The sequence below is a fragment of the Protopterus annectens genome, chromosome 5.part0 (assembly GCF_019279795.1).
Source record: "Protopterus annectens isolate FY-2018-M chromosome 5.part0, PAN1.0, whole genome shotgun sequence".
Taxonomy (NCBI): Eukaryota; Metazoa; Chordata; order Ceratodontiformes; family Protopteridae; genus Protopterus; species Protopterus annectens.
The window spans coordinates 1,375,387,395-1,375,531,573 of record NC_056735.1 but is presented as its reverse complement, the minus strand read 5'-3'; the positions used below and the strand labels follow the sequence as shown (position 1 = coordinate 1,375,531,573).

Here is a 144,179-nt window from a genome sequence, read left to right as displayed (position 1 = left end):
GATAGTCCAAATTCACAAAATAATTTTCCAAAGAGACAAAGTTCCCTTCCGTAAGCAATCATCCAACAAAATCCTTGTTGGATAGTCAGCAAAACTTTCAAATATACTTTGTAGTAACCGCGTCTCGATGTTGTACCACAAATGGCCTGTTCATATTAGAACCGTGTGCTCTGAATCACCCCCAAAAAAGTGAAAATGTTTATAATGTTCACATTAAGTTCAGAAACACAGCGTTGATCTTCCCTTCCCAGTTCCATGCATAAAATAATATAAAGAAGGCAAAATCACCGACAGATAAGACCAGCAATCAAGCAATGAAAAAATAACATGGCTTGCTCATAACTGATAGCATAATACTGATGGCGCTCACACTATGTTTAGGCAACTTGGCTAATTATCCTTCATGGAAAATACAAAACAGAAAAATCAAAAAGCCCATACCAAACAACCTGAAAAAGTCAAGGCCTGTTGTGACTGATATATACCTTAACAGGCAAGGCAGAAACCCTTCATATATCGCCTAAAAAGGTATATGATTCATTGTGTCGTACTGTCTTATACCTTGATGAAAAAAACTGGTTGCCATAAAAAAATATAATATAGGAAGTACTTATACCAATAATCTCTGAGAGAATAGTTCCATCCAAACAGCATGAATCTTTGTTGAAAATAATGGATGTAATATAGTCCTATCTCGCCTACATTCATTACTGATGGGCTCGGAGCCGAGAATCGGCTCCGACTCGGCCGCTATAACTAGCACGAAGTCTCTAATTGGCTGGTCTAAGCCTATGTCCCAGGATGCACCACTCCCAAACCCCCAGATCTCGTTTGCTGCTCACTGAGTGAAGACGTGGTCTCAAGCTTGGCTTTGACTAAGTACCTCATTTAACTATTTACTTAGTTTTCGGAAAAGTCTTTCCAACCAAAAGCTATTTTAATAGCTACGTTTTCTATAGTTGGTGTTCTTTGTTTTGTGATCTCCTCGTTGTTTAAGTTATAGTTGGTGTACTTGTGTTGGCGGGCTAGGCCCGTTTAAGTTAGAGGGCCTTAGCCCTGTTAGATGTATTTTCTTGTTGTTCGGGGGCGTTTAAGTTAGAGTCCCTTTTCTTCCTTGTCATGTCTCTTTCCTGTGGTGTCCTTTTGTGTAAAGCTTTAAAATGTCAGACAAAGATCAGAAGGAGCATAGGCCTTCCGGGTTTAAAAAGTGCGCCAAATGTTCCTATAAGATGTCTTTGACTGATGGCCACGCCATCTGTGTGTACTGTTTGGGCACTATACACTTGCAAGAGTCCTGCAGTGTGTGTCATTCATTTAGTTCCAGAGTCTTGCAAGAGAAAAAAAATAAGTTGATTCTTAAGGGCCTGGTAAAACCTGCCTTTGAAGAAGCTTTAGCCTCTTCTCCCCTAGCGGGAAATCTAAAACTAAAAAGAGATCTCCGGCTCCGTCCAATTCGTCGGAGCCATCGGAGAAAAGATCAAAGACTGTTTCGCTCCATTGGTCTCGGAGCCGCAGGAGATGTTGTCGGTACCGGAGATGGCTTCTTCAGTTCCACTGCCTTTGGAGCCGAAGGAGGTTTCTGTTGTGTTGGAGCCGACTTTGGCTCCAATTGTCTTAGAACCGATTCGGAGCCATTCTCCTAGCTTTGCATTGGATCCACTAGAGAAGACTTCTCGACCCCCGTCTGTGTCCTCCAAGTCCTCCAGGTTGTCGGATTCGGATTTGGATAGGGTGGTGCAGAGGCTCCTACAGTCACCAGTGTTAACAAAATTATTCTCAGCTCCAGCCCAGTCGGCTCCGGAGCCTGTCCTTGTGTCGGTTCCGATTATTCCTCCTCCTACCACCTCTGTGTCATCAGAGCTGGAGTGTTCTGAGTCGAGTGAGGTCCTTGGGTCAGCTCGAAACCCCCTTTGAGCTTTCCGGCTCCGACCTCACCTCCAACCCTTTCGGTTCCATCTGATGGTTTTGGCACTCGGGTTTCATCGGTCGGACCCGAGGGGGATACATCGGGGCTCCAGACTTCGGCTCCGAGTCTCCCTTTCGGTGCTTCAGCCGGGGGAACCCCTGTTCCGATTGTGGTCTCGGAGAGGGGTCGCTCCTCGGATTCAGGTGGACCCGCCTTCGAGGCCATGAGGAGCGCACTGGCCAGGTCTTTGGTGACATCACTCGAGTCAACCACTCCTTTCCCGGACACTGCGACTAGAGCCTCTGAGGCCCCCCTATCAGCAGGCAGCAGGGCTCGAAGGCCTGAGGATACCCCCATGCATGGTCCCCTGCTTTCTGAGGGCCCTTCAGAGTCCTTGCCTGAAGACCCTCCCAGAAAGAAGCTGTGTAAGAGGAAGCACATAGACTCCCCAGATGAGTCTTTCACCTCAGACACCGACCTCAGTGATGCAGAGGGGCCCCAAAGTCAACCTCCAATGATGTCTCATTCTCCGACATCCTGGAGATTTTGAGACAGAGAGGTGACTGGCCCTCCAAAACCCCCTCTGAGGAGGAGTCGGTCTTCCTCAAGGCCTTCGGAGCCCGACCTTCCGCCTCCTGGGTGTCTCCCCCCTTCGATGAATTGTTGGACCTTATTTGTCGAAGGGTGTGGGTACACCCTGACTCTGTGGAACCAGTTCCCAGCCGCCCCAACAAGTTTTTGTCTGCACCTCCTGGGAAAGAATTCTTGATGAAAGGAGTTCCTGTAGATGCCATGGTGGTGGTGTCTGCCACTCAGCAAGAAGTTGCAGAGGCTTCTGCTTCCGTTCATCCTCCTAACAAGGAGTCTAGGAGTATGGATTTGTATGGAAAGCATACCCTGTCCTCAGCGACCTTTACTTTGTGGTCACTGAATTATTTGTGTCATTTTACGAGGCTCCAAAGAGAGCTCCTCAAGGAGTTGGGAGATACTCTGTCGGGTAACTTGCCTGAGGTGGTGAACCAAACTGTCAACGCCCAGCTGTCTACCCTGTCTTCTGTTATTAACTCATCCATGAGGCTCATATCCTATGCAGCTGAGGGGGCGGGTAGGGCAGTTAGCTCAGGAGTAGCCCTTAGGAGGCAAGCCTGGATGCGTCTGTGTCACTTCGTGGAGGCCTTCAAGTCTTCCTTCAAGGACGGTCCCTTTGACGGGTCCTCCCTTTTTGGACCCAAAGTGAAAGACACTCTCAACAGATGTGAGCAGGAGGGTAAGACTTTGTCTGCTGTTGGGGCCCATTTTTCGCTTCCCTCTAGACCTTATCCCAAGGCACAGAGGGGAGGAAAGATATGGTTCAGGAAGTCTCAGAAGTCTTATCCTGACCATCATGGTGACCTCCCCTCCAGAGACAGAGGAGGGGGAAATTACTCTGGAAGACATCGCCCTAGGGGCGGGGAAGGCCCCCACAACTCAGGAGACTGTGAGTCCTTTCGTGGTTCCTCCTACCAACGTCCCTGAGGGACTGCCAGACTGTGCCTCTCCGGAGCCAGTCAGGGGTCGTTTCTCGAAGCATCTTCAAGCCTGGGAAAACATCACCCAGGATTGTTGGGTGCTTCAAATTATTGCCGGAGGTTACACTATTCCCTTTATCTCACCCCCTCCGCCACCTAAGAGAGTTCTAGATGTTCCACCCAGTCAAAGGGACCAAGCAGTGTTAGAAGTCTCAAATCTGCTGGAAAAAGAAGTAATCCAACCAGTCCCCTCAGACCAGATCGGATCAGGAACTTACTCAAGGTTATTTTTGGTGCCCAAAAGAATAGGGGACTTGAGACCCATCCTGGGTTTCAGCCGTTTAAACCACTTCGTCAGGAAGTCCAAGTTCTGAATGGTCACTCTTCAAACCATTTTCCCATTGTTGGGAAAAGGAGCATGGATGTGCTCCATCGATCTCAAGGACGCCTATTATCACATCAAGATAAACAAGGCCTCCAGGAATCACTTACGCTTCTGGCTGGGAGCCAGTCATTTCCAATTCCGAGCCCTGCCCTTTGGTCTCACCACAGCCCCCAGGGTGTTTACCAAATGTCTGGCAGTGGTGACTGCTCACCTGAGACATCTAGGATTCCAGGTGTTTCCTTACCTAGACTGGCTTCTCACCACCCCCACCAGGCATCTACTTATTTGAGCCACAGAGGCCACCATCAACTTGGGTCAACTCCTAGGGATTACTTTCAACTGGCAAAAATCTGTCTTGCTGCCATCACAACGTGTTGCATTTATTAGTGCAGAGCTAGATTCCATAGAAATGAGGGCTTTCCTTCCTACAGAAAGAATGAAAGTGCTACAGGCTCAAGTTTTGGCCTTTTTACCTCTGAAAAAGGTGCAAGCCAGACTTGTTCTTCAGTTACTAGGTTCCATGGCGGCCACCATCCTACTAGTACCCCTGGCCAGGCTACATATGCAGACACTCCAGTGGCTTCTTTCAGTCCAGTGGTCCTTTCAAGAGCTCCCTCTGTCTCACCCGATTCTTATAACGGAGCGATGCCGAAGGGACCTGCATTGGTGGCTTCATTCACCCAATCTGAACAAAGGGAGATCCCTGAACCCCCCCCACCCCCTACTGCCACAGTGACCACGGACGCCTCCCAGACAGGGTGGGGGGGCATTATCTGGGCAGAACGGTCCAAGGCACTTGGCAGGAACATGAAGTACACTTGCATATAAATGTTCTGGAGATGAGAGCGGTGCTACTAGCATTGCAGGCACTTCACAGCTTTCTTCCCAAGGGGACTATCTCAATTCTTTCTGACAACATGTCAGTCGTGTGGTACCTGAACAAACAGGGGGGAACCAAGTCCTACCCCCTTTGCAGAGAGGCCATGAGAGTGTGGAATTGGGAGGTGTCTTCCCAACTTTTTCTAGTGGCAATGCACATTCCGGGGAAGTCCAATGTGATAGCAGACAGGCTAAGCAGAGCTATTCTGATGCCTCACGAGTGGTCCCTGAATGATCAAGTTGCTGCTCAGATCTTCTCCAGGTGGGGTCTACCTTGCTGCGATCTATTTGCCAGTCCCCTAAATGCCAAGTCCAGCAATTACTTCACTCTGATCCCCCCTCAGGGGGAGTCAACCAGGGACACTGTAGTCCACGATTGGCCCCACGGTCTGCTCTATGCCTTCCCTCCATTTCCTCTGCTGCCAAGAGTGATTCAAAAGGCAACTTCCTTGGGAAGCAAAATGATCTTGATCGCACCACACTGGCCCCATCAAGTTTGGTTCCCCTTTCTCCGGAGATATACTATGAACGGTCCTTGGATTCTGGACTCAGTTCCAGACCTATTGACTCATCTGTCAGGGCAGTTCCACCCATCCCTGAAAACCCTCAAACGCGCTGCCTGGCTTCTCCACTTCCGTCCTTAGTCAGACAGCTTTCCTTGACACCAGAAGTGGTACATATACTATCTTCTTCCCACAAGCCATCCACTAAGAAGATATATTCCAGTAAATGGAAAAGATTTGCTATCTGGGCCCAATTGCATAACCTAGATCCCTTCACAGCCCCTGTGATGGCAGTTTTGGATTTTTTAGCTACTCTTTTCAGACAAGGTTCTGCTGCCTCCACTATTAAGGTTCAGCTGGCGGCTATTTCTAATTTTCACGTTTCATGTGAGCCTTCCCTCATGGCGCATAAACTGTGTAAAGCCTTCCTAAGGTTAGTTCGTCCCCCAGTTTCACAGCCAGTTTTGCCATGGGATTTAAACTTGGTGCTTAGAGCCATAACTTCTTCTCCCTTTGAGCCTGCAGCCACTTGTGAATTAAAATATTTGTCTTGGAAGACAGCCTTTCTGGTGGCCATTACTTCAGCCAAAAGAGTATCAGAGCTTCAAGCCCTTTCTGTCAAACCTCCTTATTTGATTTTTCATAAGGATAGAGTATCCTTGAGACTCAATCCTTCCTTTCTTCCTAAGGTTTCTTCTACCTTCTGTCTTCACCAATCCATTGAGTTACCGGTGTTTTTCCCAAGCTTTTCAAACAGGGCAGAATTAAAATTTCACCAATTGGATGTACATAGACAACTGAGGTTTTACTTGCACAGGACAAAACAAGAGAGGAAATCAGATCAGTTGTTTGTGTCCTTTTCAGACAATAAGAATGGTAGCCCCGTGACCAAAGGCACTATTGCAAGGTGGATTAAGGACTGTATCTCATTTATTTACACATCGGCAGGTAAAGATCTACCTTTCCCAGTTAAGGTGCATTCTACCAGGGCTATGGCTACCTCAGTGGCTTTTCATGCTAGGCTCACTTTGGATGAAATCTGTGCGGCAGCCACCTGGACTTCTCCACATACCTTTATTTCTCATTATAAGTTGGACGTGGCTTCTAGAGGCTGGGCTTCCTTTGGTTCTATGGTGCTCAGGAGTGTTTCCTCATGAGCCTCCCAGGATTTAGGTGCTAGGGACACTGTCCTGTCAGTAATGAATGTAGGCAAGATAGGACCACATTACATCATTTAGTTATGTACTCACCATAACGATAGATATATGTGGTCCATCTCACCTACATTCTTATGTACCCACCCACCTTCCCCCTTCCTGGTGGACTTGGAGGAAATTATATTCTTAGACCCTTCTGAGGATATTATTTTTTCTCTCTTCTTGCCGTGTTGTTTGGTGGAGTTATGCATGTGTAATGATGTTTTTTGTGGCAAACAAGATTTGGGGGTTTGGGAGTGGTGCATCCTGGGACATAGGCTTAGCCCAGCCAATTAGAGACTTTGTGCTAGTTATAGTGGCCGAGTCGGAGCCAATTCTCGGCTCTGAGCCCGTCAGTAATGAATGTAGGCGAGATGGACCACATACATCTATCATTATGGTGAGTACATAACTAAATGTTTTCCCATCAAACAAATGGTGACAGCTTTAAACACTAGCCCCTTTTACAAACTGAGGTTATCTGTTCAAAATACTGGATGAATGTAAATCTCAACGTTGCTTTACTTCAAAGATGAAAAAATTATTATTTTTAATTATAAAAAATAATTATTATTAACATTCTGCCCCCAGAGTGTCTGTTTTCCTATAGGAGAGGTCGTACACTGGGCTGCTATTTGAATTTGCATAAGAGAGGTAGACACAAAAATGTTGGAGGGTTACAGCACACATTGTCAGGAGTTGAACTAAGGGGTTGTTTCCCTTGTGGTCACTGTTCCTTTTGTGTTCATGTTAAGAAGTCTAAGGAATTCTCCAGTAAAAATGTCAGTAAAATTTTTGACATTAGATGTTTTGGTACTTGCGGAACTAGTTGGGTTATTTATTTGGTGACCTGTTCATGTTTTGCCTTTTATATAGGTCAAACATCTAGACCGTTTAGAATTAGGATGTCTGAACACTTGAGTGATGTCAGAAACAAACATTGTTCTAGTGCTTTATATAAGCATGTTTTGACTCATACAAATGTGAAATTTCACTTTCAGATTATTGATGTTATCAGGGGGGATTACAACGACAAATCTGGTTGGCACGATTTGCTAAACCATAAAGAAAAAGCATGGATCATTAGACTTGGTGGGTTGTTTCATCCAGGTCTAAATGAACATTTATAAGTTTTTGTATGAATGTTACAACAGAAATTTGTGGTTTAATATACTGGATGTCTGTTTATTAATACATACTTATATATATAACTTTGGATGTTAAGTTGTCATTCTCACCTTTATTCTTGCTGGATGGGTTCGGAGCCGATCCTCGGCTCCGACTCAGCCTATACTATAGCTCGAGAGCTATTTTTACTGGCTCGAGGCAGCCCTATATCCCACAATACCATGCGCTAACTCCCCAGATCTCATTTGCCGCTTCGCTGCGAGGTTGTGTTTTTACCGGCTCAGGTTAGTTAAGAACTTTTTGTGTAGTTTTTTTTAGGTAAAAGGTTAGATTCCCTGTCTAATTTTATTCCCCATTGTATTACCTAATCCCAAAATCTTATTAGCTAAAAATTTGTTAAGCCTCTCCCCCCCTTTTTAGTCAAACTTATAGACGGGCCTTTGGGCCTTAGCTTTTCTATAGTTTTTCCTATAGTTCCGTTTTTTTTAGTGTGTGTGTGACTCAGTCCTTTAACTTCTCCCCTTGTGTTAGAGTTTGAGTGTGAGTTGTGAGTGCTGACTGTGTTGACTCTTAGTGTCCACCATAATGTCTAAAGTCACTAAGATTTCAGGATTCAAGAAGTGTGACTCATGCTGTCAGAAGATGTCTCTGACAGATGGTCACATTTCTTGTGTTTATTGATGTTATGTGATCCTATCTCGCCTACATTCTGTACTGATGGGTTCGGAGCCGATCCCTCGGCTCCGACTCGGCACGCTTATGCTATAGAGCGAGGCCTCTTATTGGCTGAGCTATCTTTATCCCAGGATGCACCACCACTAATCCCCCAGATCTCGTTTGCCGCTAACAAGCTTAGACGTGGTCTCAACATTGGCTGGGCTAAGTACTATTTATTAGGCTTTTTCCTGTCACAAATTTCCTTATTTTGAACCCAAAAGCTGTTTTAACAGCTATTGTTGTTATATTGGTGTGATTGGTGAATTTTTGTTGGTAAATTCGTGATTTTTTTAGTCAGGGAAGGTTTCCCGTTTTAGTTAGAGGGGCCTTCCCCTGTTACTTTGCTGTTTGTGTATCTTCTTGGGTCAAGTACCTGTTTAAGTTAGAGGGTCTTGACTCTCTTTGTCTCGTTTTTTGTCTACTAACTGTTTAGTCTTAAAAAAAATATATATATAGATATATATCGTGAATATATTTGTTAAACTTTATAGTTGTTAAAACTTGTGTTTAACTAAGTCTAGTGTTTTTTCAATTAGACAGTTATGTCTAAAGAACACAAACCCTCCGGGTTTAAGAAATGCACGAGGTGTGGGTTTAAAATGTCCATAACGGACGACCACTCCTCGTGCGTCTATTGCTTAGGTGCTAAACACCTACAAGAGTCGTGTAGTGTGTGCCACGCATTCTCTTCTAGAGTCCTCCAGGAGAGGAAAAACAAATTAATCCTCAAGGGATTAATCAAGCCTTCCTTCGAGGAGGCTTTATCTTCCTCTCCGTCTCCTTCAAAAAAGAAGAAAGCGTCGGCTCTGACCAGTCAGTCGGAACCGACAGCTAAAAAAGCTAAGCAGACTTCTCCATCGGCTCCACAGACTTCGGAGCCGAGGTCGGAACGGTCTGCCTCGATGCCTCCAGCCTCGACCCCTCTGGTTTCGGAGCCGAGGTCTGGGGCATCGAGAGGCGGGTCACCCTCATCGGCTCCACTGATATTGGAGCCGATAAGGGTTACCGGCTCAGACTCTTCCCCCTCGGAGCCGAAGTCCCTATCGGCACCGAGGGAAATTTCCTTGAAACCTTCTTCGGAGACGATAGTTGTTGAGTCCTTTCGGAGCCGGTCCCCGAGCCCTTCGGAGCCGATGGAGAAATCGGTTTGGGCCCGATCGGTATCCTCTAGATCATCCAAGATGTCTGATTCGGACATCGACAGGGTGCTCCTTCAACTCTTCCAGTCTCCGGTGTTCCAAAAGATGGTTTCGGCTCCAGCCCATTTGGCTTCGGAGCCGATGGTCCACTCCCCTACTGTGGTTCCTCCTCCAACAGCTTCGGCACCGTTGGAGCCGGTGCTGGTGGAACCTGTGGAGGTGTTAGGGTCGGGCCCGACCCTTGCTCCAACTCCGGCTCTTGGGTCGGAGTTCAGTACACGGACTTCTTCCTTCGGCCCTGGGGAGGAGGCTTCGGGATTGGTGCTTTCGGTCCCGAGTCTCCCTCTTGGTGCATCGGCGGTGGGAGTGCCGTCCACTGTTGTGGCCACGGAGGTGGGACCCTCCCAGGATTCTGGTGGTCCCGCCTTCAGGGCTATGAGGAGTGCTTTAGCCAAATCTTCCTTGGCTACCTCCACGGTTTCCCCAGCTCCTTCCCTACATTTGGAGACTGGGTCGTTGGCAGTCCCCCTGTCCTTAGACAGCGGAGCCCCTGGGCCTCAGGTTACCCCCGCTGGGGTTCCCCCCCCCTCCTGGAGGTCCTTCTGAAGCCTCTTCGGAAGAACCTCCCAGGAAGAGATCATGCAAGAGGAAGCACGTTGACTCCCCTGATGAGTCTCTGACATCTGACACCGATCTCGATGATGCAGAAGGGTCCCCCAAGTCGTCCTCGGATGATGTCTCCTTTGCAGACATCCTGGAAGCCCTAAAACAACGAGGCGGCTGGCAGTCCAAACCTCCCTCTGCTGATGAGTCGGTGTTCCTGAAGGCCTTCGGGGCTCAGCCCTCCGCCTCCTGGGTGTCTTCACCCTTCGACGAGCTCTTGGATTTGATCTGTCGAAGGGTGTGGGAACACCCAGACTCTGTGCAACCGGTGCCCGCTCGTCCGAACAAATTTCTCTTGGCGCCCCCTGATAGAGAGTTCCTTACTAAAGGTGGGGCTGTAGATGCTTTGGTGGTGGCATCTGCTACCCAGCAAGATGTAGCAGAGGCTTCTACGTCCGTCCATCCTCCTAATAAGGAGTCTAGGAGCATGGATCGGTACGGAAAGCGCACCCTCAGTTCAGCAGCCTTTACACTGAGGTCCTTGAACTACCTTACGCACTTCACCAGGTTTCAGAGGGATCTGATTAAGGAGCTATCCGATACCCTCTTGGGTAACCTGCCTGAGGAGCTGGCCCAGACGGTTGGCTCTCAGCTGGCTACAATGTCGTCCATTTCGAACTCGTCCATGAGGCTCATTTCTTATGCGGCCGAAGGGGTGAGCAGAGTGGCGGGTACAGGCATTGCTCTACGGAGACAAGCCTGGCTCTGTCTGTGTCACTTCGCGGAGGCCTTTAAGTCTTCATTTGCCGACGCCCCCTTTGATGGGTCCTCCCTGCTTGGACCCAAGGTAAAGGACACACTAACCCACTGTGAACAGGAGGGGAAGACTCTGACTGCTGTAGGGGCACGATTTTCCACTCCCTTTTGGCCTTATCCCAAGGCTAAAAGAGGAGGGAAAATGTGGTTCCGTAGATCTCAGAAGCCTTACCCCTCTCAGCAGGAGGATTCCCCTTCCAGAGGCAGAAGAGGGGGAAATTCTTCCGGAAGATGCCGTCCCAGAGGCGGCAGAGGCCCTCACAACACTGGAGACCACGAGTCCTTTCATGGCTCTTCAGCCTTTCATAGTCCCTGAGGGATTGCCCGGCTGTGCTGCTCTGGAGCCAGTCGGGGGTCATTTCTCAAAGCACCTAAAGGCCTGGGAAGGTATCACTCAGGACCGATGGGTGCTTCGGATTATCGCCGGAAGTTACTCCATCCCATTCTCTCACCCCCCCCCCTCAGTCCAAAAAAATCCCGGACCCACCACCCAGTCAACGGGATACCGCAGCCTCAGAAGTTTCAAAGCTGCTGCAAAAAGGAGTCATCCAACCGGTCCCTGCAGACCAGATCGGATTAGGGACTTACTCAAGATTCTTTTTGGTGCCAAAAAAGACCGGGGACTTGAGGCCCATTTTGGACCTCAGCATCCTAAACCGTTCAGTCAGAAAGTCCAAGTTCCGAATGGTCACCCTACAAACCATTCTCCCATTGCTGGAGAAAGGTGTTTGGATGTGCTCCATAGATCTCAAGGAGGCTTATTATCATATCATGGTACATCGAGCGTCCAGGAGACATCTGCGCTTCAGCCTAGGAGGCAGTCATTTTCAGTTCCGTGCGCTGCCCTTTGGTCTCACCACAGCCCCCAGGGTGTTCGCCAAGTGTTTGGCAGTCGTGACTGCTCACCTGAGAAGTCTAGGATTCCAGGTGTTTCCGTATCTAGACGACTGGCTCCTAACTGCCACCTCCAAGCATCTACTTCTGCGGAGCCTACAAGCCACTATATCACTGGGCAATTCCCTTGGAATCACCTTCAATTGGCCAAAGTCTGTGTTGCTGCCATCTCAACGAATAAGATTCATTGGGGTAGAGATAGACTCAAACCAAATGCGGGTCTACCTACCTACAGACAGAATACAAACCATACAAGCTCAAGTTCGAGCCTTACTTCCAAGATCAAAAGCCCCAGCCAGAATGGTCCTGCAGCTATTGGGATCCATGTCCGCCACAGTTCTTCTATTCCCCTTGGCAAGGTTGCACATGAGGATTCTCCAGTGGCTCCTCTCAGCTCAGTGGTCCTTTCAGGAACTCCCCCTCAACCACCTTGTATGGATCACAGAATCTTGCAGATGGGACCTTCGCTGGTGGCTAGTGCCCTCCAACTTGAATCAGGGACGACCCTTTGTTCTACCTCCTCCGGCGGCCACTTTGACTACGGACGCCTCCCAGACGGGGTGGGGGGGGCATTCCTTGGGCAGGTCAGTCCAAGGCAAATGGCATCCGGAAGAGATTTTGCTTCATATCAACATCTTGGAAATGAGGGCAGTACTTCTATCCCTTCAAGCCCTTCACGATTATCTCCCTCAAGGCGTGATTTCCGTTCACTCAGACAACATGTCAGTTGTTTGGTACCTGAACAAACAGGGAGGGACCAGATCCTATCCTCTTTGCAGAGAAGCCATGAGGGTTTGGGAATGGGCAGTCTCCACCAAATGCTTCCTAGTGGCTACTCACATACCGGGAAAGTCCAATGTGATAGCCGACAGATTGAGCAGGACCATCCTCTCTCCTCACGAATGGTCTCTGAATATGACAGTTGCAAGTCAGATTTTCAGCGAATGGGGAGTTCCGTGTTGCGACCTCTTCGCGACTCCTCTGAATGTGAAGTGCAAAGAATTCTTCTCCCTAACCCCGGTTCCGGGGAAGAGCCCCATGGGCGCATTAGTCCATCCTTGGCCCACCGGCTTGCTTTATGCCTTCCCTCCAGTTCCTCTCCTCCCCAGAGTGATTCAAAAGGCATCTCTCTTGGGGAGCAAAATGATCTTAATTGCTCCTTACTGGCCTCATCAAGTGTGGTTTCCCTATCTTCGGAAACATGCCCTGCAAGGTCCATGGTTTCTGGATCAGATACCAGACCTACTGGTTCATCAGTCGGGACTATTCCACCAGTGAAGTAATGCACAAAAAACCAAAGACAAGCAAAGAATAATCCACGACCTTGAAGAAAGGAACTGGAACTCTGCTAAAGTCCACAAGGCTGTATTTTTATTTCTGAAGTATTCCAAAAGTCACAGATAAAATCACACTGAAGTATTCCAAAAGTCACAGATAAAATCACACAAGCGCTTTCGCTCAGGCAGTCCTGAGCTTTATCAAGTGAAAACAAATTGCAGTGTGCAGTAACCTCCATTAAATAGCCTGGCAATTATACAATTAATTAATTAGTAAATCTAGTACTAAGGTGTGGTGCTTTAGAGTTGGGTGTTAAAAAAGTTAGTCATTGTATCAACTCAAAAAATGAAATGTTTGCAATAACATCTGCACTTAAATAAAAATGACTAACCATAAAAAACATTTTAAAATGCCAGTTTCCTAGGTTTCAGAACATAAAAGTCTGAAGTCTGATTGGGGTTGTAGATTGTTAAAGAATATGCTTGAAGATGTGTTTGGATTGTCAGTGAATTGTTAAAAATTTTTTTTCATTATTACTTTACACTGATAAAAACATGCAATAAAATATGCGTGAGGTATTTTTAATGCCCATCCATATAACATTTCATATAGAATTTGATTTATTAGTCGGAATCCTATAACCGTTAATCCTATAACTATTCCACCAGTCCCTACACACCTTAAAATTGACGGCTTGGCTCCTCCTCTTCCGACGATAGTCAGGAGTCATACATTGGATCCAGACGTTGTACACATATTATCTTCGGCCCATAAGTCTGCTACTAAGAAACTGTATTCTAGCAAATGGAAAAGATTTGCTATTTGGGCTCAACTCCGGGGCCTGGACCCCATTTCTATTCCCGTGGCAGAAGTACTAAAATTTCTGACTTCTCTTTTTAATCAAGGCTCTTCAGTTTCTACCATCAAGGTACAATTGGCAGCAATTTCTAATTTTCACGAATCCATAGACCCACCTTTAATGAGCAACAGATTGTGCAAGACCTTCTTAAAAGGTGCTGCTCTATTGAGACCCCCGATTTCTCATCCTGCACCTCCATGGGATCTTGATATAGTGCTACGCGCCTTGACTTCTTTTCCCTTTGAACCGGCAGTCACATGTGATTTAAAGTTTCTATCATGGAAGACAGCTTTTCTGGTGGCGATTACATCTGCCAGAAGAGTTTCAGAGCTTCAAGCTTTGTCAGTAAAACCCCCGTACTTGGTTTTTCACAAGGACAGAGTATCCCTCAGACCAAATCCTTCCTTTGTCCCTAAGGTTTGTTCTACTTTTTGCTTACAACAATCGTTAGAGCTTCCAGTTTTTTTCCCAAAATACTCTAACAAGGCGGAGTTCATATTCCACACACTAGATGTACACAGACAGTTACGTTTTTATCTAGACAGGACCAAACAAACAAGGAAAACAGATCAGTTGTTTGTATCCTTTGCAGATAACAAATTGGGCAAAGCTGTCACAAAGGTCACTATTGCCAAATGGATCAGGGACTGTATTTCTCAAGCTTATTTTTATTCTAACAAAGAGCTTTCCACCCCTGTCAAGGCTCATTCTACAAGGGCTATGGCTACTTCGATAGCATTTCATTCTAAGCTTGCTATTAGTGACATTTGTGCTGTGGCTACATGGTCTTCCCGCACACCTTCATTTCCCACTACAAATTAGATGTGGCATCTAGAGGACGAGCTTCATTTGGTTCCACAGTGCTCAGGAGTGTTTTCCAATGAGCCACCCGGGATTTAGGTGCTAGGGACGCTGTCCCATCAGTACAGAATGTAGGCGAGATAGGATCACATAACATCTTTTAGTTATGTACTCACCATAACTTCAGATGTTTGGGATCCATCTCACTACATTCCTAATAACCCACCCTCCTTCCCCCTTCCTTGGAGATCAGAGGATATCAGAAGGTCTGAATCCTGTTGTTTCATCTTGAAACATCTAACAATGTTATATAATCAAGTTGTGCATGTGTGCATGTATGCGGACAAACAAGATCTGGGGGATTAGTGGTGGTGCATCCTGGGATAAAGATAGCTCAGCCAATAAGAGGCCTCGCTCTATAGCATAAGCGTGCCAAGTCGGAGCCGAGGGATCGGCTCTGAACCCATCAGTACAGAATGTAGGCGAGATGGATCCCAAACATCTGAAGTTATGGTGAGTACATAACTAAAAGTTTAGGACCCTTGCACCTGCAGGACTCTTGTTCCATGTGTCACGGATTTAGTTCAAGAGCCCTGCAGGAGCGCCATAATAAGTTGATTTTGAGTGGCTTATTGAAGCCCGATGACTCCCCGTCTAAGTCTGGCTCGGGGAAGTCGCCCAAGCCCGCCAAACCCTCGTCTCCAGCTTCTGAGTCGACGGCTAGTGGAACCGAAAGTGCTCCGACATCGGCTCCGGCCAGATCCGATGCGAGCAAGACTTTTCCCACTCCAAAACCCTTTTTGGAACCTACAACAGCGCGCAAGCACTCTAGATTGCCCTCAGTAGAGTCCGTTCGATCGGCTCCAACATCGCCCTTACTGTCGGAGCGGAGTCATAGGACTCATTCTTCCAGGTCGTCCAGGCTGTCCGACCATGACATTGAGAGGGTGGTCAGTAGACTACTCAAGTCCCAGGCATTGGCCCAAATAATTCAAAGCCCATCGCATCAGACTGTGGCTCCCTCTGTACCACTTTCGATTCCTCCTCCGACTCTTCAGTTGAGTTCGGAGCCGGAGTTTGTCAGAACCGGGACCTTGCCCACGTCGGAGCCGATACTACCACCTTCGGCTCTGACATCGTTGGCTCCGACCTCTTCATTGGTGCTGTCCATGGAGAGGTCCAGGCGCCGAGACTCCTTCGTCGGCTCCGAGGGGGCGAGTGACATTGGTCCCTTGTCCGACCCCATTCTCCCTCTCGGAGCATCGGCTCTGGTTAGTTCAGCCCCAACATCATTCTCGGAGCCTTCTCTGTTGGCGCCAGGGGTGGTCCTGGTATCCTCGGAGCCAGGGCTGTCTTCAGTGCCTGATAGGGGAGCCTTTGAGTTGATGAGGAGCATGCTGGATCCGGTGTCTGCTCCAAGGTTGGTTCCTTCAGCTCCTCCCTCTACAGTGCCTGTTACGGTCTCTGGTCATCCTCTTGAAACTGATAGCAGAGATCCAAAGTGCAGGGTACCCACTTTGGGTGTCTCTTCCTCGTCCAAGGCCTCCCCTAAAGTTTCAGGGGAACCCCATAGGAAAAGAAAGTGCAAGAGGAAGCACGTGGACTCCCCCAAGTCTCTCACTTCGGACACCGACTTGGATGAGTCAGAGGGTTCCCCGAGATCCCCCTCTGAGGATGTCTCCTTTTCAGACATCCTAGAGATCCTAAAACAGAGGGGAAATTGGTCCACCCTCAAACCCTCCGAGGACGAGTCAGTTTACCTTGACGCTTTTGGGTCTCGCCCTTCCACCTCCTGGGCGTCCCCTCCTTTCAACCCACTGATGGAAGTAGTGGCCAGAAAGGCGTGGGCAGCTCCTGACTCGATGGAACCTACCCCTAGGAGGCCTTCTAAATTTATTTCTGCTCCGGTAGACAAACCATTTCTGACCAAGGGTGTCTCGGTAGATGCTATGGTGGTAGCAGCCGCCACCAAGAAGGAATTAGCTGATCCTTCTGTACCTGTTCATCCTCCTAACAAAGACTCTAGGACTATGGACAGGTATGGAAACTGGACATTTGCTGCAGCGACCTTTGCCATGCGGTCGCTGAACTATTTATGTAATTTCACCCGCCTTTAGAGAGATTTGCTCAAAGAACTGGGTGAAACCATACAAGATCCTTCTGCTGCAGGGTAGCAGGACAAGATTAACTCCCAGCTGGCTACCCTGAATTCCATTACCAACTCCTCCATGCAGCTTATATCTTATGCAGCCAATGGAGCAAGTAGGGCCGCAGGCACAGGTGTTTCATTGAGACGTCACGCCTGGATGCGACTCTGTAATTTTGCTGATCCCTTCAAGGCATCCTTCATCAACACCCCCTTTGATGGTTCAGAGTTGTTTGGACCTCAGGTGAAGACTACCCTCACCAGGTGCGAGCAAGATGGTAAGACTCTCTCTGCCGTGGGAGTCCACTTTTCCACACCATCTAGACCATACCCTAAAGGTCAGAAGGGTGGAAAGATGTGGTTCCGCAAACCACAGGGAGTCGCGCCTGCCGCACATGGTGAACTTCACCCCAGAGGCAGAGGGGGAACAATAATAGACGCTGCCCCAGGGGCAGAGAGGGTCCACAGAACCAGGGTTCCAGGGAATCCTTCCCTGACCAACCCTTTCAGCATCCCTGAGAAGCTGCCCGACTGTCCACCTTCGGAGACAGTCGGGGGAAGATTATCTCTGTACCCGGAAGCCTGGCAATCCCTCTCTCAAGACAAATGGGTACAGTTGATCATATCCAAGGGTTACAAAATCCCCTTCATTTCCCCTCCAATCCAATCGTTGAGACCCCTCCCAGACGTACCACCTGCACAAAGAGGTCAGGCACAGCTAGAGATAAAAAAGCTGTTAGAAAAAAGAGTCATCCAGGCAGTCCCAGCAGACCAGCTAGGATCCGGAATTTACTCCAGGTTCTTTTTGGTACCAAAAAAGACAGGAGACTGTAGACCCATGTTGGACCTCAGCATACTGAACAAGTCTGTGCAGAAGACAAAATTTCGGATGGTAATACTGCAGTCCATTCTGCCCTTCTTGGGCAGAGACAACTGGATGGGCTCGTTAGACCTTCAAGACGCGTACTATCATGTAAAGATACACAGGCACTCCAGGAGGTTTCTCCGCTTCTGGATGGGAGCCAGTCATTACCAATTCAGAGCCCTGCCCTTTGGTCTCACCACAGCCCCCCGGGTGTTCACCAAATGTTTGGCAGTGGTCACGGCTCATCTGAGACAAAAAGGATTCCAGGTGTTTCCATATTTATGTAACCACTAACACTCTCAGTTCCTAAAACACAATGTGCCCAGCACAAAAGTCATGTCATGTGATGTATGAAGCATATAAAAGTGTCTGGAGTGCAATTAGCAGTGTTCTGATGAAGTCACGGAGTGATGAAAACGCTTAACGTTTTTGTGCAATAAATTTTGAATTATCTACCTGACGCTGAGTGTTAACTGGTGCCTTTTGTGCTGGGCACATTGTGCTTTAGGAACTGAGAGTGTTATTGGTTACATTTTGTGGACTGTTCCTAGTTTTTGGAATTATATGTTTCCATATTTAGACGACTGGCTCATTACAGGTACCACCAAGCAGCATCTTATAATAGCCAGGGATTACACCATTCGCAATTGCAACAAACTAGGTATTTCCATAAATTTCGCAAAATCCTCCTTGTCACCTTGTCAATGTATAAACTTCATAGGCGCCGTGTTAAACACCACAGAAATGTCTGCAACATTACCACCTCAGAGAGTGACAGACATACGGCGGAATGTTCAGTTTCTGTTTCAGTCCAACAGAATTCAAGTCAAGTTAGTACTGAAAACATTAGGCCTCATGGCAGCGGTGATTCTCCTTCTCCCCTTAGCCTGCTTCCACATGAGAATTCTCCAGTGGATGCTTTTTTCTCAGTGGTCCTTTCAGCGGCTCCCAATGACTCACTACATTTTGATAACCCCAACTTGCAAAAAGCACCTCTCCTGGTGGATGGTCTCCCCTCAACTTCTTCAGGGAAGACCCTTTGTTCTTCCCCCTCCAGTTGCCACGGTGACAACGGATGCCTCCCTGATTGGGTGGGGGGGCACTATCAGGGCAGGACTGTCCAGGGCACATGGCAACAATTAGAATGCCACCTGCACATAAATGTATTGGAGATGAGAGCAGTGCTTTTATCGTTGCAAGCCCATCAGGACTCTCTTCCCACGGGGACTATAGCAGTTCAAACAGACAATATGTCTGTAGTGTGGTACATAAACAAGCAGGGCGGAACAAAGTCCTACCCCCTATGTCGAGATGCACTCAGACTTTGGCAGTGGGTGATCTCCCCTCAGTGGTTTCTGATAGCAACGCACATCCCCGGGATGTCCAACGTCATAGCGGACAGACTGAGCAGAACAATTCTCATGCCTCACGAGTGGTCTCTAAATCAAGCGGTAGCAGAGAAAATTTTCCAGAAGTGGGGCCAGCCTTGCTGTGACCTTTTCACAACACCTCAAAACAGCAAGTGACTCGACTTCTTCACACTCTTCCCTCTACCAGGCCATCCCCCCAGAGATGCTCTTGTCCACGATTGGCCTCGGGGTCTTCTATATGCCTTTCCACCCTTCCCGTTGATTCCGCAATTAATTCAGAAAGCAATCGCATTGAGATACAAAATGATCCTCATTGCCCCGTACTGGCCTCGACAAGTATGGTTTCCGTTCCTGCACCGTCATCTACTGGAACAGCCCTGGCATCTGGAACCATTTCCAGACCTTTTGACCCATCTGACGGGCAAGCTGCACCAGTCTCTTCACTCCCTCAACCTCACAGCTTGGTTGCTCCACTTCCAACCTTAGCCAGGCTTCCCTTTATTTCTCTTCCTGTCTGTGATATCATTCTTGCTTCCCATAAGTCCAATACTAGGAAGACTTATGCGAGTAAATGGAAGCGTTTTTCATTCTGGGCAGAAGCTAGGTCCTTAGATCCTTTTAATGCACCAATTCATAAAGTTCTAGATTTTCTAGCGGAGCTTTTTCATTCAGGGTCGTCGTCGGCCACTGTCAGAGTACAACTAGCGGCCATTGCCAATTTTCATGTAGGGCTCTCGGAAACCAATATTATGTCACATAAGCTCTGTAAAGCTTTCCTCAAGGACATCTTCTTGCTCAGACCTCCCATTAAGGATCCTCCTCCACAATGGTATCTAAATTTAGTGTTAACTTCATTAATTCTCCCTCCCTTTGAGCCTGCAGCTTCTTGTTCTCTCAAGCTTCTCTCTTGGAAAACTCTGTTTTTGGTGGCTATAACATCTGCCAAAAGGGTGTTGGAACTTCAGACCTTGTCTGTCCATCCCCCTTATTTGGTTTTTCATAAAGATAGGGTAGCTCTCAGAATGAATCCTTCCTTCCTACCAAAAGTCTCGTCTGAATCAAATCTGAACCACACTATTGACTTGCCTGTTTTCTTCCCAAATTATTCAGACAGGGCTGAACAGAAACTACATTCCTTGGATGTTCATCGTCAACTGTGGTATTATCTAGACAGGACAAAACAATTCAGAAAGTCAGAACAGCTCTTCCTCTCTTATGCTGAAGGAAAGAAAGGACTTCCGGTATCAAAGGTAACTCTTTCCAGATGGTTAGCATCCATCATTACCTTTGTCTACGAGTTGAGACACAAACAACTCCCTTCAAGACCTAAGGCTCATTCAGTCAGGGCACTATCAACCTCAACAGCCTTTCAAGCAAGGTTACCATTAGATGCCATTTGTGCAGCAGCTACATGGGCTTCTCAACATACTTTTATTACCCATTACAAACTTGATATAGCCTCCAGAAATAGAGCTGACTTTGGTTCCACCGTACTCAGGAGTCTGTTCCGTTGAGCCACCCAGGACCAAGGTGCTAGTGACGCTGTCCCATCCAGCAAGAATGAAGGCGAGAATGACAACTTAACATTAAGAAGTTATGTACCTAACATAACGTTCCATGTTAGTTGTCTTCTTCTCGCCTTCTATCTTGTGTCCCTCCCTCCTGCCCCCTAGCCTGGACAGACTTGAAGGTCTCTGAGTCCTTCTCTTTCATGATACATAGTTATACAGGGTTATCTGTATCATGAGTATTACCAGCAAGAAGACCATATTTTTGTATAAAGGCTTATTTTTTGGTAACAATAAAACTATAGTATGTGTTAGCTGCCAACGAGATCTGGGGAGTTAGCGCATGGTATTGTGGGATATAGGGCTGCCTCGAGCCGGTAAAAATAGCTCTCGAGCTATAGTATAGGCTGAGTCAGAGCCGAGGATCAGCTCTGAACCCAACCAGCAAGAAAGAAGGCGAGAAGAAGACAACTAACATGGAACGTTATGGTAGGTACATAACTTCTTAGTATATATTACCCAAATTTGAAATTACAGACTGTATCTTTAAGTTGATCTTCACCAATTTGTATAATTAATTAGCTTAAGGCTATATATACTCAGTGGCTATAATGTTTTATTATCACTGAAGAAGGCTATATGCCGAAACCTGTATGATTTTGGATTCACACTTTTCACTATTAAAGAATAAAATTGTGTTCCATGGTGCTGGCTGCTGTTTTTGGACATTATTGATGTGTTTTTGGCCGTTGCACCAGCCCTACGTGCGAGGTTTGTTGCAGTGTTTCCTGCTCTTCATTCTCACTGGGGCCTCCTGAATGAACACATGGATTTATGTTTGGGTAGACGGTGTGAATCATTTTGAAGTTTGGGGAGGTTTCTCTCGTCATTATCTCCATTTTTTCGTCTTTGAAGTAAAGCGACATTGAGATTTACAGTCAGCCAGTATTTTGAACAGATAACCTCAGTTTGTGAAAGGGGCTAGTGTTTAAAGCTGTCGCCATTTGTTTGATGGGAAAACCATTATTTTCAACAAAGATTCATGCTGTTTGGATGGAACTATTCTCTCAGAGATTATTGGTATAAGTACTTCCTGTATTATATTTCTTTATGGCAACCATTTTTTTTCATCAAGGTATAAGACAGTACGACACAATGAATCATATACCTTTTTAGGCGATATATGAAGGGTTTCTGCCTTGCCTGTTAAGGTATATATCAGTCACAACAGGCCTTGACTTTTTCAGGTTGTTTGGTATGGGCTTTTTGATTTTTCTGTTTCGTATTTTCCATGAAGGATAATTAGCCAAGTTGCCTAAACATAGTGTGAGCGCCATCAGTATTATGCTATCAGTTATGAGCAGGCCATGTTATTTTTTCATTGCTTAATTGCTGGTCTTATCTGTCGGTGATTTTGCCTTCTTTATATTATTTTATGCATGGAACTGGGAAGTGAAGATCAACGCTGTGTTTCTGAACTTAATGTGAACATTATAAACATTTTCACTTTTTTGGGGGTGATTCGGAGCACACGGTTCTAATATGAACAGGCCGTTTGTGGTACAACATCGAGACGCGGCTACTACAGAGTATATTTGAAAGTTTTGCTGACTATCCAACAAGTATTTTGTTAGATGATTGCTTATGGAAGGGAACTTTGTCTCTTTGGAAAGTTATTTTGTGAATTTGGACTATCACGGACATTTATGAATAGTTCTGATTCTCATATTACGATACAAAATTTATCTTGTATTATGTTTTTTTTATTTTTCAACAATTGAAATTTGTTTTTGAATGTTTTGATATTTTCAAAATACTTGATAAATGTATGGACATATGTTTTAATGAGGAGGTTTACTAAATGTCACAGTTATAGCTGCCATTTATAACTCTTATTTAGAGTTATTGGATTTATACTTTTGATGCCATTCATGGTTAGAGGGGTCATGCACTGTGGGTGATTTGAGGCCCAAAGTGAATCAGCAGCTAAGTTTTCTTCAGGATATCTGATGATGCTTGGACGTTTATTGTCAGTTATCTGAATTACTATAGATGGTTTCATTAAGAAATAACATCTTTTTATATGTATACTGTGGATTGTATGGGTATACATTGTTGATTTCATCTTAGCGACGCTTGTCGTTTATTGCGTATGTTGAATAACATTAGGCTGCTTATGGATGGGGCCGATTTTACATGGCTTGTCAATACAAGGAGGTCAGTACTAGTGCTTCTCAACTATTGGATGGTTAATTTATACATTGGTGGCTGTTTATTTATATCCACCCTATTTTCTAAATTGATTTAGACACTATTTGGATAGATTTGGTTATTCACTTATTGACAGCTATTGTAGTGATGTTGGTGGACTTTCTTATAATTTAGGATTTATTGCAATATTTGGTATAAATGGATTTGATAACTATTTTGAAGGGTTTGTCTTCGGACAAAGATGATGTCCAAATTTTTGGTATTCATGAGGAGGGTATTTTTCCCGATGGTGAAAGGGTTAAGGACCCGGGGGATTCTTGTAAAGAGTTGTTCTTTAAATTAACTAAAAGTATGTCACAACTCAGAAGTAATGTTTGGCATCTAAGGCTATTTAAGGCCTATAGGGCTAGAAATATCACTCCTAGGGGACTCAGAATTAAGCTTCAACTGTCTGTGAATGGTTCGGATGAGCAGTTAAATGATGAATGGGTTAAGGCTCAACATACAGCAATAATGCTGTATGTAGATATTCTTATCTCTTTTTATGAGAGAAGTATTGAGGCTAATACTGCAGAGGTTAATACATTATGTGACAACATTAAGCCCTTTGAGGGATAGATGATATATAAATCCTGTTTATCTAAACTTTCTAAGGATTTATTGGTATTGGAACAAGGTCTAAAGGACAAAAAGATACATAAATTTCAAAGGGATGTTACGGATTATGCCGAAGGGAAACCATTTGGCACTAAAAAATATGTCAGATTTAGAGAAGGTGAGTCCTTACCCACAAAATTCAGGAAAAAGAGACCTAGATCTATATTAAAAAGATCTAAGACTGATTTCAGTATTACCTCAGGGGAGGAATCTTCGACTACCGAACATGAATATGTTTCCACTCAGGAGTCTCCAGCACATAAGAGAACAAAAAACACGGCTTGCCCTTTAGGATTAAAAGACACAGGGGGGGGGGTAAGAAACACAAACATAGATACAGTAAAGAATTTGGAAATGTTGTTAGATGTTCTAATTCAGAAATATATGTATATCCAAATGTACATAATATCTCCTCTGTGTCATTGGATGATACACAATTAAAAATACTCAATAAAGGGCTATCTTTTGTTCCTGTTTTTTTTTTTTGTTAATGAGTATAGTTTTGTACAGGATGTTTTGAGATTTTGTCGATTACTTAATTTTAAATTATTCTTTGGGGACATAGATAATTCACAAGATCTACTGGGTTTCAATTTTATAAATCTACTTTCCGGCCACCGATGGATAAATATGTGGCCATTTTTCAAGAAAAGGTGATTAAAGATTTACACTTTAAACAGGAAGAAACATTTATATTGGGTAATAATTTATCTGATTTAGAATTTCAGGCTATTGAGAATTTGAGGAACAACCCAAACATTGTCATTACCTCAGCTGATAAAGGTGGCGCTGTGGTAGTATTGGATTTGAAACAGTTTATTGCAGAGGCACATATTCAAATTAATAATAAAAAACACTATATGTTGATGCCCTTAGATCCCAACAATATGTTTAAGCAACATATTGATGAATTTTTGGGTTTAGCAGTTGAGGAAGGGATTATTGATAAAAATACAAAGACACAATTAACAGTGACAGATCCATTTAAACAAATTTTTTATTTGTTGCCAAAAATTCATAAGAACTTATTAAAGCCTCAAGGTAGACCTATAGTTTCAGGCCGAGGGTCATTAACAGAACCACTTTCAGAATTTTTGACTTTACATCTCAAACCTTTATTGACTTTAGTCAGATCTAGGTTAAAAGATACTACTGAATTCTTACAAATTATCACAGATTCCCAATTGGAGCCTGGTTGGTTGATGTGTACACTTGACGTTAAGTCGTTATATACTAATATTCCACACTGGGCCAGGCTGCAGGCGGTTGATTATTGGTTGAAAAGAAGTAATCTTTATCCACCGGGTTTTAACATCTTACTTGTTTGTATGGTGGAGCATGTACTCACTAAAAATGTGTTCTATTTCCATCAAGAATGTTATTTGCAGGTTCAAGGTACAGCCATGGGTGCTTCCTTCACCCCTATATATGCCGACCTCTTTATGGGTTATCTAGAAGAATATCTTATTTATGATAAATCCCACAATATGTACATAGAGGAATTGGATATATGGCGAAGGTACCTAGATGACTATTGGTTCATTTGGAGATGTGATCACGAATACTTGCTAGAATTTGTTCAATATCTTAATGACAATGTTTGGTGGATTGAGTTCACCCTCAATGTGCAATACAATCAAATTCAATATCTGGATGTTTGTGTGATCAGAAACAGTGACCATACACTTGACTCAAAAATCTTTAGAAAATATCCACAATATAATACATTATTGGATGCTAGTAGTTTACGCCCTAAACACGTTATTAAAAACATCCCCAAGTCCCAATTTTTATGAATTAAAAGAATATGTTCCAATAAGGACAGTTACGAATTTTTTCAGCAGGATCTTAGAAATACATTTTTTTCCTAGGGGATATAAATATGGGGATGTTATTTTAGCCTCTAAGTGGGTGGAACAGTTTAATCAAGAGGATTTAATTGAGTACAAGGAGAAGAATACCTCAACTGTGACACAGATTAGATTTGTCACAACATTTGGTAGAAACATCAATGTTATTAAAAGAGTGATCAAGAATAATTAGAATATTTTAATGACCAATCCAAGGCTTATTAACATTCTGCCCCCAGAGTGTCTGTTTTCCTATAGGAGAGGTCATACACTGGGCTCCTATTTGAATTTGCATAAGAGAGGTAGACACAAAAATGTTGGAGGGATACAGCGCACATTGTCAGGAGTTGAACTAAGGGGTTGTTTCCCTTGTGGTCACTGTTCCTTTTGTGTTCATGTTAAGAAGTCTATGGAATTCTCCAGTAAAGATGTCAGTAAAATTTTTGACATTAGATGTTTTGGTACTAGCGGAACTAATTGGGTTATTTATTTGGTGACCTGTTCGTGTTTTGCCTTTTATATAGGTCAAACATGTAGACTGTTTAGAATTAGGATGTCTAAACACTTGAGTGATGTCAGAAACAAACATTGTTCTAGTGCTTTATACAAATGCGAAATTTCACTTTCAGATTATTGATGTTATCAGGGGGGATTACAATGACAAATCTGGTTGGCACGATTTGCTAAACCATAAAGAAAAAGCATGGATCATTAGACTTGGTGGGTTATTTCATCCAGGTCTAAATGAACATTTATAAGTTTTTGTATGAATGTTACAACAGAAATTTGTGGTTTAATATACTGGATGTCTGTTTATTAATACATACTTATATATATAACTTTGGGTATATATTACCCAAATTTGAAATTACAGACTGTATCTTTAAGTTGATCCTTACCAATTTGTATAATTAATTAGCTTAAGGCTATATATAGTCAGTGGATATAATGTTTTATTATCACTGAAGAAGGTTATATGCCGAAACCGGTATGATTTTGGATTCACACTTTTCACTATTAAAGAATAAAATTGTGTTCCATGGTGCTAACCTCTATATTGCCCATAAGTCCAGTATGGGTGTATATCACTTAATCAAACTTATTATTTGTTGAATCCCTATTCATCAGATCAATTCATCAAAGACTACAATTATTGAATGGTCGCTTCATTGAATTTTGTCCTAGGGCTAAACAACGGTAGGCTAAATTAGCGACCATAAAATCAAAACAAAGTTTAAAACCTAACCGGGTGGGGGGCTATGCCATCACACCCCGAATGTAGGGGCCTCTGCCCCCCACCCCCTAACTAAATATACCAACTCTGAGATTGCACTACAGTGGGTAAAAGGACAAATTTCAGATGGTGGCCAGACGTTGCTTTACCCTATGAAGAAATCTGATGAAAAGTGAGTTCACTGATTTGTGCCTTTGACAAATAGGGATTCGACAATTAGTGATTTCGACAAAGTGAAGTAGACCTATCCAGTATAACTCAGTTATAAGTTTGCTGTACCCTGACTAGTTCTTGTACATTTCACAAGAAATTATTTTTTTAAGAATGGACGCATAGATTCCATGAGCTTCAGCTGTGTAAAATAGCGTAGCAAAGGGGAATGAAATATATCCCACCCTTGAATAATTTTTCTGGTTTATTTTAATATAATCTCAATATGGTACAAAACAATGTGTTTCCAGATAGTTAACACTTCTTCCTTGGCTCTGTTACATAGAAGGATAGGCCTTGGACTATGCTCTAGAGGGCCAAAGAACAGATAATCATTTTGTTGTTGGAGGAGCTTGGGAAGGTGGGTGGGATATAGGGGCATTTTTCTGGCTTACCCTGTATGGGAGTGAAGGAGCGGGATTGCTTTTTGCAATTTGCGCTCTCCTGGTGATGAGGGCATGCCAAAATCACAAGAAGGATTAACATTACAATTTGGCATTACAGTGTAGGACTGGAACCGACTGACATCATGTGTTGTGATATGCTTGATGTCAACAGCTATGCTCAGTCAGAGCATCCAAACAAATTCCCATGTACAAGCCATAGTATATTATGTTATTACAAACTCTGCTCCTTGTTTTTCCATCCTCTCTAAACCGACTTATGGGTGAGGCAGTTCCAGCCTTTGATGTTAGTACCAGGGACACTAAACTTAGGAGTATTAGCATTAAGGGACGAATGTTAGCTGAAAGGTACACAATGGAAAGCAAACAATTTTATAAAAAAAAATTAGACACAACAGATTCCTCCAACTTTTTTCACCTGTTTATTTCAGACAGAATCAACATAAATAATGATTCATTGAGAGTAAAAGTGTATAAAATACATGGCACATCTCAAAACACAAGTGCATGACTAACTGACATCTGCTTTACATACAAAGTAAGCATTTGCATTTGTTTCAGAATTTAGTTTTATGTTCCCAGGTAGCATGTCACAATTTATGTATCAAAATAATATTACCATTGCAATGGAAAATGTTTCTAATGTTGATTTCATATGAGATGTAATCAATGTTAGTGGTTCAATTTTCATTGGAAGCAACTGCCTTTTATTATAACAAGTGCAACAGGAAGCATCTGATCACTTGCCACATGAAGATGATCTGGAACTTTCAGTAGGGAACCAGTTTAAAAGCTCAGTTGGAGTTGCACAGCAAGGGAAGGAGCAGGAAGCAGTTGTAACTCTGATGCAGTCAGTGTTGTGTAACGATAGGCTAATGAATTTCCATATGAAAGAGCAATAGATGATGCAGGATGCAGCTGAAGAGGATATGTCACCACAAGATGTTTTAAAACTTTCTGTAGAATGCCGGCAGGAAACAGAGAGCAAAGATTGTGCCCTCTGTTTAGAAGAAAATGATCAAAGGGAGAGTTGCTTGATTTGATATGGATGGAGAGACATATTAAGATTGGTGAAAGAACTAGACGAAAGAAAGCAAATAAGACTCAGAATGTTAGAAGTCTGATAAAACCAGTTAAATATGTAATCAAGATTATTAACAGAAATTAATCGGATATAAAAGAAGTAAATGAGATATATCACTGTGCAGCTAAATTAATAACAGATAAAGGCTTATCACAAAAACAAAGCACAATAAGGGAAAGGAAGTAAAAAATCAAATGCCATTATGGAAACATCAAATATAGAAAACTATAAAGAAATGAAGACAAAAACTGTCACTGTTAGAAGAGTATAGAAATGGGAACAGATCAACAAAAATACTTAGAAAGACAGATGTGGTAAAAGCAAAATGTCCAGTATCAGATCAGACCAGGACCTACTGTAGATAATAATCTAAAGATATAAGCAAAAGAAGTTATACAGAATTGTGAAACAAAGCAAAAGAAATAGAAACACCCCCCAAAAGAAGAACTAGGCACATTTTGAAGAAATATCTATGAAGACCCTGTGGACCTACTTATGTGTGCACTCTAAACAGACACAAACCTGGTTAACAACAGGAAAAATGATGCTCCTCCTTAAGAGTGAATGAACCTGCAAGCCATCCTAAAAACTATAGATCAATAACCTGTCCTCCAATGATGATGTATAAACTATATAATGGAACTGATGCTAACAAAGTTTATAGTCATTTAGAAGAAAACTCAAACATGACAAGGGGACAAATGGGTAACAAAAAAGTTGCATGGAACAAAGGATCATTTGTTACTAAATAGAGAAAAGTAGAAAGTGGAATAATTTAAGTACGGCTTGGATAGATTACACAAAAGCATTTGACAGCATCCCATATTCATGGATGAAGTTGTGTTTGCAGGTATTAAGATATTCCATACATTGATCACTTACATCACAGTGACCATGAAACAGTGGCAAACCACTTTGCAGTTAACCATGATAAACAGCAAATTCTTATCCCAGTAATAAAAATTCAAAAGGGAATATTCCAGGGTAACTCAGTCACAGCTGCTCTTTTGTCTTGTCCTTAACCTATTAAGCTCTCTACTTAACAGATTAGGCCATGGTTACAATTTTGCACCCAGAAAACAAACCAAGTGTAAAGACTTATCATCCTCTTTTTGTGGATGACTTAAAACCTGTTAGTTCATCAGGAGAAGTTGAAAGCACAACTGCAAGTTGTTAAAACTTTCTCAGATTATAAAAGAATGTTATTTGGTTTTGATAAATGTGCAAAAGCAACATTTAAAACAGGAAAGCTGCCGTACCAAGAAATATCAAGCTGGGACAGGAAAGTGATATAAAGCAGCTTTAGTATGAAGGGGTATATAAATTATGTGAATTGATGAAGGATTGACAATAAAATGTGAACAAATGGGAATAAAACTTAGTAAGGAACACTTCAGAAGGCTAAAATTAATATTTAAAACAGCTCTGACATCTAGGAATAAAACCCAAGCTATAAACCAACTTGCTCTTAAGGCTCTAACCTAGAGTTTGAGTGATTGACTAGCCCTAAAAGGTACTGTATCAGTTGGACAGAAAACAATAAAAATTGCTTCATGCTTATCAAATCATATATAAAAATCAGTGTACCCCAAGATTATATATTCCTCACTCTGAAGGAGGTATGGGCCACCTTGAAATTAATTACATGTATATATCTGAAATTGTAGACTGCACGCATATCTGCTAACCTCTTCATCTCCAAACATAGTATAAGTTTTATAAGGTGAAGAGAAGAAGTCTAAGATGACCTCTCTGATTAGTTTAGTAGAAGTATATCAGTATCATTTGGGAATGGAAATTAAACCAGAAGTAGACAAAATCAAGCAGCAATTGAATGTGCCAAAAAGCTAAAGTAAGAATATGAGGAGAAAGACCAGATGAGGATGTATGAAATGTGGAAAAGCCATAAATATAGTAGCAAGTATAGAAAACTCCTGGAAGATCCTCATGTTGATCAAGATTTCAAGCAGGAGTGGTTAAGGAGAGGTGAATTTAAACCAAAAGATGAAAAGTTAATATTGGCAGCCCAGGATATTGGGCTACGTACACATTGGTTTGCAAAGTCTATTGAGCATTTGGGAGAATCAAACAAATGCAGGTTCTGTAAAACAGAACTGTAAACAGTCACACATCTTGTTATTGGGTATGATACACGCACTACTAAAAGGCATAATAATTTAGTACCGAAAGGCATAATAATTTAGTAAGACATGTGGCATTGGGAATTGTGCAAACATTAATAATGAAGTAGCTGAGAAGCATTGGAAACATGAGACACAAAGCATTTTAGAGAATGTTGAAGTTTATATTACATGAGGTCATCCATTGCCAACAATTCAAAAAACAGATGCAAGAAAATTAGATATAGTAGTCTATGAAAAGAAGACAAAAATAACATTGATCATGGAAATTGCTATACCCAGTGTTTACGGTGTATTATGTACAGAGAGACACAAAGTCATAAAATACCAGGATTTGCATGCACAAATGAGAGCAGTGTGGAAGAAGGATACCCAGGCAGTTCCAATAGTAGCAACAATGGGTCTCATAAAAAAGAATTTACAGTCATATTTAGATCAATGCATGTAACTTCATATGAATTACAGAAAGAGTCAATCCCGAGCACATTGTGGGAACTGCAAAGAGCACTTTTGCTAACACCAAAGCTTGAAACAATACTAATTACATGAAATATCTTACAATGACTCAGGAATGTGTCCAATCACTTCATGGTATTAGATACCCAAAAAACTTGGAAGAATTAAACAGAACAGCTACAAAATGCAAAAACTGACAGGTAAAAAAAAAAGCCATAAAGATGATAAAGTGAAGTATTGAGGATAAGGAACAAATTATGTATTGTCACTATTACACAAGAAGCCCAGCATTTCCAGATAAAAGTTATTCAGAAAGATTAAGAGAGAAATTAGAAAAAAGAAAAAATACAGAAGAAAAACTGCCAAAAGCTTGAAATGCAAATTTGCATTCATTAATACAATAGATCCATGAAAAACATTACATAGATGAAGAAACTTTGGGCCACTTAGAAAAAAAGAAGTGACAGAGGAAGTGCAAAAATATAAAGTACAAAACCTAGAGATTTTTGAAATGCATAAAAAAGAAACACAGACATGGGAAAGAAAGGTCTGATAAGGTACAATATTTATGCAAAGAAAAAAGCCAAACTAACAAGTACAAAAAAAAAACAGCACCAAAGATATTTGAAGAGAAATACAGTAAAAGGCAACTAGCTATGGAAAATTTCAGCATAAAAAATAGGGGAAGTCAAAAAATGACTTATAATGAAGAAGTTAAAGAAATAGAAACTGAAGTTACAGTTTGCCTGTAATATGAATGATTTAGTGTAGAAAATGTAGCTCGGGTAATGTCATGGCATGATGGAACAAATCTTCTTCTTCTTTCGGCTTTTCCCAGTTAGGGGTCGCCACAGTGGATCACCTGTCTGCTCATGATTGGCAGTGGAGTTTTACGGTGTAGAGTTGCCAACCCGGCACCCAACCTTCCACAGAAGGCACACACGCTCACACCTAGGGCCAATTTAGAGTGTCCAATCCACCTACAGCATGTCTTTGGGAGGAAACCGGAGCACCCGGAAGAAACCCACTCGACCACAGGGAGGACATGTAGACTCTGCACAGAAAGCGCCCCAGCCAAGGATCGAACCGGAGAACCTCTTGCTGTGAGGCAGCAATGCTAACCACTGCACCACCCCAGCCACCCGGCATGATGGAACAAATGAGTCCCTAAATTAAAGAGAAACAGGTGGAACAGGAAACATCTGATCTCTTGCCATATGAAGATGCTCTGAAACCTTCAGTAGGAAACCAGTGCAAAAGCTTAGCTGGAGTGGCAGAGCAAAGGAAGGAGCAGGAAACAGTGGCAACTTTGACACTGGCAATTTTGGAGTGATGGGCTAATGAGTTTGCATATGAAAGAACAACAGATAAAGCAGGATGCAGCTTAAGAGGATATGTCGCAAGAAGATGTTCTGAAACTTTTTGTAGAATGTCTGCAGGAAACAGTAAGCAAAGAATGTGGCCTCAGTTCTGAAGAAAATAATCTAAGGGAAGAGTTGCTTGATTTAATAGAGATGGATAGACAGATTAAGACTGATGAAAGAAATATATTACAGAAAGTAAATAAGACCACAAATGTTAGAGGTCTGATAAAACTGGTTAAAAAGTAATCAAGACTATTAAAAAATCATGTGACATAACAGAAGTAAATAGGATATATTACAGTGTATCTAAGTTAATAACAGACAAGGTCTTATCACAGAAATGCAGTGTAATAAGGGAAGGGAAGAAATAAAATGCCATCATGGATGCAGTGAATAGAGAAAACTATAAAGCAATTAAGAAAAGAAGTGTCACTGTTAGAAAAGTATAGAAGAGGGAACAGATCAACAAAAATACTTAGTAAGACAGACATAGTGAAAGCAATGCATAGTATCAGAACAGACCAGGATCTAACATACACTATTGCAAATAAACAAAAGATATCAGCACAGACAGAAAAAAATAGCACGCATGCAGACAAATATAAAAGGAAAAGTACAAAATAACTAACTCATTGATTACCCAAAAAAGTTTAATAAAGAACTGGGAAATAAAACAAAAAGAATAGAAACACCACCAAAAAAGAAGAAATAGACACATGTTGGGGAACTATTTATGAAGACTCTGTGGTACAAAACGCGGATGCTGAATAGACAGAAAAAGTAAAGGAAACAGTAAGGAGCTGAAATCTGTAGGATATGAAATGAAATGAAGTAATGGCCATTGAAACTGAAACACAAATAAAAAAGTAGAAACATTCAGGATGCAAGTGGGAATGTGTAAATCAAACCAATAGACAAAAATCAGAGAGCAATTGAATGATCCAAAAAAAAAACAAACAAACGAAAGAATATAGTGAGAAGGATCAGATGAGAAGGAAAGCTGTGTGGCTTGGCAAGATGATCCACTGTTCTGCAGGTGCGATGGTGATGGATTTGAAATATAGTGAAGGTGTACTTTTCCCCTATCAGTAAATCAGGACATCCCCAGCACCTGCCCCTCTTCCCTCATCTCTAGGGAGCAAGTCATCACTGCCCTCTCTAAGGCAAAAAATACAGCCTCCATGGGACCCGATAACATCCTGGGATGCATCCTACATGAACTCAGGCAGGAACTTGCAGTACCATTAGGCACCCTATTCAACCAAAGTCTGAGTACTGGCTTCATCCCAGCTGAGTGGAGGACAGCCGCTGTCATCCCTTTGCACAAAGGTAGAGCGTTCACCGATCCAGGAAATTATACACCCATCAGCCTAACTAGCCTGGTCTGCAAGGCCATTGAACAGATTATCATGGACCTCATTAACTAGGACATGGCAACCTCCAAACACTTGATTCCATACAGTTTGGTTTTGTCAATGGGAGGTCATGCCTGTCAAATTTGGTCAACTTCTTTGAGACAGTCACCAAAGCCATGGAAGAGGGGAAGACAGTGCACACCACTTACCTTGACCTGACTAAAGCCTTTGCTACTATTCCCCACTCAGACATAATAGATACACCACACAGCCAGCTTTGTGGAGGCTCTCAATAAAAATCTACCCAAACAGCAGAGACCTCCAAGGCAGAAATGCACTTGACCACCACAACACAACACAACACTAATCACGAGACACATAACTCTCCTAAACAGTGTGCCACACAACCAAAGCCCCTAAGGCAGAACAGCATGCCCAACACACTAGTCATAGGTTACTTGACAGTGAAGCACACTGATGTCCCACTCACTAGGCTAAATAAGGAGAAAGTAACAGCTGCCTGTCAGTTGCCAGGATCTGCCACATAACGCATGCACTCAGTTCCCTCAACAAGTATAAATATGACTCTGTCATTGTACGTGGGTGTGAATGACCTGAGACGTACCTCCCTGGACTACATGAAAAGAGAGATGGAGGAGCTCTCAGATTATGTAGCCCAGGTGGGTATGACCCCAGCCCTGAGCAGCATCCTAGCATCCCCCAGAATGATACCACAGTACAAGCAGAAAATGATCGATTTCAACAACTGGCTAAGTTTCTGGTGTCATTCTAAGGGGATCCAGTATCTGTCGGCCTGGGATGATATGATTAACAGACCTCGATGGTTTGCCGGAGATGGCCTGCATCTGTCACCCCTGGGCTTCAGATACTGGCCAAGGCTCCTACCACCCCTATAGTGCCTTTTTTAGGCAGTTTTCCAAAGACCAAATTACCACCATAATAGCTACAAACAAATGCAAATTGAGGGTCATGCTGCTCAAGTGCTAGAAGTCTAAATCTGAAAATGTACTCACTCGAAGCACTCCTTTAAATGGAGAACATCGACATTTGTGCTGTAACAGAGACCTGGTTCAAGGCAGCAGAAAGCACTTGGTACTACCAGGCTGTAACTCATTCCACACCTTTTGGCCTCAGAACTTGGACTGAAGTTCCAAAGGCGGTGGTGTTTACATATTCATAAAGGATGTGCACACCTCCAGACTGGTAGCCCAATATAATGCATCAGAGATACTTCAGGTGCAGCTAACATTGGGTAAGACAGTGATTCAGGTCATAGCCTGCTATAGGTCCCCAACAATGCCCCAAGACTCACACTGCATGTTCCTAAGCACATTGGAGAATATTAGGGTCCAATGTAACACTCTCATACTGGGTGACTTCAACTACCCCTCCACTAACTGGGAAAACTACTCGTGTACCAATACACTTGCCCAACGTTTCCTGGAATTCATTAATTCAAATGCCCTAGACCAGCTTGTTCTTTCCCCCAGCGGTAGCAACATCCTTGACCTGGTCATTACTAAAATGGGCGACCATTGCTCTACGGCAATAATTAACTCCTCCCTGGTTAGATGCGACCACAAACTAATCACCCTGGAAATCCACACCCCCCCCCCCTGCAAATATCATCACCATGAAAAACTTCTCCAAAGCTAACTTTGGGCTCCTAAAAACAGAGGTGGCTAACTTCATGGCACCCATGCAAATGGAGAATAGTTGCATGGCCATGAATCATACACCAATGTACTGTACAAACACATACGCAAATGCATGGATCTCGCCATATCCAATAGATCCAAGACGCTCTCCTACAAAAAAAGGAAGCCAATCTGGTGGTCCCCTGCCATAAACAAACTCTACATCAGAAGGAGGAAACTGATGTGGAATAAGGTGAAGTCCCAAGACTGGAAAAACTCCCTTATCGGCCTCAACAAAAAGTTGAGATCCCTCATCAAATCCTCTAAAGCTAGCTATGAAAACAGAATTGCAGCAGATAGTAAAGAAAACCACAAGGCCTTCTATAGTTATGTAAAGAATCTTCATGGCAATACCCAGATTTGTTCTGAGCTACTGCACAATGGTACCTCCTATACTGAGCCAACAGATATTGCCAATATACTGGCCGACAGACTCGGTGCCAACTTTACCCCCCCTCCAAAGGACCAATCACAATACGAGTAGATTGCCAGGCACCCAGTATTACTGCTGCACAGGTTAAAACAGCACTGTCCAAGGCCAAGAATACAGCTTCCATGGGACCTGACAATATCCCTGGCTGTGTTCTACATGAACTACAGAGTGAACTGGCACCTCACCTGTGTGCCTTGTTCAATCACAGCCTCACCTCATGCTTTATCTCTACCAAATGGTGCACTGCTACAATCATCGCTCTCCACAAAGGAGGAATGACTACAGATCCTGGGAACTATCACCCCATTAGCCTGTCGAGTCTGATATGCAAAGCTATAGAACACATCATCATGGACCTAATAAACAAGGATATAGGGAATCTCCAAACTTGGGATCCCACACAGTTTGGTTTTGTGAAAGGTAGATCATGCCTGCACAACTTGGTCAACTTCTTTGAGTCAGTCACCAGAGCTGTGGATGAAGGCAAGGTGGTTCATACAGCCTACCTTGATCTGGCCAAGGCATTTGATATCATTCCCCATTCAGGAATCATAGAAAAACTCACTAAGCTAGACATCAACCCTTATATCACTAGGTGGGTTGCAAACTGGCTCACAGATAGAACCCACAGTGTGAAAGCAGCGGACTCCAAGTCAGACTACCGGGTCTATATTAGAAGATCTAAGTATACCATACGGTCTACACCATATGATCAAAGTTGTAAAACTTTGAATCACTAAAAAAAAAAAAAAAAAAAAAATTAAAAAAAAAAGTACCCTGATGGGTTAAAGCAGGGGGGCAAGCCCCCTGCACCCCCCACACACCCCACTCTTTAAATATACCAACTCTGAGATTGCACTACAGTGCTGTAAGGGGAAATATTCCCGTTGCCGCATTATAGTGTGGTCTCGGAGTTGGTATATTTAAAGAGTGGGGGTGTGTAGGGGCTGCAGGGGAGCTTGCCCCCTGCTTACAAGTGTTAATTTTATGTTTTATGGGTTTTTTTTTTTTTTTAGAAATTCGAAGTTTTACAACTTCAATCATATAGTGTTGACCATATGGTATTCAAAGTTGTAAAACTTTGATCTTCTAATATACACCCAGATTGCCAACCAGTCACGAGTGGAGTCCCTTAGGGTTTGGTCCTGGGTCCTCTCCTGTTTGGTATCTACTTCTCTGAAGACAAGGTCAACACAAAGGGTCTCTGGCTAACTAAGTTCACAGACAATTGCAAGTTGGGAGCTGTTATTAACTCCCCAAGTGATGTTGACATCCTACAGAAAGGCCTCACTGAGACCAACGACTGGTGTCAGAACCATGGCCTTAAGCTCAATGCCAAAAATGTGCCTTCATCCCCTTTGGGAAAAAACAGGTTCCCATGAATTTCCACATCACTGGTAGTCCACTGAACACAGAAGGCATTATAAGAGATCTGGAAACACAGGTTGACAGCAGCCTCTCCTTTGACCACCACATTGCCACTGTGGTCAGAAAGTCCTTCTATGTGGCACATCTCATTACTAAGGGTTTTGCATCCAGGAAAAAAGAGGTCATTGTCTCCCTCTACTCTTCCCTCATTAGGTCAATCATTGAGTATAATGCCCCATTTGGCATGTATCTCACTAGACGCCTGCAACAACTGGACAGGCTGCAAAAGTACCTCACAAAGAGGATCCTAGGCCTTAAACACTTGTCCTATATGGACAGTCTCAAAAAACTCCAACTATTCTCTGTCCCATATCGCCTATTTAGAGATGATCTCTGCTTGACATACAAAGCCATGACTAATCCATCTCTGTTAGAAATGCTACATCTAAAGAAATCCCAATCCCTCTGCACCACATGCTCCAGTGACCTCAACCTCATTACCACAATCAACAGAATGTGCTGGAGGGACAGGTTCATTTATTTTATTTATTTAGTTTACATTTGTTGAATGGGCTAGTCTAACTGGATACATGTCCATTTTCAGTAGAGGCCATGGGAGATAAGCTCCAATAACATAATTCTAATAAAAATCCTGGTACAGTACATAATTTAACAAATTATAGCAGCTCATTTCACAACTATATAGCAAACCTATCACATACATATTACAAAATATCCATAAGAATGATGTCACTACAAACAATAGCATTATCTGCAAGATAAAGTTCTCTCTGTTTTCAAGGAAACTGGACTTAGTATAGAGACATAGTGGGTAAGCAGTACCTAGTAATAAGAAGAGGAATTTAGTCAGGGTTAGTACAGGGGCATAACCAATGTGTTCTAAGGAAAATTTTCAGTTTGTATTTGAAAAGTGATATAGAGGACAGTGATGCAAGTTCACTGGGAAGTAGGTTCCAGGTTTTCCCAACAGTATTAGAGAACAGAGAGTCTCCGGCCATGTTGTTGGATTTACATATTTTAACAAGTAGTTTATTTGGAGAGCGTAAGGCTTTAAGATTTTTATATGGGGTAATGAGGGTAGAAAGTACTGGAGTATTAGTAGGTTGGTAAAGGGTTTTGGTGGCAATGGTAAGTTGGTGAAATTTAAGCTGATTATATAGCTCAAGCCATCCAAGCTGCTTTAAGTTATAACAGTGGTGGGTTCTAAATGGATTGCCAGTGGCAAATCTAGCAATGTTATTGTAGGAACTTTCCAGTTTGTTGAGGTTATTTTTTGACATATTAGTATATATAGTTGAGGCATAGAGGAGTGTAGAGATTAGATCGGTGTGAGTAGTAGTTATTCTAGCTGCTGGAGTAAGGGAAGGTTTTATCCTATAGAGGGAGCCCAGTTTTCTATTTACAGTTTTTATTGTGTTGTTAATATGAGTGTCAAAGTTAAGGTTATCTATTGTTATTCCAAGGAGTTTGGTAGCTGGATTGGGAGATATAAGAGTTCCATTATTAGATATAACTGTGAAATCTATTGGAGAGGACTTCCGGGTATGAGTAAAGAGCAAGAGTTTTGTTTTTTTGGGGGGTTCAAGAGGAGGCAACACTGTATAAACCATTGTTCTACTATAGTAAACACCTTTTGGGTTAGGGACTGCAGTTCAGATGAAGATGTGGCTGAGCATATTAATGTGGAATCATCTGCGTATTGTATACAGGTAGCTTGAGGAATTACTGAGTGAAGGTCATTAATAAAAACCGAGAATAGGAGAGGTCCTAATATGGAGACTTGAGGGGCACCAAGGGTAATGGGGAGATGGGTAGATAGATTATTATCCCATAGCACAGCCTGTTGTCTACTATCTAAGTAAGACTGGAACGATTTTATAGCCTGTGTATCTAGTGAAAGGGATTTGAGGATATTTATAAGTATCTGGTGGTTAACAATATCAAATGCTTTAGAAAGATCGATAAAGAGTGCAGAGGACAGCATATTGTTGTTACAGTTTTTGTTAATGCAGTCAGAAAAGGATAAGAGGGCAGTGGTAGGACTGTGGAATGGCCTAAATCCATGTTGACACTTTGAAAGTAATTTATTTTGGATTAGGTGGTCTAGTAGTTGACTATGGATGCATTTTTCCATTATTTTTGCCAAAGGAGAAAGTAAGGCTATGGGACGGTAATTAGAAAATTCATTAGAGTTACCACATTTATGTAGGGGGATAATGTGAGAGACTTTCCCGATAGTTGGGATGTAACCTTCACATCTGATATTGTTAATCCTCGTTCATTCCTTACGTACGGGCATCGGTTCCGACCTCGGAACCGAGCCGGCCATTTTCCAAGCTCGCATCAGCTTCAAACTCTCGAGTTAAACTCTTACCCACAATCCCTCTCTCCCTGCTACCTCAGATTTCATTTGTCGCGTTACCATTCGGTTGTGTCAAGCTACTTCTCCTGAGCTAAGTGCAATTATTTGTTGTTAAATACCTTTTTTATAAAAATTTATCTTAGGAAACTTTGTATTTCCTTGCCTCTTACCCTATCGCATCTAGCGACTCTGTTTTCAACAGGTTTTTCCTTCTTCTTTTACTCCTTTTACTGCGAGGTATTTCTCTACTACCATCGTTGGTAATTTTCTCCTCTCATACCTTTGGGTATTCTTTAGCACTCTTTCTGCTATCCCTTTTTGTCTATCACAGCAGAGAAAAAAGGGAGTCCAGGGTTTAAAAGGTGTCCTGATTGTGGACACAAATCCCCTACCTCTGATGGACATGCTTTGTGTGTTTATTGTTTGGGGGCTCCCCATTTATCTGTTAATCCACCATGTAATATCTGTAAACATTTTTCTAATATGACTCTATTTGAAAGGAAAAATAAGTTGATGCTGAAGGGACTGCTAAAATCTCCCTTTTCAGAGGCTGTTTCTGGGTCGGAGGTATCAACCCCTCCTAGAGCCCACAAAAAGTTGTTGGATGTGCCTTCCAAGGCCAAATCTTTGCCTTCATCCCCAGCTGGGGGCTCCCGTCAACCAAAATCTAAAAAGGCTAAAATCTCCGCTCCGGAGCACTCACTTTCAGCCCCTGTGCTTTTAACGCCCAAACCTTCAGCACTGAGGCCTTCGGCTCCATTGGTAATTTTGTCTCTGGCTTTGCCTGCAGCCTCCACTATATCGGCACCGAGGGGCTCCTCGGTGCAGACCTTTACTGCTACTGTATCAGAACCGACCTCTCAGTTGGTGCAGACCTCAACTGCTTTGGTTCCGACACCTTTCTCGCAACCGACGCCTCAGATGATGACTTCCACTTTGTCTGTTCCAGTCTCGGTTCCGACATCTACTACTTCGGCACCGAAGTTCATGTCGGTGCAGACTGTGACCTCGGCACCGATGACTTCTTCAGTTCAGGCATCCTTGGTGCAGTCTATTCAGGCACCGTTATTCTCTGTGCGGACTGGACAGTTAGGCACCGAGCTGGGCGTAGTTATAGACAAGCCTGTCTCCCTCTCTGTCTCTGTGAGGTCCACTAGAAGCCTCTCTGAACATGATGTGTTGCATCTTGTGGATCAAGTACTGTTGGCCAGAGGTATTTCACCACCCAGGACATATCCATTCTTGGGAGGTGACCGCCCATCTCCAAAGACCCATTCTTATTCTCCTCCCTCATTGCCGTTGAAGTCCTCGGAGATAGCACAGTCTTCCCCTTCTGCGGTCACCTTTATGGATCTCACTAAGGAACAGCAGTTGCCTTTGTGCCAAGAAAGTTTTGTTACGAGCCAGGATGATTTGCTGCTCCACAGCCATCCAGAGACTCCGAGTAGGCAGACTGAGATGCCTAGGGGAGGGGTGGTCCCTGTTCTGGACACCCACCCCTCTTCAGGTGGACCAGCCTTCCAGGTCATGGAAAAGGCTCTATCCTATACTGATGACACTGTGCTGTCTATCCCCCCACCCTCCTCTGGTACATTGTTTTCACAAGTCGCACCTAGTGGACACCGGGTGCAAGGGCCTCAGGACAACTTCCCACAGGAAACCCCTTCTCCGCTGCCTTCCCCAGCTTCTCCCTCTGAGGAAATGCACCAGAAAAGTTTGTTCAAGAGGAAGCACATGGACTCCACTGAGGAGTCTCTCACTGAAGACACAGACTTTGATGAGGAGGACGGATCCCCTCAGTCACCCTCTGAGGTATCCTTTGATGATATTCTCGAAATCCTTAAAACAGAGAGGTGACTTGCAGCCCTCTAATCCAAACTCTGAGGAGTCTGTGTTCCTGCAGGCTTTTTGCACCTGGCCCCCTACCTCCTGGGTTACTCCACCTGCCAATGAGCTTGTCCGGCTCATCGTGCAGTGTGCATGGAAGGCTCCCGACATTGTAGAAGCTATTCCCCAGAGGTCAGACAAAATTTTATCCCCTTCTGCTACGGACCCTCACTGGTCGAAAGGTCTCCCTGTGGATGCCCTAGTGGTGGTGGTCACAACAAAAAAGCATCTAGCAGAAGAGGAAAGCCAGACTGTCCACCTGCCCAACAAGGGGTCCCGGGCCCTGGACAGGATAGGGAAGCACACCTTCGCCTCAGCGACCTTTGCTATCAGGTCCCTGAATTATATGGCACACTTTACCAGGCTTCAAAGGGACCTAATTTTTGAGCTCTCTGAAACCTTGGCTGGTGCCGTGTCAGATGAGGTCTGAGACAAAGTGGCCTCTCAGCTGGCCACCATTGAGTCAATATCTAACTCCTCCATGTGACTGATATCTCACGCATTAGAAGGAGCAGCTAGAGCGGTGGGTTCAGCTGTGGTCTTAAGACGACATGCCTGGATGCGCTTGTGCAATTTCACGGAACCCTTTAAGGCTTCCTTCCTTAATGCCTCTGTGGAGTCCTCTTCTTTATTTGGACTCAAAGTTAAAAGCACACTGGCCAGATGTGAACAGGATGGTAAGACCCTTTCTGTAGGTGTCCGTTACTCTTCCCCTCAATGTGCTTTCTCCCAAAACCAAAAGAGTAGGAAGATATGGTTTAAAAAATCCCAGGGTCTTTTCCATGACACTCAGGCCGAGTTTTCCCCTAGAGGCAGAGGGGGAAACTCACAGGGAAGATGCCCCTTTCGGGGCAGAGGGTGTCCATGTAACCGGTGCTCCAAAGACTCTTTCTCTGGCCAACCCTGCCAGCGCTCCTGAAGAGCAGCCCAACTCCTTTCCTCTGGAGGTGGTTGGGGGTCATTTCTCCTTGTACCCTTCTGCCTGGCTAACCATCACTACCGATTCTTTGGTACAAAGGATTATAACCAGAGGTTATCATATTCACTTCGATCTTTGTCGTGTTTCTTCAAAAAACCTTCCCGACGTTCCACCCAGTCAAAGGGAAGCAACAGCACAAGAAATAGAAAAGCTGCTAATAAAAAGAGTCATCCAAGTAGTCCCCCCAGATCAGATAGGATCCAGATTCTACTCATGACTATTTTTGGTGCCAAAGAAAACCGGGGACTGGAGGCCAATCTTGGACCTCAGCGTATTGAACAAGTTTGTGAGAGTACAAAAATTCCAGATGGTCACAATACAGCCTATCCTCCCGCTTTTGGAAAAAGATGATTGGATCTGCTCAATAGATCTTCAAGATGCGTACTACCACATAAAAGTGGACAGACCATCAAGAAGATTTCTACGCTTCCATGCGGGAGACAGTCACTATCATTTCAGAGTACTGCCTTCCGGACTCTCTACAGCCCCCAGAGTGTTCACAAAGTGCATGGCAGTCATCACAGCTCACTTGCGGCTACAAGGATTCCAGGTGTTTCCATACTTAGATGACTGGCTCATTTCCGCCCCCACCAGACATCTATTGGAAGAAGCCCTGTCATACTCTCTCCTCAGTGCACAAAGGCTAGGTATAACCATAAACTGGCAAAAATCCAATCTCACCCCATCTCAGTCCACAGAATTCATAGGGGTCATCTTGGACACAAAGAACTGCAAAGCATCCCTGCCAGAACACAGAATCCTAACGATAAGGCAACAGCTTATCCCAATCCTGTCAAGAGAGAAATCCACAACTCACTCTGTCCTACAGCTCTTGGATTCCATGGCAGCCTCCATCACCATTGTTCCACTGACCAGGTTTCATATGAGGCTCCTACAGTGGCTACTGCTTACCCAGTGGTACACTTTTCAGCATCCTCTTTCAGCCAAGATTCAGGTAACCCACAGGTGCAAACAGGATTTAAATTGGTGAATGACCCACAATCTGTCACAATGGTCTTGCCCCTTCTCCCCCCAACAACCCAAGGCTACAGTGACCATGGATGCCTCCCTGATGGGGTGGGGGGGCTATGTCAGGGACAGACTGTCCAAGGCACTTGGTCCGAGCTGGAGGCCTGACTGCATATAAATGTTCTAGAGCTGAGGGTGGTGCTTCTAGCATTGGAAGCATTCGATCCCCTGCTGCTGTCTGGGATGATTGCAATTCAGTCAGACAACATGGCTGTTGTCTGGTACATCAACAAGCAAGGCGGAACCACATCCTACCCCATTTGTCGAGAGGCCATGATGATATGGCAATGGGTGACAGCTACCAAGCACTTTCTACTAGCAATGCACATTCCCGGGAGTTCCAACGTGATAGCAGACAGACTCAGCAGGTGCATTCTACAACCTCACAAGTGGTCTCTGAATATCCAGGTGACGGTGAAGATCTTCCACTGCTGGGGCCATCCTTGTTGCGACCTCTTTGCATCCCCGGCCAATTACAAATACAGCAACTACTTCACCCTGATTCCCCCTCCGGGACAGTCACCCAGGGATGCTCTAGTCCACGATTGGCCCTCGGGTCTTCTCTATGCATTCTCACCTTTTCCCCTCATTCCCCAGTTTCTGACAAAAGCCCGTTGGTTGAAGAACAAAGTGATCCTCATAGCACCATATTGGTCTCGTCAGATCTGGCTCCCCCTCCTTTGGCCTCACCTGCTAGATCAACCGTGGATTCTCCGTCTGACCCCTGAGTTGATCTCACATCCACAGAACCTAATTCATCCCAACTTGAACAGCCTGAAGCTTATGGCTTGGCTCCTCCAATTCTCTTGATGGCCAGGCAGAACGATCTCTCTTTACCAGTACGTGACATTCTTATTGCATCTCATAAGTCTTCCACTAGCATTACTTATCTCAGCAAGTGGAAAAGGTTTACCTTTTGGCTGAAAGAAAAGCAGGTAGATCCCTTTTCAGCACCAGTGTCGATAGTACTGGAGTACCTAGCCAATCTATTAAATTCCGGCCTGTTGGCCTCTACCATTAGAGTTCATTTGGCTGCAATATCTAATTTCCATATTGGTGTCCAAGATTCCTCTCTTATGTCACACAAATTATGCAAGACCTTCATAAAAGGTGTGAATCATTTGAACCCCCCTTTTAGAAAACCTATTCAACCTTGGGACTTGTCATTAGTTCTACAAGCTCTGACTATGCCACCCTTCAAGCCAGCCACTTCTTGCAACCTCAAATTTTTGTCATGGAAAACCCTATTTTTGGTTGCCGTTACTTCTGCAGATGAATCTCTGAGCTTCAGGCTTTATGCATCAAGAGCTCATACTTGATCTTTCACAGAGATAGAGTGTCTTTGAGAACTAATCCTTCTTTCCTGCCAAAAATCATTTCTGAAATGTCGATTAATCAAACCATTAAATTGCCGGTTTTCTTTCCCAATCATTCAAACAGTGGAGAGTATTGCCTACGTACTCTAGATATTCATAGCAAATCCACTTCTACTTGAATAGAACCAACTCTTTTCATAAATCTGACCAGTTATTTTTGGCCTTTTCTGGTCCTAGATTAGGATCTGTTGTTGCTAAGGTCAAATTGGCTAGAAGGTTAAGAGACTTTGTGACCTTCATTTATACACAACATAATATCCCATTGCCTACCACCATGAAAGCTCATTCAACAAGATCGGTGGCAACTTCGGCTGCCTTCCATGCCAGAGCTTCTCTACATGACATATGTGCAGCTGCAACTTGGGCTATGCCTCATACCTTCATCAATCATTACAAATTGGATTTGACCTCCAGGGGAAGAGCATCTTTTGGTTCTATGGTGCTCAGGAATGTCCTTCCATAAGAGCCACCCAGGAATAGAGGTAGCTGGGGACTCTGTCCCATATGTAAGGAATGAACAAGGATTAACAATATCAGATAAAGAAGTTATGTCTTATCATAACGTTCCATCTGTATTGTTGATCCTTGTTCAGTCATTATGACCCTCCCTCCTTACCCCTCCTGTGGCTTCTAGTGGATCTCACCATTCGATTCTCTTAGGTCATTTGACCAGAGGTAGCCTCTACCTTCTTTGTCTTGCAAACTCAATCTGAGGTAATAGGGAGGGGAGATTGTGGGTAAGAGTTTAGCTCTAGAGTTTGAAGCTGACTCGAGCTTGGAAAATGGCCGGTTCGGTTCCGAGGTCGGAATTGATACCCGTACGTAATGACTGAATGAGGATCAACAATACAGATGGAATGTTATGGTAAGACATAACTTCTTTTTATGGTTCTGTTAATCGGGATAGAAATAGGATAGGCTATGGATTTGGCTACTTTTTGCAAATATTCTGCAGGTAGTTGGTCAGCTGAGGCAGTGATTGGTTTAAGTTTATGGATAAGGATGAGGATGCGAGATGATGGGATTGGTTGCAACTGAAATGGAGGGAGTGGGATAGTACTTGAGGTCAGCAGAGTTAAGCTATCAGGTGATAGCTGACTGGCAAGAGTTTGAATGGCCTCTGTGAAAAAGGTACTGAAGGCATTGGCAGTTTGCTTGGGATTCTCATGGTCTGTGCCTTGTGGGGTTGGTGTAATGGAGTGACCTGGGTGAAGAAGTTTGTTAATGCTTGTCCAAAACTTTTGTGATTTATTTTGGTGAGTTTGCTGGAGTTGTAAGTAAAAGTTTCTTTTATCTGAGAGTATAGCTTTTTTGTGTTACTTCCCAGCTGTCTATAATTTTGCTGATCTACAGGGTTTTTAGTAGCTCACCATTTAGCCCAGTATTTATTTCCAAGTACGATGTTTTACCTGGTTTCTTTTGAAAGCCATGGGGCAGGTTTAGTCCTAATTCTGAAAGAACGGGTTGGTGCATGGTGGTCTAGAATGGCTAGGAATTTAGAATTAAAGTATTTTACAGCTTCTTCAAGTGGGAGGTATTTTATGGGTGTCCAATCACATGCCCTAAGTTCAGTTTGGAAGAGATCAGGGTTAAAGTTTTTATTGGTCCGAATTGTCCTGAATGTGGTTGGGAAGGGTATATCAATCGTATGCCTGATAATATGGGTAAGCGAGTGGTCACTTACATCGTCAGAGAGGGTCCCTACTTCATATGTTTGGTGATGGTTATTTATGAGAATCCTGAAAAATTATATGGTGCTGCTTACTGTGATGGATTTGAAGTCTTCTTAAGGCACTCAGTCTTGCTGGCTGGATTCTGCTGAAATCAAAGTCTGGTTATAGTTGCATTCACAGACTGTTGCATACAGAAACTTGCAGAATATACACTGATGAGAGAATATACTTTGCAGCACATGTCTAAGAGCAGTAACCAATAACTTTTATAATAAACCACACGTACTTCTGTTACAGCTTAAAGTACTGTTCCACTTTACTTCTCATATAGTACAGATGATGTGAGAGATATAACATTTACCTCTGGACAAATGTGTCCATACCAGTACCCCTAACATAACTGGATTAATACAGATCTTTATATACAATTTTAGTCATGCACACATATATACATTTCCTATTGGTATTCTATTTTGGAGAATTGCTCATCCTGTAGAAACAATACTGATGGTGACGCAAACTGCTGACTTAATGATATTATTTTTCAGCTTTTCTGACAGTGTGAACATCCTGTTTTTTGCCTTTAGTATTCTATTTGTATCTTTGTAAATGCAGAAAAACATGTTTTTTAAGGAAACATATTGTCATAAACATGTCATTGTCCATGCAGAAAAACATGTTTTTAAGGAAACATATTGTCATAAAAATGTCGTTGTCCATGCAGAAAAACATGTTTTTTAAGGAAACACATTGCCACAGTGTTCTTTAAAAGCAGATTTTGCATTTTTGCTCTTGCATACATCCTGTTTTTAAGTCTGTAAGGAAAAAATGTCCATTCATCAGATTCCTTATTTTCCAAGCCACAGTCATTTAGTATGGATGCTGATCACATATTACTAAACTCTGTTTCTACATTTAAGCAAGCTTTATTTTACACCTTATTTATGTTACATATTTGTAACAGAATTACTTTCAACCTTAAAACCCTGTTGAGTATAATCTTACAATTCCCTCTTTTTATATTAATGTACTCAAAACACTTTATACTGATATGTATTTTTGATCACATTATATAGAAAACACATTAAGAAACAAAACCTTTAGTCTTCTTTTGATACAACAAATCAAAATGCAATTTTACATAGGCAATACAATGATATCAAGTATTACTACCAAAACTGAATGTATCTAACAACTTTTTCTTTTACAGACCATTCTGTGAAAATATTTTATCAGTTATGAGCTGTGTCTGCTTTAATTTTATTTTTTAAATTGATTAATTTCTTTTGCAATCACAGAATTTTATTTATGATTTAGAACTCTTTTATTAACTCTTTGCAACTGTTGAATTAACTTTTTACTTTTATTAATATCAAAAGATTAGAAATAGACTAATATCTATAAGAGACAAAAACTATGTGCTACTGCAAACTTTTATACACTGCTTAAAATATACAGTTTCAGTGTCATTTTAACCATAATATGGTGTTCATGTTTCTGAACTGCCCATTAACACCTTGGTAAAATACTGAACTGGGCTTAGATAATAAATATTTGAATGCAATTATTTCAGTGTATTTAATACTTAAGGATTAAAAAAAACATGATTTATACACTAGAGAATGCTATGTACATATTAATCCATTAGATGTACAAATACAATATTTAATTTTCCTTTAACTGGGGTAATCAATACTAGTACAGATAAAATGATGGTCCAAAAACCAATAATAAGACTCCAACTTAAAACAAGTACAGTATGTATTTACAGAGTCTGTTTGCTATTCATACATTTCAATCTAGTAGCTATCCTGGACCCATATTTTTTTAAAACATGGTTCTACTGAATTCTTTTGTATTTGTAGATACAAAGACTATCATTTGTACTGAATCCTTATGCATTTGTACATTATCGGGTTTGTTTATCCTGGTTGGGGAGGTAATGGTTTGGGAGAAACCATATAGGTTAATATGGGTAGTAGGGTGTTCAGTGCTACAGCACTTCCAATCAATATTAAAATCACTGAGGACTATAGTTTCTTGTGGGAAGTTTAGTGATAGCCAGCTAAGGATATTTTCCAGGGTGTTGGTGTTATTACCAGGAGGAAGGTAAATACAGATGATATATATGGATTTACAAGTACTGAGCTGAAATTTAGAAATAAGGATTTCGGCATTAATGTTTTGAGGTGGCTTATAGTTAGAAGCAGTAACTTGAAACCCTGTTTTGTATAGAATAGCTACCCCCCCTTCTTGGCTATACGATCTTGTCTCACAATATATATATATGGGTGCGATGACTTCATTGTTATGAGTTACAGATTTTAACCAAGACAAGTAAAGGAGCAGTTCAGGAAGAACAATCAGTAAAATGCTGACTACTGAAGGTATGTTAGGTGTGGGTAAGTACAGAAATAAGTAATACAATGGTAGAGATTATGAGAGGATAGCGGGTGTTGAAAGTAAAAGTGAAAAGGATAAAGTAGGATAACATAAGAGCAAGTATATGACATCAGAGATGTTATGTAATGATACTATATGAAAGTGGGACAAGCATAAGACAGGTAGGACTGGATAAGAGTGACTCCTAGTGGATAGAAAATATATTACAATGGTAGTTCCATAGGTGGTTCCAATGGTAGTGTTTTCATAAAACAGACACTGCCCTTGCTATGGAATAGACTTCCCATACATGTCAAATAGAGCACTTCACTAGCCCTCTTCAAGAGAAACCTTGATGAGTGGATGGGAAATAGAAAATTCACCCCAGGGATCACTCCAGTGGCTCTACTCAACGGTGGCACTGGGAACTAAGATCGAGTGGCACGATGTCAGAGTAATCCTATGGGCTAGGTTTGTGAAGGCTCCAGGACCATTAGCCTGGTACACGCCTATAAACCTATGAAACTCTCTCAACTAGACATTAATATGTATGCTACCAGATGGGTAACAAACTGGCTCATTGATAGAACCCACCTAGTCAAAATAGGGGAAGCCACCTCAAGCAGTAGACCCATAATGAGCAGTATACCACAGGGATTGATCTTGGGCCCTCTGTTGTTTGGGATATACATTTCTGAGCTGTAGGCCAAAACCAGTGGGCTATGGCAGACCACGTCTGCAGATGACTGTAAGCTGGGTGCTGTCATCAATTCCTCTAGTGATGTGGACATCCTCACACAGGGTCTCACCCAAACAAATGACTGGTGCCAGAAACATGGCCTCAAACTGAATTCCAAAAAATGCATCATCATCCCCTTTGGGGACAGTGACATCCCCACAAATTATCACATTAATAAAAAAGTCCTAAGCACACAATCAGTTATGAGGGACTTGGGCACCCAGGCTGATAGCAAACTGACTTTTGACCACAGCACATTGCATCCATTGTACAGAAAGCTTTCTATACTGCCCACCTCATTAGTAAGGGTATCTCATCCAGGGATAATAAGTCATAACATCCCTATATTCTTCCCTTATAAGACCCATTATTGAGCACAATGCCCCTTTCGGCATGTACCTCACAAAGCACATGCAGCAGCTAGAGAAACCACAGAGGTTCCTCACCAGGAGAATCCAGGGCCTCAAACAGCAACCCTACACAGATAGGGTACAAGTCCTGTCCCTCTACTCAGTCTCATACAGACTCCTTATAGATGACCTCTGTCTGGCATAAAAAGCAATCTCAGACTCCGCCTTGATGGGACTGCTGCATATCCACAAATCAAGCTCCACTCGAATAACTCACATGTGTGACCTCAACCTGGTCTGTGACATGAATAAGACTTATTGGCAGGACAGATTTGTGTCCCAGAGACTCCCCCCTTCTATGGAATAGTCTCCTTTTCCATGTCAAGCAGAGAACCTTATTAACCCTCGATAACTGGATGGGGAACAGAAAATAAACCCCTGTGTTTCCACCTGTGTCTCTACTGGACAGGGGCATTGGGTGCTGACTTGTCAGAATATGGGTTAAATTCTTGGCTAGGCTTGTAAGGGCCTCAGGGCCAATAGCCTAGTAACTTTCTATGATCCTATAAATGTGGAAAAAACATAACTATAATTGCAAGTATAGAGATCTCCTGGAAAAAACTCATGGTGATTAGGATATGCTGCAGGAATGGTTAAGGAGAGGTGAGCTGAAACCAATGGATGAGAGGTTACTAATAGCAGCCAAGGATAGTGGAATATGTATATGCTGGTTTACAAAGTTCACTGAACATGTGGGAAAAACAGACAAATGTAGGTCCTACAAAAAACAAAGAATAGGAAACTGTCACACACCTTGTGTGTGATACACTCATGACAGGGAGCCTGTACATTAAAAGGCACAATAATAAAGCAAGATTGTTACATTGGGGATTATGCAGATTACAGTACAGAAGTAGCTGAGAAACATTGCTAATATGAAACACAAAGCATTAAAAAGAATGATGACATTTAAATCACGTAGGATGACCCATTGCCAACAATTCAATGTCACAACTACATCAGTAGTCCATGAAGAAAGAGAGAAGTAGCATTGGTCACTGAAATTGCTACACCTAGCAATTACAGTGTCTCACGTACAGAGAGACACAAAGTCACAAAATATCAGGATTTGAAGGCAGAAATGACAGCAATGTGAAAGAAAGATATCTGTAAAGTTCCAATATTAGTAAAAGCAATAGAGCTTATAAAAAATAATTTACAATTGTATTTACATATGCTACCAATACATATGTCTCCATATGAATTGTCGAATGAGTCAATTGTGGCACATTACGGATGCTTAAAAGAGCACTTTGGCTAACATCAAAGATGAACCAATATTAATTTCATGTACTTTAATTATCCTGGACTTAGGAATGGGGTCCATTTCCTTCATGGTATTAGAAACCTAAAAGATTTGGAGAAATTAAACCCAGAGGCCTGGAGAAAGATAATGGCCCTCACAATCCCTAGTGATTTTTTAACAGAGACAGTCCTTTATGTAGACAAAGTAACAAAATATTTCATATAAGCATAAAGCCTATGTGATACTTCATAGTTTAGGCTACTTAAATTTTACCCTGAAACATATTTATAGAAGATAGTATACAACACATTTTCAAAGTTCTACAGGTCAGATGAAATAAACAGCATACTTCTTTGATTTAACAAATTAATAATGTTAACTTACAGTGTTCTGCTGCATGGAAATTAACGGTGATTGGCATCACTTCTTATATTCATTACTTTATTTTGATTTTTATTAAAGTACTTTAAAAACATTACATTTTGTGGAGACATACAGATGCTCTTGTCATATATGCAACTCATAAAACTATGCATGCAAAAACTGTAAATAAAATTCTAATATATTGAAGTTCAAACTTGAATCAAATTACTAAACATGTTTTTTTTTGTTGTTGTTCTTTGCTGTCCAATAAATGGGAAACAGATCATTTTTATTTTCCATTATGCTACAGAGTTACCACATTTGATTTGGTATGATTCTTTCAACACATTTTATTTATTCTGTCATCCTATTTCCTAGTCCACATTTGCTATTTGCCCCACAGACTGTCCAAATTTACATTGTAAGCCTCCTCAATACCTCTGCAGACATCCGTCCATGTAAAATTCCACTCAGGTGGAACATCAGCAGGTAAGCATTTGTACTCTGTAGCAAACAGTTCATTATATTTGTAGAACACAGCCTTCCAGTAAGCTGACCCTTTCAAACTTGTGTCTGGTGTAATATTCCAGGATTTATAGTAATCATTAACTGATTTATAGCCTTTGATACGAACCCATTTCCATTTAGTATCTTTATTCTTAAACCGTTTACCACTTGCAACAAGTGAGGTACAGATTTCAGCACTTAACTTATTTGACTTTTCCAAAGTACATCCATTAACTCCAGATGGTCTGTGGTAGTTAGCACTGTGAGTCATGTGACCAGGTTCACTGCACTCACAGGGGGCCCCACACCAGAAGCAGCAAGTTCCACATCCTGCTAAGGTTTCATAAAACAGAGCAGTGGGTGAGGAGGGGAGGGATGTTATTTTTGTAGCAACTTCCCACTGTTCAATTTCCATTTCTATGTCTTTTTCAATTTTATCAATACTGTCATCTAAATATTTACAAAAGCTCTGCAGATTGGTCTGGGATGCAAATGTGCCTCTAGCTGAGGATATAACTAGATGACTTTCAATGCTTTTCTGTACTTCCTTGAAAAATTCCACTGTTGTTTCACATTTAACTCTGGCATTATCAATCTCTTTCCTCAGCATGTTAACTAACATTTTCAAATTATCTCTGGCCAGTTCAGAAAGTCTGGTGTGCCCATTATTTTGTTTCATACAATGCTGAATTATTTTGTCATGTAGCCACATCTGTTCAAACAAAGTACCACTGTTAATGTAATTACAGTAAATTTTAAAATTATTTTTAATGTACAACTCGTGCATAATTGCAACATGAAAATTCATTCTAGTTTTAAATTCCCCACCAGAATAATTGTTTTTCATGTCATGAACAATGTCAGAGCCTAGCTTTTTCTCTATTGCTTTGACAATTCCTGGTTTCAGAACATTTTCAGAAAATGTTCCAGCCATTGTTTGACTTGCATCATTAGTTTTGTACAGTTCCTTAAACAGACAAAAATAATTGTCTCTTTCTCTAGTGAGCAGCTTCTGAGGGTCATATTTTTCAGAAAATTTCTTGTGCATATCCTTTAATTTTGGGAGTGCAGAAGCACATACATGCAGCTTGAACTCCAGGAGAAATTCGGATGAATATGAAAACCTGTCTGTTTGCAGTTTTATAATATTTTCATCCACATACCTTAAAATTGCAAACCAGTCAGTGGGGTAATAATCCCTGTCTTGTGTCACAATGTTTTCTATAAAAATATTGCACTGCTCCTCTACAAAGGCAGCTTTATTTTTGGCCATTTGCTCATCTGTTTCATTCCTGAAATGATCATTAAATCCATTGAATGTGTTTGTTATAAAATCTTTCATACTTTTCAAGAGGTTCCAGTCGCCTTTTACTTCTTTTATTGTTTTGTTTATACCAGCTGACATTGTAGGCATGTGCTCCCTCAGACTGTTCTCCATATCTGCCTCAATGTCAAAACTCTTTGTCAGAGGAAGAGGAATAGAACGAGTTTCTTTATACCACATTGTGTTAAAATAAAATAACAAGTCATCATCATTTAGCTTATCTTTACATTGTTTACATTTCTTCAACAGTTTAAAAATGCCATTTTCAAGTTTCTTGGTGTAACCTAGTTTCAGATTATTGATTTCTTTTAAGCTTTTGATTCTACGATCTGCATCTTGGCACCTATCTGTGGCAAAAAGAAGTAAGTCTTTCCCAAGACTTTGAATACTGTTAATAAACCTTTGTTTGTATTCTATAAGAAGCTTTGACCTTTCTGGGTTATCAGTAAAATACTCTTCCAGATTCTTGAGTACTATAGCCTGTCTTTCTGTAATAAACATTCTGAGTTCTGTTTTTAATGAATTACAAATGTCGGTTTCAGATGATTCAGTTTTATTTTCCGCTTGGATTACCCACTCCTGCACAGCTCTTCTCATTTCCCAATCCCATTTAACAAACTCAAATGTAAGGTGATGGTATGCCTCGGCTACCAAGCTGTTTTTAAAACTAAATATGAAGTTTTCCATTTTCACTGCACTCCATGTGTCCTGTATCAACATGGAGAAGTCAGAAAATGTTTTCTTGTATTTACTGCATGTCTGAATGGTCTGAAATAAAGACTTTTTCAGCTCAAATACACTGGTACTGTATCCTCTACTAACAGATGCCATGGGACCACAACCATGCCAAAGGCTTGCGATATAGCCCTTTGATGTCTTGGGGTCAAATGTTACAACATCACTAAGTTTGTTGAATTTGTCTTCACATTTTTCCATTCTTGCTGCAGCTCTTGTAATTTCATCTAACTGGTCCATAAGAAGTTTGTGACCCACCAGATTCTGATTGTAAGCTGATATGTCACCAATATTCTGATGGACAAAGACACAGATGGGCTTCTTCCCAACCTCCTTCATTCTAATAAAGGCATGCAGAACAATTTGCAATATGTCTTTCATTTCTGCAGAATGTTCCATGGACATATTCAGCAAGGTCATATCACTTAATCCAATGACTAGCGTTGCCAGTTCATTGTCATGTTCATAAGCATCTGTTAAGCTCTGTAACTCAGGGGCTTTTAATCCTTCAGTATCGATAATCATGAGGAAATCATAGCCAAGCTGTGATTGTAAGCTACTTGTGATTTTAATCAACTGCATAAATGCGCCTTTTGTACATCTCCCACTGCCCACAGCAAACTGCAACCCAAACATTGTGTTCAGCAAAGTTGACTTCCCAGTGCTTTGTACGCCTAATACTGTCAGTACAAATACATGTTTATCTTCTCCTACAAGTGTAGAAACTTGGTTTAGAACAGCTGTTACCCAATGTATTGGTATAGTACCAGCATCTCCATCAAGAAGTTCCAGCGGTAAACCTTCTAACAATAATTCTGCAGCCTTATGTGGTAATGTATTAATTGGGGGGATTCCCTGAAATGATTCATTGTTTTCTGCTCTTAGAGTTTCATAAATCTGCCCCAATTCACGCATGAAATGCTCTAGTCCAAGTGAGACAGTACTGAGTTTATTATTAATCTGTTTAAGTACTGCCTGTTTTTGTTCTCTTTCTGCCGGGGTTTTTGTATTAATTAATGCGTTGTATGTATTTCTGTACTGAGATTTTAAAGCAAACATTCTAGTTCGAGATGCAGAATCTAACTTTTGTTTCAGCCACTGAAGGAAAAGTTCTCTTTCAGTTCCAGATAAATCAGTCAATTTCTGAATGAAGCTTTTCATAATGTCAGGAAGTCCTTTTTTAAACACAGACTGCCTTAACTGACTTTTTTGTTCTTCTAACTTAAGAACATACAATACCACACACTCTGAACATTTTTTTAAACGACTTTGCTCCTTTTCAATTTCTGATAATTTCTTGCAGGTTTCACCTTGAAATTTGAAGCTGTTACATTTGAAATGTTGGATATCATCACATTTCATAAGATCAGTAATGTCTTCAGAAAAGCTCTTTGTAAGCTGAATTTGTTCATTATCCTCATCTACATGAATCCCACATTGATGTGAAACAGAAATCATTTCTTCTAGACATAATATGTTTGCGCAGTCACACTGACCAAGAGCAGACTGTAGTCTGAGACAAAGTTTTGTTGTAAAGTCAGAATCATTAATTTGTTGGCTTTTGATAATAATGTGTTTTTTGTACAAATTAAACTTTTGTGTAAATGATATTAGTAAGTCCTTTGCATTTTGTGTTGTAACATCTGAAGTTAATACAAGATAGATTTGTGCCTTGTTTTTTGCTATTTTTTGTAAGTACTGAAGCTTCATAGCTGTGATATCAGAGAGAAACACAAAGACCGCAGATGACACTAGTGTTAAAAATTCAACCTGTTCTGGTGCTTTGATGGCATCACCACGGAGATTAATTACTTGAAATGGGTCTGTAAAAACATCAGTATTTTCAGAGGCACATGGCAGATACCAAGATATTTCTGCAAAACCATTGGAAATTTTCTTAGATATATTTGCACAATCCATCTGGTGATGGAGGAAGAAGTTCTGATATTGCTGTTTGTTGCTGAGGATGTCATTCAGTGTTTTAGACTTTGACACAGTGATATTACCTACTCTTAGAAATGAGAAAGTTGGAATTTTCATTGAAACTACATGTTCTTCCTGGAACCCACTGTTGTCCTGCTCTCCTTTGGGGTGCCACTTCTTTATAACTGAGCGCAGTGCCCACAGGAGGAAGGTACAACTGTTGTTCCATGTAGGCAGTAAAAGTGGTAATGCGAACTGACATGAAACCATTTTTACCATGAGCTCCTGCTGTAACACAGCATCTGAACAGAGAAACACTGACACAATTACATCTAATGGGTGAATCCAAGGAACTGCTGAGTAGGTAGAAGTTGTGAAAATGTCATCAGATTCCAGCTCCTGCATTTCATTTCTTACTATATCATCAGAGTTACATTTTATGTTGACTGCACTGGAATCTGATCTCAATACCTTTCTAAGAAAGTACCAGGGAACGTTTTCTAAGGATTTTGGTGCACTCCCATCCAAAGTTTCTGCACTAATTTCTAGCATATTCCTCAGTGAAAGACTTCTTTTACAGAACTGAATTAACCCCACTTGTGTTAAAACTTCCCTAGCATGATCGTCCCATGTGCACTTCTCTGAGATTGTATCACTCATAGATTCACATTTCTGTGCTGCATTGGCATTGTCTTGTAAACCACTATTCTGTGCAGGTGTATTGTCTTCTTTGTCACAATAAATGTCTTCATCAACTTCTGCATCATCCTTTTCATCTGTAAACACAAATATGAGAATTAAGCTTTTTAAGTAAAAAGAGTTAACAGTGAAGCTGATGATAATGAGAAGGCACATCCGAAATAATGTTACACTTTCAGGAGAGCTACTTACATGCATCTATGATTACTTTCTTGGCATAAGCTTGTCATTTAGAGATATGCTATAGCAATAATACTCAAAACATCCATTTCTTATCTCCTTATCTTTATCAGACTGCACAGAATTTTCAGATATCTGAGTACATAACTATTATATTATGTAAATGAATCTAGACAAAGAAAGTAAGAACAGAACAAATTTAGCCTAATGAAGAAGAAAACAAGGAATATACTGACTGCATAGTACAAATGTGAGGTGCTCCACAGCAGGAAGAAATAACAGGATCATAGGAGGTTACTAGGCTAATGGTCCTAGGGCCCTTACAAGACTAGCCAATAGGTGGAACCCCAGGGGTGAATTTACGGTTTCCCATCCAGTCGTCCAAATGACACTTAAATAGGGTCAACTAGGGTCTCTGCTTAACATGGATTGGAAGCCTGTTACAAAGATAAGGTAACCTCTGTGAGATAACTATGTCCCTCCAGCAATTTCTATTGATGTCACACACCAGGTTAATGTCCCTTGAGTGTATGACATGTGTACTGTTTGACTTGCAAATGTGAAGCATTTCCATTAAGGCAGAGTTGGATATTGCCTTATATCCAAAACAGAGGTTGCCTCTGAGTACTCTGTATGACACAGAGTACAGATACAGTGATTTCAGTCTGTCCACATATGGCATGTGCTGGAGACCTTGAATTTACTTTGTAAGAAACCTTTGTGGTCTCTCCAATTGCTGCAGGTGCTTAGAGAGGTACATACCAAAGGGAGTATTATACGTTATTATTAATCTTATGAGGGAAGAGTACAGGGGGTTATAACCTCCTTTTTTTTTTTTTTTTCAGACAATGCTCTTACTTATGAGGTGAGCAACATAGAATGCACTTCTTACTACTGTGGAGACATGGTGATCAAATGTAAGGTTGCTGTAAACATGCATGCCCAGGTCTCTCACCAGTGATTTCATGCTTAAGGTATTGCAATTTATGGAGTAGTTTGCAGGAATATCACCCTTGGTGAAAGGGATGATAATGCATTTTTTGCATTAAGTGTCAGTCCATAACTTTGGCACCAATCATTAGTCTGTGTAAGTTCTTCTTGCAGGATATTGACATCATTAGAGGACTGAATGATTGCTCCTAGTTTGCAGTCGCTGGCAAATTTTGTCAGCCACAGACCTTTAGTTTTAACCTGTACTTTGAAGAAGTATATTCTGAAGAATAGGGGCCCCAGAACAGACCCCTGGGGTATACCACTGGTTACTGGTCTGCTGGAGGGGGGTAAAATCTCCTATTATGACTGTATTAGTTCTATTGGTGAGCCAGTTTGCAACCCACCTGACAATATATGGCTTGATACCCAGCTGGGTACCAATAATGCCTGAGTGGGGGATGGTGTTAAAGGCCTTGGCTAAGTCCAGGTAGGCCATATGCACACCTTTGTCAAGGGTTTGGTGACTGTCTTGAAGAAGTCCACCAAGTTTAACAGGCATGATCTCCCTTTGATGAAGCCAAACTTGGTAGTGTCGAGAGTTTGTAGATTATCTATATATTTGCTGATAAGGACCATGATGATACACTCCATGACCTTGCAGATAAGGCTTTTTAGGCTTATGGTTCTATAGTTCCCTGAGTCCAAGTATGCACCCTCTTTATGCAAAGGGATGATGGTAGCTGTTATCCATTCAGCATGGATGAAACCTGTGGTAAGGGTGTGGTTGAACATGGTATCCAGCATTATTGCTAGTTCCTGTCTTAATCCACTGAGAACGCAACCTGGGATGTTGTCTGGCTCACTGAGGCTGTGTTTTTAGCCGTGGAGAGGATGTTTAAGACTTGCTCCTTGGGGATACTAGGTGGGGGACAGGTGATAGGGATGCTTTGTGTTTTATGTGGCAGGGACAGGGAAGTGAAGTTTGCACTGAACCTGTCAGCCAGCAGGTTGGCTATATCTAGTCATTCTGTATATGGAGTACCATTAACTACAAGATCTGAAGTAGTTTACTTCATTTTATCTTCAACCTGTGGGTATTCGGATCCATATCAGATCCGAGCCGGCAATTTCACAAGCATCTGCTCTGAGCTCCAAGCTCCTCCCCCTTGCCCATAATACACCACCACCTACTACCTTCCCTCAGATCTTGTTTGCTGATTTATGCATCAGCATCATGGTCTCTGTAGCTCTGAGCTTCGTAAGCCTTTTTGGATTTTTTCAGCTCAGCACCATAAAAATCCACTGCCATTCATTAGTGGACCGAAGTTCCGCTGTGGCGACCCCTAACCGGGAAAAGCCGAAAGACATATAGTGCTGTGTTAATTTCCCTTGTAGTTGTATTTCCTCCCCCTCATTTGTGCGTCAGTTCAAAAAAAAAAGTTGTTTGTTTAGCTTCCCCCTTCCCTTAGCTTGTGGGTAGTAAGGGTGCTTATTTCTTGGTGGCTGGGGGTTTTGTGTTTACTTATGGCTAATCAACCCAAGCCAACCTTTAAAAAATGCATAGAGTGTGGCCATAAGCTCTCTCCAGTGGATGGCCACACTCTGCGTGTTGTTTGTTTGGGCGTGACTCACTGGTCCATCCAGTGTAGCATTTGTGCAGGGTTTAACCCAAGAACTCTTCAAGACAGAAAGGCTAAGCTCATGGCCAAAGGCCTGCTTCCGGCCTCGGCCTTGGACTCTTCTACTGTGCCATCTTCAGCAACTACTACAGTTCCACACAATCCCCTCCTCAGGCAGGGACTCACCCTCCCGTCAGACCTGCTGAAGGGGATTCAAATAAAGGGAAAGACAAATCTTCAAAAAAGGACACTGAGAGAGAGATAAGGACAGAAAAGGGGATCGGCCCCATAAGAGGTCGCCTGATCGCATGGCCTTGCCTGGTCTGCCTGCTAAAGTTTCTGTGTCTAGGCCTGTTTCTCCTCGGCTCTGCTCACCCAGATTCTCCCCAGAGCTGACAGAGCCCTTGGAGCCGAGGCCTGTATCTTGCTTTTCCATGCGACCTGCCAGATCTGAGTCAGTCGCTTCCTCCCACTCTACTAGAAGCCTCTCAGAAATGGACATGGACAGGATGATGAGGAGATTCATTCGGACCCAGATCCAGATGGGAGTCTTGCCGGGCCCCTCTCCATCTGGAGAGGGGATCTCTGTGCCTTTTTTCCATCCAGTTTCTACTTCCCTGATCCAGCCATCCATTTCGGGGTATATGGATCCAAGGATTTTCGGAGCTGGGGGTCCGGCGCTGATGGTTCCTCCAACCTCGACTCCAGTGATTACCTTAAGTTCCTCAGATCCAACCAGTTCTGATCCGAGTGGCTCTCTTGGCTGATGGCTAGGGGTCGGACCCAAAGGGATGGATGTTTCCTTGGCTCCGACTTTGTCGGATCCAGGCCATTCTTTTGGAGTTCAGGCTACCATAGCCTCGACTCTGATCCTCACTTCAGATCCAGGGAGAGCCTCCTCCTTCTTGGTTTCCATGGAGGCTCGCTCCCCTTCGGCGTTTGAAGTGGTGGAGAGGGTTCTCTTCCAGGGATCGAGACTCCAGATCAATTCCTTGGACTCTGCCCAGACTCCCTCAGACTTGGGTGTGACTCCCTTCATTCCGAGTCAGGGACAGCCGGTGCTAGAGAAGCCCCAGGCGGTTCCCTTGGAAGAACTCCCTACAGCTCGCAAACCTCTTCAGAGAGTCCCACTGAGGAGGCGTGTCACAAGCACACGTGCAAAAGGAGGCACTTGGACTCCCTGAGTCCCTCACGGAGGACAGTGATTTGTATGAAGGAGAAGGCTCCACAAGATCACCTCCCGAGGATGTCTCCTTTGGAGACATCATGGAACTCCTGCACTAGTGGGAGGTTGGTCAGCCCCAAAACCTTCTTTGGACGAATCAGTGTTCCTGGAGGCTTTTGGCATGAGCCCTTCTACTTCCTGGGTGTCCCCGCTGGTGGATCCTTTAGTGGATCTTGTCCCCATGTGGGCATGGAAGGAGCCAGACACCGTAGAGCCAATACCAAAGCGTCTGGACAAAATTCTGACTCCACCCTCTGACAGACCAGCCTGGTACAAAGGATCCCCTGTAGAGGCTATGGTGGTTGCAGCAGTTACCAAGAAGGAACTGGCCCAAGAGAGTTCCATGGTCCACTGTCTGGATAAAGAATCTAGGACTACGGACCGATTGGGGAAGCGAGTGTATGCTTCAACGACTTTTTCCATCCAAGCCTTGAACTACATAGCACACGTCATACGACTGCAGTGGGACTTAGTCAAGGAGTTAGCTGAGTCACCCCCAGAGTCTTTGTCACAGGAGGATAAGCACTTGTTCTCTGTGAAGATGTCTACTTTGAAATCGGTGTCGAACATGTCTATGCATCTCCTTTCACATGCTACTGAGGGGTGGCTAGGGTGGCTGGGTCTAGCATTGCTATGAGGTGGCACACTTGGGTCAGACTGTGTCAGTTTGTGGATTCCTTCAAGGCATCTTTTAAGAATGCCCCTATGATGGTTCTTCTCTCTTTGGGAAGACTGTCCGTGACACCTTAGTTCAGAGCAAGAAAGACAGGAAGACCTTGTCTGCCGTTGGAATCCACTTCTCTAACACTCAAAGATCCTTTTCCCAGAATCAGAGAGGGCAAAAGAAGATGTGGTTCTGGAAATCTCAGTTTTCCCAGGATTCTCTGGACAACTTGTCCCTTAGAGGCAGAGGGGGACCTGATAGACACCGGCTGAGAGGTGGGGGGGGGTCCGAGGAATTTTGGGTCTAGAGAACCCTTCTCGGACAGGCCCATGCAGCAACCCTGAGGGGTTGCCCAACTGCTCTACTCTGGAGGCAGTCGGGGGAAGGTTATCATTGCACCTGATGGCATGGGAGTCCATATCTGCAGACCATTGGGAGCTACAAATAACATCCAGAGGTGATACCATCCTGTTTGTTGCCCCTCCGCCCAGACCAAAGCACCTCCCAGATGTTCCACCCACTCAAAAGGAGGCTGCAGCACTCAAAGATTTCAAGCTGCTTCAAAAACAAGCCATTGAACTGATCCCCCACGATCAGTCCGGGTCAGGTGCCTACTCTAGGTTCTTTTTATTGCCAAAAAAGACGGGGGATCTCAGACCCATTTTGGACCTGTCAACCTTAAACCTGGCTGTCACCAAACAGAAGTTCCGGATGGTCACTGTGCAGTCCATTCTCCCTTATCTTTGTGAATGCGACTGGATGTGCTCGATAGATCTCCAGGACGCTTTCTATCACATCAAAATGCACAGAAGCTCCAGGAGATTTCTTCGCTTCTGGCTGGGAGTCAATCATTTCCAGTTCCGAGCCCTACCCTTCAGTCTCACCACAGCCCCCAGGGTGTTCACCAAGGTAATGGCAGTAGTTGCGGCTCACCTGAGGTTTCATGGGATTCAGGTATTCCCTTACCTGGATGATTGGCTCCTCACTGCTTCCACCAATCATCTACTTTGCCAAGCCAGGGATTTCTTCCTAAATCTTGCAGCCTTTTTAGGGATTATAATCAACATTCCCAAGTCACTCTTGAATCCTGTACAGGTGCTAGACTTTATTGGAGCATGGCTGGACACCCTTCAATTGAAAGTCTTCTTAACTCTAGACAGGGTCCGCAGTCTTACAGCTCATGTCTCACTGATTCTTGGCCCCAGGTTGCTGATGGCAGAGGCCATTCTCAGAGCCTTGGGTTCTATGGCTGCCGCAATTTCTCTCCTCCCCTGCATGCATTTTCACATGTGTGTTCTACAATGGACTCTAGCAGTTCAGTGGTCTTGTTTGAATCTCCCCATGGAACACCCGATTCATATCAGCAAAGTGTGCAGGGTGTCACTTCTCTGGTGGGTCCAGTCACCAGAGATTGCAGTGGGACACATCTTTGTTCCATCTACAGCCCAAGCCACAGTGACCACGGACGCCTCCCAGCTGGGGGGGGGCATTATCTGGGAAGGATGGTCCAAGGCACTTGGTCCCAAATTGAGACTAGATTGCATATCAATGTACACATGATGAGAGCAGTCCTTTTAGCGTTGCAGGCCTTCCATACTGTTCTTCCTCTGGGAACTATTGCAATTCAGTCAGACAACATGTCTGCTGTGTGATACATCAACAAACAAGGAGGAACCAGTTCTTACCCTCCGTGTCGCGAGGCCATGAGAGTTTGGGAGTGGGCAATCTCCACCAGTTGGTTTCTGGTTGCAATGCACATCCTGGGACACTCCAACACTTTAGCGGACAAACTGAGTCAGACTATTCTGATGCCATACAAGTGGTCTCTGAAGCAGTCAGTAGTGGAGCAGATCTTCCTTGCATGGGGTCAGCCTTGCTGCGATCTCTTCACATCTCCTTCCAACGTGAAGTGCAACGAGTTCTTCACTCTGATCCCCTCACCAGGGGAACCCCCCCAGAGACGTGCTAGTCCATGCTTGGCCTCCCGGGCTTCTGTATGCTTATCCCCATTACCACTCATTCCAAAGTTTCTTCAGAAGGCTTGTCGACTGGGAAGCAAAGTGATCCTCATTGCCCCGTTCTGGCCTCATCAGGTTTAGTTTACCTTCCTTTGATCTCATGTTCTAGCTCCTCCTTGGATTCCAGATCCCTGCCCGGATTTCATTTCTCATCCCTCGGGGATTAGTCCACCCAACCTGGACAGTCTGAAGCTGACATCTTGGTTGCTCCAGTTCCCTTAATTGCTAGGACTCCCAGTTTATCATCTTCTGTTAAATCTATATCTGGTGGCAACTCACAAGTCTTCTTACTAGAAAGATTTACTGCAGTAAATGGAAACAATTTTCTATTTTGGCATCCCAGAGAAAGTTGGGTCCTTTTATGGCCCCTGTGTCCGCAGTCCTGGATTTCTTAGTTAGCATTTTTCAACAGGGGGCCAGTTTTTCTATGGTGAAAGTGCAACTGGCTGCTATTTCAAATTTTCATATGGGCGAGAATATGACTGCCCTGGCCTCTTCCAGATTGTGTAAAGCCTTTATTAAAAGTACATTTCTTTTACGCCCCTCCAGTTAAGAATCCTGTTCCTCCATGGGACCTTACTTTGACTCTTCAGTCTTTGGTTGCTCCCCCCTTTAAACCTGCAGCTTCTGTGGATTTAAAGTTTCTATCCTGGAAGACAGCCTTCCTAGTGGCTATCACTTTGGCTAGGAGGGTTTCAGAACTTCAGGCCTTGCCTCCTTATTTGATTTTCCATAAGGATAGGGTTTCTCTTCGCATGAATCCTTCCTTCTTACTAAAAGTGGCATTTGAATCAAACATTAATCAGACAATTAATCTACCTATTTTCTTCCCAAATTTCCAAAATAAAGGTGAATACAAACTGCATTTGCTAGATGTTCCTAGACAACTTCATTTTTATTTGCATAGAACAAGGCCCTTCCGCAAGTCTGACCAGTTGCTTGTGTCCTTCTCGAAACCTTTTTTGGATAAGGCCATCTCCAAGGTTTCTTTAGCCAGATGGATTACTCTAAGTATTTTGCAGGTTTACAAAGACAAAGGATTGTCTCCACCAGGCCTGATTAAAGCTCACTCTACCAGATCTATGGCGACGTCTGCTGCATTTTGGTCCAGGGTTTCCTTGGATGACATTTGTGCAGCAGCCACTTGGGCTATGTCGCACACCTTCATTTCTCATTATAGGTTGGATCTAATTTGTAGAGGGAGAGCATCTTTTGGCTCTGCGGTGCTCTGGAATATCTTTCCATGAGGGCCTCCCAGGGTTGCGAGTAGCTGGGGACTCTGTCCCACAGGTTGAAGATAAAATGAAGTAAACCACTTCAGATAAAGAAGTTATGTACTCACCATAATGCTCCATCTGAGTAGTTCTACTTCATTTTTCTTCAACCATCCCACCCTCCTTCCCCCGAACCTTTCTCATGTTGTGACCATGTTGTGGTTATTTCTAGTTTGAGTTTGTTGGTTGGTTGGGTTTGCAGCAAACTCGATCTGAGGGAAGGTAGTAGGTGGTAGTGTATTATGGGTAAGGGGAGGAGCTTGGAGCTTGGAGCAGATGCTTGTAAAATTGCCGGCTTGGATCCAATATGGATCCAAATACCCACAGGTTGAAGAAAAATGAAGTAGAACTACTCAGATGGAACATTATGGTGAGTACATAACTTCTTTTTCTGTGCAAATATGGGTTTTCCTTTGAGGTTTCGGATGTAGCTAAACAACGTTTTATGGTTTTCCTTAGCTAGACATGTTAATTTGAATTACTAACTAGCTTTAGAGGACTTTACAAGATGTCTTATTTGCCTAGTTAAGTTGAGTAGGGAGTGTGTGGTTTGTATGAATGCAATAATAATAATTATAAGTCATAACTAACACAGAATTCCTTTGCAAGATAAACCCTTTTATACAGTACATACACATTTGCTGCGAATAAATAATGTAGCTTAGAAAAAATGCTTCCTGGGCATAAAAAAGTCTGTTTTGATAAGTTAGCAAATGCCCAAATGATCAAGTCATTAAGGGTTATTTGGAATATATTTCTACTTATGCAGATTAGTTTAATGTGTTCATTGTGTATGAATCATAATGTTATTTTCCCCTGCATTGTATAATGGGTTTATGAATTCCCCATAGTCCAATGCACACTCTATATACCACTATCATAGCAGAATGGAAACACTGTCTAAATCCTGGGTTTGCACACAGTGCCATCTGCAGGTTAGTCTGGAACTACAAAGCAGCATTTACAGGATGCATATGTCCACAGCAGTACACATCTTTGTTCTCTTAAGGGATTAGTGACAAGGCACAAGGGATTGCTCTAATACCATTCAGAATTACTGTATTATACAATGATCCCCCATTAATATTCCAAAACGTGCACACTGACTGGTCAGCATGCCCATTGTAATTCCCACAATATACCAACGGAAAAAGGTCCGGTCGCCTGGACTTTTTTCCGTTGGTATAAAGTGTCCAAAATCTTTTTTTTTTTTTTTTTTTTTTTAAATACAAAAAAAAAAAGAAACAAAATGGAGCAATGGAGACTTTCTTTTCTCCGTTGCTTCCGTTTCAAAGCATTGATGTACTGGGTATGCATAGGTATGCAAGTCCCATACGTATGCGCAGTACATCAACACAAAGAAGCAGTATACCACCACCGGCGGAAGAACAGTAATGCGCCATTATACAAAGACATTATTTAAGAAAAGTAATTTTTTCTTAAATAATGTCATTGTATAATAGCAATAACCGATTCCGTGGTTGTGGTATATTGAAATTTACCCACGGCTGGCTTTATTGAATCACTCGGGCTACACCCTCGTGATTTAACCGCACCAACCAACCATGGGGTAAATCTTCAATATACCACACCATGTTATCGGTTATTGCTTAAATATTTTATAGTAGGTTGCTATGCTTTGCCAGAGAGAAAAATCTGTATAGTACATTATGCAACACCATTGCATTACCAGGCCTAAAAGGCAGTTACATTTAGACACTTTTTATATCATTCTTGCATTGTCTTTCTGTTCAAGGGTGCTACAAAAGAGGTACAGGGCTGTCTTACTAAACATACATAAGGGTTGTTATGTATCAGAGACTGTGGACTAGTGAGTAGTATATAGGATTGCCTGTCTAACATACATATGAATGGTAATATGTTAGAATCTGTGGACAGCTGGTCAGTGTGGGCCTGTATCTTATAAGTTCATGGGTTCATAGCAGGCTACTAGGCTAATGGCACAAAGGCCTTTACAGGCCTAGCCATGTTATACCCCTGCTCCCTAACTGACCTTGGTTAGATGGTTGTTATTTGCATAGCGAGGTTATGATCAGCACCGACTACCCCTATACATCAGGGACATAATGTGCCACCTCCGGAGTGAATTTGCAGTCTCTCATCCAATTATGTAGGTTGTGCTTGAAATGGGTCATTGAGGATCTCTGCTTCATGTAAACTGGGAGTTTATTCCAGAGAAGTGTGAATTTCTGGGAGCTGTACCTATCTCTCTAGCATGTTCTGTTAATGTCACAGGCTAGGTTGAGATCCCTAGATTGAGTGACTCTTGTTCCATTTGATTTGCGGATGTGCAGCATTTGTATTAGTGCAGGGTCAGGGACTGCTCTGTAGGCCAGGTATAGGTTGCTTCTCAGAATCCTATACGATAGAGTACAGTGACCGGGCTTTCAGTCTTTCCACGTAGGTCATATTTTGGAGGCCCTGAATCTTCTTGGTGAGAAACCTCTGCTGTCTTTCCAGCTGCTGTAGGTGTCTGGTGAGGTGCATGCAAAAGGAAGCATTGTACTTTATTAGTGGTCTGATGAAGGTCAGGTACAGAACAGTTTATAACATCCTTAGTCTTAGATGCGATGCCCTTACTTATGAGGTGTGCAATGTAGAAGGCTTTCTTTACCACTTTGGATACATGGTGATCAAAGTTTAGATTGCTATCAACCTGCGTTCCTAAATGTCACACCACTGGGTTTGAGCTTAAGGAGGAACTGTCAATATTGTAATTTTCAGGGAATTCCTCTTTGCCAAAGTGAATAATAATGTACTTCCATGGCTTTGGCATCAATCATTTGTCTGTGTTAGCCCCTGTTGTAATATGTTAACATCGTTGGAGGACTCAATGATAGGGCCCAGTTTCCAATCATCAGCAAATCTGGTAAATCACAGGCCATCTACTTTTGCCTGGACATCTGAGAAATAGATTCCAAACAGTAGAGGGCCCAGCACAGATCCTTGAGGTACGCCACTGGAAACTGGTCTAGTGGTAGAGGTGGAATCCCCAATTCTGACAATATGCATTCTGTTGGTGAGCCATCCAAGCCAGATGGCTATCCATCTAATGACATAAGAGTTAATCTCCAACTGGGAGAGTTTCTCAATGATAGCTAAGTGGGGAATTGTATCAAAAGCATTGGCTAAGTCAAGATAGGTGATATGTACTGTTTTGCCTTCATCCAGGGCTTAGGTGACATTCCCAAAGAAGTACATCAGGTTTAATAAGCTAATATTAGAGCTAAGCTTTAGAGGCTGTGGGCACCTATTTTTTTTGCTTGTTTTTTTTTGTTATGGGATTAATTTATCAGACTGGTTTTCTTTCAAAGCCTGAGGGTTGCTGACATGGCTGAATTCGGCACAAGATGATCTAATGATCTAGGCAGCTGCTTAGAGCCTAGTGCTGTCTGGGGGCTGGCCATGTAAAAATTAATTTAAAAAAAGAAAGGTTTCCTCCTACATAGCTCTTTGCTTCCTAAAAGAGTATAGTGATCAGATAAGCAGAGTTCCTGTGTATCCTGTAAGAGTATACTCATGTTTACATGAGACTTTACTGTATTTCTGAAACAAGTAGAGTCATCACTATTTTTTAAAAGTCTAATTGTAAAAGTTCTGGTAAAGGTACATAAATAAATATAAGGCAGCAAGGTGGCATCTATAGTCTGATCTGTTTGCTAAGGATGCCAATCATGGGGGCAACATGGGATGTGTACAGCTGGAGTTATTAAGGAGTGTTTGCAAGATGTTATGAAAATGTGGCATATGTCCATGTTTATATTAGTAATGCAAAAATAAGTGCGTGACACTGTTTTGATGAGGTATTCAAGCAGTGGACATTAGTAAAAATGACATTAAAATATTGTGGGTAATGTGAAGTCATTTTGAGATAGAAATGCTTTTTTGATAAAGTAGTTATTCCTATTATCCATATTTTCCTAAATGCATTAATTTCATAAAAGCTATTTGACCTGCAGGTGAACAAATGGAGCCATCTTATACAAAGCATAAATGCATACAATTTTACCACACTTTTGCTATTATAAATCTAATGAAGTATTGTTTTAGTAAAGGGTTTTAGAGAAAAGCTCTCAAAAAGCAAGTGGTTTCCTGGCTTTGAAAATATCAGGAAGTAAAGTTGTTAATTCACCTCCTGCAGTTCAGGTTAAATGCATTAACTGAAAGTCACAAAAAAAATAAATTTAAGATGATTTTGGGCATCTAAAGTGCACTGCCCAAAGACTTTGAAAAACAGTGACGAATGTACTTGTTTCAGAACAACTAGCAACAGAACAACTCCAGTCTCTTTCACTGGCTGCATATGCACACTTGCAGTCTCATTCATTAGCTGGATTTGCATGCATGTAGTCACTTCATTGGCTGGATCTGCACACTTGCAGTCTCTTTCACTGGCTGGATCTGCATGCATGTAGTCTCTTTCATTGGCTTCAGGTGCACACAGAGCAAATGAGATACCAGAACAGACATTGGCATGTAATTTAACTTTGCATGAATGGGAGATGGTAGCAAACTAACCCATCTGGAATCATGGGATTTATCTCACAGCAGGGGTCCAAATGTAAAGATGATAAACTCAGCAAGAAAAGGAGAGTAGTATTGCTAGAAGTAAAATCATCCTAAAGTCTTGGTGAATACCTTCACATGGTGTCTTCTGTTTTCACAAAAATCTCACCAAGATGACACTAATAAATAGACTATATTTTGTATAGCATATATCATGAAGAAAGGTATGTTAAAAATAAAAAACAGATAGATGGGTGCAAAAGTCCCAGGATAAAAATATGCTCAACCCAAATTTGCACATGGGTGCCAGGACTGGAAAAATTGTCAGTATAGAATCCTCAGGACATGGAAACATTTTTACAATGGGGATAGCCAGGCTCAGGGGGACGATAGCCCCCTGTTGTAGGAGGAAGTTACAGTCCACAAAACACACACACACACACACACACACACACACACACACACACACACACACACACACACACACACACACACACACACACACACACCTAGCGAAAATAAGGAAGAAATGATGTATTGTTATTATACAAGAAGCCCAGAATTTCCAGATAAAAGGTATTCAAAAGATTACGAGAGAAATTAAAGGAAAGAAAAACACTTGCACAAGAAAAAACATCAAAAGCTTCAAATGCAGATTTGCACTCATTAAAACATCCCAGCGGTCGAGTGACATTTAAAGGCATGCATGTAGGTGTGTGTATGAATGGGTGTGCCTTCTTTGAAGGTTGGGCATCAGGCTGGCAACTCGGCACCATAAAAATCTACTGCCATTCATTTGCAGACAGGAGTTCTGCTGTGGCGACCCCTATCCGGGAAAAGCCGAAAGACATACATACAATCATGGAAAACATTACATAGACAAAAAATTTGGGTCACCTGAAAAAGAAGTGGCAGAAGCAATAATATGGGTCACTTGAAAAAGAAGTGGCAGAGGCAATGAGAAAATATAAAGTATAAAACCTAGATATTTTTGAAAGGTACAAAAAAGAAACATTGACATGGGAAAGAAAAAGAGATCTGATGTCATGTAATATTTATGCAAATGTGAAAGACAAACTAATCAATACAATAAAAGCAGCTCCAAAGATATTGGAAAAGAAATACATACAAAGGCACCCATTTATGGAAAATTTCACAATACAAAAATAAGATCAAAATGGGGGAATGTAGGAGAGAAGATCAGTAAAGAAGAAATTAAACAAATAGAAGCTGAAGTTATGGGATACCTGCAAGTGAAGGGTTTAGTGTAGAAAGTCTAACACAGGTTATGTCACAGCATGATGAAACAGAGTGAAACAGAGTCTCCAGATTAATGAGAAACAGAGTAAGAGACACCTGAAGAAGAAATATGGACAAAGGAAACAAGAAGAGATTTAATACAGTGCAATATTTATGTAAAGTAGAAATCAAAACCAAACAATACAGAAAAGCAGAACCAAGGATATTTGAAGGGAACTACAGGCAATAATATCTGATATGGAAAATTTCACAATACAAAAAATAAGAAAACAAAGGGGGGAGTAGTAAAGACAATTAATAATGGAGAATTTAAAGAAATAGAAACTAAAGCTATGTGTTACCTGTGAAGTGAAGGATTTATATAGAAAATCCAACCCAGGGAACGTCACAGCATGCTGGAACAATGAGTCCCCAAAATTAAGGAGAAACAAGTAGAATGTTAAGAATCTGATCACTCATCACCCAAAGATGTTCTTGAGCCTTCAGTATGAAACCAGTACAAAAGCTCACTTGGAGTTGCACCTCAAGGGAAAGAACAGGAAACGGCAACTCTGACAATTAGTGTTGTGGAATGATAGGCCAATGAGTTCCCATATCAAAGAGCAACAGATGATGCAGGATGCAGCTGAAGAGTCTATATCGTGGAAACATGTTCTGTAGAATGCCTGCTGGAAACAGACAGCAAAACATGTGCCCTCAGTTTGGAAGAAAATGACCTAAGGGAACTGTTGCTTGAATTGATAGAGATGGATAGATATATTAAGATTGATAAAAGAAATAGAGTATAGTAAGTAAAGCAGATGTAAAAGGTAAGAAGTCTGATAAAACAAATGAACAGAATAATTAAAACTATTAACAGAAATTCATGTGATATAACAGAGGTAAACAGGATATACTACTGTGCAGCTAAATTAATAACAGATAAAGTCTTAGCACAACAATGAAGAACAATAAGGGGAGGGAAAAATAAAATGGAAGCACTGAATAGAAAAAACTATAAAGCAAGTAAAACAATATGTATCTCTGCTAGAAAAGTATAGAAGAGAGAACAGATCAACAAAAACACTTAGAAAGATAGATATGATAAAAGCAATGTGCAGTATCAGAACAGACCAGGCTCTATCATACAATATTGCAAATAATAAAGATATCAGCTCAGGCAGAAAAACTTGAAGATATACAGATAAATATCAAGGAAAAGTACAAAATAAGCAAATAATTGATGATCCAAAAATGCTTCATAGAGAACTGGAAAACAAAGCAAAAGTAATAAGAACACCACCAAAAAAAGAAGAAATAGACACATGTTGGAGATACATATATGAAGACCCTGTGGAACATAACCAAGATGCTGAATGGATAGAAAAAGAAATAGTAAAAGAAACACTAAGAGTTCAAATGTACAGGACATGAAATGGGGTGAAGTTATGGACAAAGAAACTGAAACAAAATTAAGAAAAGCTCCTAAATGGAAAATTCCAATCCCGGGCGCAGTACCATTAGGGGGAATGATGAGCCAAACAAGATCGAACCCGGGCGCAGTACCATTAGGGGGAATGATGAGCCAAACAAGATCGAACCGTGTGTGTGTGTGTGTGTGTGTGTGTGTGTGTGTGTGTGTGTGTGTATGTATAATGCCACAATTAAAGAGCCCTATCTAGTTAAGTAAGTTGTTCTGACTCACACAGAAGTGAACTTTGTACCTTAGCTACAGGAGTCAAGAGTCTTAATCCTCACACAAACTGCCAGACCTCCATTAACTTATTTTTTTTTTTTTTTAGTTTTGTTTTCTTTGGTAAATCACTTGAGGATTACAGTCATTAGACTTTCACATTTTTTTATGGTTCAGAAATACATAGTGATGGAAAACCTGTAATTTTGTTAACTTTTTAAAGTGATTTAGAGTAGACTCCTCTTTTCTGTCTCCAGTATTGCAGAACATCTCTGAATTTGCCTCATATTTATGCCCTGTCCTTTAGCAAGTCACCTAGCTAGACAGTGCTTTGGGGCAACTGGAAATTTGGGCTAGGCTCTTCTATGGTTCCCTGGACTGTAAGCCTAGTAACTACCTTTAAGCCAGAATAGTTTTGTGTAAAGAAGGAATTGATTGTAGTAAACATGAGCAACATCATATGCACCATGTTCTTTGGATGTGATCTGTGGTTTCCGTAATGTAGATAGCATGTATGTGCAATTATCAATGTTTTAAAGGAATATACTGTGCTTTATCAGCTGTATTCTGACTGCTGCACTTTAAAAGTTAATATCAAGCAATTAACAGTGAACTAATTTAACAGCTCATTATATGTTTAAACTGGGATGTAATTTAATTCCTTATAATTTGCAGACATTCAGCTTCTATAGTGTAGTGATGCCTTGTGCTATATATTCTGTTGTAGATATACTGTCATATGTTACCCAGGCCAAGCTGGATATTGTACATTAATCTTGGTTGAGCACTGTATGTATGCCTAGATGCTTGTTTTTGTTTGAACATATTTTTAGTGTGAAATTACTGCACAGAGTTTTTAATTTAACTCATTAACTGTAGTGTTATTAGGCTGTTTTACCTATTTCCTTTCCACTCCTTTCTTATATTGCACCAATTAAAACACAGTCCTGCCTCCTCTAGCACTCCCTTTGTCAGCTTTTCCCAATATTTTTTTTATTTCCATTTGCGGTTGTTAGCTAATACAAACACTGTGAGGCATCCCTATAGCAGTTATCTACCAGCAAGCTGCATCTGGAAAAGTCTGTGGCCGGTTTACTTAAAGTAAAGGAACATTACGGTGTATGTTAATGCTTTAACCCTTCTATGATTATAAATTTCATAAGAATGTATTCAGGGAGTGCACACTACTGATAACCCCCACCAGAGAGAGCCCAATACTTTCTAGCTTGGAATCATTGTTTTTACTCAGTCTTCTCCTTCTCTAATACACTTGTCCATATTTCTCCCACTCCATACTCACTCCTGGCATAAGGTTTCTATTTTTCTAAGAATTCCTAGTCTATAAAATTGTTAGCTGTATTGATAGTTTTCACAGTACCTGATAGTCTAAGTGACTGACTGTTCATTGCTCTGTAGACAATGAACTTCGCTCTGCCCGCTCCGTTCTGCTTTCGCTAAGCTCAGGCTTCACTCCGCTCCCCTACCCTGCCCCCATTCCCTCCCGCCCCCAAATCACTTAAATTTATCTAAACCTAACCACTCTCACTCACACTTATCTACCAATCACCACCCATATCATTTTCAGTTATAAATTATCTCACATTTCCACACTAATCTTAACAACACCGGTCCATTAGCATATGTATATTAACTGTTAACGAATCCCTACCCTTTTTACCATTACAAAATGCTAGCAATACATTGATACTTTCAATACAAACAACCCTCTTGTTTCATACACATCTAACAGTTGTCACACCCTGAAATCATAACAGGCTAATCTCCATTATACCCCCCCCCCACCATTACAGTACAACACACATCCACCTACACTTTCAGCTCCTTTATCACCTTCCACATATTCACCCTCCTATCTGATATAAGCCCTGCTCTACCACATACCCACAAATTCATAACTATCACCTCCCACTCCAACATCTCACAACACACTCTAACCACACACTCTTAGTCTCACTCTAACAACCTCATCACACTAATAAAGCACACTATGTTACATTCACTAAAACACAGATCATTACATCCACTAAAACAAAGGCTATTTACTGTCTTATCTCTCCACACAGCCAACCTATTGACACTAGCCTTTCTTTATCATTTAACTAACTTCCACACCCCTATCTACTATGACCATCCCACCAACTCCATCACCAACACTCCACTGCCGATATCCTAACACTACAACTCCCAAATTTTACCCATCTTCTACAACAATACAAAATATACTACCTCCCACTTAAATACCACCAAACCACACACAAAAATGAACCACTATTTAGAAACCACAAGCAACTAAGCAAACTTATAAAGACTTTATTTCATACATTATCAAAACTAAAACTCAGTGGTGACATCCACCCCAACCCTGGCCCCAAGACTACCAATAAACAAACTACCACTTACACCTCAATCAACTGCACCATACCCCCCACCCCAAACAACACTCCCTACTGTTTCATAATATAAATCTAAGAAGTATACTAAACAGAATCCATGACCTCAATGCACTAATTGACTTACATTCCCCTGACATAACCATTTTGACTGAAACCTGGCTTAAGCCACATGTCAAAAACAATGAAATACTTCCCCCAGGGTTCAACATATATAGATGTGATCGTCAAAATAAACATGGAGGAGGTGTAGCAATAATGTTTAAACAAAATCTAGCCATAGAAGTTATCAACACCACACATCCTACATCTAACAATGTGGCATTCATTATTCATCATCAAACTAAATATCAACAACAACAAAACACTAATCATAGTGGCTCTCTATATCTCTCCAGATCATCACACTAGCACAGTTGAGGACATACTTCACTGGCTATCCACAACTTTCCACCAAGAAACAATTATTATGGGTGATCTCAACACTGACTGATCTACCTATTATTCCAATAATCCATCCAATTTCATAAACCTATATGGTTTCGCCCAGCTCATACAAAACCCCACAAAAATAGACAAAACCTCTAACAGACAATCCATCCTGGATTGGACTCTCACAAATAAAAATAACACACCTCATCTAGCAGGATGTCTCCCCAGTACCATAAGTGACCACCTACCCACATACCTAATCAGAAACAATCTTAGTCCACCCAGACAAGTAGTCTATAGGCTAATCTGCAACAAAAAAAAATTGATACCCACACTTTCAACTCCCTCCTCCAACAAATGAACTGGTCCCTCCTCAAAACACTACCACTAGATGACAACATTCAACACTTTAACACTGCCTTCCTCAACATCCTTAACAGCCTGCCCCCCTGAAAAATAGCTAGAATAAAACATTACCACACACCCTGGCTTACAAACAACACCAAAGACCTACTAAAAGAAAGGGACAAGGCATGAGAACACTGGTGAAATAATGAAAGCAATGATAACCTTCTACTTTTCAAACAACTTAGGAATAAAGCCAAATCTCAGATAAACACCGACAAAAAAACTACTACATCACTGCACAGCAAAGAAACAAAAACAACCCCCAAAAAATGCTGGGCCACTATAAACAAACTCTCGCAACCTGGTAGTACATCCACCCCCAATCCTACCACACCCCCATTAAATGATAACTTCACTACACAATTCAATTCCTTTTTCATAAAAACAACTCACTCACTTATTAACTACAACCAAAACATCACTACTACAATCCCTGTACCCAACAATGAGGGTGTAAACTCCATCTCCTTCTCCTTCTCCTTTAACCCCGTCCCAACCCATACCATAAAAAAAACTACTCATTAAGATCAAGACCACCAGCCTAGCTGCTGACAACCTATGAGAATTCCTCAAAGCTGTCTCCAAAGTCATAGCCTACCCCATTTCTATCCTCATCAACCGCTCTGTCTCTGAAAACTATGTCCCACTAATCTGGAAAGTCTCCTATATCACCCCATCACCCCAGTGCATAAAGGTGGCAATTCTACTAAGCTTACTAATTACAGGCCCATTGCCAATCTTTCACCTCTCTCCAAAATACTAGAAAAATGTATTCACTCCCAGCTTCTAAACTATCTTCTCTCCAACAACCTCCTATCAAACAAACAACATGGTTTTCACCCCACGACAGCACCACAACTGCCCTTCTCAGTTTTACTAACACAATAAATGAACACAGAAATCAGAATAAATATGTCTCATCCATCTTTCTAGATCTCTCAAAGGCATTTGACACAATTTCACACCAAATGCCACATTACATCTCAGTCATTCTTCCCAAGCTTGGTTCCACAGCTATCTAACCAAATGCCAGCAGGCTGTTAGATGGCAACAGGAGCTATCATCTTTGCTCTACTGTTAACATAGGAGTTCCATAAGGCTCCATATTAGGCCCCCTACTTTTTACCATCTTTACAAATCAACTCCATAAATCCACATTTCTCAACTCTGTCATCCAGTATGCAAATGACTCTACCCTGATATTCTCCACCTCCTCTCTAACATAGCTCCAGGCTATAACACAACAATCCTTCCTTGAAGTAGAATCCTGGCTAACTAACACTAACCTCATACTGAACCCAAACAAGACCAAACTAATGCTCTTTCTCCCCACCAAAACACCAAATCCCTCTGAACCTTTCAAATCAACTCCTCCAACAACACAATCAAAAACACCAGCTCACATACCAAATTACTAGGTATCACAATTGATGGCAAATTAAAATTTGACCTACACCTCTCTCAAACCATTAAAAAATACACATCAAACTAGGCTCTCTTTACCAAATTAATCCTTTCCTAACTAGCCAATCTAGACTAAGCATCACCAGGACTCATCTCTTATCTACTGTTCTCTATGCTTCTCTCATCTTTACAAACCTTAACAAAACTAACCTTACCAAACTTGAATCAGCCTACAATAAAATAGCCAAGTTCGCTACTAGCCCCCCATATAGGTCCCACCACTGCTCTGCCCTACAACAAATAAATTGGCTAGAATTCCCACAGTAACTAACCTATACCCAACTTGTCTTTATCCACCAACTAATATACCAGCCAAACCAAACCCCAGCCCTACAACAATTACTCCAACTATATGCCAACACTCGGCAACTCCGATCCTGACACAAAACACTGCTCCAAGTATTCAAAAGCAACAACAAAGCTGGAGACGCCCTCTACTCCCACTACATTTCTAAACTTTGGAACTCAAGCCTCCAACACATCCTAAATGCTACCAACCTACACCGATTCAAAACTCTGCTCAAAAACCACCTCACTAACAACTGGCTCTGCTCCTGCACCAGCCCAGGCTAATACCACATAAGCCCACATCAAATTTCATCCCCTAAATTTTATAGTCTCCACATAGACTCAACTCTTGTTAACAACACCTATCAGCTACCTACAATAAGAGTGTAATTTGATAATTCCTTTTCTTTTCTAATGGTATACATATGTACATGTATTAAAGTATACTCAAATGACTCATAGGTTCATAGGGTGGGTATTAGGCTATTGGCCCTAGGGTCTATATAAGCCTAGCCAAAAAGGTAACCTGGCTTTCGCCACCCAAGAAAATTATTTTCCTGTGCCCCAGTCGAGCAGAGCCACAGAAGTGATCCCCAGGGTGAATTTCCTATTTCCCATCCAATCATCATGATTTTTCTTGAAGAGTGCTAATGAGGAGCTTTGTTTGACATAGTTTGTTCCAGAGTATGGGAAGTCTCTGGGACAGGAATCTATCCCTCCAGCATGTTCTGTTTATTGTGGTGACAAGGTTTAGGTCCCTAGAGCGTGTAGCTTGGAGAGATTGGGATTTCTTTAAGTGGAGCATGTCCAACAGCTGTGGGTTTGACACAGCTTTGTATGTTAGGCAAAGATTGCCTCTGAGAAGGCGACATGCGACGGAGTAAAGCTGGTGTTTTTTTGAGACAGTCTGTGTAGGGCATCTGTATGAGGCCAGTAATCCTCTTATACATGTCTTGTGAGGTACATACCAAAAGGGTCATTGTACTCTATAATGGATCTAATGGTTGATCAGTAGAGGGAAAAATTACCTCGTTTTTCCTGGATGAGAAACCTTTTGTGATGAGGTGTGCCATGTAGAAGGATTTCCTGACTACTGTGACAATGTGATTATCAAAGGAGAGACTACTGTTCACCTGTGTCCCAAGGTCTCTTATCACACTTTCGGTGTTAAGTAGTCTACCTCCTATGTGGTAGTTCATGGGTACAGAATTTTTACCAAAGTGGATGACAATGCATGTTTTGGCAGTGAGCTTGAGGCCATGGCTTTGACACCAGGCATCTGTCTCAGTGAGGCACTTTTGCAGGATGTCCACATCGTTAGGAGTTTTGATTATGCCTCCTAGTATGCAGTCATCTGTGAACTTCGTTAGCCAAATACATTCTGTGTTAGCCTGTACTTCAGAGAAGTAGATACCAAACAGGAGAGGACTCAGGACTGAACTCTGTGGTACTCCACTTGTCACTGGCTTGAAGTTGGATTTGGAATCTGCTTATTTCACAATGTGGGTTCTGTCAGTGAGCCAGTTGGCAACCCATCTTGTGACATAGGGATTTATAAAGAACACCAATCCAGGAGAACAGCCAGAAACCAGGGAAATATAAAACTTTAATCCAACTATAGTACAGTCAAAGGTACAATAAATCCACACAATCCAAAAATACAAATATCCGGATGAATAGAGTTAAGCGCGCTTTCACCAAGAAGCGCGCTTAACTCTATTCATCCGGATATTTGTATTTTTGGATTGTGTGGATTTATTGTACCTTTGACTGTACTATAGTTGGATTAAAGTTTTATATTTCCCTGGTTTCTGGCCGTTCTCCTGGATTGGTGTTCTTTTTGGCTTTGGTCTCTTTTTCGTGGTTTCTGGCTCTTTTTCGATACATAGGGATTTATACCTAGTTTAGTGAGTTTATCTATAATTCCAGAGTGGGGGATGGTGTCAAAAGCCTTGGCGAGATCTAGAGAGGCTGTGTGAACTACCTTACTCTCATCTACGGCTTTGGTGACTGCTTCGAAGAAGTCTATCAGGTTTAGGAGACATGATCTGCCTTTTACAAGCCCAAACTGGGTGGAGTCCAGAGTTTGGAGATTACCAATATCTTTGTTTATAAGTTCCATGATGACACATTCCATGGCCTTGCAGACCACGCTTGTCAGGCTAATGGGGTGGTAGTTCCCAGGTTCCGTGGTGGCTCCCCCTTTGTGGAGTGGGATAACTGTCATTGCACGCCATTCAGTGGGCACAAAGCCTGAGGTGAGGCTATGATTGAACATGGTGCTTAGGCAGGGTGCCAGTTTATTCTGTAGTTCATGTAGAACTCAGCCTGGGATGTTGTCAGGTCCCATGGATGCTAAGTTCTTGGCTTTGGAGACTGTGGTTTTTACCTGTGCAGCCATAATTACAGGAACTTTGCATTCTTCTGGTATGGAGATGGGCCCTTTAGGGGGTGACAGGGGAGTAAAGTTAGCACTGAACCTATCTGCTAGGATGTTGGCAATATCAGTTGGTTCTGTATATTTAGTGCTATTGTGCTGTAACACAGGGCAGATCTGAGTGTTGCCATTGAGATTCTTGACATAGCTATAGAATGCTTTATGGTTGTCTTTAGAATCAGTAGTGATTTTGTTTTCATAACTAGCTTTGGAGGATTTTATGAGGGTATCTCATCTTCTTACTGAGGCTGACCAGGGAGTTCCTCCAATCATGGGATTTTACTCTTTTTTGCAACAGTTTCTTTCTTCTGTTGTAGAGTGTTTATGGCAGGGGACCACCAGATTGGCTTCTTTTTTGGAAGATAGCATCTTGGTTCTGTTAGGGATAGCACGATCCATGCACTCGTGTAAGTGCTTATAAAGTGCATTTGTGTAGGATTCAGCAGTTCTACCTCTATTGTCCGTCTGCATGGGTGTCATGAAGTTTGCCACTTCTGTCTTAAGAAGCGTGAATTTGGCTTTGGAGAAATTTTTTACAGTGGTTTCCCTAATGGGGGTGGGGGCGGGATGTGGATGTCTAGGGTGAATAACTTGTGGTCGGATCTGACCAACGAGGAATTGGCCTCTGGTGTAGAACACTGGTCGCCCATGTTAGTAATGACCAGGTCTAGGATATTGCAGCCCCTGGTGGGGATGTGGATAAGTTGATCTAAGGTGTTGGAATTTATGAATTCCAGAAAATATTTAGCAAAAGAGTTAGTACATGAGTAGTTTTCCCAGTTAATGGTGGGGTAGTTGAAATCGCCCATTATTAGGGAGTTGGGTTGTACCCTAATATTTTCAGAGTATCAAGAAATGAGGAGTGGGAATCCTGGGGCATGGTGGGGGATCTGTAGCAAACTACAATTTGGATTGTGGTCTTGCCCAGAGTTAGTTTCACTTGGATAATCTCTGATGCATTATGCTGAGCAACTTGCCTAGAGGTGTGGGTATCTTAATGAATATGGACATGCCTCCGCCTTTAGTGTTTCGGTCCGGGTTAGGTGGCTGGAAGGTGTGGTATGAATTATAGCCTGGTAATGCAGGGGTGCTCTCTGGAGCCTTGAACTAGGCCTCTGTCACAGCACAGATGTTGATGTTCTCCATTTTAAGGAGTGCCTCGAGTGAGTGCAGTTTGAGGTTTAGACTTCCAGCATTGAGTAGCACTACCCTCAGATTTTTCTTGCTTGTACCTGTTATGGTGGTGAATTTGTCATTTGAACCTTGCCTAAAAAAGGCATTATAGGGGTGGCAAGAGCCTTAGCCAGTATCTGGAATCCCAAGGGAGACAGGTGATGGCAGGATGCTACTCAGGGCTTGGGTCACACCTGCCTGAGCTACAAGATCAGAGAGTTCCTCCATGTCTCTTTTCATGTAGTCCAGGGAGGTACGTCTCAGGACATTCATAACAACATGGACAATGACAGAGTCATATTTGTATTTGTTGTGGTGTGACCTGAGTGCATGTGTTATGTGGTGGATCTGGGCACTTGACAGGCAGCTGACCATAATTTTCTCCTTGTTTAGCCTGGTGAGTGGAACATCAGTGCACCTGACTTTAGTTACTTATGACTAGAGTGTTGGGTACATTGTTATACCTTATGGGTTGTGGTTGAGTGGCACACTGAGTTTGTGGGCTTTGTGTTTTGTAACCATAGGGTTCACATAAATTCTTTTTGCCAGAATAAATCCTACATAAGTACAGAATTTTATTTTCATAGACCTAGAAATACAGCCATATTAAAGTAGGCCTAAAGTTTAATTTTATATTTCACATTTTACGAGCATTTACAGTAAGTACTGTTTCAATGGAAAGGAATGTTTTAGTGAAGGATACAAATGAGCTCAGTGAAATAACCTTCAGGCCAAAACACTGGTAAGGAGGAAACATGCTAACAGAGTGCGTGGAAATTCTGGTATAAAAACAGATCTTGCTTAGATAATACAAGGTACGGGGACCAAGGTTAAAGAGGCATGTAGAACTTGCATGAAATTTACAGGGTTTTAGTACTATGACAGAAACTTTCTAGAGAGAAGTTCAGTACAGATACTAAGGAGACTGAGTACAGACGTCAGTTCAAATGTCCAGCACTTAAAATATTCAGACGTTAGTTTAAAAGTCCAGAAACTACAGAAAACAGGGCAGTTTGTATTCATTTTGCCATTATAGAGAAAGAGAACAGTTCTAAGTTCAGAATCACTTATTGACAGTACAATTCAGTCTGTTTCAACTTAGCAGCACTGTTACTTGAGACATTAAGACTTGTGTGGATCTTGTTAAATTGTTACATCTACCTCCACTGCATGCTGCTACATAATAAACCACTATTACCAGGCATACAAACTTTGCAGATTTTTATTCTGAAAGGTACAAGAAGATTTGGAATATAAAGAAGAAACTGAGATATTTGACACTTGTTCAATGTAGCTCCAGGTACTTAAAAGATAAACACATTTATTCCATTTCTAACAATGGTGAACAACATGAATGGAGGAACAATACTGACAGTTAAAGTGAGTCCAAGCACTCCATAGGCCCTGCAAATCTAGAGCTGTTCATCAGCAAACAGATTATGTATATTTTACAAAGCAGTAGTATTTTTTAAGGATATTAATTCATGGTCACATATGGGCAGTAAATATGGTTTTAACACATCATCCATGGTCAGACATGAGGCTGTGGGTGTGCAAATAGTACATCGCATGGTCAGACATGGGCTTGTAGGTGTACAAACAGTACATCTCTCATGGTCAAACATGGGGCTGTGGGTGTGCAAATAGTACATCTCTCATTCAAACATGGGGCTGTGGATGTGGCTGTCATACATCATATGTGGTCAGACATGTGGCTGTAGGTGTCTATATAATACATCGTTCATGGTAAGAAATGGTACTCTGGGTGTGAATATAACACAACATTCATGGTCAAACATGGGTCTGTGGGTGTGGATAAAATACATTTTTCATGGTCAGACATGGGGCTGTGGGTATGGATATGATACGTCATTCATGTTAAGGATGGGGCTGTACTGTAGGTGTGGATATAATACTTCATCCATGGTCAGACATGGAGCTGGGAGTATGGACATAATATATCATTCATGGTCAGACATTATTAATTTTTTTATTATTTATTTATCATTTGTTTACCAGGATAGTCCAACTGGGTAAGAACCCATTTTTAGTGGAGGCCTAGGGAGAAACTCTCCAGAGACAACTGAAAAATTTTAGAGAAATCAAGTCATACATATCATAATAGAATGTTAAATTATATAAAGCATAAACATTTAAAAATAAAAATAAAGTACATAGTTATATGGTTAAAAAGTTAAGTATAAAAGTAGTTATGATAATGACAAACAATTACACAAACAATAGTTCAACAATGTGAATACATCACTCAAGGTCATGCATGGGGTTGTGGGTATGGATGTAATACATCATTCATGGTCAGACATGTGCCTGTTGTAAGGGCTATAATATATCATTCATGTTTAGTCATGGAGCTCTAAGTATGAATATAATGTATCATTCATAATCAAATGTGGGACTATGGTACAGGTATGAAACATTATTCATGTTCTGGCATTGGCTTGTTGACATGGTGATAAGGTTTCCTTCACATTGATTCTGAATGCATGACTCTGACTTCTTGTCCTCATGAAGTCAAGAATCATTTTTAGGTATCAAATGTGTATTCTTCATTTGGAAATAAAACTGCATTTAAATAAATATGGCATTTTAATAAGTTGAATTTTTCACAGGAAACCATCTGCCAGTAAGTCAATGACCATTTTAGAAGGATTAAAGATTTGTTGAGTCTTTTTCATACTATTTGGGATGCAGTCGTTAGTAAAGTGATGTTAGTAAAATGCAGTGATATGTTATTCATTATTTTGTATATTGTGAACTTTGTAAGGCTGGTCTGATATATTTTTACATTCATTGACTAAGGACACCCTGTTTCAAAAGTGCCAATCAATAGAAAAATCTGATTATTTTTAAACCAACAGTCATGGCAGTAGGATCAAATATTCCACCTTCATGTCAGGGTTTTCCAGCTTGTAAACCTTAAAAGTAATTCACCCTGCCTAAGTGTGCTTCAGTCTTACTATCATTGAATGGTATCAACTCCACAGCCAGTGTCACAGTACATCATGCACTGTGGATCAGAAACCTCCAGTAATAACGTAAAACGAAACTCCTATGGGCCAGTAAAGAATGCCTTCATCACCATCACTTTAGCTGTTAATGGTGAGTCAGGTTCTATGTATCAGTGCAAGTCTGCTATGGACACACATTCACCTTAAACATTTAGCCAGTGGCTGGGCATGCGAGGGGTGGGACAGCTATGCCCATGACTATCTCAGTTTAATCAAGAAACACTTTTAGCACAACCACTGTCAACATTTATTAGCTGAAGATTAAACCTTCCAGATGCAAAGTATTTCAGAGATGTCAATGATGGGGAAGGGAGACAAACCATTTTAAACTGGATATTAATTATATCCATCACAGAATTCTGAAACATAATACATCTGCTAGAATTAACCACTGAATGCCATAGGTAGTACATCCCCTTTTTATGTTAAGAAGTCCTGAATGCATTGCAATTTTTAATAAAGCAAAATATATGGTTCACTGGTATATTTTATATCATAAAAGAACTTTAAACAATTTTCACTGTACAGCATTTCTAAACATTAAGATAGAAATTTATGATAACAAAATATGTTACTTTTCTGATTAACAAAGTGTGGGTAGATTACTAGGTCTTTAGTGAAAGCTGAGCATATTCTTGGTCTTTGGGGGATCAAAGTTTTTCAACAATATAACCTAGAGATCTGAAGTAGGAGATTCATTTGTCTGCAACCTGTGGGTTATGGATCCGATATCGGATCCGAACCGGCATGGTTTACCAGCTATGGATCCGAGCTCTCAGCTCCTCCCCTCACCCATAATGCCCTGCTCTCCCTACATGACCTCAGATCTAGTTTGCCGCGCTGGTGACCAGATTGGTGTTCTCGAGCTCTTCAGCTAAGTGGATATTTATAGTGTTTTCAAGTTTAAAATTTAATTGTTTTTGAAAGTTTGTGTGAAAGTTTAGGCTCCCTTTTGGATATTTAAACTTATTTAGTTAATTTAATAATTTTTACTTAGTTTCCCTCCCCTCGCTGGTAGCGTAGTGTGTGTTTGGGCCTGTTGTGTGTTTAATTTACTTTACTTTTTACCTTTAGTTTAAGTAAATTCTAAGCTCTTAGGATGTCAGAACAACCTAAGGCTGTTTTTTCGAAGTGCTCCGAGTGTGGCCATAAGCTTTCCCCTGCTGATGGCCACACTCGGTGAGTTCGATGCCTTGGGGTTGAACACCTCACTTCTGGATGTTCCATTTGTGCAGGGTTCAACCCCAGGGCATTGAAGGAGCGGAGGTCTAAGCTGGTCCTGGCGGGACTTTTGCCCCCGGACTCGGCTCCGACCTCTGCTCCTTCGGGGGGAACCGTGTCCATGGTTACCTCCACTCCGGCTCCCCCTCCTCCTCCTGGGACTCAACCTCCCTGTAGTGGTTCAGAGGAGAGGGAAGCTAGTAAGAAGGACCGGAGGGAGAAGCACCATAAGCGGCGGGCCGAGACCTCCGGTTCGGCCCCGCCTGCCAAGCGGGCTTCTCCTCTGGCCTCCTTATCTGCTGGTTCTCCCCCTCCTCGGCTCCGGTCACCCGTGGGCTTTTCACCGGGACCTGAGGAGGAGGAGACCCGATCTCCGTCGAGGCTACCCAGGAGGCACTCAAGGCCTACCTCGGTAGCCTCGTCGAGATCGACCTATAGCTTATCAGACGCTGATCTGGACCGGATGATGAGAAGGTTCATCCAGGCCCAGATGCAGATGGGAGTGCTCTTGCCTCCCCCCACTCTGGGGGGGAGCTCGACCCCTTTCTTTAAACCTATTGCTCCTTCTCCGACCCACTACCCGGGTTCGGAGCAGTTGGAGCCGAGCAGCTTCGGAGCCGGGGGTGGGTCGGCGCCGACAGTACTCGGTACTTCGGATCTGACCCCGCCCTCGAGTGCTTCGTATCCGACCTCTCGGAGCCTGGATCCGAGCCGGATCCGGGGATCAGTGCTCCCGGCGCCGTCTCTGTCGGAGCGCACTGTCCCTCGGATCCAGCGCCGCGCCGGCTCCGATCCACTCCTCGGATCCGAGGGGAGCCGATTGTCAGATCCTTTGGTAGGGGTCGGCTCCCCTTCGGCGTTTGATGTAGTGGAGAGGGCCCTGTTGAGGGTCTCCGGACCCCCGGCACTTGCTTCGGCTCCGTCCCGCGCTCCATCTGCACTGGGTCAGGCTTCCACTATCCGGCCCTTGGGACAGCCCGCTCCTATGCCCCAAGATGTTCCTTTGGAACAGGTCACTGTTTGCGAGGAGTCCTCTGACAGCCCCCCCGAGGATGCCCCCTGCAAACATACGTGCAAAAGGAGGCACATTGACTCCCCCGAGTCTCTCACAGAAGACACGGACTTGGAGGTAGGGGAAGGCTCCCCAAGATCACTCCCTGAGGATGTCTCATTTGGAGACATCATGGAAATGCTCCGCATAAGGGGGGGGGGGTCTGCCCCCAAGTCTTCCTCGGACGAGTCCGTGTTCTTGGAGGCATTTGAAGTGGGCCCGTCTACCTCTTGGGTGTCCCCTCCTGCCGACCCCCTGGTGGACCTCATTACCACCAGGGCGTGGAAGGAACCGGACACCGTGGAGCCAATCCCGAAAAGGCCCGACCATATTCTCAGTCCCCCGGCTGACCGTGCCCATTGAAGTAAGGGGCCTCCGGTAGATGCCATGTTGACGGCGGCTGTCACCAAGAGGGAACTTGCTCAGGAGAGTCCCTCAGTCCATCCCCCGAGCAAGGAGTCTCGGATGATGGACCACTTGGGGAAGCGGATGTTTAGTTCGGCGACCTTTTCAGTAAGAGCGCTGAACTACCTGGCACATGTGATTAGGATGCAGCGCGATCTTATTAAAGAATACGCTGCATCCCCCCCAGAGTCCATGTTGGAGGAGGACAAAGCATTGCACTCCACCCGCATGGCCACTCTTCGGTCCGTCACTAATACCTCTATGCGGTTACTGTCCCACGCTACGGAAGGTGCCGCTAGAGCCGCAGGGGCAGGCCTAGTTACTAGACGTCAGGCCTGGCTCCGTCATTGCGATTTCACGGAGCCCTTCAAGGCGTCATTTGCGAACGCCCCCTTCGATGGTTCTGCCCTCTTTGGCAAATCTGTTCGCAATACCTTGACCCAGAGCGAAAAGGACGGGAAGACGCTGTCTGCCGTCGGAATCCACTTCTCTGTGCCCCAGAGGTCCTATTCTAGGAACCAAAAGGGCCAGAAGAAGATGTGGTTCCGGAAGTCGCAGCAATCCCAGCCCGCTCCGGACAACCAGTCTTTCCGTGGCAGAGGAGGACAGGGAGGACACCGCCCCAGGGGCAGAGGGGCTCCCAGGAACTTCGGGTCCAGAGAACCCTTCTCTGAACGGCCCGCACAGCAGCCCTGAAGGGTTGCCCGACTGCTCCACTCTGGAGGCAGTCGAGGGACGATTTTCGGAGCACCTAGCGGCATGGGAGTCCATAACAACAGACCGCTGGGTCCTCCAAATCATATCCAGAGGATACCGTATCCCATTTCGTCACATGCCAAAATTGAAGTCCCTCCCCAACGTTCCACCCGGTCAGTGGGAGGCCGCTTTGGCAGAAATTGGCCGTCTGCTAAAGAAAAGAGCCATCCAGCCCGTCCCCCCAGGCCAGATCGGATCAGGGTTCTACTCCAGGTTCTTTTTAGTGCCAAAAAAGACGGGGGATCTAAGACCAATTTTAGACCTTTCACTCTTGAACCTGACAGTCCCCAAAGAGAAATTCCGGATGGTTACGTTGCAGTCTATTCTCCCCCTTCTGGGAGAAAATCCCTGGATGTGCTCCATAGACCTCAAGGATGCGTACTACCATATTCTAATGGACAGGCACTCCAGGAGGTTTCTCCGCTTCCGGCTGGGAGCCAGTCACTACCAATTCCGGGTCCTTCCCTTTGGTCTCACCACAGCCCCCAGGGTGTTCACCAAAGTATTAGCAGTGGTAGCGGCCCACCTGAGGCTTCAGGGGGTGCAGGTCTTTCCCTACCTGGACGACTGGCTTCTCACTGCCCCAACAAGGCATCTACTACTATTGGCGCAAGACTCCTTTCTCCATCTTGCTCCCTGTCTGGGCATCACAATAAACACAGAAAAATCCAACCTAGCACCCACGCAGTTCATAGATTTTATAGGTGCCAGGTTAGACACGAGGAAATTAAGAGCCTTCCTCACTGCGGACAGAATTCAAAATCTGCAACTCCAGGTGCGGGCCATTCTCCACTCAAGCTCAGTTCCGGCGGAGTTGGTCCTGAGGGCCCTAGGGTCCATGGCGGCAGCAATAGCGCTTCTTCCTCTCGCCAGGTTCAATATGCGCATCCTTTAATGGACACTCCTAGTTCAGTGGTCGTATCTTGCTCTTCCTATGCATCATCCCATTGCGATCAGCAAGGCTTGCAAGCGGTCCCTCCTGTGGTGGCTACACTCTCCAGATCTCCACGGAGGCCGCCCATTTTGTGCTTCTCCCCCTCTCGCCACGGTGACCACGAACGCCTCCCGCCTCGGGTGGGGGGGCATTTTGCAGGCCGGACGGTCCAAGGCACGTGGAACGATTCAGAGACCTTACTGCATATCAACGTTCTAGAGATGAGAGCAGTGCTCTTAGCGTTGCTAGCACTTCAGGCCTTTCTTCCCTTGGGAACAATTGCGATTCAATCGGACAACATGTCTGTTGTCTGGTATAGGAGGAACCAGGTCTTACCCTCTTTGTCGAGAAGCCATGAGAGTGTGGGAATGGGCAATCTCCACCAACCGCTTTCTCACAGCAACGCATATTCTGGGTCGGTCCAACATCCTGGCGGACAAACTCAGTCGCACCATTCTCACCCCTTACGAGTGGTCTCTCAATACTCAGGTAGCGGAACGCATTTTCGCACGGTGGGGAACTCCTTGTTGCGATCTTTTTGCGTCTCCCTCAAACACCAAGTGCAACAGTTTTTTCGCTCTAATACCTCCTCCCGGAGGTACCCCAAGAGACACTCTGGTGCATGCTTGGCCACCCGGTCTTCTTTATGCTTATCCCCCCTTGCCTCTGATGCTCCAAGTTCTTCAGAAAGCCTCTCGGTTGGGGTGCAGAATGATTCTCATTGCCCCATTTTGGCCTCGACAGATCTGGTTCCCTTTCCTAAGGTCTCACTCAGTGAATCCTCCTTGGATTCTAGATCCCATTCCGGATCTGATATCTCATCCATCCCGCTTATCACCCCTGAACCTGGACAACCTGAAGTTGACCGCTTGGCTGCTCCAGTTCCACTCCTGATCAGGACTCCCGGTATTTCTTCCCCTGTTAAGGCCATCCTGGTGGCGGCTCATAAGCCATCCACTAGGAAAGTCTACCGCAGTAAGTGGAAACGGTTCTTCTTGTGGGCGGAGCGGCAAGGCCTAAACCCCTTCACAGTTCCCCTTCCTCTGGTGCTTGACTTCTTAACCACTCTTTTTAATGATGGTGCCAGCAGTTCCACGGTCAAAGTACAACTTGCGGCAATTTCTCATTATCATATTGGTCATGACTCCAGTCCTCTAATGTCTGCCAAATTGTGTAAGATTTTCCTAAAAGGTACTTTCCTTCTCAGGCCCCCGGTAAAGCAAGTGGTTCCTCCTTGGGACCTTTCTTTGGTCCTCCAGGCCTTGACCGCTCCCCCCTTCGAACCAGCGGCTACGGTAGATCTAACATTTTTATCTTTCAAGACGGCCTTTTTAGTAGCCATTACCTCGGCCAAAAGAGTCTCAGAACTTCAAGCATTATCAGCCAAACCTCCTTACTTGGTCTTTCATCCGGACCGTGTATACCTCAGGACCAACCCGTCCTTTCTTCCTAAAGTAGCTTCTGAAGCAAACATTAATCAATCCATTAACCTCCCTGTTTTCTTCCCTAAATATCAAAACAAGGGTGAATACAAGCTTCATTCCTTAGATGTTCACAGGCAACTTAGATTTTATCTAAACAGGGCGGCTGGTCATAGGCAATCCGACCAGTTGTTTATTTCCTTTGCTAAATTTAATTTGGGCAAGCCAATTTCTAAAGTATCATTATCTCGCTGGATTTCACAGTGCATCTTATTGGCTTATCAAGCTTCGGGACAGCCTGCACCGGAGGGTGTACATGCCCATTCAACCCGGTCAGTCTCTACCTCAGCCACCTTTAAGGCTAGGATTCCTCTAGATGATATTTGTGCAGCAGCCACTTGGGCTTCATATCATACCTTTATTTCCCACTACAAGTTGGATCTTACATCTAGGGGTAGAGCATCCTTTGGCTCAGGTGCTCGGAATATCCTTCCATGATGGCCACCCAAGATTCAGGTAGCTGGGGACTCTGTCCCACAGGTTGCAGACAAATGAATCTCCTACTTCAGATTTAGAAGTTATGTACTTACCATAACGTTCCATCTGAGTAGGTGTATTCATTTGTCTGCAACCATCCCGCCCTCCTATCCCCCTGGCCTTTTTCAGTTTCCTGCATAATATGTGTTACCCTTTTCAGGGTGTTCTTGCTGTTGGCAAACTCGATCTGAGGTCATGTAGGGAGAGCAGGGCATTATGGGTGAGGGGAGGAGCTGAGAGCTCGGATCCATAGCTGGTAAACCATGCCGGTTCGGATCCGATATCGGATCCATAACCCACAGGTTGCAGACAAATGAATACACCTACTCAGATGGAACGTTATGGTAAGTACATAACTTCTAATTTTATACTAGTATGGCATGCCTTTTAGACACAGAACACACAGAACACCCGGAAGAGGTGATAACGTGCAGATCAGAAGATTTTGAAGAATATTTCTCTGCTGTCACAACAAGCACTGCTGCAACTTCCAGGCATGTATCAGATGTCTTGGTAGCAAAAATATATTAACCTTTGAACTGGTCATCTAAATTTCCATCTTTTTTGGGGGTTTGAAAACTGGTTCAGTTTCGATGAACCTTTCTCTGATATGGCTTACTTTCCTCCTCACAAGTAAACCAAAGCAAATAACTAGAGTGAAAGACATAGGTCCTAAACAACTTGTCAGAGGGAATCCATTTCACTGCATCACTACAGTTTTCATATAAACGTTACCTCCTGGTGCAAATTCTTTTTAAGTTTTCATTTTTATTAAAAGGCTATTTCTGTTTATACTGTTTTTCCTATTTTTTTACTTTTGAATCCAACAAAAAAGTCAAATATATATCTCAGCCTTCTTGACATAATTATTTTTACTGTATACAAAATCTGCTCTCAAAGGAATAAATCTGTAACTGAACAATAAGTAATACAGTCCTGTTTCCAATGTCTCACCTTTCACTTTCTTTTTGAATTCCTTCAAGGTGTCAAAATCCTTAATGTGAAATTGTGTTCGATCTCGCCGTTTGTTCTTACACACGGGTTCGGAGCCGATCCTCGGCTCCGAGTCGGCCGCATCACAAGCTCTGCATCTAAGAGAAGCTTGCGGCACAGTCTACATCCCATGATCCTCCGCTGCTATCCCTCAGATCTAGTTTGCCGCTGCAACAGATCGTGTCGAGGAGAGCTCGGGCCAGTAAAACTTTTGTATTTTTTTCAGTATTTTGATAAATTAGAGCTGTTTAAACTAATTATTCTAGTGAATAGTTAATAATAGTTTTGTGTGTGTGTGTGGTTTTTCCTCATAGGGGTTTCCATTTTATATATATATATATATATATATATATATATATATATATATATATATATATATATATTCTAATAATTGTAGTGTTTTGGCTTAGGCCTATTTAGTCCTGTCAAGGCTCTGACAGCAGTAAATATTTATATCTATACTATTAGTTAGAATTTTCTTAACATTTAGTAGTTAGTCCTTGTGTGCAGTGTTTATATATATATATATATATATATATATATATATATATATATATATATATATATATATATGTATATATATATATATATATATATATATATATATATATATATATATATATATTTATATATATATATATATATATATATGTATATATGTATATATATATCTTTGCTTGTATAATCCGTAGTTTCATATATCTACATACTAGTTACACATAGATAAGGTAGTGCTTAATAGTTGACTGTGTTGTTAGACTATTTAACCATTTACAAGTTACTTGTTAGACATTAAAAATACTTCTGGTATTCTGAGTCTCGAGCTTGGGGGATCCGCATTCTGCTTTTTGGATTTTATTGTTGCTGTGTGCTCCTTTTGTATTTATCGGTCGCATGATGGCAGAGGAGGACTCCCCGTGTGCTTCATTGGGATCCGAGGAATACCGTACACTACGCACCGAAATGACGTCGCTGCAAAGCGACGTTAACAGGCTCCTTGATCTAGTTAACAAATTAACTGAAGCGGTAATGGTGAGCGGAGACGCCGCTAAACTTTTATCTTCTAACAATACAGTGGCAATACAAGCAATGCCAGAGGAGGCGGACGATAGTAGCAACGAGAGTGATATCCCTAACGGACAGAAAGAGGCTGTAAAAGCGAGTAACCAACAGCAATTAGACCTGGGAGAAACCAACGCTAATGTATCCATGGAAGCTGATTTCACTTTTGACTTCAGCCTTTTCCACAGTAACGAGGAGAATATGAGAATGGGTGCACGACCCAAACAACAGCGTGAACAAATAAGAACATACTCTTTGGTAGCCAGTAAAGCCAACAACAAAAATAAAGGTACTGTTACAAAAGAATTTTTATCTAGTCCAAAAAGGACTTTTGCTACAACACGGGACTGTAATGACAAGGACACTAGTGTGTTCAATGTGTTAAATGATTTTTTAGCTGATGATTTTGATTTCAAGTGTAACTCAGCAACAAAGTATAAGTTTAATGAGAAACCAACTACTAACAACTACACTAGTGATGATGTCAAAACTAGAATATATACGTTGGGTAAAAAACTAACACAACTGAAGAGTGTTAGAATAGACAATGCATATCTAGAGAAATGTCTTGGGTTACAAGTGGTCCCAAAGGGCCTTAGATTTTTTAAATTACCCTTAGGTATTAAGTACAACTCAAAAATTGAGTTGGAATTTAATAAAATGTTTGATGGGTTTGGGTACACTTATATGAAACAACTTATGAAATGTAATGAAGAGAAAATTAATGTTTTATTACAGGAGGTGGAGATGTTAAATTACTCTATTATACATGATGTGTTGTTTGAAAAATGGTATGATTGTTATTCAAACCAGTTCACCCAAGCAAAAATGAAAGTGAAACATGTATATGAAAGGAAAATGCATAAAATTGAACGTGACCTAGGTTTGTAAAGAGAGGGAAGAGCGTATATATGGCCCCAATACGGAAGAGAGGGGGATGAGTTATTTGAAGTAGTTCAAACAAAAGGGATAAAGAGAAATTTCAGAACTAAGGGGGACGAGAATTTTCAAGGGGGGAGATTCTTTCCCGCACCAAAGAGACAACAAAGGAGATTTTAAATGATCAAAATGTAAGGGAGAATGAAAAATCTGTAGTTAGTACCTCCCCCTCTGTTTTTCTTCATGTACCTATACCCGCACTTATCCATTTATCCACCCCTGTACCTACTCATTTACATACTAGCTCATCAATACACCTACGTATTAGTCCTGATTTACATGGTGACGGAAAAGCATTTAATGGGGAATATGAGCAAGGAATTAATGTCAGTTCACTACAACCAAAGGTGGCAGTAGAGAGTTTTCCTAGTATTAGTTGCTTTCAAGGATTTAATGTTTACAATTACACTGATATTCAAGTTACTGAAGACATCACATCCTTGTTCAGTAAAGGAATGAAGTACATTCCAACAGTGAAATTTAACCTGTTTGACCTAATTAAGGAAATCAAACTATTTTGTAGAAGGTTGAATTTAGCAATTCAATTCAGTGACGATACTAACAAGACTAAGATCAACCCAAGTAGTTCTAAATTGGTTAAGAAAAGTACGTATATCCCAGTTATGAATACCCAAGTTGCTCTATATGAGAAAATGGTATGTAATGACATATACCACTTATATAAGGACCTCAAGTGGAATTTAGGAGATAGTCATACCCTATTAGATAACTTAAATGAAGGTGAAAGAAGATGTATGGAAAAACTCATCTTAAATGATGGGATTCGAATAATGAAGCCTGATAAAGGCGGAGGAATAGTGATTTTTGATAGTCAACTATACCTTAATGGAATACATAATATTTTATACGAATCAGGAAATTATGAACAGGTGTCTTTAAATCAGATCAACATAGGGTATAGGAGAATAGACTTAGCACTTGAGGAATATCTATTAGACAGCCGAGTCACCAGTGAACTGTATGAGTACATAAGAACTGAATACCCAATAATGGCCCATATCATAGGGATTCCGAAGATCCACAAAAACATGGAAAAGCCACCCTTTAGACCCATCATTTCTGGATCCAAATCAAAAACCTTTAAAATAGGGATTACTATAGACCAATGGACCAAGCAGATATACACCAAAGTGGACCATTTAGTCAAGGATTCGTGGGACTTTCTGAGCAAACTCACCAAGGAAGTATGGGATGAGAATTTGATTTTCCTCACAGTAGATGTACAGGATTTATTTTCCTGTATACCGGCGACCACCGGACTAGAGTACTTCTACAATAGCTTGTATAAATACTCCGGATACAGCTCGGATCGAGTTAACCTCATTATTGACATGATGGGACTTGTGCTTGATCACAATTACATTTTTCATGCTGGTGAATATTTTAGACAAACTCGAGGGGTAGCGATGGGGGCGTCTTGTGCCCCTATTTTTGCAAATTTGGTCATGCTCGAGTGGGAAAACATATACATCTTTCCAAGCCAGTTTTTCCAACATATTACATTATATACAAGGTTTTTGGATGACATTTTCATTATTTGGAAAGGGCCAATAGATATTATTCCATCCTTTATAGAATACCTCAACCAAACAACTGATTTTTTGAGATTCAACTCGAAATATGATAAAAATGGAATTGCATATTTGGATACCTGGATTAGCAATACAGGGACAGGTTTTTCATCTAGGATTTTTAGAAAACCCACGTTTTCCAATGATTATATTCACTATAGTAGTTGTCACCCTCCACACATTTTTAGAAACGTAGTGAAGGGACAGAGTATTCGAGCCGCAAGGATGTCCTCTACCCAGGAATACATGACAAGTGAGTTAGAAACAGTGTTTCAATTGTTTCAGGATCGAGGATATCCTAATTTTATGTTAGAGAATGTGATCTCCTATGTCAGGGCCCAATGGGGACTTAAATATGTCCCACTATTGGGGAGAAGCATTCAATCACAGCCCAACCTGAACAATGAAAGAGATAGGAAAGTGTGTGTGATTAAATTCAATCCTTACACCAGTGTAATTAAAGAAATCCTTAAGAAACACTGGCCAATAATTTCTAGCTCGGGTTCAATAGGGCACATTGTAGGAGATGACATTTGTACAGTATACAAAACGGGCAGCAATTTAAAAAGATTAATCGAATATGGAAAAAAGGGTCATCATGGTTCTAGAAAGAACGGTACTACTAGATGTGGTACTTGTAAACAATGCTCATATATCAATACCAATTTAAAAATTAAGTTAGATAACATAATTAAAACCACAGTAACATGCAAAAATGGGAATTGTAATACACAATGTGTTGTTTACATTGCAACCTGTACAAAATGCTCAGCCTTTTATATAGGCAAAACAGAGAGAAAATTCAAGACACGTATATATGAGCACTTGTACAGGATTAAAAAAGGTGATCTTAAAAATGCACTTTGCAAACGCATTCTAGAAAAGGGTACAGATCACAATTTTACATTTGCAATCATTGACCAGGTAGAGATAGGTGATAGGGGTGGTAATTGGAAAACCTATCTGGCATGGGTCGAAAGCAAATGGCAAATATGGACTGATGCCACCACAACACCAGGTTTAAACGACCATATTAGTTTAAAACCTTTTCTAGCATTAGATTAGCATTAGCATTACAGATAGGAACAAGTTAGTGTTGTGTTTATAGATTATTACCATTTTACGTAGACTATTTGGTGAGCAGTATCCTAGATTTGTGATTTAATATATATACGTATTTTCAGTATACATTCCCTATAAAGTCCACCATTGAGTCACACTAGTTTTATTAGTATGTATATATGCATTTGTATATGTACACTCCACATTGATGAAATCTTGTAGATAGACATATCATACACATACAGAAAGGAAGATAAATAAACAGGGCTACTACTTATGAGTCTTCCTTAACCCACTGTTGGTATTATAATGTGTGTAAAATCTTATTAATCTTATAAATTTTACAAAGGGGTTGAGTTACCTAAGTACATATGAACAAAGAAAAAAGAAAACTTTTATTACCTAGATTGTAATGTAGTAAAATTGACTTATTTTTAATGTCATTATTGGATATTTACTTAGTACTATTTTAGAAAGGTTTGGCGCCAAAAAGCTTTTAAATTGAAAGGTTCACAGGAGCTTATTGGTTCTGAAGAAATCTGTGTTTTGTCAGATGAAAGCGCTCAACCAAGACTAGAGCTCCAAGTGTATCGTTTTATTCTGTGAATAAAATCATTGCTTAAAAATACTTCTGGTATTCTGAGTCTCGAGCTTGGGGGATCCGCATTCTGCTTTTTGGATTTTACTTGTTAGACATGGCAGAGAAAGCTAAATCTAGTTTCAAAAGATGTCAGTGTGGACAGAAAATGTCCATCACAGACAATCATGCTTCCTGCGTCTACTGTCTTGGCCCTCTCCACCTGCAGGAGGACTGCTCTATTTATCACTCCTTCAGTGGAAGGGTCATGATGGAAAGGCGCAGGAAGTTAATCGAAAGGGGATTGCTAAAGCCAGACTTTCAAGCCGCCTTGGAGAAGGCTGATCAGGCATTGAAGTCTTCGAAGGGGTCGAAGACTTCGAAGGTATCGGAGCCCAGGTCATTGGCTCCGAGCACCTCTACGAAGGTTCAGTCACTGGCTCCACAGACCTCGGGGCCGAGCATTGAGCGATTATCTCTGATCGAGGCCCAGGTCTTTGAGCTGGTGTCGGAGATGCCTCCACCCTCAATCCTTCGTTCGGTGGCATCTTCGGCCCCTTTGACCCATTCTTCCAGGTCGTTATCTGATACCGATGTGGATCGAGTGGTACAGAAGCTCATGGAGAACACGGCTCTGTCCAAACTAATTGCGGTTTCGTCCCAATTGGTATCGAAACTTGAAGCCCTCCCTGTGTCTCCTGCAGATCCTCCTTCAAGACCCATCGAGTCCTCGGAGCCGGGAGAAGAGGAACCGATGATTGTTGAACCCTCGGTACCGAAGCCTTCCTTAGTGCGATCGGCACCACCATCATCGACTCCCTCAGAGCCCATCGAGGAGTCGCGTAGCCAACGGTCTCTCCTCGGTTCTGGGGCCGAGAGTCGAACCAAACTTTTGGTTCCTACTCTCCCCCTCAGAGCCTTTGCACAGATTAGCTCGACTCCGTCCTCGGGGTTGGAGCCCGTGGTCCTGGTCTCGGGAAAACTACCATGCTCTTCGGATCTGGCGGAGTCCAAGGCCCAGGGCTCCGGTGCCTTCGACGTTATGAGGAAGGTCTTGTCTGAGAAGACATTTACTTCATTGGAGTGATCTTCTCCTTCCCCCAAAGGGCCGTGTTCTGTTTCTGTACCCACGATCCCTCCCAAGCGTAGAGACCCAATGCCTCAGCCAGCCCCAGAGGGTGTCCCCTGTTCCTCGGAAGCTTCACCATATGCTCCCTCTGATGAAGTCCCGAGGAAGAAGTTGTGCAAGAGGAGGCACATTGATTCCCCACAGGAATCATTGACATTGGATACCGATTTGGATGAGTCAGAGGGGTTCCCACGGTCCCCCTCTGAGGATGTCTCATTTGCTGACATCCTGGAGATCTTGAAACAGAGGGGTGATTGGCAGACCCTTGCCCCCACTGAGGATGCATCGGTGTTGCTGAAGGCTTTTGGGGCTCAACCTTTTACCTCCTGGGTGACCCCACCCTTCGATGATTTAATGGACCTAATAGCTCGAAGAGCGTGGGAGACTTCAGATACAGTGGAACCAGTCCCTCGGAGGCCGAATAAATATATCACTGCCCCCAGGACAAGACTTATCTTACTAAAGGAGTCCCAGTGGATGCTATGGTGGTAGCGGCAGCCACGAAGAAGGAAATGTCTGAGGCATTTTCCTCTGTCCATCCTCCTAACAAGGATTATAGGACTATGTACAGGTATGGGAAGCACGTTTTCAGTTCAGCGACTTTTTCCATGCGTTCGCTGAACTATCTCACGCACTTTACGCGACTTCAGGGAGATCTCCTTAAGGAGCTGGGAGATACTCTCCAGGGTAACACAGATGCTGCTGTCTCAGAAAAGTTAACAGCACAGCTTAACACCCTCACTTCGATAGTAAACTCGTCCATGAGGCTCACTTCGTATGCGGCCAAGGGTTCGAGAAGAGCTGTAGCTTCAGTGATCACTCTGCGGAGACAATCCTGGATGCACCTGTGCTCCTTTATGGAAGCCTTCAAGTCTTCCTTTATCAATGCCCCTTTTGATGGTGCCACCCTGTCTGGACCCAAAATAAAGGAGACTCTCACTCGGGTGTGAGCAAGAAGGTAAGACTTTGTCTGCCGTAGGGGTCTGTTTTTCTGCCCCGACCAGACCGTACCCCAAAGGGCAAAGAGGCGGAAAAATGTGGTTCCGAAAGACTCAGGGATCTTTCCAGTCCACACAGAGTGATGCCCCCTCCAGAGGCAGAGGAGGAGGAGGGAGAAATGGAAGACAGTGCCCAGGTGGCAGAGGGGGTCCGCAGAACCAGGGTGACAGGGATAGCGCCCCTGAGAAGCCCTTCCAGCACTCCTGAGGGGAGGCCCAACTGTCATGCTCTGGAGGCAGTCGGGGGTCACTTAGCTTTATACCCAGAGGCCTGGCTAAATCTCACTTCAGATTCCTGGGTAAAAAGCGTAATAACCAGAGGATACAACATCCCATTTATAACCATTCCCCCCGATCAAAAGTGATTTCCAGATGTTCCACCCAATCTGTGAGATCAAGCAGCCATAGAAATAAGAAAGCTGCTCAAAAAAAAGAGTCATCCAACCAGTCCCGGTGGACCAGATAGGATCCGGAACTTACTCAAGGTTCTTTTTAGTTCCAAAGAAGACAGGGGACTGGAGGCCAATATTGGACCTCAGCAAACCCAACACCTTCGTAAGGAAGGAAAAATTCTGGATGGTCACACTACAATCGATCCTTCCCTTTTTGCAGAAGGACAATTGGATGTGCTCTATAGATCTCAGGGACGCATACTACCACATCAAAATGGCCAGAGTGTCCAGAGATCACCTGCGCTTCCAGCTGGGAGCCAGTCATTTCCAATTTCGAGCTCTGCCCTTTGGTCTCACCTCAGCCCCCAGGGTGATCACCAAATGCATGGCAGTAGTGGTGTCTCACCTGAGGTGGCTAGGATTCCGGGTGTTTCCATATCTGGACAACTGGCTCCTCACCACCACCACCACCAAGCATCGTCTTGTACAAGCCAGGGACTACACAACCAGTCTCTGTTTCCGTTTAGGAATCTCAGTCAACTTCGAAAAATCTGCCTTATCGCCCTCACAGCATATCTCATTCATAGGGGCAGAGTTAGATACTACTACAGCTCTGATCAAGCTTCCCCAGATAAGAGTGTCAGCCCTCAGGGATCAGGTTGCTATTCTTTGGAACAAGAAAGCTTCTGCTGCACAAGTGCTGAAAGTCCTGGGCATGATGGCAGCTACCCTTATTGCAGTTCCTCTGGGCAGGATGCACATGAGGGTCCTCCAGTGGCTGCTCTTTGCGCAGTGGTCATTCCAACAACTTCCTTTGTCACACAACATCTTGATCACGGAGTCTTGCAAGCAGGATCTTCGATGGTGGCTAAACAGCCAAGATCTGACGATGGGTCGCCTGTTTGTACTACCCAGCCCTACAGCCACAATAACCACGGACGCTTCCCTGATGGGGTGGGGGGGACTTTTTCAGGGGAGAACGGTCCAAGGAGAATGGTCCAAGATAGAGTACAATCTGCACATCAGTGTCCTGGAGTTGATAGCAGTGTTTCTAGTGTTGCAACACTTTCACAAATCCCTACCTCTAGGAACAGTGGCAGTTCAGACGGACAATATGTCAGTGGTCTGGTACATAAACAAACAAGGTGGAACCAGGTCTTACCCATTTGTGCAGAGAGGCCCTGAGAATTTGGCAATGGGCTGCATCCACAGGTCACTTTCTGACAGCAGCGCACATCCCGTGGTCATCCAATGTCATTGCGGACAGGTTGAGCCGAGCCATCCTGTTGCCACATGAGTGGTCCCTCAAAAATCAAGTGTCAGAAAAGATTTTCCACAGATGGGGCCAACCTTGCTGCGATCTTTTTGCATCCCCCTTAAATGCCAAATGCAGAAGCTACTCCGGGGGGTGCCCCCAGGGACGCACTGATGCACGATTGGCCCCCGGGTCTCCTATATGCATTTCCTCCTGTTCCGTTGATACCCAAATTTCTACAGAAAGCCAGGAGTCTGGAAAGGATGATCATCCTAATAGCACCATTCTGGCCTCGACAAATCTGGTTTCCCTTTCTTCGAGCCTACCAGATGGAGGAACCATGGATTCTGGACCCAGTGCCAGACCTATTGACTCACTCGTTGGGAGTTCCTCACCCATCCCTCCAGTCCCTCAAACTGACAGCTTGGCTGCTCCGCTTCCCAGTTTAGCCAGGTCGGATTTTTTTTGTCTCCAGCAGTACAGCACATTCTAGTTTCTTCCCACAAAGCCTCCACCAGGAAACTAAAAAAGGAGCAAATGGAAACATTTTGCATGTTGGGCATCAGGGCAAGGTATAGATCCCTTGGCGGCCCCGATACACAAAATCTTGGAATTTTTATCTACACTCTTTCACGAATGGGCCTCTACTTCCACGATAAGAGTACAGTTAGCGGCCATATCTAACTTTCATGTAGGTGAAGATGGCTCTACAGTTATGTCCCACAGGCTTTTTAGAGCTTCCATGAAGGGTACCTTTCACCACCGTCCACCCATTCGGGATCCGTTTTTTCCATGGTACTTGAATTTGATGTTATCTCAACTTATGCTACCACCCTTCGAACCAGCGTCAACGTGTTCACTTAAGTATTTGTCATGGAAGACTCTCTTTCTTATTGCTGTTACTTCACCTCATAGAATATCAGAGCTACAGGCCTTGTCCGTTAGGCCACCATACATGGTTTTCCATCCAGACAGAGTCTCCTTGCGTACAAATCCGTCATTCCTCCCGAAGGTATGTTCTGTGCTTAATATTAACCAATCCATAGAACTTCCCACATTTTTCAAAAAACATTCAAACAAGTTGGAATACATGCTGCACAAATTGGATGTACATAGGCAGCTGAGATTTTACTTGGACAGAACAAAGGATTGCAGGAAATCGGATCAGCTGTTTGTTTCATTCGCAGATAATAAGAAGGGCATGGCAGTAACAAAATGCACATTATCCAAATGGCTTTTGGACTGCATAAATGTTGTCTATTCAGCTTCAAAACAACCACTTCCGTTAAAGCCTAAGGCTCATTCTACTAGGGCCGTTTCTACTTCTCTAGCCCATGTTGCTCACCTACCGTTGGATACTATTTGTGCAGTGGCGACGTGGGCAAAGCCCCATACGTTTGTCACTCACTACAAAGTGGACAGGACCTCCAAGGACAGGGCATCCTTTGGTTCCACTGTACTCAGGAACGTTCTTCCGTGAGTCACCCAAGGTAATGGAGCTAGGGATGCTACCCGTGTGTAAAAACAAACGGTGAGATCGAACAATTTCACATAAAGAAGTTATGTTCTTACCATAACGTTCCATGTGAATTGTTCAGCTCACCTTTGTTCTTACATCCCCTCCCTCCTTCCCCCACCGCGTTCTGGAAGAACTGGTACGACTAGTGTCTGGTTGGTCTTCTCTGGGTTATCTACACTACCTACTCTTTAGTAGGTTGCATAGTAGCTGTACACCTATCTGTGTTTAGTTCTTATGTTTCAGTTTCAAATGTGTGATTGCGTGAGCGTTAGACGCAGTGGTTAGTAGTGCGTTCTGGGTTCTTGCAAACTACATCTGAGGGATAGCAGCAGAGGATCATGGGATGTAGACTGTGCTTCGAGCTTCTCTTAGATGCAGAGCTTGTGATGCGGCAGACTTGGAGCCGAAGATCGGCTCCGAACACGTGTGTAAGAACAAAGGCGAGATGAACAATTCACATGGAACTTTATGGTAAGAACATAACTTCTTTTTTTCTAGCAGAGGCATAACTGGCTATTCTGATGTCTTGTGTCATTCCTCAATCTGGTATCCCCTCACTCAACATTGTCAAAGAGCAAAAAAAAAAAAAAAAAAAAAAGTCCTCTCATAATTAAAAAACAAAAATAGTTCCTTCTTTAAACTGATAAACTGTAGCATATCATAACAAGTGACTTATAGCTATACCACACACAGAACACTGAACACTTCAGCCCTTAACTGTGAATGCAGCTAATACCAGCACACAGTGCTGATTTCACACCTGACTGCAAACAGAGTATCGCCATTCAGAAACAGAATGTCAGTACTGCCAGTTGCATCTTCTGACACCTTGCATTTAGGAGGACTGTCTCCCTTTGCCCCACCCTAGGTACACCTTTGTGTGCCAGGCTATCATATGAAACATAAAATGGTTCATAGGTTCATAGGTTCATAGGTTGGTACTAGGCTATCAGCCCTAGGGCCTATACAAGCCTAGCCATAACAATTCCCTGGCTATTTCTTCCCACATTATTTACTTTCCTGGACCCCTGTCTAGCAGGGCGACTGACGTGATCCCTGGTGTAGTAGTTACCTGACAAATTCCGTTTTTTCTTAACAAAGTTTGCAATTTTAATGCTGCTCAAACAAGGTCCTTTATAAGACAATAATATTTTTGGCGTATGATGTATGCCAAAGCTTGTCTTGTTGTTTCAATTCCTGTAAGGGAAATACCAGAAATCATGGCATACAAATTTGTCCATTCGCACTGAAAGAGCATTCTTTATAGCCTGAAACATTTTCCTAGAATCAAACTAGAATAACTACATTGTGGCTTTTCAGGCCAAATTTGGTAAAAGATTTAGTTAGATGAAGTTACTATTTACTTGACATTTGTCACATACCTTTGCTTCCTTGTTCATATTTTGATTTGTGGCATAACACTATGCATATAATCTAGCCAAGCCTTTAACTACAGAAATTACAGAATAAGTTTATTGCCACATTTTCAGAATTACAGATTGACTTTGTAAATTATGACTTTTAGATTGACTTTTATCAGATGTTACCTCTTTGTTCCTTATAAGCAACTTTCTGACCAACAGTTCCTATTTTTAAGTTGCATTCTGTGTGTTTTTAATATGAGAGAAGCTAGTTACAAGTGTGTTACTTTTTCCCGTGAATTTAAATTAATTAATAATGGTTACACTGCTCTCGGTGTCAACCTCAGAAGTCACAGGCTTACAGTCTGTCTTTATCCGCACTGGTAACTGGCTAAATTTTGTAGATTCAGGTTGAGCTTGCAATATACAGCAAACATAGCAAAAATATTATGTGAGTAATTAGTATTAATCTTTTGGATGACATTTTGTCTTATTTTTCTAGGCAGGTTCAGTATGTGTAATTCTTCCCAATGTATTGAAATGTTCTTGCTAAATTTTATATTGCGAAGCTATGTGCTGTTACCAAGACATAAATAATATGCCTTAGAATTATTGTGCTCCACACTATTGGGACCACACCTATCAAACCTTTTACATGCTACTGCCAAATATTTACCAGCACTATGGTTCAGTGTTAATGTAGCTGCCTCACTACTTTGAGATCTGCAGCTCAGTCATGATCTCTTTGTGGTAATGTAGCACTTTGCATGTTTTCTTTGCCTCTGCTTCACATTTTCAGGGTCTGTGGTTCACTCCTGATCACTGGTCATTGACTGTGGAGTTTATCATGTTTGTCTTGTGCCTATGTAGATTTTTCTCTAATTACATCAGATTCCTCCCACTTCTTAAAATCAGACTTTTCAACTTGCCACACTAAACGGTCAAGTTCACTCACCCAGATTAAACAATGTATATCTTGTATATTTTAGTCTGTCATATCCCTGCTGAAGGAATATTTAAGACATTTTCACAGCCTTTGCAATAATGTCTCAAATTACATCATGGCTAATTTTCTTAGTTCATCAACATGTTTAGCCACTTGCGGTGGTACAGCGGTTAGCATTATTGCCTCACAGCAAGAGGTTCTCTGGTTCGATTCTTGGCTGGGGTGCCTCCTGTGCAGAGTCTGTATATCCTCCCTGTAGTCATGTGGGTTTTCTGCTACATTCCAAAGATATGCAGTAGATGAAGTGGACACTCTAAATTGGCTGTAGGTGAGAGTGTGTACTTGAGTGAGTGGTGTGAATGAACTACAGAGGCACAGCTAGCCACCTGGTGGTGTAAACCTTGGCTCGAGATGATTGTTACTGTGGAAGTGACATTCTGACCCTGCATGCCCTCCCTCCGTTCATGTGGGTTTCTTCCAGGTACTCTGGTTTCTTCCCACATTCCAAAGACATGCAGTAGGTGGCTTGGACACTCTAAATTGGCCATAGGTGAGAGTGTGTGCACAAGTGAGTGGTGTGAATGAACTACAGTGGCAGGGCTAGCCATCTGGTGGTGTAAACCTTGGCTTGAGATGATTGTCACTGTGGAAGTGACACCCTGACCCCATGTGCAAAATGGGAAAAGGGGTTGAGGATGGATGGATCAACATGTTTAGTAACTTCTTCACTAAGGCTTCTGGCATGAGACTCAAAATGTGTGTTTATCAGATATCTCACCATGTTCAGGATTAAAATGCTATGATGATAAACCCTCTAGGTGCATGCAGGTTATTTTCACTCAGCTTGCAAGATCTGGGAACTTTTTTATTAAACTGTCAGCGTAATCTTTACAGTGGAATACCGCCTTTCCCCAGTCTTCATTTGCAATCTCATTGGCAATGATGATTGGTTTACTCTTTTGCAGTATTCCTGCAAGGATTAGATTTTTACATCAAATGCAGGAAAGGTACATGTAGTTCCCATTTTATTTCTTGTTTCTCTCTTTAGGTTGGACCAAGTGCTAAAATTCCGTAATGTTATAGCATTTTTTCCAAAATAAAAGTGTTATAATTCAAACGTGATGATGCTTTCAGTGAGTTTACTTTGTTGAATAGGTTACTACAGTAGCAACAGCAGTGTGCACAGCTCAATAGATGAGAAACGTGTTAAATGCACAACAACCACAGCAGAGATAGCAATGGAGGGCTTATAACTAAGTTGAAATAGAAAATAAAGATGAGTCTTTCAAAGAGCTCTAAAGTATAATGCTACACCAATAATTAATTGACTACTAAATAAAACTAAATAATTACTATAGAAGGAAGAACAGTTGTGTTGAGACCTGTGCACAGAAGTTAAAATAAAACAAAAGTGGCTTTCAGAATTAACAAATACACTGTAAATAAACCTATCTTATAAAAAGCAGTGAAATCCATGGCAATGATAAATTTTAATAAATGAAGTGTAAAGTACAAACGTTTCTATATAACAACACTGTATCAAGTATTTAAATGTTGCTTTCAACCTACTACTTTGGGTATATTCTGTACACTCGGTCGTATTCACGATGCTACCTCTTCTTATACCCTGATGTAACACAGAAAATTTAAAATTATGATCAAGTCCCATTAAACAGGCATGTTTTACTAATGCATTAAGCAACACCTTTTCCAGATGTAAATGAGGCTTGTTCTTTAAAACCTATTTTATGTTCTGGATAATTATATCATTATCTATATTATATCTATGCCCGAATCCAGACCAGTAACGAGCGGTGTGCCTCAGGGCTCTGTCCTGGGGCCCCTTCTGTTTGGCATATACTTCTCAGAAGTACAGGCAAGCACTGAAGGGCTGTGGTTGACCAAGTTTGCAGACGACTGCAAACTGGGTGCTATAATAGAGTCTCCGGCCGACATGGATATCCTCCAGAAGGGCCTTAATGAGACTGATGCATGGTGTCAAAGCCAAGGTCTCAAGCTAAATGCTAAAAAATGCGTAGTAATCCCCTTTGGAAAAAACAGAGTACCCACGAACTACCACATAGGAGGTAACCCCCTGAAATCTGAAGAAGTAATAAGGGATCTAGGGACCCAAGTAGATAGTCAGCTTTCCTTTGATAACCATGTTGCCAAGGTAGTTAGAAAATCCTTCTATGTGACCAATCTGATCATGAAAGGGTTCGCATCAAGATCTAAGGATGTAGTGGTGTCCCTCTATTCTTCCCTCATCAGACCCATAATTGAGTACAATGCACCAATTGGAATGTACCTAGCTAGGCATCTCCAGCAGCTGGAGAGAGACCACAGAGGTACCTCACTAAGAGGATTACTGGCCTCAAACAGTTGCCCTATGCAGCACGATTGAAAAAAAACTAAGGCTTTTCTCTGCTGCATACCACCTTCTCAGAGACGATCTCTGTCTAACATACAGAGCCATGTCCAACCCAGAACTGTTGAACATGCTCCATCTTAGCAAAATCAAATCTACTCGAGCTACACACTCTAGGGATATAAACCTCAGCACAACAATGAATAGAACATGCTGGAGGGATAGATTCCCTTCGCAAAGACTCCCCTTGCTATGGAACAAGGTCCCGATCTACATAAGACAGAGCCCCTCACTATCACTCTTCAAGAGGAACCTCGATGAGTGGATGGGTAACAGAAAGTTCACACCAGGGATCATACCAACAGCTCTACTAGATAGGGGCCAAGGGTACTAGCTGCTAGATCAAGGGCCTAGGGAACTAACCAAAGGGGTGGTGAATACTGCACAACGTGGCTGGGTTAATATATGCCTTCGGGCAGATAGCCCAGTACCTACCTATGAACCTATGAACCTATAATCATGTGAGCCATCATTTGTTTTAAATTGAAGTTCTATGAATGCATTTTAGATACTTGAAAAAAAGGTGTTTTGTATAAAAGTTTGTATTTTACATTTCATTTACTAAAATTTATATTTGTTGTGGATTTTATTGTTTTTATAAAAACAATGTACAGACGCTAGTACATCAGCCAATGACTGTTATCCTTCAGTAAAGTGTTTGTCAAACACCAAGACATATTAGGAGTGTAGCTAATGCAAAAGACAACAGATGAGAAGAACCACATAGGTTATATGATTGCAGACTGGAATTTATCATTTTACCTGAAACTTGAAATATTTCTGAAATCAGCAAAGAACAGGCATAACAGTCCATTGTTTCAAAGTTCTCATGTGCTGCTATTTGTATACTATTACAACAGCAGGCAAGAGCAATGTGAGACACAGCTGAGCAGAAACTGCAAAGGATATAATCAGTAAACTAGAAACTTAGCTAGAACTTACCTCTGTCCATTAGTGAAGAAACAGCAGAGAATTCTTCATTGTTTGGCAGTTTATACCCCAGAGACATAAATGAAAACACCTCCTGCACACAATGAGGAGAAAGAAAATGTGAAAGAAATAGAGAACCTATCAGTGATTTAAACTCCTTGCAGTGCATATAAGTTACAACTATGAACTACAATTTCTCAACCATCTTCCCTTCCCTTCACTAATACAGTTAGTACATTGTTTCAGGATATAACATATTTTACCTTGGCTGTCAGAAATTATATGTGTCACACTTGAGAAGTTACAAGAAGCTATCTGTGTACTTTAAGTTCTAAAGTCACCCCTATCTTCTCTGAGCGGATCATAAGAAATGAAACTTCTTGAGACATACCCCATTTGCTGTTCTTTGGGAACCACAACCTTAACAGTAATGACAGATAAATGAAGACGAAAGTGATTTTTTTCAAAATCTTTTTAATTACTAGCATATTTTAAACCTACATGTTTGGTTCATTTTTAACAGTTTCCTGAAGCTGACATTATAGGATTACTTCTCTGACTCATATATTCCTTTACCACAATACAACAAAAATTATCCCCAAACAAACTCTTATTTAAAATTCCCTAGAATTTCATTAAGAATAATTCTGCCCTGGCTAGCTCAGATATGCAGAATCTAACAGAGATTAACGAGGGTAATAATTTACCTGAATGTTCCACAACTATTATTCAGCCTACATCATTTAAATCTTTGCACAATGAAATAATTCTAAGCTTTTGAGGCTCTATCCTCCATAACATGTCTACAATCCTTTTTTGAAAGATGAATAAGCTAATAGATCATAAGCATGAAAATTTAAATAATGAAAAACAAGAGTCCAAAATTTGTTTTCTGAAAACAATAATGCACAGTTATTCAAATTAGCAAATCTAAACAAAAAACTTCTCTTAATATAACTATTTAAGATATTTACACTCAGTGAGCTAAAAAAATTAACATAAGCAGGAAAACAGCACGCTAACAAAAGAACATTACATACTGAAGGGCATACTGAAGACTAAAGGGAATATATAAACTTACTGAAGAAAAAAATAGTATAGAAAAGAAGTACACAGTAAACTTTCTTATCAAAAGAACAGAGACAAAAATGAGAGAATAAAAGGTCAGAAGCACTTTTTTACACATTGAAAAAATATAACTGAACATATTATATAAATGCAGAAATATATAGAACTAGTTAGAACTGCATAACTACTTACTAAGTAAGAGTTATGTTTCATAAATCAATATAGTAAAATAAAAAGGATTTAGTGGATTCAAGGCATGTGGCTCCATGTCAAGTCACCAACACTTGAATCAATGAGGAGGTGGACCCAAATATAAGCCATCAAAAAGACAAACAGCTGACACAGGTTCACAAAAGCAATTGATGAGTACAGTGTAAAGAAAATCACATCCCTGGTGGCTCCTTTATCTCCATGAAATTTCCAACTTAATTTCATGAAGTGGGAGCCTGGTACCCGTAAGTTAGGTAAGAGCTGCATGTCGCACTCATTCTTTTCGGGATAGCACTATCAGCCCATCTATTCCCCAGCACTGGGAGTTGGGTGCTAGGGAGCAAGTTTTCTGGTCCTGTGGAGTGGTCTACCTATCTCATGTGGAGTTTCCCCTACTTCATGGGGGATGCCCATTCTCTGTTGACTGCCACAGGAAGCATGCCAGTGCTTGTCAAATTCCTTGGCTTTTGCATGTGCAAAATGGTAGCATGCTTTCTACTGGCCCATGGTCCATAGGTGCAACACCAATCATGTCTGCTAAGTGTCACCAAGTAGCCTCTGACTCCAATTTGCCACCTCCTGGCTCTTGCAGTACCAGAGCCACAACTCAACTTCAGGTCATCTGGGTCATACTTAGTGTTACAAGGTTAAGCCACTGCCATTCACTAAAAAGTAAAGGCAATGTAACATATGATCTGATGTTGCCAATCTTCACTGAATCCTTGACAGTGGGTTCAGTTCCGATCCTTGGAACTGACTCAGCTGTTTACTACAGCTTGCGCTCTCCATATTCTTCAGCCAGGCCCTACCCATAATGCTCCTCTCAAAATGACCTCAGATCTCGTTTGCCGCTTTGTGTGTCAGGTGTGTTATCTTCTCTCTCGAGCCCTGGCTTAATTTAAAGTTAGTTTATCTTCCTTTTTTGATTCTCTTTCTCTTATATATTTTATATATATATTGCTAATTAATCTACTTCTACCTGCTCCTTTCGTTTAGCCCTTGTGTGAGTGTTTTTCTCCCTTTCCATTTTTTCTTCTACCTTTGGTAATTTCTCCAAGTACCATTGCTTGTACATTTATTACCTTTTAGATATTCCTTTAATGCCATTGTTGGTATTACTTTCTTTCTATCCTTCTCTACTAGTTTAAAAAAAAACTCACCGCTATCCCTTTTTCCTTTACTTAACTGTCTGAATGTGTGTCTCTGAAAGTCTTTCCATTATGGCTGATAAACAAACTTCTCCTGTCAAATCTTCCAAAGGCACCTCTGGCTTTAAAAGCTGTCAGCCATTCCAGGGTAAAATGCCCAATTCTGATGCACATACCTTATGTGTTTATAAAGTACATCTTCAAGAAAACTGTTCTATTTGTCACGGGTTTTTCACCTGCACTCTTACTGAGCATAAGAACAAACTGATTCTAAAGGGAATTCTCAAATATGACTTCATAGAGGCCATTTCTGAGTCTAGGACTGAAACTAGCACTTCTTCATCTTCCCATTCATCCACTAGCAAGAAAAGGCATTCTTTGGTTCCAAGTTCCACCGAACCATCAAAGAAGATTTTTAGACTCACCTTGGTGCCAAAGAGCTCTTCAGCACTGGTACATTTATCTGATTCGGCACCTACAACCTTATCAGAGCCGATAGCAACCTCAATGATACCCACAGAACTCTCAGTACTGAATCAATCTAAGCTGCCTCTGCTCCAAAGGACTAGATACTCACCAACCTTTGACCCCTTTAAAGACAGGCCACCAAGCCCCTTTCTCAAGTGAGACCCCCTAAGTCTCCTTCAACTGCCTCAATCCGATCCACCAACAGCCTTTAAAAAGCTGACATATTGAGACTGGTGGATCAGCTCCTGATGGTGAGCAGATTATCCTCAGTTCCTAGCCACACTGGTGCCAGAACAAGCCAATCTATGACACTTCTAATTCCTTCTCCTCCAACTTCTGTCGAGTCTTTGGAGCCCTTGGGTCTGATGTTCCCAGCACTGCCTGTCTCGGCTCTGGTAGCCTCCTCTTCCCTGGATCTGGGAGCTGCCTTGAGTTCCTCCAAGTTTATGGCACCAGAGGGCTCCCAGGGTTGGAGCTCCCTGGTGGGGTCCAAGGTGCATGGATCAGTTTCCTTACTTTCAAAGCCACCCATGTTCCTTGATGCCTCGGCCTTTGTAGCATTGACCCAGGCTTCTGCTTCAAGGGACACCTCCTTGGTGCGGGGTGTGACCCTGGTTCTGAAGCAGTCTATTTCGGTTCCAGGCTCCTATCCCTCTATGGGGGCCCAGCCTTCTGGATCATGGAGATGGTCTTATTCATTGGGGATTCCCAGTCTCTGCCATCCCTGTTGGGACAGATCTCCACATCCCCTTGGCTGGAGCTTCCATCAGTTTCATCCCCAGGACAGAGGGCAGGAAAGCCCCAGGAAAAACCCACCTTGGTGGTGTCCTGTTCAACACTTCCCTGGAGCATCCCCCCAAGGAAGTACCCATGAAGAAAAAGTGCAAAAGGAAGCACTTAGACTCCGCAGAGGAGTCTTTCACCAAAGATACTGATTTTGATGAAAGCAAAGGTTCCCCCAGGTCACCCCTGATGATGTTTCCTTTGGGGACATCCTTGAAATTCTGAAACAGAGGGGTGGCTGGTCCTCCATCCAACCTTCCTCAAGAAGTCAGTATACCTGGAAGCATTTTGTGCCCAGCCCTCTACTTTTTGGATCTCTCCACCTGTTGATGATCTCATCAAATTGATCATTCAGTGGGTGTGGAAGATGCCCAATGCCACTGAACCGATCCCTAAGAGGCCTGATTGTATTCTATCAGCACCTAAGGATGAGCCTCAATGGTCTATAGGAATATCCATTAATGCCATGGTGATAGTGGCAGCCACAAAAAAGGAACTTTCTGAAGAAAATCCGACTATCCATCCTCCTAACAAGGAGTCTAGAACTTTGGATAGATTTGGGAAGTGTGTTTATGCTTCAATGACCTTTGCTCTCAGGTCCTTGAATTATATGGTGCACTTTACAAGACTTCAGAGGGACTTGATTAAGGAGCTCTCAGATACTCTCGAAGGAGCAGTAGCTAAAGGGGTATGGAACAAAGTTACCTCTCAGCTAGCAACCCTTGATGTGATTTCCAACTTGTCCATGAGGTTGATTGCTCACATAGTGGAAGGGACTTCCAGAGTAGCAGGTTCGTGAAAAGCCATTAGAAGGCATTCCTGGATGCACTTGTGCAACTTTCTGGAGCCATTCAAAGTGTCATTCATCAACTCTCCGTTTGATGGACCTACCCTTTTTGGTCCCAAGGTTAACGACACATTGGCCAGATGTGAAAAGGATGGTAAGACCCTTTCTGCTGTAGGCATATGTTTCTCTTCTCCTCAGAGGCCTTTCTCTAGGAATCAGAGAAGTGGGAGACTATGGTTCAATAAATCTAAAGGGCCTTTCCAGGATTCACGTGGTAAAGACTTACCCCCGAGGCAGAGGGGAAGTAATGGAAGACACTGCCTCAGAGGCAGAAAAACTTTCGATGGTACTTCCTACCAGCACCCCTGAAATGGTGCCCAATTTTCCTCCTCTGGAGGTAGTCAGGGGTCGACTCTCTCTGCACCTATCTGCCTGGCAAACGTTAACTATGGACAAATGGGTGCAGGGAGTAATATCCAGAGGATACAAAATTCCACTATCTTTTCTCCCATCATCCCAGAGGAAACTCCCAGATGTACCACACAGTCACAGGGAAGAAGCAGATTTACAAATTCAAAAACTGCTAGACAAGAGAGAGTCATCCAAAGAGTCCCACCAAACCAAACAGGATCCGAGTTTTACTCAAGGTTCTTTTTAGTGCCCAAAAAAACAGGGGACTGAAGTGCCATCTTGGATATCAACCACTTCAACAAGGCCATTCAGCAAACCAAATTCCAGATGGTCTTGGTACAGTCAATACTTCCATTTTTGGAAAAAGGCGATTGGATATGGTCTGTAGACTTCCAGGATGGTTATGATCATATAAAAAATGTACAAGAGCTCCAGGAGGTATCTGCACTTCCAGTTGGGAGTCAGTCATTTCCAGTTCACAGCACTGCCCTTTGGACTCACCACATCCCCCAGGGTGTTCACCAAGTGCATGGCAGTGGTAGCAGCAGACCTCAAACTGCTAGGATTTTGAATATTTCCTTATCTCAAAGATTAGCTCCTTATTGCTACCATCAGGTGTCAGAATGGGCAAGAGACTATACTCTCTATCTTTGTTCAACACTAGGCATAACCATAAATTATGAAAAGTCAAACTTGCAAACCGCTCAGCAACTAGAATGTATCATAGCCAGTTTAAACACAATTTCAGGAATTGTCTCATACCCTCCAGAAAGACTTCAATACATCAGATCACAAGTCAGGTGAATTTTAAGAAGCGACAGGTTCCAGCAAGACTACTCTTGCAAACATTAGGCTCCATGGCAGCATCAATCACTCTTGTTCCTCTAGTAAGGTATCATATGCAAATTTTACAATGGTTATTTGCTTCTCAATGGTCTCTGATGCATCTACCAATGTCTCACCTAATCATGAGTACCAATCATTGCAAACAGGATCTCAGATGATGGCTCCACTCTGATTAAATTCTCTTGGGTCGGCCATTCATTCTTTCCCAGCCCCAAGCCATAGTGACCACAGAGGCTCCCAGATGGGGTAGGGGGTATTGTCTGGGAAGAACAGTTCAAATCACATTGTCCCAACTACAGGCCAATTTACACATCTATGTTCTAGAGATAACGGCAGTGCTGTTAGCACTGCAAGCATTCCAAGATGTCCATCCTCTAGGGACAGTAGCTATTCAGACAAACAACATGTCGGAAGTCTGGTACATCAGCAAACAAGTTGGAACCAAATCTTAATCATTGTGTCGAGAAGCCCTCAGAGTTTGGCAATGGGTGATTTCTTCTAATTACTTTCTCACAGCAACACACATCCCAGGGAGCTCCAATGTTATAGTGGACAAGCTAAGCAAATCGATTCTCAAGCCTCACGAGTGGTCTCTCAATCCTGTAGTGGTGAACAACATTTTGTGCCACTTGGGCAAACTTTGCTGCTATCTCTTTGCCTCTCCTCTGAGCAACAAGTGCAGAAGTTATTTTGCCCTGATCCCCCCTCAGGGGAAGTCACCCAGAGATGCTTGCCTCCACGATTGCCCCCCCCCCAAGTCTTCAGTATCTCTTTTCTCCAGCTCCCCTGATAGTGCAGTTCCTAAAGAAGCCCAAGAGGACAGAAAATTCAATAATTCTCATTGCCCCCATCTGGCCTTGACAAACTTGGTTTCCCTTCCTCTGGCCTCATCTTCTTCAGAAACCATGGATCCTGGACCCAACTCCTGATCTGCTATTTCATCCAGAGGGCATGGTTCATCCAAATCTCCAACATCTCAAGCTCACTGTGTGACTTCTCCAATTCCCATGATTGCCAGGCATCCTTCCCATTCGACAAATTACTGTTGCTCATCACAAACCTTCTACTAGGAAGCTGTATCAAAGTAAACGGGAAAATTTTCTAAATGGGCCCTTGACAATGAAAAAGACCCTTATACAAGTCTTAGTCATAAGGTCTTAGAGTTTTTAGCTGTCCTTTATCAATATGGTTTCTCTACTTCAACAATTAAAGTTAACCTAGCAGTAATTTTGAACTTTCACATTGGTCTTGATGGTGCATCTTTAATGACACACAAACTTTATAAAGCTTTTTTCAAGGGTCTCCTGATGTTAAGACCTCCCTATAAGGAACCCATTCCCCCTTGGAATCTAACTTTAGTTCTTCAGGCCCTTACTCTGACCCATTTCGAACCACCAGCAAGTTATGACCTAAAATGTTTGTCTTGGAAAACATTATTTTTGTGGCTATTGCTTTTGCCAGAAGAGTATCTGAAATTCAGGCCTTATCCTGCAAACTGCTTTATTTAATATTTCACAAAAACTTTGGTAGAGAAAACCACTTTATAAAGCAAAGCTTTCGAGCAGAACCCTTCTTCAATACTAAAACATAGCATCAAACATTTCACACTTTAAATACAGGTCATAAGTCACATGATCAGCAGCCAAAAGAAATCATGTGACCACAAAAACAAAAACAAAATAAAATACAGAGTATAAAACACAGAATATAAACATATTATAAAACTTTAGAGCATAAGAGTCTATCCTATATAACATACATAATTCATGAACAATTACATCACAATTTGGTGTTTTGTAGTTTGACTAGTATCGGTTTAAGGCTAACCACCAGGTTTGAACAGTATGGTTAGCCTTAAACCGATACTAGTTAAACTACAAAATACCAAATTGTGATGTAATTGTTCATGAATTATGTATGTTATATAGGATAGACTCTTATGCTCTAAAGTTTTATAATATGTTTACATTCTGTGTTTTATACACTGTATTTTATTTTGTTTTTGTTTTTGTGGTCACATGATTTCTTTTGGCTGCTGATCATGTGACTGATGACCTGTATTTAAAGTGTGAAATGTTTGATGCTATGTTTTAGTATTGAAGAAGGGTTCTGCCCGAAAGCTTTGCTTTATAAAGTGGTTTTCTCTACCAAGTTTTTGTGTTATATCAGTTTTGCAGCTTGTTTTTTCTTATTTAATATTTCACAAGGACAGGATTGCTCTTAGAGCAAACCCAACCTTTTTTACCAAAGGTTGATTCTGAATTTAACATCAACAAAACTTTACGTCTGCCAATCTTCTTTCTGAAATTTTCTAATAAAGGAGAATATGCCCTTCACTTACTAGATGTCTACAGACAATTACATTTTTTATCTTCATAGAATAAAGCATTTTAGAAAGTCTGACCAGTTATTTGTAGCATTCTCTTCTCTCTCATTTGGTAATCCAGTTTCAAGGGACTGCATAACTTTCATTTATCATTCTAGAGGGCTCCAGTTAAAGCCTATTCAACGAAAGTGATGGCAACCTCTGCAGTTTTTCATGCCAGAGTATCTTTGGATGATATCTGTGCTGAAGCCACTTGCTGTTCTCCTCATACCTTTATCACTCATTACAAAATGGATCAGATCTCGAGGAGACGGGCATCATTTGGCTCAATGATGCTTAGGAGCATTCTCCCATGAGACCTCCCAAGAGTAAAGTAGCTAGGGACTCTGTCCCACTGTCAAGGATTCAGTGAAGATTGCACTGAAAACGACCCAATAAAGCCACGGATGAAGGCAACCAGTATACGTAATGCTTTATTAAAGAAAAATTCACACTAAAAACACTCCATCTCCATTAATGCTGTTTGAAAATCAGTTTTTGTTTCATCACACTTCATCAGATGTGGATTAGAGTGAAAGACAGCCCTTTTATATACAATCAGACAATTCCATAAAAATGCACCGCAACTTGAAAGTCCTTAAAAACGTACTGAAATTCAAATCTCAATTCCGTCAGCAGTCTGGTAGTTCAAAACGTTACATATACTGGTTGCCTTCGTCTGTGGCTTTATTGGGTCACTTTCAATGCACCTTTCGTGATTTTATTGGATTTGTTTTGTGTACTTTTGCCTGCACTTGGATTTTATTCAGTGAAGATTGACAACATCAGCTAAAGAAGTTATGTCTTACCATAACATTCCATCTGAGTTGTCGATCTTCACTAATCCTTGACATCCCCACCCTCTTATCCCCCAATCTGAGGCTCTTAGTGGACCAGATTCTCCATAGATAGCTTCATATAAAGGACACATAACTGGTCTCTGACTATTATATCTATTATTTGACTATAATCTCTATTTGTCTGTCTATCACTATGTTGGGCAAACTCGATCTGAGGTAATTTTGAGAAGAGCATTATGGGTAGGGCCTGGCTTGAGAGTTTGGAGACCGCGAGCTGTAGTGAATGGCCGAGTCAGTTCTGAGGATCAGAATGGAGCCCATTGTCAAGGATTAGTGAAGATCGACAACACAAATGGAATGTTATGGTAAGACATAACTTCCTTTATTCATCCATCCATCTGCTGGTGAGGTGCAAGGTAGTAGCAGGCAATACAGGGTAAACTAGCAATCTGAAGTAGTTTACTTCATTTAATCTTCAACCTGTGGGCTATGGATCCATATCAGATCTGAGCCGGCAACTTTACTAGCATCAGCTCCGTGCTCCTAACTCCTCCCCTTACCCATAATACACCTCCACTGCCTTCCATCCTCAGATGTCATTTGCTGCGAATTGCTTCAGCATCGTGTTTCTTGAGCTCCAACTAGTCAATGGGTTAAAACCTTGTGAGTATAAGATTTTTTTTCTTCAGATTTTGTCAGATAGTGTTATTATAGGTCCCCTTTCTCCTCCCCTCACTTGGTGTGTCAAATTTTTAGAGTGTTATGTAGTTAGAGTAGTTTATGCTGTTGTGTAGAGTGTAGCTTCCCCTCCCCCTCTCAGTGTGTCTTCTGTATACGGGTGTGGTGAGTGGGTCTGAGTGTGTTTTAGAAAGAAACTCCTTTTTTCCCGTAGTTTTCTTTTTGATCAAACAGTATGGCTGAGAAGCTTGTGTTCAAGCATTGCACAGAGTGTGGCCAGAAATGATCCCCTGTGGATGGTCACACTCTGTGTGTTGTGTGTTTGGGCGTTCCCCATTTGAGTGTGGATTGCAACATATGTGCGGGCTTCAACCCCTGCACCATTAAGCACAGGAAGGCCAAGTTGGTCCTCAAAAGCCTTCTTCCTCCTTCAGAGTCTGTTTCCTTGTCTCCGGCTTTGGTCACGATGGCTGCTGTGGCCACCTCTTCCTCTTCTCCTCCTCTGGCTTCCCCTCCCTCCCAGGCTGGGACTCAACCTCCTGCAAAACAGCCTGTGGTAGTGGAACAGAAAAGGGGTAGAGAGAGGGAGAGAGGGAGGGAGAGTTGAAGGCGAGGGAAAAGCGAAAGAGGTCTCTGGACCTTACCCCAACAAAAGTTCCACGGATCCATGACTCCCCTCAGCTCTAATCTCCGAGGATCTCCCCGGAGCCGGAGGAGATGCATTCAGTTTCTCAGGCCTCGGTGCCCCGACCTGCCAGGTCGGAGTTCGTGGTCTCATCAAGGTCCACCCAGTCCTTGTCGGATATTGATCTGGATAAAATGATGAGGAGGTTTATCCATACCCAGATCCAGATGGGGGTCTTGCCAGCCACCCTCCCTCTAGATGGAGGAGCTTGCTTCCTTTTTTTCCAACCTATATCTCCTTCTCTGAACCGACCTTCAGGTTCAGAGTATTCGGATCCAAGGCTGGCTTCGGTTAGGGAGTCGGTACCAATGGTACCTGCTTCCTTGATGCCGACAGCTGCCTGGAGCATTTCAGATCCAACCAGTTCGGATCCAAGCCACTCTTGGAGCTGGAGCTTGGGTGTCAGATCCGAAGGATAGAACCCTTTACTTTGGCTCCGACTTTGTCGGGTCAGGTTCCCTCCCTCGGAGCTCCATCCACCTTGGGCCCAGCTCCGATTCTTTCGTTGGACCCAGTGAGACAGGCCTCCTTATTGTTTCCTCAGGAGGTTCGTGCTCCTTTGGCATTCAACATGGTGGAACAGGTTCTCTCCACTGGATCAAAACCCCTGACTGTCCCCTCGGACTCCGCCCCGACCCCCCCAGCTTTGTCTATGGTCCCCATCATTTTAAAAGAGGGACAGCCCATGCTCAAAGAGCCCCAGATGGTTCCCAATGAGGAACAAGCAGCTTGCAAGCTCCCCCCGGAGAGCCCCACTAGAGAGGTACCTTGCAAGCAGACATGCAAGAGGAGGCACTTGGACTCCCCTGAGTCCCTCACTGAGGACACGGATTTAGATGATGGAAAGGGTTCCCCGAGGACACCTCCCGAGGATATCTCCTTTGGAGACATCATAGAAATCCTGCGCCAACGGGGAGGTTGGTCTGCTCCCAAACCTTCTTCAGATGAGTCTGTGTTCCTGGAGGCCTTCAGCATGGGTGCATCTACTTCCTGGATGTCCCCTCCCATGGATCCTTTGGTGGATCTGGTCACCTCACGGGCATGGAAGGAACTGGACACTATTGAATCTATTCCAAAATGATCAGGTAAAATCTTAAGCCCCCCCCCCCCATAGACAGACTGGCATGGAACAAGGGCTCCCCTGTAGACGCCATGGAGGTTGCAGCAGCCACCAAGAAGGAACTTGCTCAGGAGAGTTCCTCGGTTCATCCTCCTGTCCAGATTGTCCATAAGGCATAATGCCTGGCTCAGGTTATGTCAATTTTCCAAACCCTTCAAGGCGTCCTTTGCCAATGCCCCTTATGACGGTTCTACTCTCTTTGCTAAGACCATCAAAGAGACTTTAGTCAAGAGTGAGAAGGACGGGAAGACACTGTCTGGCATTGGGATCTGCTTCACTAACCCTCAAAGTTCCTTTTCCCGGAACCAGAGAGGGCAAAAGAAGATGTGGTTCCGGAAGTCACAGTATTCCCGGGACACTCAAGAATCATCTTCCCCCAGAGGCAGAGGGGGACAGAACAGACGTCGGCCCAGAGGCAGAGGGGGTCCAAGGAACTTTGGATCTCGAGAACCTTTCTCGGATAGACCCAGACAGCAACCCTGAGGGGTTTCCCAACTTCTCTACTTTGGAGGCAGTCGGGGGGGTGATTATCCTTGCACCCAGTGGCATGGGAGTCCATAACAATGGACCGCTGGGTGCTTCAAATCATATGCAGAGGTTATTCTATCCCCTTTGTGGGGTCCCCCAAACTTCTCAGACACCTCCCAGATGTACCACCCATGCAAAGGGAAGTAGCAGCACAGGAGATTTCCAAGCTGCTAGGAAAATGAGCCATCAAAACCGTCCCCCCAGATCAGTCTGGATCGGGCTTCTACTCCAGGTTCTTTTTGGTGCCAAAGAAAATGGGGGATTTAAGACCCATTCTGGACCTTTCTACCCTGAACCTGTCAGTTGCCAAAGAGAAATTCTGGATGGTCACCTTACAGTCTATCATGCTGTACCTGCAAGAGAGCGACTGGATGTGCTCATTAGATCTCCAGGATGCTTACTATCACATAAAAATGAACAAAAGCTCCAGGAGGTTCCTCCATTTCCAGCTAGGAGTCAATCACTACCAATTTCAAGCCCTACCCTTTGGTCTCACCATGGCCCCCAGAGTGTTTAACAAAAGTGATGGTGGTGATAGCGGCTCACCTGAGGCTTCAGGGGATTCAGGTCTACCCATACTAGGATGATTGGCTCCTCTCTGCTTCCACCAGGCATCTTCTCTCTCAAGCCAGGGATTATTTCCTGTCTCTTGCCCTACATTTGGGGATCACAATCAACATGTCCAAATCTCTTCTAGAGCCTGTACAGGTGATAGACTACATCGGTGCCAGGATAGATACTCTTCAGTGCAAAATCTTCCTGACCTCGGAGAGAGTTCTAAACCTGAGGATACATGTCTCCCTGATCTATCACTCTCATCTCCTAATGGCAGAATGGGTGTTGAGAGCCTTAGGCTTGATGACAGTGACCATAACTCTTCTCCCGTCTGCTTGGTTACATATGAGAATTCTACAGTGGACTCTAGCTGTTCAATGGTCCCTCTTAGAGCTTTGACACATTGATATATCCAATTCAACTCAGTTGAGTCTGTCGGTCGTCCCTCATATGGTGGCTGTGTTCTCCGGATGTTTTGGAGGAAAGAACTTTTGTTCCAGCTCTGGCCCAAGCCACAGTGACCATGGATGCCTCCCAACTGGGGTGGGGGGGCATTGTTCGAGCAAGACAGTGCAAGGCCTGTGGTTCCCCATAGAGACCAGTTGTACATAAATGTCCTTGAGATGAGGGTGGCCTTCTAGCGTTGCAGGCCATTCATGCTTTTCTTCCTCAGGGAATAATTGCTATTCAGTCAGACAACATGTCAGTGGTCTGGTATATCAACAAACAGGGAGGGGCCAGACTTAATCCCCTTTGTCACGAAGCTATGAGAGTGTGGGAATGGGCTTTCTCCACCGGTCGCTTTCTCATCGCAATGCACATTTCGGGACCATCCAACATCCTAGCAGACAGACTAATTCAGACCATTCTGATGCCTTATGAGTGGTCTCTGAATCTGTCAGCAGTGGAACAGATCTTCAGCGAGTGGGGTCGAACTTGCTGCGATCTCTTCGCATCTCCTTCCAACACAAAGTGCAGCAAGTTTTTCGCTCTGAATCCCCTGCCGGGGGAGTCCCCCAGAGATTGCTCTAGTTCATGCTTGGCCTCCCGGTCTACTGTATGCTTACCCGCCAGTTCCTCTCATTCCAAGGTTTCTTCAGAATGCTCATCAACTGGGGAACAAAGTGATCCTTATTGCCCCATTTTGGCCTCACCAGGTATGGTTCCCCTTCCTTTGGTCTCACCTTCTGGCTCTACCTTGGATCCCAGATCCTATTCAGGATTTAATTTCACACCCTTCAGGGGTGCTTCATCCAAATCTGGTCAGCCTGAAGCTCACAGCTTGGCTGCTCCAGTTCCCGTGATTGCTAGGACTCCTGGACTATCCTCTTCTGTTAGATCTATTTTGGTGGTTGCTCATAAGTCTTTGACCAGGAAGGTTTATTGCAGCAAGTGGAAGCATTTTTCTCTTTGGGCCTCTCAAAGGAGTTTGGACCCTTTTATGGCTCCTATTTCCATCATTCTTGAATTTCTAGGTGATATTTTTCAAAACGGAGCTAGTTCTTCTGCTGTCAAAGTTCAGTTGGCTGCTATCTCTCATTTTCATGTAGGCGAGAATTCTGCCTCTTTAGCCTCTTCCAGACTGTGTAAAGCTTTTATCAAAGGCATCTTTTTGTTACGGCCCTAGTCAGAGATCCTGTTCCTCCATGGGACCTTACTATGGCTCTTCAAGCTTTGGTCGCTCTGCCTTTCGAGCCTGCCGCAACTGCAGATTTAAAATTTTTATCCTGGAATATAACCTTTCTAGCGGCTATTACCTCTGCAAAAAGGGTTTCAGAATTACAGGCTTTGTCCATCAAAATTCCTTAAAGATAGGGTTTTCCTTCAAACCAATCCATCCTTTCTTCCCAAGTTGGCATCACCAGTCAATATTAATCAAACCATTAATTTGTCTGTGTTTTTTCCTAATTTTGCAAACAAGATGGAATACAAACTCCACATGTTGGGTGTACATAGACAGCTATAATTCTATTTACACAGGACAAAAAATTTCCATAAATCTGATCAATTTTTTGTATCCTTCTCTAAACCCTTTTTGGGGAAACCAATCTCCAAGATCACTATAGCTATATGGATTTCCTCATGCATCCTGCAGGTCTATAAGGACAGAGGCATGTCTCCTCCAGGTCAGGTAAAAGCTCATTCCACTAGATCCATGGCTACGTCTGTGGCCTTTTGGTCTAGAGTGTCTTTGGATGATATTTGTTCTGCAGCTATTTGGTCCTCATCTCATATGTTTATTTCTCATTACAAATTGGGTTTGACTTCCAGAAGGAGAGCTTCCTTTGGTTCAGTGGTGCTCTGGAATATACTTCCATGAGGGCCTCCCAGGTGTTTAGTAGCTGGGGACTCTGTCCCACAGGTTGAAGATCAAATGAAGTACACTACTTCAGATAAAGAAGTTATGTACTCACCATAACGTTCCATCTGAGTAGTTGTACTTTATTTGTGTTCAACCATCCCTCCCTCCTTCCCCCGGACCTTGGCATATGTTCAGCCTACGGGCTGCAGTATAGGTTATGAGATAATTTTCAGGTCGGGTTATCAGTATAAGGTTCAGCTAACTCGATCTGGGGAAGGAAGGCAGTGGAGGTGTATTATGGGTGAGGGGAGGAGTTTAGAGCTCGGAGCTGATGCTAGTAAAGTTGCCGGCTTGAATCCAATACGGATCAGTAACCCATAGGTTGAAGACAAATGAAGTACAACTATTCAGATGGAACATTATGGTGAGTACATAATTTCTTTTTTTTCTATCCCCAGAAAAGTATGTAGTTCATTCTGTGGGATTCCAAGGTGAACTGAGAGAGATATAATCCCTCCAACATACCCTAGGACTGCCTTGAGGTATCCTCCCTCTATATATCCTGTAGAAGTCACCCAGGGACCTTTCTCACAAAGTGCCCAAACCATGTCAACTGGTTCCTTTCAACACAGAGGAGTAGTTAATGTATTCTGATATCCTCCTGAATCACCTGTCAATTTACTTTATCACTGAGAATGAATCTGGCCAGCTTGCACAAGAGACTCATTTCATCTGCTTGCATCCATAGTTCTTTTTTCTCAGTCACATCCCAAAGCTTAGGAATATGTGAGCATGTTGGCATAGACTGACCTATAAATTTAAAACTACTTCATATAAACAAGCTCTTGCTTCACCCCTATGCAACCATCCACGGGTCATCTCTCAGCCTTGCCTCATAACAAGAGCCCAGAGGTATTTTTGTATGGTCTTTATTCGAACTGTCTGGTAACCATCAGTCCTCCTGAAAGTGATCAGATCATTCACTCTATCTTAAGGAAAGAGCATATCATTGGCGGCTGTCATCTGGGCTGCCATCAGTCTTTTCTAGTTACTGGTCTCGTTCCTACCCCCAGCTGGCTGATATACATGGTCTCCATGGCTAAACAAATAATTCTAAAGTCTGACATTTTTTGTTTAAATAATGCTTAATTTGGAGCTTTTTGTGTTTGGAATAAAACACATAATTATACTGTATAACTCTTTCGCTGAAAAAGATGGCTACAATTGGATTTCATTGATTGTCAGCTAATTGACCTCCAGACCATGCTGCACAAACTATGCCATTTCTAAGGGTGCGTTTAGTTAAATTAATAGCAGAAGATTCTGAGACACTGGACGCACCTCAGTGCCTAAAGCTAGCTTAAATATCTCCATCTTAATCACAGGTCTTTACTTAAGGAGAAGGAAAGCAATCAGCTCAGTTCCAGGTATGCTCAATACAATCCAGTACAGCTCTGAGATGGACTGCATGGCAAAGGCTTCCAGAAAGCAAGTTATTTACCAGACAATATTCCTAATATGTTGGATCAGACTAAGCTCATGTGTTACTATGGCACTTCTTCATTTTTCCATTTACTGATGAGTTACTAATGTTTTTCTATTTGCTGGTGAATTAAAAACTATTTGGGTATTTATCTTGCAATTGATATTATCTTGGCATAAATAAAATGAGCCGCTTAAAAGCAGACATGGCACAATTTTTTAACATAACATTACATAAGCAGGTTAAAATTAAATAAAACTAGCTTATATGGAATAATCTCAAAAAAGGGAAGAAGGAACTAGTTTTTATAAGATGCATGAAAGTGGGCACTTTCACCCATGCAAAACTGCCGTAAGTATATATCATGAGTTTCATAAAAGAGAACACAGACACTGACTACATTTATGGTATGATTCACAAACTAAGTTCTCTTTTGAAAAAAAATGCTTACATCTAAAAAGCAAAGGGTCTTTTTTAATAGTTAAACCCCAGATGGGCACAGAGCTCCTCCTCTTGGTATCTGATGGAACGGAATACATAGATGGCATATACCCTTAAATTCTCATAGTCCTAGAGTTTAAATTGTGGAACTGAATAAGTTATTCAGTAACAACTCAATTCAGAGAGACAGGTCTATAAATACATATAGTTTCAGTATTTAGATTGCGAGTAATGCTAAATAATTAATTAAATTGTTTAAATTATTGTATTTTATTTATTTATTTTTTCACTGGGAGAGTCTAACTGGTCTAGGTAAAAAAAAGCTGCACAGAATCAATATCTTTACATAAATGTGTTGCATAAAATACACAAATGTTTCACACAAAATTAATATTTTCAAAAAATGTAATTTAGAAACAGAGATGTTTAACATACTGTTTAAACAGATTATGTATGTGCATGACAATACAGCTAACACCAAATATCCTTACAAGAAACAGTAATATAGATCTTAGAGCTATTTCACATATTAATTCAGTTTGTACAGTGTAATTGCAATGGCACATACAGATGTGGTTAACTGGTACATAAGAATATTGTTTATACACATATGCTGAGAATGGCAGTGGCGGCTGGTGACTTCAAATCAAAGGGGGGGCTGCAGGAGATGGATGGGTGGGGCAATCGGACAGGGTGTGGTCAACTAGAAAGGGGAGGAGCTATGCTCAAAACCACAAAAACTGGGACTTTAATTAAATACGCTGCCCTGGGTGCCAAACTGTCATTATGAAAGTCCAGTCAAGACAAAATGAAGTGTAAAAAAAATATTTCAATGCATTGGCTACAAGACAGCTTACTTAATATCTAGATGGAAACAAAAAGGTTGTGAAGCATGAAAAAAGAAATTACTTTTTAAATACATCACTGGAATGCCAGTCAAAATCAAGTATAAAACACAAGCAGCACTCATCTCAAACCACTTCTCCTTGCACTGCAGTTCAAATTATAATTTATATTCAGCTTTATAAAAGTACCAAATAACATGCTGAAAGTAGCAATCTCTGTGATACCACCACTTGTAAAAATGTTTCTTATCCAAAAAAGACCTGCTGCCTGACAACAACTATCTACTTGTTTCATGGGGAAAACATGATCAAAGTAAAAAATGAACAGCAAACAAGAAACAAAGTCAAAATAAATTGCTTAAAGGATTGCTGCACTGGTTATGGACCACACACGATAGATTGGCATTCTGTTTAGTTTACTGGTAAAGCGTGCAAAGATGACTGCAAGTCTCCAACAAATGTAGTGAGCTTCTGAAAATACTGTAATCCTGTCCTTTATTACAAATACAAATGCTGCCATATGCATTTCAATACCTAAATCTTATACATTATCTAATCTCACATATTCTCTGCATGGCAACAACAAAAAGGCTTTCAATGTTGGTAATCCTTTAACAGTATGCTTATTAAAGCTTACTTGCATCTTACAATCTCAGACAAGCTTACCTAATGATCATTAAAGCCTTGCTACTTAAACACAGAGCAACAGGCAGTGCAACACATGCATTTTCTGAATAATAATAAGTACAAATCAACTGTATAAAAATATGACAGAAAACCAGAACATTCTGTAAAATCAAGGACAGATGAAAAGCCACTATAGTACCTGCGTCTACCTTGTATGGGGGGGGGGTACTCTGCACACTTACACTGCATAACTGTTCCTTGCCTTGCTTGGACACATCCAGAGTGACTAGATGGGTGAGTAGGTTGCAACAAGCATGTCACAATTTGAAATGTCTCTGGCTGATGGTGATGGCCCTGACACATTTGTCATACCTATCAACCTCAGAGCAAGAAATCTGAACAAAGCCATAAAGAGAAGTGGGGCAAAGGCCCCAAAATAAGGGCACATTTTAAATATTGTGCATATAAACTTAGACAGATAATAGAATAGTAGGTCTTGCATTAGTATGAATTTTCTGAAGGGTATGAAATCTGAAACTCAAATGTCTGTCATTATTTTCTAACTTCAATCTTTAATGATTTGCCACTAATTTGCTAGAAAACCACAATTTTACGAAAAACAGACCAAAAATGTGATGCAGAAATATAAAATAGCCACACAATACAGCTGGGAACCTGTCAAAGAAGGGACACTTTTTTAATATTAGTACTGTTAAGTTGAGCAGCTGACAAAATAAGAGAATCTAAATGCATTTCTGAAATAAAAGTAATCTATAACTCTGATCATTACAATTATTTCTTATTGCAAACCCTCCCCATTTTCTTCCAAAATTACCATTTTGCAGAGGGATTATTAGGGGGGAGAGCAACATTTTGACCCAAAGTCGGGGACAGTTCAGAGGTTTGGTAACACTTAATTCTATAAAGTGATTTACTTGCACGTACCTCTCAACCTCTTAATGCAGGAAATCTGGACAAGGTCAAATATACTGGGGGAACGTACAGACAGTACTAAAAATTGCTGTTGTATAAACTTAGGCAGTTGATAGAATAACAGATCTTTCATTTAGCATGCATTTGTCTGAAGGGTATGAATTCTGAAACTCAATGTCTGTCATTATTTAGTGACTTCATTCCTGAATGATTTGCCAGAAAACCACAAATCTTATGAGAAACAAACCAAAAATAAAAAACAAAAATCTATTCATTCTGTGAAAATCTGGACAGTTTAGAGTTATAGTTCAGCTGGGGCTGTCTTTGAGTTTGCTGCCATTCCCCCTCCCCATACAATCATGGTCAAATGGGGCCTCCCCCCTGCAGCTATTCTAATGTCCCATTGCTTGGCTGTTTCACCCCATTTACCATAAACACTGTAATGTGCATACTGCTTACTTCTACGATGATTTAAATTTCATTTAAAAGTTTTATTTTACATTTTACAGCACACACTAATAGACATCTGCTAAACACAGAAATGCAGTCTCACAATGAAAATACAGTTAGCATTAAAAGGTCACTGCCCTTGAAACTCACATTCATTGAAACAGCATTGAAACCCACATTCAAAGAAAATACATCTGGCCAGTGGCAAATGAAGATTAACTTTGGGCTGTTTTCAAATCATAGGCCCCTTGCACATGAAAACATACATGTGTTCTTTGATACACCTTCCAGATTGTATTAAATTATATTGCTCATATAATACAATACATTTGTTAGAGGGTATTTTAAATTTACTGATTTGAACATTTTTCCATTAAACAATGAAACAAAATGCATGCACCAATAATGACAAAACTGCCCAGTTCAGAACATTTCCATCATAAAAGTCTACTCAAACTTCTACAATCCACCAGTATCAGTAAATATGCACAATCTCTGCAAAAGTAAAAGTCATCTAAATAATTCCACATTAAAGAGATCTAGAATTAATGAAGAGGTTGCTGCTAGCAAACAACTTTATATTTCATTGTTTCATTTACAAATAAAGTGCCCGTTAAATGATAAGCTAGTAATATTGCAATAGGGAATGGATGGCAAACTGATAACAGGTTCATAGTTACTAGGTATCTCCACCAAAGAGGACATTCTCAAGACTGCATCATCCACCCCCTTTAAAAGTACATCAGCAATGCATCGACATACTGTGGGAGTAGAACCCACAGCCTTCTGTATCAAAAGCGAGTACATTACCTGTTGTGCTATTAACAATGCAAGTTAATGCAGCATAAGCAGCACTAAACTTCTCTTCCACTGAAGCTCTTAGCTCCTTGTAAAATCCACTCAACACTCAACTATATCTCACAACTTTGCAGCACATAAGCTCAAGAAATCTGGAAAAAGGCAACATTTATTGGGGGGGGACAAAAGCCCAGAAACCAGGAACACATTTTAAACACTGCTTGTATAACCTTGGAAAGTTGCTAGAATAAAATGTTGTGTTACAACCATGCATTTCTCTGCCAAGTCTTGAACTCAGAGCCCTGTGTACTACAGTTAGAGAAACCACTATGCCAAATCAGCTGTTTTTTGAAAGACAGGAAGACTGAAACTTAAATGGCTATCATTTAGTAGTTCTCACCATAGCTCTCAACCTCTTAGCACAAAAAAAAACCTCACAAAGCCAATAATGGGGGAATGCAGCCCCAAAAATAGTGACAAATTTCAAATATTGATCTTATTAACATAGAAAATTGCTAGAATAAAATGTTTTCTGTTACCATGCACTTTCTGAAGAATTTGAAGTCTGAAATTCAAGAGTCTGAAAATCCAGAAAAACCAGATGAAGCAAAAATATGAATGCTTTTCAGAAGTGGTGGTGGGTAGGGAATTCAGGCTTTTGCTACTTGTATCCAAGGTTGAGGGTTTGAACCTGGGTTTCTCTCTAGCAACCAGTTATAGTTAACTGGAGCATTTTATACACACACACACACACACACACACACACACACACACACACACACACACACACACACACACACACACACACACACACACTACCTGAGCCCCAAAGTCTGTTCCTGCAGTAAAAAGCCATTGCAAGTTCGTTCATCCATTCAAGCCTGTGATGAGAGCAAGTCCTTTCTTCCTGTGAGAGCAAGCTGGGTGTTACCCAGCCTGCAGATGTTACAGTTTGATCCCCTTCCAGTCTACACAGTTGTAACTGCATAGACATCTGGGATCTCTGCAACTGAATGTTGTCTTCCTAATCCAGACTGCTGGTGAGACAGTCTGGATTCTGTGCGCATGCTCCAGACTAGCTCACCAGCAGTCTGGAGATCGAGAAATGCCGCAAGTGTGCATTCGTATCGTTCTGGGAGTTGCAATTATTTTCTTTTTGTTTTACTTTTATTTTTCATTTACATTCTTTTTTGTTTTTACAGCTGGGGGTGAGGGCTAGAGTCCTGCAATCCAATAGCATGAGCCACCTCTGGAGAGTGGAAAAGCAACCTATTGTTAGGAATTAAAAATATTTACCAGTAGAAAAATAAGGAGTAAATTATAGTATAATGGAAGAGTAAGTCCCATGGAGATTATTTAGTCAAGCTGAAAAAGTGGATGAGGGATTGTTCATAGGTTTCTACTATGCTAATGAACACTGGGGCTTCCCAAATTATTAACAAGTTCTGGTTCCCTTAGTAAGTATAAGCAGGGGCTTGGGAGACAAAGCATGTACAAGCAGGGTCCTGTGAAATGAACCATTTACAGGCTGCCTTTCTCCACTAGAGACATAGGTGCCAAATTAGGGATGAATTTCCTGTTCCCCATCCAGTTTTCCAAGTTGCATTTGAATTGGGTTAGGGAAGAACTTTGCTTCCCACTGAAGGGGAGCCTGTTTCAGAGAAGGGGTAGTCTCTAGCATACATATCTGTCTCTGTACTGAGCCCTGTTTATATCACAGGCAGAGTTAAGTCTTTAGAATGGATAATTCTGGTCCTGTTTTTTTTTTTTTTTTTTTTTGTTTTTTTGTGGATATGCAGGAGGTCCATCAGAGTGTGGTAAGATGATGCATTATATGCCAGGCATAGTTCCCCCCTCAACAGCCTGTAGAAAACAGAATACAGGGATAGAGCTTTGAGATGGTCTGCATAGGACATGTTATTTTCACCTTGTATTTTTTAGTGAGGAATCTCTGTGGATGTTCCAGTTGTTGCATGTGCCTGTTTAGATACATACCAAAGGGGGCATTATACTCAGTGAAAGGTCTGATGAATGCAAATACAGTGGAACAATGACCCCCCCCCCCCTTGGACCTAGATGCCATACCCCCTTGTGACACATTGTGAAGGAAGGAAAAAGAAAGGGCTGGATGGTGAGGAGGGGTATATAAAGTAAATGGTAAGAAGGGAGGAGAGAAAAATGAGAGAAATATTCTCTGCATAAAGGGTCTTTCAATGATGCTCTGAGTAGGTAAGACTAAATTGGTGTGGAACAAATACAAAGCCAAGTGTTGTTTAGGTACTGTTTAAACTGGGTTTTGAAGCTTATTAACTTATCTGTCAGTCTGAGTGTGAGAGGATATAATTCCATAATTTTGACACATAGTTGGGAGTATAAGGATCTTCTTGCCTTGTTGATGGACTTAGCAGTAATCAGGAAGGATTTCTTGCTAAAGTGCAGATTTCTGATACAGGAATAGTATTTGCAGAATGTTTTGGAATGCAAGGCATTTTCCTAGCATATAAGTCTGCAAGCCATTACTAACTGGGAGTTGGAAGCAATTGAGTAATTCTAGGCAAGTGAGCTTTCTTAAGGTAGTACAGTGATGGTGTTTTTATGGGGAGTTAGCAGCAAATGTAGTAACTTTGTTATAGCATGTTTCTAATTTAATTTTTTCAGCTTTGTTAAGATGAATACGAACAAGAAATATGTACCGGACACATGGGGGTAGGTATAACCTGGCAGCAGATTTTCTAGCTTTATTTGTGAAATGTTGTTTAACCCTGTAGAGGGATTACATTTCACGTTTTTTTTTTTTTTTTTTTTTTTTTTTGATAGCTTGATGAAGGTGCTGGTTGAACTTTAGTTGGTCATCGATGAGGTCTCCCAGTAACTTAACTTGAGGAACAGCTTCAATTTTTGTATTGCTGGCCAAGTATATACAGCAGAGAGGCAATTATCAAAACTAATTGGGACTTAGGGTAGTTGGGATAATCAAACTATTTGGATAATCAAACATATAACTGAATTGGATAAAAATCTTCTAAAATCTTGCTTTTTCTGCACACAGGAATGCACTTTTCAATTATTCAGTGATTCTAATGGACAATAAAAAATATTTTTCACATACAAGCTGGCTACAAGCTCAGAAAACATGCTGATGCGAATATGTATAATGTTTACATATTCAGACTATAATTTTTCCTACCCAAAAACTTTGGAAGGCTGGTTCGCATATGTGATGTTTCAGATAATCCACATTCAGATAATTGACTCTCTACTCTCCCTCTCTCTATAGCTATCTAGATCTATACATCTTTGTTTTATTTGGGTTTAGAAGTGGAAATTACATAGTCGAGATTCTATAGCAGAGAAGGAGAGTTGGGTGATTTCTTTAAGTTTTGGAAGAGTTAGGGCAGAGCAAATCATTTTATTTTATTTATTTACTTAATTATTTACATTTGTTTACTGGGAAATTCCGACTGGAGGCAGGTCCTTTTTCAGCGGATGCCCAGGGAGAAAATCTCCACATCATGTACATGATAAATAGAGATACAAAGTTGCAGCAAAGTAAACAACATTACAGGTTGTTGGCTTTAATACAATAACAAGATATTGATTATCAACAGTATATACAGTAAATGTTGCAATTTAAGATAGTTTTTTGTCATTTATAATATTAGTAACAAAGTTGTCAGACAAGATTTTAAAGTATGTCATGACAACTAGCTAATTCTGATTGTGGTTAGCAGTGGCGGTAGTATAGTTGGGTTAAGAGTCTAGGTGGGGGGGTAAGGGTGGGGGGTGTTACTCTGGATTAGAATAAGGACAAAGCCAGTGCAAATTTAAGTAGAATTTGAGTGCAGTCTTGAAAAGGCTGCTGGAAGGTAGAGTAGTTATAGAGGGTGGAAGATTTTTCCAAAGTTTAGATATGGTACATGAAAATATGACTTCTCCTGATGAGTTTTTGGGTTTGATAACAGTGGGTTGATTTCTGTTGCTTGATCTTAGGGGCCTAGTGGAGTGGTAGCGTTGGAGAAGGGTTTGAAGGGAAGAGATGTTATGGGGGTGGTTAATAAGTTTATGAGCGAGGGTGAGTTGATTAAAGTGAAGGAGTTGTGGGAGTTCTAGCCAGTTTAGTTCTTTAAGGGAGATACAATGATGGCTGTGGTAGGAGGTTCCAATGACAAATTTAGCAATTTTGTTGCAACAAGCATCAAGCTTGTGCAGGTATGCCTGTCTAAGGTTGGTAAGTATGGGGGATGCATAGAGTAGGGTGAAGATTAGCTGGGAATTGGCTATGGAGATTCTAGCTGCCTTGGTTAGGAATTGGCAGCTTTGATATAATGCACCAAGTTTCTTGTGAACTTTTTTTATTGTGAGAGATATGTGGGTGTCAAATCTGAGTTTGTTGTCTATTTCCACACTGAGTAATTTTGTGTGTTCTGATGGAGAGATGATCATATTGTCTTTGGCGAGAATGTTGAAGTGGGGGGTGTTTTGGGTGGCTTTGGAAGGTTGGAACAGGAAAAGTTTTGTCTTACTTGGGTTGAGTAGGAGCTGAGCATTGGATAGCCAACTTTCTATAGAAGGGAATAATTCCTGTGTGACTTGTAGTTCTGGTAGAGTGGGAGCAGAGCAGATGAGAGTAGAGTCATCTCCGTACTGTATAAGAGATGCTTGTGTGGTGGCGGTATGTAGGTTGTTAGTGAAATGTGAGAATAGCAGAGGGCCAAGGATAGACCCTTTGGGAACTCCGAGAGTAACTGGGAGGCGAGGTGATAGGTTATCATCCCAGATTACTGATTGCTGGTATTCGTGTAGATAGCTGTGGAACAAGTTGCAGGCTGATTGTGAGAAGGAGAGGTTGGGGAGAGTAGTAGCTCATGAGATACCATGTCAAAGGCCTTTGAGAGATCTAGAAATACAGCAGTAGAGAGGAAACCATTGTTTCTGTGATGAAGTATAGTGTTGGTGAAGGAGAGCAGAGCAGAGGTAGTGCTGTGATATGGCCTGAAACTGTGTTGGGTTTTGCAGAGGAGATTATTAGCTAGGAAGTAGTTGGTGTCCTGGGTGTTGATACATTTTTTAAGTATCTTGGAGAGAGGGGAGAGGATAGCAATGGGGTGGTAATTGGACAGGTTGGTGGAGAGGGTGCCTTTGTGGAGCAGAATGATGTGGGATAGTTTCCATATCACAGGAACATTGCCTTCTGTTATGGAATGGCTGATTAGAATTGAAATTGGGTAGGCTAGTGTATCAGCTGCAATTTTCAAGTATTCAGAGGGGAGGTTGTCAGCTGTGAGTTTGGTGGGTTTAAGTTTTTGACAATCGTCTTTTTATGTTGGAGGTAGGTACTGAAGTGAAGTAGAAAAGAGGAGTGGGGGGTTTAGGGTTAGGAGTTGGGGGAGCTATTGTAGGGAAGTGTTGTTTGTTTAGAGGTGTTATAGTTTCAGTGAAGTGTTTGTTGAAGGATTCAGCAATATTGCTGGAGGATGGGGGAATGGACGGCTGGGGGATATCAACCTTCCCTGGGTGGAGGATAGTGTTAATAGTGGACCAGAATTGCTTAGGGTTGTGGTTGGTAGAGTTTAGGGTGGATTTATAGTAGAGAGATTTGTCTAATTTTATTTGCTTTTTGGCTTTATTGTGCAGTTCAAGGAATGATTGCCTATCTGAGTTATTTTTTTGTTAGTCGCCAGTGCTCCCAGGCCTTATCTCTGGATTTTATTAGGGTTCTTGTGGTCTTTTGTAACCATGGGGCATGCCTGGATCTGACTTTGGCATTTCTTACAGGAGCATGGGTGTTTAGGATGGAGAGGAAGGTACTGTTGAAGAAGTGGACAGCCTCATCTAGGCTGAGGTATTTTAGTGGTGACCAGTTAATTTTTTGCAGGGAGGAGATGAAGGAGTTGGGGTTGAAGTTGGACTTGTTCCGTATTTGCCTGTGGATAATGGGCTTCAGACTGTCTGTGTGGTGCCGAATTAGGAAAGTGGGGGAGTGGTCACTAAGACTGTCAGGTAAGCAGCCTGCTAGGTAAGAGTGAGGGGCTTTGTTGACTAGGATCCAGTCAAGTAAGGTATGATTGTTAGGGGTTTTGTTGATTCAGGTAGGGGATTAGATTGAGTGAACCCATGAAGATTAAGGTGAATGGTTGGGAGATTGTTATTACAAGATAGCCAGTTGATGTTAAAGTCACTGAGAATGATGGTTTCCTGGGGTAGAGATAGAGCAGCCCAGCTCAAGAGATTTTCTAGGGGTGTAATGTTTTGCCCTGGTGGGAAATGGCATCCTATGATATTGATGTTTTGTTTGGATTTAGTTTGAGATTGGCATAAAGGATTTCTTCATTGTTGTGGTGAGGGGCAGATGTGTTCAGGAGTTGAATATTGAGGTGGTGTTTAAATATCAATGCTACACCACCTCCTTTTATGGACAATCTGTCTATGCGAAGGATGTTGTATTCAGGTGGAAGTATTTCCTCACTTTTGATGTGAGGTCTGAGCCAGGTTTCAGTTAGGAAGAGAATATCTGGGGAATATATGCTTATGCTGGCATGTAGTTCTTGGATTTTATTGCATATGCCTCTGATGTTTAGGGACATTATAAGTAGGTCTGTTGTTTTTCTGTTGGCTAGGAGTTGAGTTGTGGGGGGGGGAGTTCCTTGGACTAGGGCATGTGGTTGGGTTAGATTTGGGGGGAACCAGGGTTTGGATGGATGTCTCCAGCGAGAGCTAGTTTATAGAGGGTGTTTAGGATATGTTTTACATACATAGTAAATTGCTTATGGTATCTTAGGGATATTTTATTTCTGGGTGTGTTAGGTGTTTGGTAATGGAGTGTGTATATTGGGAGGATGTTTTTGGTGGCAGGGGTTGTGTAGTTAGAGTGTAAATGTTTGAGGGTGGGTGTTGAGAGAGTACAGTGGAAGTTGTTGGGGCATGTGACTGTGGAGCCTTGGTAGGATGTAATGTGAGCTAGAACTATGCAGGTTAGGATTGTTATTATATTAGGTAGTAGCATGATTGTGTTGGATGTAGGGGGAGGGGGTGACTAGTGGTGTACCCTAATTGGTTGTAATTAGGGGTGGAGTTAAGGCTAAGAATAAATGTAGGGGTCCTGGGGATGGGTGGGAATAGGGGGCAGGGAGGAGAGCAAAGCGAGCGTAGTGAATGGAGCAGGCTAGAACTCCCCAGGCTAAAGCTTGAAGGGTAAGTGTCTAAATAGCCAAATTGTTAGGAGTTATTAGAATTTAGCAGGGAAAAACAATCTATAGACCTGATATCAGCTGTGCCCTTTCTGGGTAGATACCTAGTTTGAATCAGACAAAAAGTTGCAGTTTAAGTACCTTTTTCCCCCTCTATTTTACAAGAGGGCAATTACAGTGCATCTACTGGGTTACCTGTTTTTCACCTAGAGCTTTATCTTGGTTTACTGATAACTAAAAAGAAAAAGTTTAACTGGGAAATGTATTTGCAGCTGATGGGGGTGGGGAGCAGCTGCTGTCCCTAGCCGTGGGTAGAGCAAGTTATTTCTGCTTTAGATCAGGTACTTTCTACAGTAGCAGGCTAAGAGGGAACTGTATCTAGACACCTACAGTAACTTATTTTCTTTTTAAAGCCCTTGAGTCCTTGTGGCTGGTTTCTTCACTGCAGATGTGGTCAATGGCCAAGGATTCAGCAAGTGGGGTCTAAGAGATAACCCGTTCGCAGGGACAGTGGCCAAGTAACTTATTTTCTTTTTAAAGCCCTTGAGTCCTTGTGGCTGGCTTCTTCACTGCAGATGCGGTCAATGGCCAAGGATTCAGCAAGTGGGGGAATGAAAGAGAACCAGTTCACAGGGACAGTGGTCAAGTAACTTATTTTCTTTTTAAAGCCCCTTTTAAAGCCCTAAGAGTAGAATCATCTGCATATTGTACAGTGGTGACAAGCTTGCTTGCAATCTGAAGATTGTTAGTGAAAATATACTGAATAAGAATGGACCCAGTATTGATCCATGTGGGGCTCCTATTGTAACTGGTAGAGGTGATGAAAGTTTCTGGCACCATTTGACAACTTGTTGTCTATTGGACAGATAGCAGGCCTGTGATACCAGATCAAGGATGACTGGCTCAGTCCAAGTTTTGAGAGTTCAAGAAGTTTTTGGTGGGAAACAGCAATGAAGGCTTCTGATAGATCAATGAGGAGTGATGAGATTAGCTTACCTTCATTTCTGTTTTGATTTATAGTATTGTTGAAGCTAAGGGGGTCATGACTGTGCTATAGCTGGGACAGAAGCTGTGCTTTCTTTTACATAGGCTATTTTTGTTAGTGAGGTGGTTGATAAACCAGGTGTGGGCATATCGTTCCAAAATTTTTGATACTGGTGATAAGATTGCAGTGGGTCTGTAATTTGAGAAATCTGTAGAGGTCCCATCTTTGCACAAAGGAATAAATGTATGGCATTTTCCAGGTGGTTGTGACTTGGTTTTCTGCTATTGAATGGTTTATTAACATAGAGATGGAGAGTACATCTGTTACTAGATATTCAGGTGGCAGGCTATCAGCATTTAACATTGTTGATTTTAGATGATGTAACATTAATCTATTAGTGATGGTTTGCATAGATTAAAAAGTGAAGTTCTTTGTGCTGTTTTTTTTAATTGGGGTTGCTGGATAGAGGGGGGTGTAGGTGTTTTCTTTGATTATAAAAAGAATAGGGTTTATAATGTATGAATTAAACTGGGTTGGGATGCCATCCTTGTTGTTACTGGTTGTGGAGGTGGGAGTGGAAGAGTGATCAAGTTGGAAAGTTTATAAACAGTTTACCAAAATAGTTTGGGGTTATTTTATATGTATCTCAGACCTTTAAATAATATGACCTATTGTTATTTTATTATGCTTTTTAGCTAAATTTCTAAGTTGTCTGAAAGTCTTAAAAATATATTTCATATTGTTTGTCTCTCTGTGTAAGTACCTGCTCAGTTTCCTTGGTCAGCCAAGGCACTGAGGTTGATGAACCTCTTTTGAACTAGCTTGTGCCATTTCACTTGGGAAATTAAGGAAAAAGCTGGTGAAGTCAGAGACACCATCATCTGAGGGCAACATGTTTAGTGAATTCCAGTTACAAAGGTAAAGGGAGGAGATGAAGGTGTCTTTGTCACCCAGTCAACGGGATACTGCAGCCTCAGAAGTTTCAAAGCTGCTGCAAAAAGGAGTCATCCCCGAAGACCAGATTGGATTAGGAACTTACTCAAGATTCTTTTTGGTGCCAAAAAAGACCGGGGACTTGAGGCCCATTCTGGACCTCAGCACTCTAAATCGCTCAGTCAGAAAGTCCAAGTTCCGAATGGTCACCCTACAAACCATTCTTCCATTGCTGGAGAAAGGTGTTTGGATGTGCTCCATAGATCTCAAGGACGCTTATTATCATATCATGGTACATCAAAAGTCCAGGAGACATCTGCGCTTCAGCCTAGGAGGCAGTCATTTTCAATTCTGCGCACTGCCCTTTGGTCTCACCACAGCCCCCAGGGTGTTCACCAAGTGTTTGGCAGTCATGACTGCTCACCTGAGAGGTCTAGGATTCCAGGTGTTTCCGTATCTAGACGACTGGCTCCTAACTGCCACCTCCAAGCATCTACTACTGAGGAGCCTTCAAACCACCATATCACTGGGCAATTCCCTTGGAATCACCTTCAATTGGCCAAAATCTGTGTTGCTGCCATCTCAACGAATAAGATTCATAGGGGTAGAGATAGACTCAAACCAAATGCGGGTCTATCTACCTACAGACAGAATGCAAACCATACAGACTCAAGTTCGAGCCTTACTTCCCAGGTCCAAAGGCCCAGCCAGAATGGTCCTGCAGCTGTTGGGATCCATGCCTGCCACGGTTCTTCTAGTTCCCTTGGCGAGGTTGCACATGAGAATTCTCCAGTGGCTTCTTTCAGCTCAGTGGTCCTTTCAGGAACTCCCTCTCAGTCATCCCATATGGATCACGGAAACATGCAAACGAGACCTTCGCTGGTGGCTAGTGCCCTCCAATTTGGATCAGGGACGACCCTTTGTTCCACCTCCTCCTTCGGCCACTTTGACCACGGACGCCTCCCAGATGGGGTGGGGGGGGCATTCCCTGGGCAGGTCAGTCCAAGGCAAATGGCACCCAGAGGAGACCCTTCTTCATATCAACATCCTAGAAATGAGGGCAGTGCTTCTGTCCCTTCAAGCTCTTCACAATTACCTCCCTCAGGGCGTAATTGCCGTTCACTCAGACAACATGTCTGTTGTCTGGTATCTGAACAAACAGGGAGGGACCAGATCCTATCCTCTTTGCAGAGAGGCCATGAGAGTTTGGGAATGGGCAGTGTCGACCAAACGCTTTCTACTGGCTACTCATATCCCGGGCAAATCCAATGTGATAGCCGACAGACTGAGCAGAACCATTCTCTCTCCTCACGAATGGTCTCTGAACATTACAGTGGCAAATCAGATATTCAGCAAATGGGGAGTTCCATGTTGCGACCTCTTCGCGACTCCACTGAACGCGAAGTGCAAAAAGTTCTTCTCCCTCATCCCGGCCCCGGGGAAGAGTCCCATGGACGCTCTAGCCCTTCCTTGGCCCACAGGCTTGCTTTATGCCTTCCCCCCAGTTCCCCTCCTTCCCAAGGTGATCCAAAAGGCATCGGTCTTGGGGAGCAGAATGATCTTAGTTGCTCCTTACTGGCCTCGTCAAGTATGGTTCCCATATCTTTGGAAGTATGCTCTGGAAGGTCCATGGTTTCCGGACCAGATCCCAGACCTTTTGGTTCATCAATCGGGACTATTCCACCAGTCCCTACACACCTTAAAACTGATGGCTTGGCTCCTCCTCTTCCAACAATAGTAAGGAGTCATACATTGGATTCAGAAGTTGTACACATCTTATCCTCGGCCCACAAATCTGCTACAAAGAAATTGTATTCTAACAAATGGAAAAGATTTGCTATTTGGGCTCAACTCCGGGGCCTGGATCCCATCACTATTCCCGTATCTGAAGTACTGAAATTTCTTACTTCTCTTTTTAATCAAGGCTCTTCAGTCTCTACCATCAAGGTTCAATTGGCAGCTATTTCCAATTTTCACGAATCTATAAACCCACCTTTAATGAGCAACAGATTATGTAAGACCTTCTTGAAAGGAGCTGCGCTTTTAAGACCTCCGATTTCCCATCCTGCTCCTTCATGGGATCTCGATGTGGTGTTACGCGCCTTAACTTCATCCCCCTTCGAACCGGCAGCGACATGTGATTTGAAATTTTTATCGTGGAAGACAGCCTTTCTGGTGGCGATTACTTCTGCCAGAAGGGTTTCAGAGCTTCAGGCTTTGTCTGTAAAACCTCCGTACTTGATTTTTCACAAAGACAGAGTATCTCTCAGGCCAAATCCTTCCTTTGTCCCTAAAGTCTGTTCCAGTTTCTGCCTACAGCAATCATTAGAACTTCCAGTCTTCTTTCCGAAGTATTCTAATAAAGCGGAATTCATATTCCACACATTGGATGTTCACAGGCAGTTGCGTTTCTATTTAGACAGGACCAAACAAACAAGGAAAACAGATCAGTTATTTGTATCCTTTGCAGACAATAAATTGGGCAAAGCCGTCACAAAGGTCACTATTGCCAAATGGATTAGGGACTGCATTACTCAAGCTTATTCTTATTCTAACAAAGAGCTTACCACCTCTGTCAAAGCTCATTCTACTAGGGCTATGGCTACTTCGATAGCATTTCATTCCAAGCTTGCCATTAGTGACATTTGTGCTGCGGCTACATGGTCTTCCCCGCACACTTTCATTTCCCACTACAAATTGGATGTGGCATCTAGAGGACGAGCGTCATTCGGTTCCACAGTGCTCAGGAGTGTTTTCCAATGAGCCACCCAGGATTTAGGTGCTAGGGACGCTGTCCCATCAGTATTGAATGTAGGCGAGATAGGATCACATAACATCTTTTAGTTATGTACTTACCATAACTTTAGATGTTTGGGATCCATCTCGCCTACATTCCTAATAACCCACCCTCCTTCCCCCTTCCTTGGAGATCAGAGGATATCAGAAGGTCCGAACCCTGTTGTTTCATCTGGAAACATCTAGCAATGTTATATAAACGAGTTGTGCATGTGTGCATGAATGCGGACAAACAAGATCTGGGGGATTAGTGGTGGTGCATCCTGGGATAAGAAATAGCTCAGCCAATAAGAGGCCTCGCTCTATAGCATAGCGTGCCGAGTCGGAGTCGAGGGATCGGCTCCGAGCCCATCAGTATTGAATGTAGGCGAGATGGATCCCAAACATCTAAAGTTATAGTAAGTACATAACTAAAAGTTTTGCAGTGTGGGAGAAATGCAGCAATGCAGAATGTCAGTGCGTTATGGGGGTGAGGGCAGAGCTGACAGCCTCAGAGAGTTTTGACTGCTTAATGGTCCAATTTCAAAAACATCACTGTATTGTGCGATTATATATTCAGTAACAAATAAGATGAAAAACATAAACATGTTGTACTGTACGGCACAGGAAATGTTGCCTGAAAGCATTTTTAATCGGCACATAAAACATCAGATGTGTTGACACCTGGCAAAAGGGGCAAAATGGCCTTTGATGTAATTAATTACTTTTCAGTATATTCTTTAAACAACTAGCAAAGTGTTCATAAGGTAGCTGTTCTGATATTGGTGCAGCACATATCTTACCTTCTTTGCTCAAGAATTCTGGACAAAGCCAAAATAATAAGGTTGGGGGGGGGGGTGCAAAGGGACAAAATCAAGGACAGATTTTAAATATTGCTCTTATAAACTTAGAAAGTTGCTGAAGTAGCAGGTTTTAAATTACCATGCATTTTCTCAAGTATATGCAGCCCTCAATTTGTCATAAAGCCACACATTTTATGTTGGACAAACTAACTATATGCGTCAAAAATCTAAACATTCTATTACATTCTCGACAGTTGAGAGGTATGGAATAGCACTAGAACAGTATTATGGGATCTGCAGGAAAATTGCTAAAGCAAACAAAAAATACAGGCATACACAATTATTTATATATAATACTCTGAATATTACATGTTCGCCTTAGAAAGAGCAAACTATATAGGAAGTTCTACAATTGATTAAGATGGCACTACCAATGGCTACCACACCAGTGACCTGCAGGTTCAGCTGTCCTGCGGTTTCTAAATTGGAATCGTTACCTCCATCGAATCCACACATGCTAGTTCTTCAGTCTGTTTTGCTCCATTGTTTGTGATAAAACAGTTGTCTTCAGTCCAAGATCCCTGACGAGGTCTATCCAAGTTACTGTCCTCCTGTTTCCCGGGCCACATACCACTACTTGGGTGCCCCGAGACCAAAACACTGGCGTCCGCATGGAAGTGCGCACCTTCGGTTACAGGCAGCAAATTAACAGAGCACTTCTTGTCCTGGCACTTTTCCATACACCGTGGACAATAGGGATCCTCATTAGTGTCCCACAACTTCTTCACACAGTCCAAGCAGAAGATGTGGCCACATTTATACGTAACCGGGATAAGAATGAAGTTGGCGCAAATGGGGCAGTACAAGCCACCATACGGAATAGTATCCTCGCAATCGGCAGGGTTAGACATCTCGGGATTTGGGAACTCGCCTGCCATCCTTGGGAACAGTTTGGTCACTATTCTACCTTCTGTTCTTCCTTTCAAAGATTACTAAATAAGGCTAGGTAGCTAGCCCCGCAGACCCATGTACAAAATATCCTTAAACTTCCTCCATAGTTAGGTTCTTCAACTTCTTTTCGTTGTATTTATTTAAGCATGAAATCAAGTAGTACCGCCCAACACTCCCTCCCCTTGTTATATGAAAAGCGGAGGAGCTATGGCCTCGCAACATATGAGAAGGGAAGGACGAAGAGAATTTAAGCTGTTGGACTTCCCATCTGTATTACGTGCCAACTATACCTCTCACCTCTGCATATTTTTTGCAGAATGTCCAGATTTTTGCCTTATATTTTTGGTCAGTTTTTCATAAAAATTATGGTTTTCTGGCAAGTTAGTGGCAAATCATTAACGACTGAAGTTAGAAAATAATGAGACACTTGAGTTTTAGACGTCATATCCTTCAGAAAAAGCATGCTAATGCATAGCCTGTTAGTCTATCAACTTTCTAAGTTTGTAAGAGCAAAATTTAAAAATTGTCCCTATTTGTACCACTTTGTCATGGCTTTGTCCAGATTTCTTACTCTAAGAGGTTGAGAGTTATGGTGCCAACCCAGGCGTGACATCCGATAATGCGATAAAAAAACAGTCATTTCACCTCCGCTCCCCCCCCCCCCCCCATATAACACGGAGAATGAACGACTATGCCAGGGATAGTATCCACCCCCCACACACTTATTCAATGCGGTACAGGAGTTGAGGTTGCCATCTTTTCAAATACCCTTTTTGTATAAACCTGAGATTTTGCAGGACAAACATACCCACGACCAACGCAAATGAAAGAGTTTCACTTTTTTGCCAGAATAAAATCGTACTATTGTAGCTTTGGAGTTACTTATCCTATTTCATATAACTTTTAGGTGTTAAATACAAAATAAAAATTCAAGACAGTTGATATTTTTATAGTTTTTTTTTCGCAAAAGTTACTCCAACTGGAGCTGGGAAAAGCTAGAAACCATTTTGGATGGGATGACAATCCACTGCGGAGTCAACACTCACTCATGAATTCTAGTAAATTTTAAAAAAGTGCAAATTCATGTTGGGTTTGCTGTTAGTTGCGAAATTCGCGTAGTTCAAGTGCTTAGAACACTTTTGCACTTTCTGCCTGTTATTTCACATCCATTGTCAGGGCTAGCAACTCGGCACGTAAAAATCAACTGCCAATCATTAGCGGACCGGAGTTCCGCTGTGGCGACCTCTAACCGGGAAAAGCCGAAAGACACAACAACTAAGGAAGACTATCTTGGGCTTACATTCAGAAAGAAAAATGATTGCACAATTCTTCTTCCTGTTTAGTGTGCATTACACCCACGCAACGCTTCAGTTCTCAGGGTTGCTGTCTCACTAACGAAAGGAGTAGCTAAAGTACTGAATGCATTAACGTCTGAAGTCAGTATAGAAACTGGGAAGGGAACTGAAAGGGTAAAGCTGACTTTTCATAGTAACTGCCCAGTCTACAAATGTTTTAATTCTGTCATAATGTTACTATATTTAGTAAGGTTCACATATGTTTTACATTTACAGTTTATGTGGAAATTAGATAGCAGCACACATGCTGGCGGTAAAGTACATGTCATGTTAATAAAACTCTTTTCAATAACAGATAATACATTAACATCTGAACTCACGAATCACACTTTAAGGGGAATTGGAAGGGTGAAACTTACTTTGGGTAGTAAGTTTGCATTGTAAAAGTGGTCTAATTCCCTGAAAATGTTTGCATTTTTAGTGAAGTGCACATATATGTTAATGCACAAATGAGACAGTTCCACAAATGCTGGCAGTAAAGTGCAGGCAGCCACAGTGACGCTAACTTTTTCTGTTGTATTGATAACCCTTGATGCGATCACAATCACACAAACATTATTTTTTTATTTTTTTCAAGTTATAATCCTGCCTAAACAAACTTCACTGTTTGAAAGAAAAGACAATTCCTGACATTTCTACAACACTAACCGTTGGATTTCAACATTGGCAAGCAAGTGATATTATCGTCTGGTGCACAGTTTTATGTGCCAACCGGCCAGCTTCCCAAACATCTGTGTCCCACCATCCCCTGCTCCCACCACACTTCCACTCTGACCGTTGATTGGCCAACACTGAGGAGGGAAAATAAGAAGTTATGTACCTACCATAACGTTCCATGTTAGTTGTCTTCTCTCGCCTTATTTCTTGCTGGATGGGTTTGGAGCTGATCCTCGTCTCCGACTCGGCTCTTACTAAGCTCGAGAGCTAATTTTACCAGCTCGAGGCAACCCTATATCCCATGATGCAAGGCGGAGACTACCCAGATCTCATTTGGTAGCTAAGGAAATTATGCAATATATTCTTCCAACTGGAGAGGAGGAAGAAAAAGTAACAATACTAAAAATGACAATCATAATCATCATAATCCTCTGAAGGGATCAACCTAATCTAGTGACACTAGAAGCTGATTAGCTAGAAAAAAGGATAAAACCTCTTAAGAGAAGAGGCATAATCTTCTCAGTCTGACCAGGCTAGGGGGATGGAGGGCGGGACGCAAGAAAGAAGGCGAGAGAAGACAACTAACATGGAACGTTATGGTAGGTACATAACGTCTTAATGTTAAGTTGTCAATCTCGCCTTCATTCTTGCTGGATGGGACCGCGTCCCTAGCACCTCTATCCTGGGTGGCTCAATGGAACAGACTCTTGAGAACGGTGGAACCAAAATTCGCTCTGTCTCTGGAGGCCAAGTCTAATTTGTAATGTGAAACAAAGGTATGAGGAGAGGCCCATGTGGCTGCTGCACAAATAGTGTCTATTGGAAGTCTAGCCTGAAAAGCTGTAGATGTAGCTAGAGCTCTGGTAGAATGGGCTTTTGGCCTAGAAATCAACTCTTTGCCTCTGAGCTGATAAATGTAAGTAATCGCAGAAGACAGCCATCTAGATAAAGTCACCTTGGAGACTGGAAGGCCTTTCCTGTTCTCTGCATAGGATAGAAACAGTTGATCAGATTTCCTAAAATGTTTAGTTTTGTCCAG

General features: G+C 42.3%; 1 protein-coding gene across 1 annotated transcript; it reads right to left on the bottom strand.

Moving 5' to 3' along the window:
* Positions 1 to 50,895: 50,895 nt before the first annotated feature.
* Positions 50,896 to 141,254, bottom strand: LOC122801685 (interferon-induced very large GTPase 1-like). The gene is made up of 3 exons (XM_044071194.1): positions 140,675 to 141,254; positions 107,176 to 107,257; positions 50,896 to 56,718 (listed from the first exon to the last, which is right to left on the bottom strand). The coding sequence occupies exons 1-3, from the start codon at positions 141,113 to 141,115 to the stop codon at positions 51,842 to 51,844; spliced, it is 5,400 nt and encodes a 1,799-aa protein (XP_043927129.1). The 5' UTR covers positions 141,116 to 141,254; the 3' UTR covers positions 50,896 to 51,841.
* Positions 141,255 to 144,179: the final 2,925 nt, after the last annotated feature.

Excerpts from the sequence above, each read along its gene's own strand:
- LOC122801685 (XM_044071194.1), bottom strand. The coding sequence starts at position 141,115 with ATGGCAGGCGAGTTCCCAAATCCCGAGATGTCTAACCCTGCCGATTGC. Across the intron at positions 107,258-140,674 it reads CATGTGTGGATTCGATGGAG|GAGGTGTTTTCATTTATGTC; the intron begins GTAACGATTCCA and ends CATTGTGTGCAG. Across the intron at positions 56,719-107,175 it reads TTCTTCACTAATGGACAGAG|ATGAAAAGGATGATGCAGAA; the intron begins GTAAGTTCTAGC and ends TTGTGTTTACAG.